The 144179-nt window shown below is 42.3% G+C and overlaps 6 protein-coding genes across 7 annotated transcripts; 5 read left to right on the top strand and 1 right to left on the bottom strand.

Annotated features, from left to right (window-relative positions):
- The first annotated feature begins 13184 nt into the window (after positions 1-13184).
- cyp1c1 (cytochrome P450, family 1, subfamily C, polypeptide 1) lies at positions 13185-16103 on the top strand. The gene has a single exon (XM_074660017.1). The coding sequence runs from the start codon at positions 13422-13424 to the stop codon at positions 14997-14999; it is 1578 nt and encodes a 525-aa protein (XP_074516118.1). The 5' UTR covers positions 13185-13421; the 3' UTR covers positions 15000-16103.
- Positions 16104-17166: 1063 nt separating this feature from the next.
- On the top strand, positions 17167-19900 carry cyp1c2 (cytochrome P450, family 1, subfamily C, polypeptide 2). The gene has a single exon (XM_074660018.1). It carries the CDS (start codon positions 17381-17383, stop codon positions 18971-18973), a length of 1593 nt encoding a protein of 530 aa, XP_074516119.1. The 5' UTR covers positions 17167-17380; the 3' UTR covers positions 18974-19900.
- Positions 19901-45960: 26060 nt separating this feature from the next.
- Positions 45961-48007, top strand: gchfr (GTP cyclohydrolase I feedback regulator). Of its 2 annotated transcripts, none has more exons than XM_074661347.1 (3): positions 45961-46240; positions 46777-46868; positions 47469-48007. In XM_074661347.1, exons 1-3 carry the CDS (start codon positions 46205-46207, stop codon positions 47596-47598), a joined length of 258 nt encoding a protein of 85 aa, XP_074517448.1. In that variant the 5' UTR covers positions 45961-46204; the 3' UTR covers positions 47599-48007. The 2 variants fall into 2 exon arrangements, with proteins under 2 accessions (XP_074517448.1, XP_074517447.1); XM_074661346.1 differs by having other exon boundaries at positions 45981-46240; positions 46774-46868.
- Positions 48008-51180: 3173 nt separating this feature from the next.
- Positions 51181-90417, bottom strand: dnajc17 (DnaJ (Hsp40) homolog, subfamily C, member 17). The gene is made up of 11 exons (XM_074661343.1): positions 90176-90417; positions 82677-82746; positions 80287-80345; positions 79196-79283; positions 78821-78897; positions 78021-78123; positions 76726-76775; positions 74597-74674; positions 72654-72734; positions 71916-72035; positions 51181-51451 (listed from the first exon to the last, which is right to left on the bottom strand). The coding sequence occupies exons 1-11, from the start codon at positions 90263-90265 to the stop codon at positions 51332-51334; spliced, it is 936 nt and encodes a 311-aa protein (XP_074517444.1). The 5' UTR covers positions 90266-90417; the 3' UTR covers positions 51181-51331.
- LOC141783816 (cdc42 effector protein 3) lies at positions 61940-68682 on the top strand. Its single transcript, XM_074661344.1, has 3 exons — positions 61940-62753; positions 62851-63005; positions 64405-68682. Exon 3 carries the CDS (start codon positions 64553-64555, stop codon positions 65183-65185), a length of 633 nt encoding a protein of 210 aa, XP_074517445.1. The 5' UTR covers positions 61940-62753; positions 62851-63005; positions 64405-64552; the 3' UTR covers positions 65186-68682.
- Positions 90418-113056: 22639 nt separating the features above from the next.
- On the top strand, positions 113057-125857 carry bmf1 (BCL2 modifying factor 1). The gene is made up of 4 exons (XM_074661345.1): positions 113057-113359; positions 115527-115726; positions 116418-116620; positions 121190-125857. Exons 2-4 carry the CDS (start codon positions 115552-115554, stop codon positions 121304-121306), a joined length of 495 nt encoding a protein of 164 aa, XP_074517446.1. The 5' UTR covers positions 113057-113359; positions 115527-115551; the 3' UTR covers positions 121307-125857.
- Positions 125858-144179: the final 18322 nt, after the last annotated feature.

Below are 144179 nucleotides of genomic sequence, written 5' to 3'. Positions count from 1 at the left end.
AGGAGATCATTGATGAGGCCAGCTTCCTCCCACTGAGAGGCAGCCAGTCTGATGGTCTGAGGAAGAATATGTCAGCTAGCATAGGTGGTCTGTGCCAGATGTGAGGTATAGGGTGCCTCTTGGCCTCTGAGTGAGCATATGGAATACATTGTGCGTGAGGGACTCCTCCGAGACTGTTCTCTCTTAAGCTATTTGGGTTGTGAGGCAGCCCCCGCTTTTCCCTACAGAAACTGTGGGATTTGGAAATGTATCACCTTCGGTTGAGGGTGCAACAAGGAAAAGGGGGCAGCAGAGCCTGTCGGGGGATAGAAGGGTAAGAAGGTCAAACTTCAAGGTTGTTTGTGTCTGGGTCTGCCTCCATGGGAAGCCTGGGGATGGTCGGACACAACGTTATCCGGAGGCCTACACTTAACAAAATGTCTATGTTAATTTATTACATGGGAATAACATGACCTCTTTATTTGGCCATCTCTGTATTTTTCACAAAATACGGGCCTCAGTCTTCACATCTGCGTCAAATGCAGCTCCTCCCTGAGGTTCCTATAATAATGTCAATGAATTATCAAAGCATATCGAATGGAAAGGAAAGGCATATCATCCCATATGAAATGCAGGGCCAGCATCGGTCTTCATTGCACATGACTGTGAAATTGTTCCCAAACAATGACCGAGCGCCACTCGCTCATTCTATGCCTGCAGGGCCCGTTTAAAACACCGTTTAAAAAAAACCCACCGTTCCCTGCTGAATGAACTTTTTTTTTAGAGGTCTGTTCCGCAAATTAGCAGGAATCTGACAAAGGACTTCTTCAAGCTCTCCACTAATAATTTACTACCACCTCCTTCCACTCTGTCCACTCCACTCAAGAAAGATGTAGAACAAGTCAAATATTGAGCGTATATCCATCTGGAAGCTACATACATGATGCGTAGTGTGTTGGGACTACCATGATCGACAGTAGATACTCTTTGCCCATGTCAGTTTCGAAATTCTCCGCTCGAACAATGGCTATTAGTCTGCTAACAGCTTTGTGTTTACATTCCCCCATAAATGACTGTAGCACCGAAAAGAACACGCCTTATATAGACAAAATCCACTGAGTGTAGCATTTGAACTTGTCTCATACCTAAACAAAGTACATGGGCGAGATACAATCACTGTAAATGTATTTTTTTTTCTCCAGCATGAAATTCCTGAGACTCTCAGGCTGACTATACATGAAAGGGAAGGTATGATATAAGAGCTTTAATAGTGCTGGCAGACCTTGATACACAAACAGCATGTGTCTTTGTCTACTTGGATGGTTGCTTGAAATCATCCTTGTGTCTGCTTGCACTGCATAAAAACATATGCATAAATACTGTATGCATGTCTGTACTTGTTTTAGCCAAACAGCTGAACAGGTCAATGGTTCCAGGTTATTTCCACAAGGGCCGGGCCACAGGGTGCGCTGCAGTCTGACTGCGAGGCCGATAGGGACTCCAGAGCAGCTGGGACTTGAGAATGCGCCCGAGTGAAATTAAGCCTGGAGACTCTGTGGTGATTTGTATGAAATGATGCTATAGGATACGTTACAGAAATTGCATTTATCAAGTAAATAGAGTTGTCTTTTGTATCCCAGACTTAATAGTCAGATGTCACACCTCTACAAGAGCCAGACTTAATAAAAAATGTCTGCGTTGAGTCATCTAATTGATCCAGGTTGCAGTAATGATGTCAGCTTAAAGGTCCAGTGTGTAGGATCTGGCGGTATCTAGCGTTGAGATGAGGAGATTGCAACCAACTGAAGCCTCTCCTGTGTGCCAAGCGTGTCGGAGAGCTACGGTGGCCAACGTGAAAATACAAATGGTCCTCTCTAGAGCCATTTGGAGCAGAGCCAGTGTGTAGAGTGTGTGTGTGTACGTGGGAAGTGAGTGGTGAAGCAAGAGAGAGAGCAGTTTGATTTGTCCATTCTGGGCTACTCTTGAAACGTGGCGGTGCAACATGGCGGACTCCGTGGAGAGAAAAATACTTTATATACATGCTTTTGATGTTATATTCCATTTCTGCCACTAGATCCCCCTAATTGTTACCCACTGGTTCTTTAAAAAACGCTTTTCTAAGTCATACATGAGAGTAGTTTAGCTGTGTTGCTCAAGAGAGCAAACTAGTAGTACCAAGACGACAAGAAGAAGGAAGACAATATGAAATATCTAGGATTAATTTGTTACTTGTGAATCAGAGGATGTTGTTTAATATTCTTAATCACCACCAATGCAAAAGCAACAAGAGAACAAAAGGTCTTAAGGGCAGACAGATTCCTCAAATAAATCATTTCAGAGCCTCACTTTGCTGTTCTCTGTCTTTGTGCAGAGTTCTGACCCTTGGCCGTCTGTCACCTAAAGCCAAATATGACAATTCTCACTTTTGGAGAGCACCAGAGGGCAAGAGGCTGCTGGAAGTTGTGTCATCTCCAAGGATCACACTGTTATTTTTACGTCAGCTTGCCCCGAGAGCTGTAATCACTCTCTCTGTATTCGTGGACAGAAGTATAAACACTTCAGCAGCTTGCTCCAGAGATCTCTGCTCCTCAAGCAGCAGCGAGGACAGTATTGAATGTCTGCAGCTCATATGAGAGAGTCGGTCTCCTCAGCCCTCAGTAAGTGAAAGCTGGAGCTGAACAAATAAAGTTGAACTGAGTTGACAACCATTCAACGTTTTAGAGACAGTTTCCCTCACTGAATCAATACCAATCATAAATGAGGGAGCATAGATAAATAGAAGCAGGTGAGTCACACAAAAGACTTTAAGCTTTGAGACAACTGAAATGTCAATCAAGCAAGAGGAGCTGCACCAGTGGAAGGAAGATGGCTTTAACCGTACATTCTGAGTATTTCGAAAACCACCGTCACAATGCAGAAAAATGACAAGAGTTGGCAAAACTCTAAAGCAGATGGCAGTAGTCATGATTTAAAGCAATTTAAATAATTCCCTGGTCTTGGTAAAGACTCCACAGTAATTGCTTCACAATTTACTATCCCAGATACGCAGGGCTGTGGTGGGCACATGGGGTGTGTGGTACAGCCTAATATAAGGCCACACACACTTATTGCACAGAAAACAATGACTTTAAAGCAGCAGTGGGTAGAAATGGAGCAAATATGATTACAAAAAAATAATTTTTATAAAACAGTCACTATATCCTGACAGTAGTGCATGAGAAAGGTAATCTGAAAAATCATGTGCCTCTGTGTCCTCCGGTGCTCCTAATGGCATCTGCGAGATTTCACAGACCGAAGGAAAACAACCAATCAGAGTCGAGCTGGAGCCTTGCTGTCAAGCTGCCGTCTATGAGAGCCGGCTGTCAATCACTCGTGAAGTCCAGTCAAACGGTCAAACTAGGCAGCGCTGATCAAATATGAATCAATAATCTGTTACTGTAATGCCTATTTCTCACCTCAAATGTTTTCAGAATCATCTTGTAGTGTACTGTTTAGCTGTAAAATGAGAAAGTTTGTGACCCGGCAGCCATGTTGAGATCAGTTGAGGAAATACCAAGCACCGCCCACCAGCTGGAGCACAGCCAATAGGAACGCTCTCTCTGAAATGACCTGTGATTGGCAAAAGTCTCCTGTCAGCCTGAAAACAGAGCCATGAGGAGATGCAGAAGTCTAGTTTTCTCTCAGAACATTTGAATTACAATATGCTGAAAAGTTATTATGGAATTTTTGCCAAATGATGCCAAAAATATACTGCCTACTGCCACTTTAAGTGTTTGTTTTGTGTGTATATATTTCTGTTTTTTAACCCTTACTTATATTCTTAACATATTTTATTCTTTCCCATTTGCCAATATTTTTTTTAAAGTATGGCTGAATTAAATCACAAAGAAAGCATTTTTTTCCCTGTTCTTATATTGCAATGATACATGTGTACCATGAGACTATACAGCAGGGCTCATCAGGGCCCAGGACAGTGGATGAACTCTGCCCTCTGAGGTCTCTGTCCCGCTGCCGTGGCGATACCACCGGCTCATCTGCAGAATTGGAGCAGCGAAGGGGGGTAACCCGACCGCTCGCTGACCCCGCTTCATTTTCAGGATACTATAATGCACCGAGTTGCTCAAGTGGAACATATGGAGGTGCAAAAGAGAGGGAATCACGGAACATTATACGCCCAATTACACAATGAGAAGAGCAACCCGCTGGTAGTATCCATACTGCACGTAATGTTCAGTGTGCCTGTGGCTGGGGCTCAATCAGACCAGCTCAGCCTCCCCACCTGCAGGGATCCCACCCTGGGAGAGTCTGTCTCAAAGAGAGACAGACACAAAACAGCTCATAAATATGCGAGTCAGTAAAAAAGTATGGAGAAGAAACAGGAACATTCTGTGTCATACCCAAAATAATAATAATAAAAAAAAAAACTTCATCGTCCTATCTGAGCAGATGCTCTACAGATGATTTCTGGGGTATAAAGAGACTAAATGCTTTCCTGGTGAACCATTTCAAAGCATACTGAAAGTTTTGCATTGTATTGCAAGAGTAAACACACCAACATTATGCATGACAACATCTCAACTTCCCCAGTTGTCACGAGAATAGCAAGTTGTGTTCGTTCTCACTCAACAGGGCTCAGGAGTGCAATGACTTGCCAAATCATGACACAAACTTTACCCTGAATAACCTGAACAGAGAAAGACTTGCATTCATGTGCACAGAAATAGCAGAATTTTGAATAATTGTAATAGAAGTCCAAGCAATAGATATTTTAATACTCATTGTGGTGAACTACACTAGTAGTAGCATTTATTTATTTATCATTTAACATGTTTTTGGATAAATACTGAATAAACTGCATTGAAATCAAAAAGATGGGCTATAAAATGTCCAGTATTTGGTTGTGTTCTCTAAATGAGATTTGAGGAAGTAACACAAACAATTACTGTGACTGTAAATCCTTTCTTTAACTGTTCATTTTAGTTATAAAAATCCCTGATTAGCGTTCATTTGGTGCTACTGGAATACTACATGTAACTTCTATATAGGGCTGCAACTAACAATTTTCATCGTCGATTAATCTGTTGATTATTTTCTTGATTAATCGATTAGTTGTTTGGTCTATAAAGTGTCAGAAAATGGTAGAAAATGTCGGTCAATGTTTCCCAAAGACCAAGATGACGTCCTCAAATGTCTTGCTTTGTCCACAACTCAAAGATATTCAGTTTACTGTCATAGAGGAGTAAAAAAATAAATAAAAAAATTCACATTTAAGAAGCTGAAATCAGAGAATTTCGCCTCAAACCGATTAATCAATCATGAAAATAGTTGGCGATTAATTCAATAGTTGACAACTAATCAATTAATCGATTAATTGTTGTGTCCTAACTCATTAAATTCCATCTTAGTTTGATCAGAAGTAATGAATAATGGACATAGCTCATTAATTCTTGGCTTTGGGAATTGACAGTTTATTCTAAAATTATAAGCAACATGTAGGATTAAGCCCCGTTTTAAAACCCTTTTTTTCATGCTACCCCTTCCACAGTCTACAAGGTGCAGGCAATTTAATATGCCAGCAGGACTGCAGGTGCAGCAGCAACAAGTGGAGTCAGTTGTTGGTGTAGATTTTGTATTAATGACTAACATACCGTACATACTGACACACAACAAGACCTTATGCAAAGACGCCGTGCAGGATCTACAATAGACAACATGGAGTAAAAACCTACTTTATATATAATGGATATAATTAAAGTGACCTGCTATAACATTCAAACAACGCTGGATTATAACTAATGACAGCAAGAAAGAAGTGAAAAAGAGTGTCGAGCGAGGCAGTAGCTGTATCTCTGGAAAATCAATTTGAGTACTTTGTCCCAGAGAGACTGTAAAAGATCTGGAACAATAAACCCAGTAGCTTCCAAATATGTACGTCTGGCCTTGCAACCTGGCAAATCGTGATCACTCAGAGTGCTGTACACAAAACGTACTGCTCAGTAAGCCTGGGGTCTCGATCTTTCTGCTGCCATCCTGCTACTTTGAACTTGTCTGTCCGTGTCGTCCAAAATTTGCTAACTGACCTGTCTCTTAAAGCTTCTGTACATTTAGAAAGTACTGTCATTTCCTGTCTCGTTTAAGATTATCTTTTGTTTTTGTTGAAATAATGTTGTTGTCAAACTACTATGAAAGATTAACTTCAAAAAATGTAAGTTTATGAAATGTTTCACACGAAGACTCAAGCCATTATCTCAGCACTTAAAAATGTGATTACTATACGGTTAAGTGCGTATTAAACACTTTGCAATGACAAGTTAGGGCTTCTACTGTGAAGTTTTTTTGCATAACCCCATGCATTATGGAGACCTGAGTGTTAATCAATTGTTCACGGTTGGTGGGTGACAGATGTAATAATATGACTTTTACAGAAAGGTTGAAAACCTTTAACACTTGATATAAAGGCACAATTGATGAGGTCTCTATGTACTATGTACTCTATGTGCTCTCTTTATGTACCTTGGAAACACTGTAATAATTTCCTGGCGGCATGAGGAGACCCCGACACTAAAGCTGCCGTTTCAAAAACAAAGTTCTCTTGAACTAAAACATTTTTTTTGGGTCTAAAACCAGAACATAAAGAAATTTGGATAGAAACAGCATGAAATACAGAATGCCATGAGACACAGCCCACATCATTTTACAAAGTTACATGGATGATTAAGCTGAAAAATGCAGAAGAGCATGAAAGTTCAAAGTAAATATTTGAGTGGCATGTCGGAAGAAAGCTTCGGAATAATATCCAGATTTAGCTATACTCAAATGTCAAGTTTAACATTGTCTCTCATGATAGCATGGATTTAATGCCATTCTGGATTGTAATTGAACAATATTAAGCGGCGAGTTTGACCAAATTCCATCTTTATTTGCTATTCTGCTATTATTATTGCAGTTTCCTTTACAGTATTAAACAAGTATAGTTCATGAGACAGGAGGTGGGAAATGCATAACGAACTGTGTACCGATTCCTCAGCCTGTCTCTGATGAGCTCACAGAGTTGGGGTCATCTGGAAGCCATTTCTACTTGTGCTTTCTCCCTCGTCTCATTTTAATCTCTCAGTGCACCCCCCCCTCCTGCCGCCCCCGCTCCCTGGGGAAGCCGGAGTTCAGTGACCGAGCTCCACGCACGCCAGCCCGGCATTGCACGCAAGCTCATCCCCGCTCTGCTCCCCCTAGCACGCAAAAAACTCTACGGGATTAGAAACAAATATCCCTATACTGTACATAATACATGGCTCCTGTCCTGGGTGCCACATTAAGTGAAGATCTATCACGCAGCCTGCACACAGTGAAGAGGGGAAACTGTCCGGTCCGGGAGGAGTGTGGGAAAAGAGATAGACAGGCTATTATCCTAATTAGTTACTGTATTAATAATAGAAGAGTTTGTTTGAGGTTGCCTTCAGAGTGACATTCCTGAACTTTCTTATAACTGCATTTCCTCAGTCACTTTATTGCTAGTTTTATACCCCTATGTTTTTGTTTTTATATTTATGCAGACATTTTTAAGTGCACGCAAGAACAACTTTCATTTCTCCGGATTTTGAAAGGAATGACTGTGTGCCACTTTGAAAGAACATTTCGTACTAAAATTGGAACCCTGGATGATAGAAGTGTGAAAAATGCGTAGTGTGGGTGGTCGCCGGACCGAATCAAACCCCTAACCTTGAATGTGTCGCTGCTTTATTCAGCTACAGGACCACATGAAAGTGCAGCATGTGTAAGAAAATATTGTACTAAGGTTAAAAATCATACTTTTGGGAAGGGTCTAAATCCATGTCTTTATGGTTTAACCAAGGACATTAAATCATTCCAAGAAAACATTCTCCAAAAGTAGCGCTCTCCTCTTTCATGTGGGCTGTTTGATACTGCCTACAGCGACACATCTCGGGGCACAGCAGGTCTAACACAACGGAGCTATCGGAGATAACCTGATTCCTCTGGGATGGTATTTTCTTTCTTTTACTCCAAATCTAAATGAACACAGGACATTGGACCTGCTGTGATGCTGTAATTCACCCCATCTTACATCAGGTTGTCTGGGCTTCTTTTCAGCCTGTTAGACGAGCGAACACATGGAGGTTTTGACATGTACACAAACAAGGAATTGATTTCTCAATAATTCAATTCAATCTTTTGTGTGCCTGGGGTTCGTAGTGCCGTGTGTGGTGAAATGTACATGAAACACAATACATGCAGGATAGTCATAGTGTACAAATGCTTTGTCATTTATTATTTGTTTTTTACTTTTTTTTATAACGTCAAACATGGATTTGGACTATGATTCAGTCTAAGCATGGATTTAATTTTCCAAAAGTAGTAGTACAATATTTTCACCTTTAACCACTTTGATGCTGGATAAAGTCATCAGTGTTTCTACTTTTGGATTATATTAAAACATTTGTAAAACAGGCATATTCCACAGCAGTGCTTTAGAATAAATAAAAAAAAGTGTAAACCTGCATTAATTGATGTTTTTGACCACTTGTTACACACTGGTCCTTTAAGAGCAGAATTTAACAGCGTAGGGTCAAAATGTGTCTTTTTCTGTGAAAATATGGCTTATTTATATCACTTTAACCACCAGTCTGTTTGGTATCTCCCCACCGAAGTGAACTGTGCCTTTGAATGTCTTTTCTCAGCCTTTTTTTTTTTTACACACAAACAACAATCATGTCAGACAGTGACAATTTTTCCAAGTATCTCTCTTTCCTCGTACTGTGGTCTGGCAAGCGAAAACGTTCTCATTTCAAACATCACCATCTCTAACTAGCAATGTCCGGTGGTTACCTCCTGGCTGCCTGAGATGGCTCTGGCCCAGAGGATGTTTTTGTTGGTCTGTTTACGGGTTCGTCGGGTTGTTTTTGGCTGCAGCTTTTTTGGTCCTGGCTCACCTTTGTTCACTCAAGGAAAAAAAAAAAAAATCTTCACTCAAATTCCTGAATTCTCTCTGCTCTTCCCTTTCCCAAGTCCCACCAGCTCCCCAACTGCCTTTTGGACCCCTGGCTTTCCTCTCGCCAGCCCCCCTCACACCCCAAACCCATACCCCCCCCTTCCCTCTTCCTTCCTCCCTGTTGGTGCTGTGCGTGACAGTAGCTCACTGAGAAGTGGAAATGAGACTAGTAAACAATGATTAGCTCCAGAGCCGGGGCAGCCTGGTCTACCATTGGCCCTGTCTCCACAGAGCGAGCGCCCACCCGCCAGCACATGACATGCGGCGGCCTATAGACCCCATCCCCGCCTTCCCCCCCCCAAACCCTCTCCGACTACTCCCCCCCTCAGCCAGAGTCAACGCAGGGTCAGGGCCAACCTTTCACAGCCAGGTTACAAGGGGTAATCACAGGCAAACACAGCAGCCACACGCAAAACGCACACACGACACCCCCCCACCCCAGGCCTCCAACCCTCCCACGCACATACACACAAACTACTACCCCCCCCAGCCCCCCAGCCACCCAACCACCCCCTTCCTCAGCCACAAACCTGGCTCTAATTAGCGTGATGGGGATGCGAGTGGCCACATGTGTATGAGGAGCAGACTCAGGCGAGGAGGAGGAGGTAGTGGTGGTGTCGGCGGAGGTGGAGGGGGGGGGATTCCCCCTATAGGAATAGAGGAGAGAAGAAACAGTCATCCCCAGTGCAGGCAGTGTACTCGAAGACATTGCTATGTCTCTGGTTAACCGAGGAATCATTCTGGAGGCTTTGGTGCCCAGCCACACCGCATTTCTCAAGACAAACAGCTCTCAGGCAGAGCTCTGAACCAGCACAACTCTCGACATCTGTAAAAGGCTGTTTAAGGACCATTATTGTGAAAGAATGACACATAACACATAATGTAGTTACACTTAAGTTACTGTTATTGTTGCCTTTCTGTTTGTTTTTACAATTTGAGCATGCTGTGCCTATAAGATCTGTTATTTATCAGTGATACATAACAAGTTTGTGAGTGTAGGGTTGGATCGTGAAAGTGTAACTTAATACAGATCCAGACACTTAATCTAAGGGTTGTAAAACATCCGCTGTCACAGAAGCAGTTAAACTTTATGGTGAATTATACAGACAGTGCATGGTTAGTGTTCTAATTGACTAATGAGATATGCATGCTGCAGATACTACAATAATACATTCTCCTGCCTCCTTGTCTTTATCATTTGTTTTTAGAATGGGTCAAAAATGGACCCATAACTCAGTGTCAGTAATTGTTAATTGCGATTAATCGCATGATAGTTAATCAAGATTAATAGCAAATTAATTACACATTTTTGTCTTAAAGGAAGATTTGTCAGGTATTTAATATTATTATCAACATGGGAGTGGGCAAATATGCTGCTTTATGCAAATGTATGTATATATTTATTATTGGAAATCAATTAACAACACAAAACAATGGCAAATATTGTCCAGAAACCCTCACAGGTACTGCATTTAGCATACAAAATATGTTCAAATCATAACATGGCAAACTGCAGCCCAACAGGCAACAACAGCTGTCAGTGTGTCAGTGTGCTGACTTGACTATGTCTTGCCCCAAACTGCATGTGATTATCATAAAGTGGGCATGTCTGTAAAGGGGAGACTCGTGGGTACCCATAGAACCCATTTTCATTCACGTATCTTGAGGTCAGAGGTCAAGGGACCCCTTTGAAAATGGTTAGTTTTTCCTCCCCAAAATTTAGCGCAAGTTTGGAGCGTTATTTAGCCGCCTTCGTGACAATCTAGTATGATATGGTTGGTACCAATGGATTCTTTAGGTTTTTTAGTTTCATATGATGCCAGTATCTTCATCTTCTAGCTTTAAAAATGGACCAGCTACAACCTAAAAATCGCAAAATGCGGTAAAGAAATTAGTGGCATTAAAGCGAATTTGCGTTAACGCATTATTATTGCGTTTACTTTGACAGCCCTATGTAAAACACATTTTTAAAAAGTCAATATCATTTTAAACATTTGCCATCGTCCTCCCCCGTTCCTCACCCCTCCTCCTCTTTTTCTTCTGATAATGACTGTGCTTGTGTGGCGGTGAAGTTTCTGTCCCTCTGACTTAGTGCCTTGCTTCGGAAATGTTGTACTACCTTCAATTAGGGTCATTACCTCCCTACAAAAATAAACTTCACAGCTGGTGGGAAAACAAGAAACCAATTTTGCCATCACTGCTTCATCGCAGTTCATCGCTGTGAAATGAAAGTTTAATAGAATCAATAGAACAAAGATTTCCACAAGTCTGACTTATGATGAATGCCAGATATCTATCTATCTATCTATCTATCTATCTATCTATCTATCTATCTATCTATCTATCTATCTATCTATCTATCTACCTACCTATCTATCCTTTTTTACCTTTACCTAATGTGATTGTGCAACTATAAAAACACAGAGAAATACACAGTATGATTTATTAACTATAGTTAACAAAGTTACATATGACGAGGATTTGTCCTCATATTTTCCTTTGTGTGTCCTCAGTTTATTGTACTTTTTCTTTTTCCTCCTTAATCCCCCATATCTTTTTGAAAGAAGAACCACTGAAAGGGGGCACCTGAGGTTTGTTGTAGTATGATGTAACCCCCAGTGTCACCCAAAACTGCAGTTCATGTGTTGTGGAAAAAAGCAAGATGTTGTAGCAAATTAATATTTCATGGCTTGTCCACACTGTGTGAGATTTCAGAGACATTATGCTGCCACTGTCAGATGCTGGAGTGAAAAATCAGTGAAAGAAAGAAAAGTCAAATACATCCTCCTGAGACCTAGCCCATTGACATGTGTCCTCTGGACATTTTGTCCACATGCATATCGTTTTACTCTTTTGACTTACTCCATCAACCCCTGGTGTATTGTAAAGAGGACATCATGGTCTTTCCAGTGATATGGCATGTGTTTTTTTTAATCAAGTTGAATGTATTCTTGTTTTAATATCACTCTAAGGTCATAATCTGTTCATTTTTTTAGTCTTTCCACACTGAAATGGTCCTGTGGTCCACTACAGTGGACATGCTGTAAAATAAAAAATAAGGTTTAAAAAGCCTAAATTGTAAGATTTTCTTTTAACCCTAAATAGGAAGGAAATCACACAAAAAGAGTAATTTGAAGACTCTTTTTTTACTCCGTTCCCAGGAGGATATGACTAATACTTCTCTAGGAATCGGATCATTCAGCTCATATGTTGATATTTATATAATGTGATATTTGTGCAATCTGCTATTATATCTGAGATCGTTCTTTTGTATAAGCTGCAAATGTGACACTCTTAATTTTAAGCAGTTTATTATATTGTGTTAATTCTAAAAAATGGAAATGAATGACTGATTTTTTCAAATTTTATTTTCATTTTTTATTTTTTTCGATAAAGCTGAATCTAATAAAACATTTAAATCCAGTATAAAATGCGGTCGGCTATTAGGAGTTTATGGAATTGGGCTGTGTGGTGCGCAACTTTCTCTCAACTTTGCACACTAATTACATTCTTATCACAAACTAACACTGGACCTGCGGCACTTTTTGGACAAATGATTAAAGGGAAAATAAAATAAAATGCAAACACTGACTTTTGAAATCACTAAATTGATCGCTAAAGACTAAACAAGTATTTAAGCGTATCATTAAAGACACGCTGCTGCACAGAGATTACATCTGAAATTCCTAGATGCTTTACGCATGCAAACTAACTTTCAGGGAGCTCAAAATTTAACAAATGAACTGAAAAAAGCATAATGTCACGTAACTGAAAATATAATTACGTTTAAAAAGATTTTGCACAAATTTAATTCCAGTACAAACTCAGTCAAGAGTTGGACAAACCGTATGCAAACACTTTTTTCAAGCCAAAGTGCGCCCGCGGAGTTCCTCTGCAGCCAGCAAATAAATCATGTTAGAAAGATACACTTTGAAACGTGCAAACTCTGCCAGTCCTCCAATTAGTAAAACAAATTGGCTCGACACGTTTCCTACTGAATCGGTCACCAGTTGCTGACTCTTTTTTCTCTCGTTCACGCTGCACGCTCATGGTGTGCCCCGACGCACACTAACGCGCGCCTCCGACAGCGAGCGACAACAGAGAGATGATCCAGTGGGGTCTGCAGGGCTACCACAATGGGAGGAGTATGAAAGTTACCCTGAGCCCTGCCCACCAACTGCAAAACATATAAGACGCTGGAGTGAAGCAAAAAGCAGGCACTTAAGCCTTAAATCTGGATGAAAAAACTTCCACTACTTTTAGCTTTTATTCTAGGGGTTTTATCACTATGACCTCACCGGTGTTTGATTGATATCTTCAATATTTTCTCATCTGATATGGATATATTGATTTTTTCCCTCCAAACATACAACTGAACAGACTTTGTTGAAAAGTGAAGCTTTTTTTTTTTCTGCTTTATTGAGAATTTTTTGTCACAATGGCACTGGACTCAGAGTTTGGTGTGAAGGGCAGCAGCATCATCAGGGAATGGAGCGGACAGGTCCAGCCCGCTCTGGTCGCCTCCTTCGTTTTCCTCTTCTGTCTGGAAGCCTGTCTGTGGGTCAGGAACCTCAGGCTCAAGAAGAGACTGCCCGGACCCTTCGCCTGGCCCGTGGTGGGCAACGCCATGCAGCTGGGCCAGATGCCTCACATCACCTTCGCCAAGCTGGCCAAGAAATACGGCAACGTGTACCAGATACGGCTGGGCTGCAGCGACATCGTGGTTCTGAACGGAGACAGGGCGATACGTGAGGCTCTCATACAGCACAGCAAAGAGTTTGCAGGCAGACCCAACTTTGTCTCTTTCCAGATGATCTCCGGAGGCAGGAGTTTGACATTTACTAATTACAGCAAACAGTGGAAGGCGCACAGGAAAATAGCCCAGTCTAGCCTCAGAGCCTTTTCCTCTGCGAACAGTCAGACCAAAAAAGCCTTTGAGCAGAACATCATGGCCGAGGCCATGGAACTGGTGCAGGTATTTTTGCGCCAGAGCAATGATGGACGGTACTTTTACCCTGCTCATGAATTTACAGTAGCTGCTGCTAACATCATGTGCGCTCTCTGCTTTGGGAGGCGATATGGACATGATGACCTGGAGTTCAGGACCATGTTGAAGAAGCTGGACAAGTTTGGGGAGACGGTAGGAGCAGGTAGCTTGGTAGATGTCATGCCCTGGCTTCAGTCCTTCCCAAACCCGGTCCGCAGCGTCTATGAAAACTTCAAAAACCTCAACGAGGAGTTTTTCGCCTTTGTGAAAGACAAAGTGGGACAACACAGAAACTCCTTCAACCCCGATGTGACCCGGGACATGAGCGACGCCATCATCAACGTGATCGAGCACGGACAGGACAGCGGGCTGACGAAAGAGTTCGTTGAAGCGACCGTCGCAGATCTGATTGGCGCAGGTCAAGACACGGTGTCGACTACCATGCAGTGGATCCTCCTGCTCCTGGTCAAACACCCGGACATGCAAGCCAAACTGCATGAGCTCATTGACAAAGTGGTAGGCCAAGACAGACTGCCATCAATCGAGGACAGGAGCAGCCTGGCTTACCTGGACGCCTTCATCTACGAGACCATGCGCTTCACCAGCTTCGTCCCCATCACCATCCCGCACTCCACGACTTCAGACGTCACCATCGAGGGTCTCCACATCCCCAAAGACACGGTGGTCTTCATCAACCAGTGGTCCGTCAACCATGACCCCTTGAAGTGGAAAGACCCTCACATTTTTGACCCCTCGCGCTTCATTGATGAAAACGGGGCCCTCAACAAGGACATAACCAACGGTGTGATGATTTTTTCAACAGGTAAAAGACGCTGCATCGGCGACCAGATCGCCAAGGTGGAAGTGTTTTTATTCACAGCGGTCATGCTGCACCAGTGCAGCTTTGAGAGCGACCCCTCTGAGCCCCTCACTCTTGACTGCTCCTACGGGCTCACGCTGAAGCCCCTCCGACTCTGTGTGAACGCCAAGCTCAGGGGAAAGCTGCTCGGCTTAGTTTCCCCGGCATGAACACCACGTCCCAATACTGTGACTCGAGGCCAGCAAACACTTTTCCCCCCAATGACATTTAACAGTGAGTATCAATATACCTGCACTAAATCCTACTGTTGTATGATTTTCCTATTTAATAATGATATTTAATGGGTATCTTAACACGGTCTGTATTTGAATTATTGTTGGTGCGGGGTTGAGAATATGATGTCAAAGATGTAATATTAGCTACAGGTAGAATTCAAGGTTGTGGACTGTTGGAATCAGTGCAAAAGGTATTCATTTTCTGCTTCACTAAACACTCCATACTTGATCAGATTGTGTACATAATCCTGAGTTGTTTTACGTCCACTACTGCGCATGTACATGTATGACGTGTTTGCAGGAAATAGCTACATCCCTTAAATGTCAATTTAAACTAATATAACTGTACATGAAATGCTTGTGAATGTTATAAAGTCACTTGATGACTTCTTGTTCTCATTTGTAATATGTAAGAATATATTTAACCTTTGCCACGTAAAAAAAAGCAGTTACAAAATATTTTTTTATAATTTCATATTCCAGGTATGACAATAAATGTAATAATGTATTTCACTATCTACTGTACTCCGAGCATATGAACACATTAAACCGAATGCTGATCAAAGTGGAGGAAAAAAAGGCTGGCATGTTTGTGAAGGAGGAAGTCTTTCATCAAGGAGACATCCATCACGGACTAAAGGATGAAGAAGAGACATTGCCATGAACCGTGAACGCTTCACAAACGTTATGCACCCAGGGTTTAGTTTTACTGTACAAGCACTGCAGCTACCCCCGTGCCAAACACACAACTCTCACCAGTAGAAAAAAACCCCACATGTGCAGCAAATATCTTTCACTCATGAGGCATTCTTAAAATCATGTTTGTTTACAAAGTCACTTTTTCAAAGCTACATGGATGTCACTGCACTCTCTTTAAGCTTCTGCATTCAGGAGTTGATGTTACAATGCCCGAGGGATGTGTTTCTCCGCGTTGAATGTTTAAGCATTCCTCATAGAGGATATTTTGTTATCAATGTGTTGGCTTTATAAAGTGGAACAATAAGCTATATATGAAATTAATAAAGTGAATTGTCAATGGTCAGTGTGTCCTGTTTGATTGTCACCTCAACCTTTAGAGTTACAATACTCCTTTAAACCTTTAAGGTGTACATGTCTGACTAGAACTACATTCTCAGTCGCAAAGAATCTCTCAGCTAGTGTTGGCACTGTCAGATACTGTATGTGCCAACAATGTGACATTAGGCACCACCGCTGTTTAGACGTCTGTCATTACTCAATGTTACAAAAATAGAAACCTCTGGAATACTCCACTTGTGGCTGAACATCACTAAAACCAAAGCTGATGTTTTTTAAGTTCTTCCTTTTGTTGCACAAGCACCCACCCAAGCAGATTTACAGCTACTCTCAGCTGAATTCTCTTTAAAACTATTTTGACGCAGCCACAATCCTAACAGCTACATTATGTCATTGACCTTTGTTTAAAGGGCTATTATGACTTTCTACAATATCTTTGTATATAGGTCTTTATGGAGCATAATAAATGGTGCTGTTTGTATCTGTTCAGAGTTTGGATCTGAAGCCTTTCATGGTGATATCCCAGAGCTGTTTTTTCCCCCCTGTATGGTTATAATTAACAGCTTGGCTGTAAATAACAGAAAGCAAATCATGTTTAAAATGGCCACGGAAAGTCCATAGGAAAGTGCAAACAGCAAAGTCATCTAACCGCAGTGGAAAGAAAACAATCAACTCCAGCTTATTGTCCATTACTTACACTATCTGCTACCAGCTCCATCACATTTCTTAAGTGCATAATTTTTCAACATTAACAACTTTTTAATAAGATAAATACCTCTGGGGGCACACGTGAATACATAGAGTTCTTTTAGAAGTGTCGTGGTAATCTAGGTTTTATTCTTTGGCAATAAAACTGTAAATCTGTAGTTTTTGGCATCAGGGCCTATTAAGTAGCTGCTCCTTTTCCGTCGAACTACAAGTGACGATGCTGGAAGGAGGCCTGAGTGGGAAATAGGACTAAGGTCTGCAGGCTGTGGTCAAAATGGGAGGGGAGAGATAATAAAAAACCTGAGTCGCTGACCACTCCCACCATAGAGATACATATAAGCGTAGTGTTAAGGCTTGAACCTGATCGAGCCCTTCTCACTAGCTTCTGTGGCCGAGGGGGGAGACAGCATGAGAGTGCAGCTTGGAGTCCTTTTATTTTGGCTATTTTGGCAGTCCGATTATAACATAGAAATTGAAAAAAACATAAAGACATTTTAATGTATAATGAACAAAGAAAGACCGCTTGAAATGGTCTCCTGTTTTTAGTGAAACTTCTTACTTGGACGCAGTGGATGATAGACAAACTCCAGGATAACACAATGGCTCAAATGGAAGCAGAGTTTGGTGTGAAGGGCAGCAGCATCATCAGAGAATGGAGCGGACAGGTCCAGCCCGCTCTGGTCGCCTCCTTCATTTTCCTCGTCTGTCTGGAAGCCTGTCTGTGGGTCAGGAACCTCAGGCTCAAGAGAAGACTGCCGGGACCCTTCGCCTGGCCGGTGGTGGGCAACGCCATGCAGCTGGGCCAGATGCCTCACATCACCTTCGCCAAGCTGGCCAAAAAATACGGCAACGTGTACCAGATACGGCTGGGCAGCAGCGACATCGTGGTTCTGAACGGAGACAGTGCCATACGCGAGGCTCTCATACAGCACAGCACGGAGTTTGCAGGCAGACCCAACTTTGTCTCTTTTCAGGCTGTCTCAGGGGGGAAAAGTATGACTTTCACCAATTACAGCAAACAGTGGAAGATGCACAGGAAAATTGCTCAATCAACGATCAGAGCGTTCTCATCTGCCAACAGTCAGACCAAAAAAGCCTTTGAGCAGCAAATTGTGGCTGAGGCCACAGAGCTAGTTGAGATTTTCCTTAAACTCAGTGCTCAGGGCCAGTATTTCAACCCCGCTCATGAGCTGACAGTAGCTGCAGCTAATGTGATTTGTGCCTTGTGCTTTGGAAAACGTTATGGACACGAGGATGTTGAGTTCAGAGCCTTGTTGCAGAGGGTGGATAAGTTTGGAGAGACAGTAGGGGCAGGTAGCATGGTAGACGTGATGCCATGGCTTCAGCGTTTCCCGAATCCAGTCCGCAGCATGTTCAAGAACTTCAAAGACCTGAATCAAGAGTTCTTTGGGTTCATCCAGAACAAGGTGGAGGAGCACAGAGAGACATATGATCCGGAGGTAACGAGGGATATGAGTGACGCCATTATTGGCGTGATTGACAAGGCTGACAGCGACAACGGCCTCACCAAAGGCCACACAGAGGGGACGGTGTCAGATCTGATTGGTGCCGGTCTGGATACCGTCTCCACTGCTCTTCACTGGATTATCCTTCTGCTGGCTAAACACCCCGAAAAACAAACCAAACTCCATGAGCTCATCGACAAAGTTGTGGGGCGAGACAGGCTGCCATCAATCGAGGACAGGAGCAGCCTGCCCTACCTGGATGCCTTCATCTACGAAACCATGCGCTTCACCAGCTTCGTCCCCGTCACCATCCCCCACTCCACAACCTCAGACGTCACCATCGAGGGCCTCCACATCCCCAAAGACACGGTGGTCTTCATCAATCAGTGGTCCATCAATCACGACCCCTTGAAGTGGAAGGATCCACAAATCTTTGACCCCTCACGCTTCCTGGATGAAAACGGCTCCCTAGACAAGGATCTCACCAACAATGTCATGATCTTCTCAGCAGGGAAGAGAAGATGTATTGGGAACCAGATTGCCAAAGTTGAGATATTTTTGTTCTTCGGGATTCTACTCCACCAATGCAGCTTTGAGAAACGTGCCAATGACGACCTGTCTTTAAACTGCTCCTATGGTCTAACACTGAAGCCTTTAGATTACAAGATCACTGCCAAACTCAGGGGGGAACTACGATAAAACTGTTATAAACTGGTTCTCCAATGCAAAGCAATATAAGGTATGTGTTCTAAAATAAACATCTATGCCTTGTATCACAGAGAACTTTTATGTAAAAGCTTTAATTGACCCAAAACATGCAAATGATAAGCTTTCTTACTTCTGCTGACATTTAAAATTGTGACTCATTGACAACATTGTTATTTCACTCTGTTACACAATTTCTGCCAGTGAATGTATTAAAAGTAAGCACCCTGTAAATGGCATCAGAAAGCATGTGAGTCATATCTGGACTCAACAGCAATTTCACTCCTCAACTGTGAAAAACTGTGATTGACTGAGAACCTAAATATATCTCTACTGGCTCTGCCACATCATGTAAGCAACAGGAAAAAAAGAGTAATGAAAGTTTTGATGTGTTTGCCCAAAACCACAATTCATAATAAACCCTAAGAATGTATTGTTATTTATATGAGGGTATTTAGCAGAGTCACCCTAAACTGCAATATAAACCGGTGGTGATGTATAAATTTCACTTTTAGCATTTTGTTTTTCTCGCTCATGGGGAGAAATCATGTGCCAGCTGTGTGGTCTCAGTTATTCACCCTGACACTCATTTATCTCCTTTTGTATTGAAACTTTTCATGTGTAAACTTTAATACAAACACAGCGTGCATGCATGTACTCTTGAATCATGCATAATACTGTTGTATTCTGATAATAACTCATGTCACATGTAACATAGTGTATGTCTAAAAGCCACTAACTTAACAGTTGGTTATATTCCTTCCTTTACTACATAATATATCACTGTACGACATGATTTATTAGCCATACCGCATTGTGTGAATAATAAGCTGTTTAGAATAGCTACATAATGTTTTCATAATGACCCAGTGTGATAGTGTCTGTATTTTACAATAAACACTTTGTATTGGTTTCTAACTGAATCTGTGGGGTGTATCGGTCAGAGCAGTCAAAGAGATAATGATAGATTGTGATGTCTGGTCTCAGTGTTGTTGTGAAAGATTAATACGTGTTACAGGCCCTGCATGCTCTTGTCCTCCACCTGTTACAAGCAGGCTGTGACTCAGTACATCAGTAAGCAGCCACAAGGTTCACTCGTCAATATTTAACACGGGGCGTGCTGTACTTTTGACTGCTGTGTCATTCTTTTTTTCTGAACTAACACTTTCAGTTTCAGCCAAGTCAGTATATCTCCCATTTATCAATGCACTGAACAGTTTTTCCTTTAGCTGACATATAAAAAACAATAAAAAGTGTAAAATGTTAAACAATACGATATGATACAAAATACTTTATTAAGACTAGAGATATAAAACATTGCAACTAATTCATTTTAATAAACACTTTTACAGAGGGGGCTAGGTTGCGTGCCAGTAGGCAATATTTTTACTTTAAGTACTTTTACTTTTGATACTTAAAGTGCATTTTGCTGATAATACTTTTGTACTTATAGGTAACATTTGGAATGAAGTGTTTTACTTTACTTGAGTTGACTTTTACTTGATTATTTTTTACATTGTGGTTTTGCTACTTTTACTTAAAATCGGGGTATTTTTTCCACCAATGTTAGTTGTCAGTTGTCACACACAAACTCACATGCCAAAGCGATGATTACCAGACATTTTACATGGCTGTCAAATGCTGCTTACTAGAATTCAACCTGACATGACCCACCTATGTCGTAATACTGTCTGCCATGATGATTAAGCTTTCCATTATGTATGTCCATCATAGGATTTATAGTGGCAAATCATATGATAGATGATATCATGTCTACTCCGACAAACGCAGTCAACAACTTACTCCTAAAATTCCTCCCCTCGACTCACTTTCCTTATTTTGGGAAAACCAAAACCTCCCAATGCTCAACATTTATCCTTGCTGTAAGTATGGTACATAAATATTAGTTTAGGTGTGGGTTAGCAGCTTATCATTATCATCCCCCCCTCGTCCTTTTATCCCCCCTTCCATGCCACATGGGAGCATGTCCTCAGTGAGTGGTCCTATGCTCCAGAGTCTACCTGCGTACTTGAAGAAGCAGCACTGTGGCTGAACTCTGAGGGAGGCTTGTTTTCACTGAGGTTAATACACAGCAGGCTGAAGACATTCTGTACTGCAACAGGCTCTCTCCCTCTCTCTCTCTCTCTCTCTCTCTCTCTTTGCTCTGACACCGCAAGAATCCTAGAGGGAGGACTGGGTCGTCTAACCTCCCCCGTTTCCATCATCGCTTCCCAAAACATCCTTGAAATGCGTCCAGCTGAAAGACTCCCTTTCACCCCGAATCACCCGCTCTCCGCTCCACATACCCCGCAGCCCTCGACCTGCCGAGTTTCACTCCTTAAAGGAAAACAGAAAAGTGTACAGGCTGAGGTTATTCACATTCTGCACGTACACAGAGCCACAGAGTGACCTCCCACAAGGTTCTCTCCGCTACATCTAAATCTCCTCCCACCCCCCTCTCCTCTGCTCGAGTTTTGACATGCAAACTGCAGTCACTGTTTGGTAGATGACACACAGCGAGGTAGAATTACTTGGAAGCAGACAAACGCAATCCTCCAGAAAATCTCTTCCCCCTGTCCACTGCCATCATCTGCTGCAATACAGCGCAACATTGTGTCTGAGCTGGAAACGGCCTCGTGCCCGTATTCAGACAGTCTTTCCTATAACAGCGCCCTCGACACCAACACACTGACCACGGCTCCACGCCAAATCCAAAATGTTGCAGACAAATAACATGACTGTAATGTAATTCTGCGTGCTCTTCGTTCTGACCCAAAGCATCACACATCTCAGCAGATCATTAATCATTCTGTTGCAAAAAAAAATTGGAAGTATCCCAGTAAATCATTTTCTTTGAATAACAAGAACCAACAGTGTGTGGGGGGAAAGAAACTCATGCTAAGGAACTATGAATCAACTTTTTCCCAGAGAACACATTGGACAGACAAAGGTGACATTTCCAACAAGTCATATAACATTCATAGTCATTGCCCAAAGGTCAGCAAACACTCTCTCTTCTGTCTATTTACAGTAGCATATTTATATCACAAGATTTCATATGATATTTTGCCCCAGTTTATAGAAACACTCTCGGTCGTAAATGTCCTCTTTTGCCTGACACTTTAATAATCCCATCCCTCCCTTAACTCCGGCTGCATGTTTTAAAAGACTGTCATTCTGTCACCGGAGCACATTACAATCAGGCGGCAACCTCCGGGTCTGAAAAGTGAAGCCAATGTGGAAGTGCCTTAAACTTGCATTCTTTCTAACGGCCAGCAAGAGGCGACTGCTCTGGTTGCAAAAAGAAGTCTGATTGTATAGAAGTCTGATCTATTACCTCATTAAACTATGTAAACATGAGTTTATGGTCTCAATCGCTAGTTTCAAGTCTTCTTCAATACAGCATGACGTTAATTTAGTAAACTATGATCCCATTTAGAGTCAAATAGACCATAAAGCAGGGTATGATTTAGGGCCTTGTGATTGACAGGTCGCTACCACGGCGTTGTCCGGTCTGGGAGCTGTCCATGTTTTCGTCTTACAACTTTAACCCTTTCACAGTGTGTTTTCAGTTTATGAAAGTTTATTATAACATTTTGGTCGCTTACAAATGTCTTATTCAGCGTTCGGTTGTACTTAGCTCCATCCTCTTGTGCCACTTCTGGTTACAAAAAAAAAAGACGACGACGGCCAAAATGCTGAACTCGAGGCTTCAAAACAGCAGTCCACAAACCAATGGGTGACGTCTTGGTGACTACGTCCACTTCTTATATACAGTCTATGGTTGCAATGTACAAAGAACTCAATTGTGTCCAAAACAAAATGGAAATAGTTGAAATCGGTATTCTGATTCATTGTTATATATTCCACAGTGTACAGTATGTGTGATGTTCCATCTGTGAAAAAAAAATATGTTTCCCCTCTTTTGAATCCCCCTGTGGAATTACGTCATAGACATAAACACTGAGCAGGAGTTATAATAATGTTCCAGTTGACATTATAATCAAGTCGTGTCACCTTTAGGTTTGGTATCCTGCTATTGACTCTGTGTTTTAACACATCACTGACATGGCAATTAGTGACCCTTCATTTCATGTTTTGGAACAAGGCAACCATCATAAGGATATGTGAAGTGACCCTTTTCAATAAACAATTACCCAAGTCATTATTATAGGGCGGGACGGTTCGTGCTTGTTGTTTTGTCCGTGACGGGATTGTGTTTTGGAGCGGTGGCAAGGAGAGGACCTTTGATATAAAACAACACAACGTGCGGTTCCATTTGCCACGTTTCTTTCCATATAACAAACAATTATTTTCAGGAAGTGCAGGAGGAAGCGATCCGTGATGGTCAGCATGAGAACACGGCGAGCATGTGGTTTTCGTTCACGGATGGGAGTTTACATCACGGCCTGAAACAGTCACTCATATTAACTGTGTTTAAGTGGTCGTTTTCGGTCGGTATGGAAACTGAGCAACCCTGTCTCCTGTGATTTATGTTAAACAGCGATGTTGACTGCCAGTGCAGGAAGCACTGTAGTGTGATGCTCATAGAGTGGAGCGAGACAAGAAGGGTGTGGAGGCTATGGCGGTGGAGAAGTTTGCGCCTCTTCTCCTCTTGTCGTCCATCACTGAGACATGTTGATATGGAGTCTGAGGTTGTGTCAGGATTTCCATTTTTCCATTTTGTGCACTGCGGAGATGTGATGTGGCTATCAGACCGCGTTTGCACCATTCACATTCTTCAGTGTCTAAACAGCTGTACTTCTTTACTTTCTATCAAGAACAACAGGACTTGGCAAACAAGCCAACACAAAAACTCCCTCTTTTACATGCCAAACCTAGAAAGCAAATTAGACTACTATAGTATGTCTCCCACAAATAGCTTGTGATCTCATCTATCTCATGATAAATCTGTTCTGGTGGACCTTTGGAGCGAGTATCTGCTGCTTCCCTGTAGGTCCAGCACCTTCAAGAGGCCATCAATCTTGTGCAGTGTCAGAGATAGCGGCGTCTGCTCAGACGATAACGAACCACTGGCACCACTCTTGTGTAACCCAGACTGGAACCTCTTCGAGAGGCACATACTGTACGAGTGTCTCTGAGAAGCAGATATGTCTGATTTGTTTTGAAAAGGGAGGAAATAATCAGATTATTGCTCTGTGTGTTTTTCAAGTAACATGAGAACGTTGGAAACGCTCAGCAGAGTGATATCCCATGCATGTTTGGGAGAGAGACTTGAACATAACTAGAAGACGCGCAGATAAGTGCGATTTTTAGCTATTTCAAAAAGTAATAATTTTGATGAATTTAAGTTTTTGTACAAAACAAAAAAGATTAGTAGAAGAATAATAAATTGAAAAATGAACTAAAACCAAACTAAAAACATGTTGGACACTGGCAGCTGATGCTGGGCAATAACGCCTGTTTTGCATTCGGTAATTCATCCCAAAGGTTTTGTATTGGGGTTGCGGTCGAAGCTCTGTGCAGGCAAGCTTCCACACCAAACTCGGAAAAACATTTATTTATGACCTTACTTGGTGCGGGGAGGCATTGTCAAATTGAACACCAAACTGTTGCCACAAAGTTGGAAGCCACAATTGTCTAGAATACTGTATGCTGTAACATTAAGATCTCCATTCATCTGAACAAAGGGACTAAAGTGGGGTTTATGCTCGCTGTAGTGTTCCTGAAATGCTTTAAAAGCAGAAGATCTCTATTTTGCCAGCCGAATCAAGTTGTATACAGGATATTAAACCTTTCAACCTTCATTTCATTATAATACATTTAACCCTTGACTCCTTTCTTCACAGGGATTGTACAAAGGTGAGATATGACTTTACAGTTAATTACAAGTCCTCCTCGACATTGAGGAGTTTGGTTTATGGCGTTTTGCGGGTAGCACTCATTTATTTCTTGCTTCCTCACAGAGTCTTTTGTTTGTATGCCCTCTGTCGTTTCGGAGAATACTGAAAAGAACAACGCGTTGAGAATAAATGCCGCGTCATCTGTGGAGGCCCGCGCCTCAGTGCCTCGCACGAGTACAAACAAAGTGTCCATATATTTTTTGGCCACATAGTGTATAACAGACAATAAATGGTTAATCTCAGTCTGAACATCCTGAGTCAAAGCCGGTCCAAGAGTCTGTGTCTGTGGTCTGAAACAGTGGCCTTGGCCCAGTGCAGAGGGTAATCATCTGAATCCACAATGAATATGTAATATTTTTATAATCGCTGGTAAGAATAAGAGAGCAACATATTACCGTCATTGGCATCAAGGCTAATCGAGATGCGGTCTTTCAAATCTACTGTTTCAGAGAAATGACAGAACAGTCAGGCAGAGCTGTCTTTGTGTAATCATCATTATTCAGGATGAACAATGGGGAACAAATAAAGTGTAATGACCCTGCATCTGTCATAATCTGCCACGGTTTTATAGTGGAAATCTGAAATTCTATGTATTGGGATGTGAAATATCTTGTAACCATCTCTCTGGCAAGAAAAAAAAAAAGTCACATGCTCCCATGTCAAACAAGCTACCCATAATTCAGCTCTCGGCAGAACCCTTCTCCTTCCATCCCTCGCTTTCACGCCATCCCACTTCAAGACCTCTTCTTGGCAACGCTTTACGCCAGACCAAAACAATTTAGCAATAAGCTATTTGCGTTCGTGGGGATTCATTTTCAGTTGTTTTTACATTCTCCTTTTGTAGTGGGCTCTGATTGCCTGTCAGAATTTCCCCACTCACAGAGAGAACAACGGTTTGCTGGAGCTGACCACTCTGCTGAAAATACTTTGCTGTGTTAAGACTTGGAACAGCCTACGCTCGGAGCATGTTGGCTTGTTGACAGCGTGAGATGTTATATTTTAGTTCCTGTTATCATAAACGACAACTTCACAGCGTCTACGTGTTGCGCCTATTTTGAAGGGGTTCACTTTCAATGAAAAAAATGAAAATGTGGACTCCACAGTTTTAGGAATTCTTCCTATAAATTTCCGGTCGATTTTGAATGCTTTTGCAAAGGTCTGATAAAAAAATTCAGCAACGACACTTTGATGATGCAGCTGAATGTAGGAGTCCGTACCTGGAGTTCCATTCTGTTCATGTGGACACACACGTACACACATGCTAAGACACTGTGTACCCTATGCTTTATTTAGCGCTCATTCGCTTCATGACAGCACACAGGGTACCAGCACAGCAGTTCACATGCACCAGGAGACGTCAACATCCCACTGACAGTTTGTCCAGTTCAGTGCTCTCTGAATCGGTTGAACATGTGAGTGCTGATGGGCCGAATTAGGGCTGTAACAACTCATCATTTGGCCGAGACGCCAAATTGGGCCAAAGGCCACTTCCCCACTTCCTAACCCCATACTTCTGGCGCCCTTGCATGCACCAACTCGAAAAGTTTCATGTCTGCATCTTGCATGGTTATAACACTATTGTATTGACGAATCTGTCCACAGATAGACAAGCAGACATATAAACACCTGGCAAAGTACTCAAAACAGCTTTTGTGGTAGTTCCCACTACAGTCTCTCTCCAGGGACACATTTTGCTATGATGACACACACGGACTCACAAGGTGAAAGCAATACCAGCCACACGATGTGCATTTTATGATGCACGGCATGCCCTGTGGCAATGTCTCCTAAGGTGGGAGCAGTAAGCCAGCCAATGCTGGAGTAAGCATTTCAAAAATGGTGGAGGCAGAGACTAACAATACAGCGGATAAAAATACAGAGTCAAACACACGATTGCAGGTTTTTATTTAGAAACAAATAGAGAACAGACAGAAATACCTTCCATCTGTTTTCTCTTCTTCAAGTTAACCTGTTTTGTGCATTTTTCCCATAGACTTTATATAAGAAGTAGACGTAGTCACCCATTGGTTTGTGGACTGCCATTCTGAAACCTCGAGTTTGGCATTTTGGCCTTCGCCATGCTGTTTTTTTGCAAGCAGATGTGACACGAGAGGGTGGAGCTAAGTACAACCGAACGCTGAATAAGACCTTTTTAGGCAACCAAAATGTTACAATTAACTTTCCTGAACTGAAAACACGCTGTGAAAGGGTTAAAGTTGTAAGACAAGAACACTGACAACACCCAGACCGGACAATGTCGTGGTAGCAACCTGTCAATCACAAGGTAGCCACGCCCTTAAACATACCCTGCTTTATGGTCTATTTGACTCTAAATGGGACCATAATTTACTAAATGAACATCATGCTGTATTGAAGAAGACTTGAAACTAGCGATTGAGACCATAAACTCATGTTTACAATGTTTACTGAGGTAATAAATCAAGTGAGAAGTAGGGTCAGTTTCTCATAGACTTCTACACAATCAGACTTCTTTTTGCAACCAGAGGAGTCGCCCCCTGCTGGCTGTTAGAAAGACTGCAAGTTTAAGGCACTTCAGCATTGGCTTCACTTTTCAGACGCGGAGGTTGCCCACTGGATTGTCTGTCAAAATGGATTTAACGCTAAGTAGTTAAATTAGGTTGGAGAGACAATGGAGTATAACTTAATGTTATGGAGGTTTTGGAATATTTCATGCCATTAGTCATAGACAGTCTAAAGTGAATCCTTTATTTCTACACAAAGGAAGCTTGCAATTTCTGATCAAATGTATATTAGTTACAATTCCCTCTTTTATTCGTAGTGCATGGCTGCATCCCCAACGTACATATATTTAATTAAATTTTTTATTGCAGTTAAACAGCATTGTACAAGAAGATGAGGAATACGTTCTGTTTTTTGTATGAAGCACAATAATAAAACTTTGCTTTTTTCTTCTGATCCGATTAATCAAATTAATAATTGACAGAAGGAAGGAGGTTAGACGCACTTTAACTGTTTCACAAGGAACAGTAAGCCTGCCCGGTGCTCACAGAACAGAGCAATCTTGTAACAGGAGATACTTCAGAGACCAGGTCCAAAGCACACCGGAGCACACGGATTTAAGGCAATCAACTTTATTAAAGACGAACGTTTCGATGCCAATTGCGTCTGAAGATAAAGAAGCCTTAACTCTGTGTGCTCCAGTGTGCTTTGGACCTGGTCTTCGAAGTCTCTCCTGTTATAATAATTGACAGATTAATCGATTAACAAAATAGTTGTTAGTTGCAGCCCTATGACAAATAATAATAAAAACTTTATTTATTTTTATAAATTATATTAAAACCTTTGTTCCTACAACACGTAGCTGAAACTGGAAATGAAACATAACAAGGCAAAGAGAGTCCAATAATTTAATCAATCATCTACAGTCTGTTTCTTTGGGACACACACACAGGCGCAACTAATACTCAGTTAGACGAGCATCCAACAATTCCTAGAAAACAGATGTGGACAGGATGTCAAACGCGTGGGTGTGGGTGACTCTGCCAGTTTCATCACACTAGCTATCAGCTGGTTTGCAGGACAATACGTCCGGTGGACCATTGTGTGGGACTCCACGCTGTAAAACAGGCATCTGAGTGGGTGCAGGGGGCCACTCAGGACAGAGCGAGAGGTCCTGGAACACGACTTGAGCTGGAGCGGAGGTGTGGATCATAAAGAATAACAGAGCAGGGATGAAGAGTGCTTATGGAAATGCTGGGGCTAACACAAGGTTCCGGAGACACCGTTTACTCAGCCTGCCAGCATTAGAGGACTTGGCCGGCGGTTCCTCTCCGAGCTCGATCCCACGGAGGGAAAAACTGAGAGGACACAGAAGCCAATCATGTTCACAGTGTTTTGTGCGGTGGCATCGTATCCACTCAGTATTCCAGAGAGAAATTAGATGTGAAAGAGTCATGGCAATATTTCAGATTTCCTGCATACCGGTGCACCGTCTCCAGCTCCCACTTGAATGGATACTAAGTTTACTGGAGTGTGAAGCAATGCAATGTGACTGATGACAACAAATACGTATTACAGCATTTAAATGTTTGGTGGGTGATCTCATAGCATTATGTAAGATAGCGGTGCCCGTGCCAGACCCTCAGACAGAGTGCAGGGGAGACATTCAGGTGCATGCCGCTGAGCACGCAGCTCTCTTCTTTGCCTGCCATACTTGGGAATAGTTTTTTGAGAGCTTGCTCAACTTGTTTACCCCAATAACAATCCCAAGCCAAGCCTTTTAAAAGATGTGGGGGGGTAAGATGTTTTTTAAATAATTACAGCTTTCATGTTTACAATAAAACAAAACTATAAACAGTTAAAATCACTAAACTCTGTAAACATCAGTGCAGTAGCTCCTGGTGATTACATAATTCAGTTTAGGCAGAGAAGGAGTTAACACATCTGCATCTGTGAGCTACCTCTGTCTGAACCGTAGTGGCTGTGGGCTCTGCAGCTCAGCTTGCAAATACAGTTACATATTTGTGCAAATTATGCCCACTTGCCCAGTAAAATTACTTCAAAAATATGTGATTCTGATTTCTTTATATGAAGATAAATGACTTGATTGAGAATCATAATAACGTGATGGAGCGTTAATTATGATGTTCCTCTCATTACTCTCATTATTGTGAACTAGAACACGGGGAAAAGGGCTATGAAAATAAAGAAAGGCATCTGGTGACTGTGAGGAACCTAACACCCAAGCACAGGAGTCCAAGAAGCTGCTTGACCAAGAGTAGAAACAATTGACAGGAACTTTATGATCAAAACTGCTTCCCCATGTGTTTGGCTCTTTATGTACGCTGTAGCTCCCAACCCGGAAACAGCACCTGACACCATGTGGAGACAGTGTTTTAGGCAATGTCTCTGTGTGTCTAAAGAAGTGTGCTCTCATACGGCTGCAAGTGCAGTTTCACTCAGGAGGTGTAAATTAGTAGTAAAGTGCCATTTGATGACTCAGCGGAAGGGGAAGCTCTGGTATGAATGACAGCCAGTGACTCAGATTGTTGCACACGCACACAGGTGGCTTTGGTTTTGTCAACCAGTGCCTGTTCCTGTGTGATTAGGAGACACCAGAAAAAAAAGAGAAGCACCCACAAGCCTCTCATATCACCCTTCATCTCACCCCCTCACCACCATCCACATGCCAAGCCCCATCGTAGTAGGCAGAGCTGGCGAGACAGGAGTCGGGTTGTCTGCTCCAATTCTCCAAACTGGGATCACATAGCAGAGGAGAACCCATTAAGCGAGTCCTGGACTTTGGCTGACTCCCCAGCAGCATAGGCCCCCCCTCATCATACCCCCCCCCTCCTCTTCGCTCTCCCTTTTACTCCTCACACACGCACTCCCACCCCCCTACTGGTTCGGGTGCCAGGAACTAAAGATGTATGGCCTCTGCAGAGAACCGCCTCCAAGGTAGCACTTCTCTCCTCCGCCAGCAAAAATAAGACATTGTGCTCTCTCTCGCCTTCTCTCCCGCCCTCCCGTCTCAGCAACACAAGTCCCTCCGCATCACAGTGGTCCAAGCGCTGCCAGGAGCTGCAGCCAACAGCTACACTCTGCTTTGCCCTCCTCCCCCGCCTTTCTTCCCCCCTTTTGGTTCTGAGAGAGGTTTACTTTACTTAGCAAGAAAATCTATGGAGATAAGGTTTGAGAGGCAGCGTGTGTTCCCTGAGATAGGTTACTATGTACACAGGAGCAGACCACTTGTTGCGTTTATTGTTGTTAGGTTGGAAATAGGGAATTACATGCATGGGCCATGTTTGGAAACAGATAGAACCAGTTCATGGTTGCACTTTGGAAAAAGAACCAGCCAGTATCATTAGCACAGTTATGGGTAAAACAAATAGAAAAATTTGCGTGCAGATACACGAGATGGACTCGCACACACAAACTCAGTTGTGGTGGACATGTAATTGCTCATGCTGTAACCCCAGGCATTAATCGTAACCGTAACAATGACATGCTCTACAGTAATCCTTGCCCTAACTTTAACCCGGGTCTAATTATAACTCTGTTCCAAACCCCTAATCCCTGAGCAGCCCCTTTTCAAAATAATGACAAGACTTTCTAATTTTAGAGGACATTAGTTATATTCTTTTTTTTTGGGGAACGTGATCACCACACAGATTGAAAAAGAAGAAAAACAACATAAATGTCATTAAGCATTTGTTGTAAGGAGAAATCCGGACGTCCTGCGACCCCGACAGTTTATCGCTTTTGCCTTTAAATGATCTCAACAACCAGCTCTAGCCTATAATTAGTTCAGCATCATGTCTTTTAATGTCTGCAAATTTTACAGACTTTTACATCCAGTGAGTAAGTTTCTAATAAAAGATCTAAAAGTGCTTACATATCAAATCGGTACCGGCAAACAGACATGCATCATGCGTATTTGACATCTGTCTTTGTGCTTGTGGTAGGTCACCAATATTGGGGCAGACCAACGTGAATGTATTGAAGCGTAAATGTTCGCTGACGTAATGGACACATCTGTATTTTAAGTCCTTGTGGACATTTGAGTGCAAAGGGACGGCTGCCTGCGTCCCCCCGAGTGGGCCAGCTGAGAAAACACTCCTCGCTACACACGGCGCAACATAAAAACTTGAAATTCCAGCGCTCACATCCCATGGCACCCATTTGGTTTGGCCCAGAGCTGACATCACACCTACTCCTCATTTCATAACATACTACAGGGGAAGAGTTTAACATGCAGTACATCGCAGCGCTGATTTATGACCAGTCATAAAAGGTAGTACCGATTCTGGCGCAGCGTTTGAGCTTTTGAGTGAGATAAGGAAGGACGTCAGGTGATTTTGTAGGAAAAAGTATACTTAACACTGCAGTTCAGTCATATCCAATTCCATCATTTAAAATAGATGACATGGGAAAATGCATGGTGGTGCACTACCGTACAACCAACACATGTTTTTGAAAACTCTCAGCAACGTATGACAGAAGAAACTCATGGATCTGGGAACAATTTATTCTTTCCCAACCTTAGCCACAGTGCCCAAAATGAAATGATTCTGATTTTCTAATAGGTAGATATTCAAGCTGCCCAGTGCACTTATCAATATATTTATACTAACAATGGATCAAATGACTATGTGGAATGTGAAAGGACTTTTAAAAAATAGCTTGAATTATGTTGCATGACCACTGAACTTCATTCACATTGATGCAACCTGCCTGGTATTCTGCACAGATGTGTATGTTGCAAAAGAAGCAAGCCTTCCTATCAAGTGTGGTAAGCTAGCAAAGTTTGACTGGGTGATTGATCAGTTCAACTGTGAGGCAATGTGGTGTGAAGCAAGAGGGGGAATTATCCAGGTGAAACTGTGTGCCCAGAAACATATGCTTCCCTTTGCGAACACTTAGTTAAGTGAAGCTGGATTCTGTGCTATCGTGTGCATGAAATCAAAGAGGCCACTCCAGGATAGACACGAGAGATGAGCATGTGCACGCACAGTCATGTCATTAGACCGGGTTAGTTCAAATGCGCATTAGTATTAGTATACTGTATTGCATTCATGGAAGTATTCAGATATTTTACCTAAGTAAAAGTAACAACACCACACTGTAAAAATACTCTGTTACAAGTTAAAGTCCTGCGTTCAAAATTCTACTTGAGTAAAAGTACAAAACTACTGCTAACAAAATGTACAACTTAGTATCAAAAGCAAAACTCACTATGCAAAAAGGCCCCTTTTAGAGTACAAATTACGGAGCCTTCAAAGGACCCAAAAGATGATATATTTTTTCAATCTTATGCACACAAGATAAGTTATTATCGTGTGCTACAAGATCTAAAAAAATGGTTTTTTTTGGAACAATTTGCGGGGCAATTAACATTCTTATAAGTACATGATTCTAATCAGCAACATAATTATGAGAATATGTGGGGCCTTTAATCTATAACAGCATATTTAAAAAGTTGATCATATGTTCACGTTTTGTGTGTAAAATCAAAGTACTGTAACTACAGCTGTGGAATAAATTTGGTAGAGAATAAAGTACACTATTTGCCTCTGAGATGTAGTGGAGAATTATAAAGTAGCATAAAATGGAAATACTCAAGTAAAGTACCTCAACGAGTAAATGTAGTTACTTTCCACCACTGCTGTATTGTGCTGTAGCAGTAACATAGTGGTGATTGTTAAGTGGTTTTGGTTGAAGTATTAAATAGCAAAAAAAAATGTTAAATAGCTCGAGTCATGAACATTTTCAGACCTAAGATTTGGGTCCTGAGCCAAAAAATGTTTGGGAACTTTTTGATTAATCAACTGATAAAAAGCCGTATTTAGCAACTAAACCGGTAGATAAAATGTGCACATAAACAAGATTATATACAGGATTCATATAATGTATCTCACATAGCTGAGGTCAAAGAACTGAGATAATAAAAGTGGAAAGAATTATTTTCCCACTCCTCCGGTCCTCCAACATCAGGTCGAGCTGAGGAACCCCCCCTGCAGCTGATAAGGAGAGCATATTGCTGATATGAGCTTGAATGGGACCTGGTGAAATATGCTGTAGCTCCAGGCATTTCTTAAATATATCTTGATAATGCACAGCAACTACATAAAGTGGGAATCACGCTATTTTAACTATGACATTAATGTTAGAGAACTGGCCATTAATGATTTATCACTGTATTTAAATGGAAAAACATAATAGACTTTAGTGCTCAGAAGCTCAAATACACACGCTGCAACTGAATCAACATATTGCAATCATCCCTAAGAGAGCTACATATGTTAATCACTACTAACGTTGGACCCTAGCTTTCATCCCACAATGCATCTGTTTTCCTAATGGCTGTGGTGACTTGTGTGACCATGTCCCTACTCATAAAGCTTGTGTGGTCACAGTGGTTTTAATAGCATGACAGTGATGTTAACCATTATCCCGTGGCCTTATTAAAAAACAGGCATGATTTGATGATTTTTAGCTTTTATGAAACACTCAATCCCGTTCTCCGACACACACGCATCAAGTTCCACTTTAAAATCTCTCCAGACATTGTAAATACAACGAACAAAAGAATGAAATAATACTACAAACAATATAGCAACGACAAAAAAGGCAGACTCAACAACGAATGTAAATTATTTTAAAAATGGGGATTCAATTGCCTAGGGAAGAATTTTCACGGATTGTTTATTTTTCTTACAGTCCAATATTTAGACTTGTGTCAATTTAGTCTATTTAGAAAAGATTAGTGGCTAAATGGGAGTGACATAGTACAGAAGAGCTGGAGAGAGAGCAAAAGCATCTCTATGACTCACCCTTGTTACCTCCTGACCTTACACAGACAGTAAGCAGGGCGTTTAGAGGCCAGCACTAAATAAAACAAGTTTAACAGATTGATTTTTGGTTAACATACATGCTACTTCCACAAGGTTAAAAAGTATTGAGGTACAATTACTTAATTTCCAAGAAAACCAGCCTTCGTGCTTAGAGAGCTACCACAGTTTGATCAGTTGGGTAATAATAATGCAGAGTTTTACAATGTTGTTTCTTTCTTCAGAATGCACCAGTAATGAAGGATTTAATGAAGAGCAGGCTGAAAAGATCAATCAAAACTAGAATAACCGCCTCGCGGTTTTATGCCTCTGCCAACCAGTCAAGTTGTAGTTTACATCGATGTCTGTCCGAAATGTCATCACTTCATCATTTCATCCTAATAGACATTTGTGTGACGTTGTCGTGATTAGCATATAAACGCTTGAGTTACGGCCAAAAAAGTATTTTGTGTGGTCACAGTGACCTTTGACTACCAAAAGACCTTGACATTTGACCTCCAAAATCTAACCAGTTCACGTTTGTGTCAAATTTGAAGAAATTCGTTCAAGGCGTTCCCACAAAACATTCTCATCCCAACTCTGCACATACGGATGCTTTGTCAGACTCGTCTGCATTTGATGCCTTGGGAATGAGAACGGGCTGGTTCCCGAAATATCACGAGAATGGGAGGATGTGAGGTCACACTGACCTTGAGCTTTGACTATCAAAATCCCAACAGTTCATCCTTGAGTCTAAGTGGACGTTTGTGCCAAATTTGAAGAAATTCCCACCAGGCGTTCCTGAGACATTGCGTTCACGAACATGGTACGAACGGACAGACAAACCTTTACATAATGCCTGGCCCGGCCACGGCTGTCATCGGCGCGGAGTCATAATAACAGACAACAACTCCAGGAAAAGCGTGCAGTACAAGGAGAGCCAGCACCATCCATAGCTCAACGCATTTCTGGGAATTGTGCTCATTCATGCTGTGATCGGAAATGACAGACATTTGTTTAGCACAAAGAGTGTTAATTTGTCAGAGTGCTAATTAGACGTAAGCAGACCCTGTTGCTCAGCATGCCAACTATAACACACATGGGAAACGGTGCACTCGCACTGAGGAAATGACTGAGCTGGATTGATGGAATTCCACGAAGGCCAAGGACATTTATCACTGGATGTAGAAACACAAGAGCAGCTTGATGCCAGCTCAAGAATCTGTGCAGCCAAAAGAGTTGATTGAGTAGGCAGGGCTTTGTGGAACAGGACAGGGAAGTAACTCACTTGAAAGGGTAAAGGAAAGAAAAAAATCTTGAGGCATATTCCACTTTGGCAGGTCCTCACCTTGGTAATATAAGAACATGGTGAACCAGCAGAAGAAATATGTACGGTTTCCAAGAATCTGGCAACAAGTCCAACAAGGTTTCTGCTGGCATTTTCTTTGGACTGAAATTGAAAATCCCTTGGATACCACTCTTAGCCGCTACATGCCATCTGATGTGGCCAAATAGCTTGCGATGAAAATATTGTGTGTGATTATCTGACATTAGCTTGTGTTGTATAGGGTATTTTGGGGCATAAAAAAACAGAACCATATCTTTAGAAAAGTGCATTATCTAAGTCTCACTGATGTGGGAAGGGGAGCAGCGACTCTTACCCAATTTTCTGGATACGTTTGTGACATCTCCTTCAGATGAGTGTTGGGGAGGAAACAGATAAAGCTTTCCATGTGGCATGTTCTTTTTCTGGCTCATTCCTTTGCCAGAGAATGGAGTTTAATGGAGTGGTACAGTACAAGGAGGACGAAGGGGAGTAAACTTCAGGGGGAAAACACTGAACATGCATGAAGGAAAATAGTCCTCCCAAATGACCGTGATGACTGGGGGACAGAATGTGTACGAATCTAGGCGAGCGGCCAAGCCAAACAGCCAAAGGGGGCAAAGGGGAAGCCATAGCCAGGAGACGAGGGAGTTCAAAAAAAGTATATGGACGGGGACAAGGCGAGACAAATGCCATTACAGTGCAGAAATGATAAAAGCCAGGAGGGAACCTGGGAGTTGTAGGAGCGTTTCCTCTGAAGAAAGGGGATCAGGGTCTGGCTGCACGGCGGTGCGGAGCCACCTGTTTAATGGTGCTTAACATGCACAAACACAAACACGCTGCACACATGACTGCGCTCGCCCTCATGTGAAAACATACAGTACACTGCACAGAGCACGCAGTATCTCTACCGCTGCCTTTTCCCCCTCGCTCTCGCATACACACACACCCGGTGACCTCCCGGGTGCTGTGCTTTCTGCGCCACGGTATGTACAGCCAAGTCACACAGCTTGAGCTGCAGGGAGGTCCAGAAAACCCAGAGGGAGATGGTACGTGACAGAGAGCAGGCTGTGGGTGTGAACGTACATGTGCGTCAGGTTGGGGGGAGTGGACATTTAGTGAACGCTCTCGAGAAAGTCTGCGCGTGCTCGCGTGAAGGTATGAGTGTGTTTTAACTATTACGTATGTGCCCCAATGCGTTTTCGTGGAAGGGAAAGGGATTGAACCGACGAAAGAGGGCACAACATCTGATGTCCATATGTTCATTTGGCTAAAACCATTTTAATCAAGTTCGCGGCTTCGTGGAGCCTAAGTAGCTGCCTGTGAAATAAGGAATACAACAAGAGGCACACAACATGAGCCCTCTCTGCGTTGGTTTGTGTGCGTGTATGTGACCGGTTGTATGCACACGTGTACACAAACTGTGCCTGGCTCCGCCACAGAGTGGAGAGGGCACATGAGCTTCATGCTGCATCGATTGCTCGCTCGAAGCTCTGAAAGTGATTTTCTCACTGTATCTTGAGGAAATGATTCATTAGGCTGTGGCCCAGTTGGGATGGCTCTGACATGGAATAAGAAGCAGCCACTCACCCCAGGCTGGTGCATTTGGAGTGTGCACCGAGACGAAGGGGGAAGATGGGAAGCAGCCCATGAAGGCTGTGACGGGAGGGGGTGCAAGCAGAGGACTGCAAAAGGCAGAGCTGGAGGAGAGGAAGGTTGGAATGAAGGAGATAGGGGGGGAGATGGAGGGACGGAGAAGGGGGGAAAGGGGAGCCTCTGTGGCTTTGAGTCAACAGTACAACAGCTCCCAGACAAGCTCGTCTTTCCTGGAACACCACAGGAAAACTCAGCACGAAAGAGAATTATGCCTTGTACTAATCTTTCTGAGGTCATCTTGCACACATCTTTCAATTGTTTTAGTATCCTGTCTCAGCACTGCAGCACTTGGGAAACTCATGCCAACACAGTACTCCACATGAGAATATTGTGGCTTGATTCAGGATTAAATTAGAAAAAAATAAATGAAATGCAGCCACTGACGGCAATAACAAAGGCAGTACAGTTATACTTTGCATTAATATCTTTTCTTTTCAGTTTCCTCCCTTTGTTCCAGTGTCCCTTTGTCACTGATCAATCATATAACAGCTGATTTTACTTTACACTGTGTATGACATGTCTAACTTGATTTTTTTGCATTCCACAGACCGTGAAACTCACAATCAAACTTGGAAAACGCCATATCGTGGCCTGTTGGTGTTACTAATCAGAATCTCGGCTATCACTCTGCGTTCCATTTCAAGTTGAGCATCGAAAGTTCCATGTTGAAATTTCTGACCTCTAACCTCTGTGATCCCCACGGTGCGGGCGTAGAAGAAACACCCATGCGATGTTGAGCAGCTGCGCTTCCTAACTAAGGTAAAGTTTGATAAATAACCCACTTGTGATTATGCCTGTTATTATGCAACAAATGTAACTAAAATGAATTTCAATAGCTTAAAAACACTGGTTTCTATTCACAAAGTACTCAAAGCTCTGCATGCATCTGCGTGTGTTGTTGTTTTTTGTGTGAGTGATCAACTTTTTATTGATATATAAATAAACTTACATAAAAAAACAGCACAGACAGCTGGAGCAAAGGGAAAACCTTCCAACAACAATATGTCAACAACAAGTGTGACCAAAACATAACACTTATACTTAAACAAAAAGGAGCAGAAAGTAAAAACATACATCACGGCTTAAAAAGGTGTCAGCATGATTCTTGTTAACAATACAATAATGCCCTCTTAATTGTGAAGACTTAGCTTCTAAATGGTGTTAGTTAAAGAGGGCCTACTATGCTTTTGTGCTTTTCCCCTTTCCTTTAGTGAGTTTTTTGTGTGCATGTAAAAGGTTTGCAAAGTTACAAAGCCCAAAGTCCGCGCCAAAGGGAGTTACTCTCCCCCACAGAAACACTGCTCCTGAACTGCCTGAAACGCCTCGATTGAAGTCCTGCCTTTTCTTCTGTAACGTGGTGATGTCAACGAGTAACACATTTGCATAATACCTGCCTAGCGGCTGGTTTCGGGGCTGGTATGAGAAAAATAAAGTGTTTTTTTTTAACATTAAAGAGTGTAAACATGTTCGAGTAGAAAACCAAAATACAAGTATGAACCTGAAATTGAGCACAACAGGTCCTCTTTAATATTCACAGAAGTCTGGGTAAACTGATCTATCAAAATCAAGACTGATGTACTTGTGAAGGATTAAAATGTGTCGCCTATCAGTGACATCGTGGTGTCTGATCTGACACAAAGAGGTGTTTCATTGCACTTTTCTTAGTGGGGGGATATCTGTCAGACAGAGGGTCATTTTACAGCTCTGGGAAGCCAAATGGAGGAAACTGCCATCACTAAAGATCAGTCAACTAATTTACTGCTCTACACTTGAAAGCAAAATTGAACATCCTTGAGCTATAATTCTGCAAAAGCTCGTAATTCAACCTCCCATCTACGAGCGTAAATGTGTTCATGACACAGGAGAATGCAAAGCTCCCTCTGGGACTGTCCCAACATCCTAAAGTGACCGGCCAACATGAGTGCTGATAGGAGATAAGGAGGATCTGATTTATGCGGAATGCAATTTGGTTTAAGCTGAAAAGAGGAGTGCTGAAGATAACCCAGACTTTCCCGAAGTAGGAGGACGGGGCGAGAGTGAAAACGAAGAAGAGAACAAGCAAAGATAAGAAAGGGAGGTCTGGATTACATGTTAAGCCTCATTACTCAACCTCCCACTCAGTTTAATACAGTGAGAGATAGAGCCAGACGGAGGAATACAGTTTAAAATGCAAACATAAATAGCACATATAATTGTGTGTGTGTAGCAGTGTGGGTGTCCATGTCTCCATTGTGACCCCATGCTTCGGTTGGAGCTTATAATAAAGCAGCAAATTATGAATTAGATAAGTGTCAGTGAGCTATTGGTCTGGGAACACAGCAACCATCCCAACCGCACTACATTTAAGAATGTGACTCTCTGACCTCAGCTCCATCTATCATCTTGTAAAACCATAACATTTCCACTTTCCACTGAGTTACTCACGATACTCTGGCCAGTCTTGACGTACCTCAAAACCCCGAAATCGTGTTAAATGGTCAGATTCCGGATGCGTTCCCTTCATGGATTCAGACCCAAGATGGCAATTTACTTGTTATCTGTCACAACAAGGCAATAAAATCACACTGCCAGATGGTAATTTATCGTCGTTCTGCGTTGAAGTGGTGTTTTGCATGATTGCGACGAAAGCTTGTTTTTAATATAACTTGTTTTTACTGATACGTTTGAGGCTTCTAACAATGTTTGTACGTGCGTCACCTGAACATCCAATCACTCTCGGTCTGAACATCCAGTTTGTGATGTGAAGGATGGAGGGCACGGAGCATAGCAAGGGAACCCCATCAGACATATGGTCTTGATCAGAGCCAGTACTACCATGACATCATTGTCACGTAATTGACTCTCATCGTCCCCCTTTGTTGTCAGGGCAAGTGAAGGGCCGCAGCTATTGAAGTTTTCCTCTTTCACGTGATTATACTGTTGACTGTGGGCTGCGATATTAAAGACCATTATGCATCTGGATATCCTGCTCATACGGTTCTTTCCCCGACCGGATATTTAGCAGACAGTCGGGCTCTTCATTTCAAGGATCTCCTGATTTATTAATGGAAAATCATGTTAGGGCTTTGAATTGGACAGTGTAATGTCTGCTCCTGTAGCTGACGCACACTCGTTAAGGATTTAACAGTCCTAATAAATCACAAACACTTCAACCCTCACATTAGGTGGAGTTTAGCATCAGATAGCAAAGTAACCATGGCAACAAGTGATCACCAGAAGTCATTAATGGGAAGTGGGTGACGAAGAAGACCTGAATCCATGCCCATATTAAAGCAGCAGTGGGTAGAACTGGAGCAAATATGATTAAAAAAAAAAATACATTTGTATAAAACGGTCATTATATCCTAACAGTAGTGCATGAGACAGGCAATCTGAAAAAAATCATGTGCCTGTGTCCTCCAGTGCTCCTAATGGCATCTGCAAGATGTCACAGACATGAGGAAAACAACCACGCTGATCAAACAACAACAATGCTGATCAAATCTGAATCAATATGTTGTTACTGTAATGCCTATTTCTAGCCTGAAATGTTTTCAGAAACATCTTGTAGTGTACTGTTTAGCTGTAAAATGAGAATAGGAACGCTCTCTCTCTCTGAAATTACCTGTGATTGGCCAAAGTCTCTCGGCACGGGCTAGATGTTTTAAAGCCTGAAAACAGAGCCATGCGGAGGTGCAGAAGTCTAGTTTTCTCTCAGAACACTTGAATTACAATATACTGAAAGGTTATTATGGATTTTTTTCCCAAACATGCTGTCTACCTTCACTTTAACTGCTACGCTACGCAGCTGCTTTTCAAAATGTCATCACAACACACAACGCTATACAGCTGCGGAGACGTGTTTCAGTGTAAACCAACGCATCAGAGCTCCCTGTATGATATACTGTAGGGCAACTTCCAGGGCAGCTATTGTGCAGTCTTGCTGTTGTTGTTGTTACGTGTTAAACAAAGTCAAGCTGTCCCCTTCGCTCCTGCCAAGCTCATTGTCGTAGTTGTTTTTCTACGAGCAGCCATTTCTCATGTAGTGAAGCTGCGGCGATACACTGAGCAGATTACCTCTGCCGGACTTGTTCATAAACAACAACCACATGCTGCAACATATAATAAAAAACATGATAATAACCACAGGCCTGATGGGAACCATGATGTGACTCAGTCCTAGAGGTATGCATCCATGACTTTTCATCCATCTTCCTGTCCTTCTATACTTTACAGATACGCACATGCTGTGATGGTTAATAAACTGGCTGTTCTATTAAGTTTAGGACTTCACAATGCACTGAGATTATGTAGTTTGATGTTAACACACATGCAACATAATCACATTATTGTGTTGTAATAGAATCTATTCAAGGCCTAAAACTTAAACACTGATTAGAGCATAACTAATTACTCCAAAATACACAGTTACACCTCAAATCTAAAAAAATGTAGAAGCTCTACTCCTGTATATAAAGAGTAATTCTTCAGGAAAAGGTGTATTTAACTACTGTAAAATGTACTAAATTTAGATCATTTTAACTGACTGTTTTTATAAACCTTCAAGGCAATACATGTTTATCATTATCGTCCAACTAGTTCTCCCTTAATTTTGTATGTAATTTCAGGATATTCAAACAATTGGTTGACTTTGGGGGAGAGTTAGCAATAAACACTTTTATGATCTGGCAATGAGAGGAAATAAAAGTTAATGAATGAGCTGAACAGTGGTGGTCAGACTGGGGTCTTTAACAAGGGATAGTTGAGATTTTTAAAAGGCCTGCCTAATTTCCTAAGAACTGAGAGTCTGTTCAGTCCATCAATTAAAAAAAAACTACTTTCCACCAGTATTTGGACGTTAAAATCATGTTGTGAAAAAGTCAATGTTGTATGGATGGATGCACCTGATTTTTCAATCATAAGTTTATAGCCACTGATTTGCTAATAAATCCCAAAGGATCTTGAACAGCTGTTCCCGGAGCTTTCTGGAAGACCTGAAATGACTCCCAGTTCCGGACAATTCACATTTAACAAAGAGGATAATTGTTCTCTCTATTATTCTCAGTCTAACTAAAGCATCCAAGATTGAGCTTTGTCTACTAAATGTGCATTACTGTGGTCAAACTCACTGGGATGCAACACAGATGAGGATGAGGAATGCTGACCAACAAACTGGGGCGATATAGAGAATGCATTCAAGCCTTCTTAAATCTCTCCTCTGCTCCTCTGCGTTTATTACGCATTGTGTTGTTTCCTGTTACTAATAGTCCAATCGGTCCCAGTTGTGGTTGCCCGTGGAGACCGTGCTCCTTGCACAAAATCAAGCTCTGAATCGAGGCGATGAGAGAAAAGACGCAGTGTGTGTCGCTCCAAACTTCTGATGACATTATTCTTAATCACTGAGAGAAAGTCTCCCCTAAACAAACCCCTTCCAGTACGCACAACCACTGAAACCGCATCCTGGTGTTTCTCAACAAAATGTTAACCTGGTGACAGCGCCTGACATGTTTCACAGCAAGGTACGTACAGCTATGTTGCGTTGCGTAATACCTAGAGCCCGGCGGTATCATCTATCAGTGAGCGCAGCATGACAAAGTAGGAAGAGAGGTGAGGTGGGGTGAAAAGAAGAGACAAGGAGAGGAGAATTTAACCTTGCTAAGGCTGCTGGGTAATATCTCTGCAGCTTGGAGACACTTTATGTAAGATGCTGGGTGTAATCTGGAAAACAGCAAAGGAAACGAGGTCAATGATGTATCTTCTTGCAGAGGAGGGACTGTGAAGCCTCTCAGAGGGGAACTGCAAACACACACAAGTATAAATGCAAAGGTCTCAAGGAGCAATGCACGGCTCAGCGATGCAGCGATTCATCACAATTAAGCAGACGTAAACCTATACAGAGTGTAACCCTAACACCCAATCGATCAGGGGAGCTGCCTGTTGTCTCTGCTCTCCCACAGTTTAAATCTCTGCATTGAATAATGGAATATAACTCCAACGTACACCTACAGTAAATCATCATATACACACACCGCCTGCTGCTTAATTCATTCAGTCCCTGCTTAGTGATTTAAAGCGATTGCTTTAGCAGCGCAGCTATCCAGTGCAGGTCTTCACCCACGCACATTCACAGCAAGTAAATCCGTCAGACACATTTATCATAGAGAGCTTGATGCTGTGTGTGGGATGTCTGAGGCATTGGGCATTAGACGTTGTGTTGATTTGACACACATTTTCAATAGCACATGTTAAATAGGTTGTCCTGTATGGAATACAATTAAATAATTGTTTTTCTTTCTTTCACTTGTTCCATTACAGACCTCCCTCATCCTCATCCTCAACCCGCCCTTGAGAGCAGGTCGCACAGAGGTGCAAGCTGGATTACATTTGAGAGAAATACCTGTGAATAATATGAATTTGAATGTATACATGGATGGATGTTGTGGGGATTTGGAGGGTATATAAAGTTATAAAGATGTGTATTTTGTAAATTAGCTTTTATTATTTTTGATAAAATGTCTGTAACCTTTTTAGTGTGTTTTTGATTTTAGTTTAGTTTTTAATTTTTAATTTCTTTATTATTATTATTATTATTATTTGTTTTGTGTCCTTTTATAATTTTTCTTCCCTTTTGTTTATTTCTTTCTTTCAGGTCTACCTTGGTTATACAGTATGCAACGATGGTGGCTCACATCTTGGAAAAATAAAGTTATTAAAAAAATTAAATAATAATTGTTTTTCACTTTTCTTAGTGGGAATTCTATATTTCTACAGGTACAACATGCATTATGGGGTATGTAAAGAAGGATATTTTGTTCACCCTTATACCTGTTGCATGATAAGCTCTAGTTAGTGCTTTTATTTCAATAATTAAATCATAATATATGAAGAATTCTGCAGTGTTTTCAGTGGATTTAGCTTTTTATTGGTTAATCTTTAAGGGCTCTGCATAGTGGAGACAGATCAACAGCTGTTATGTTATTTAGTTGTTTTGATATTGACATTTTTATGACTATAGAGTAGGAAAAAAATTTTGAACTCCCATGGTATTTTATATCTTTAGTTGCACAAGACACTAGTAGCTCATTTGACAGAAGCGTTGCAGCAACAGGCCGTCACACTTTAGCCGAGAAGTCGAAGGCCTCATCAAAAGATCAAACTGCTTCCTGTGGACCCACCAGGGATGTGCTCCACTGTCACCACAGGTCACAGGAGAGGTGACCCCGCACTCCAATAACCAGCAGCAGATGAGCCGGTGCAGGAAGACACCACAGGAGTCCAGGAAGTGGCTCGGCTAGGAACATGTTTAGAGAGAGAGTTCTTCTTCTGGGGTGGGGGGTCTCTGGTTTATTTTTGGGGCATTGGCGACAACCCTGCTGCTTTTCCTGTTTTCTTTCCTGAAGTATAGGTCTCAGGTTAGCAGGGAACAGATAAAACAGGAGAAAAGAGACATTCCAGAGGAAAACCCCTTTCTTATTTTCACACCACGAAGGATTCAGATGGAAGCTCATTCATCTCCTGAAAGCCAAAACAATAATTTGACAATCAACAAGTGGCTGTTTTCATGTTTGAATGTTCAGTATGTGAATGTTGTGGTGGAAATATCAAAGAGACAAGCAACACAAACTGGATGACAATGATCTTGGGAGCCAGTAGGTGGCAATCTTCTCAGCAATCCTCACCAAGCACCTGTGTCCCTCTGAGTGAAGGGGCTACAGATTACAGGCTCAAGATAATGGCACACTGTCATGGCAAACACACTCCACAGTAAACAAACAGTATCCATGCATTCTCACAATACAGAGTTGTGTCAAATGTAGCAACAACACATGATAAAATCTCAACAAAAACATTTCACCTAACGGTAAACCACTTTGGCGAGGATTATGTGTTCAACACTGATTGCTTTTCACTTCCGAGTGAGCTCTCGGATTCACGTCTGCCATATCGTCACAATATCAAGCCTTCCCATTGAGCATGACATGCAAAAGCCTCGCTGAATGTCCGTCGGGCTCCTCTGGCATCAGTAGGACATTACATTCATATTGCTGATTTTATCAAAGTCCTCACCATTGTTGTTTACCTTGGGTCTGTGTCTTTCATTTCCCCCCTCTCGGTCACAAGACTGATCCAAAATTATTATGGTTGCGCTGAGGGAGGAAATTAATAAATCTCTGAGGAGGAAATTAGAGTTCTAGAGAGTGTTGTGTTTCTTTTTCGCAACTGTATTGCTGAATCCGTGTGAATTTATGGACGGTGTGAGCCAAATTGTAACACTTCAAAAATTTATATTTCATTGCAAAAAAGGAAGAAAATGTGGCTTGGAATAAAAAGGAAAATGCTTCATGCCCCCACACATCCGGCAGTCTGACACTATCACATCATTCAAATCCCCCTGATCAAACTGGCCTATTCTCTCTAGTGTCCATCAGTTCATCATACGTGTTTGCATAAATGTGTCTCTGTCATGTCCAGTTGTTTTGATCTGTCTATGTTTAATTTTATCCTTGTAAGGTGTCCTTGGGTGAATTGAAAGGCGCCGCCAAATAAAATGTATTATTATTATTCATGCATTTGGGAATAAAGCTTTACTGTCATTTTGTGAACTCAAGCCTTATAGGAGGTCTTGCTTAACAAACTATTTATCATCTTTTGTAGGTGAAAATAAGCTACTAGACACAATATGTACACTTCCCCCCCCCAAGCCACAGAAGGATGAGATTTTCCAGGAGACTTCTGCACTGTGAACTCTGCATAACAGGCATTTTCCTCTGGCTCATGCACACTGGTCAACATTTCCTCATGTCAACAAACAACTGATCACATCAGTCGAGCAAAGGCTTCACTTGAAGCACAGAGCAAGCAAACGCTGTTGACAGATGCTGAGAGGAGAGGAGAGCTGTGATTGGTCCGTCGCTGTGGGTGTTTCCGCATTCCGCAAAGAGCTTTTTCGGCAGAAGCGCAACTTGGAGAGGAGACCCTCCGTCGCGTCTGTGAAGAAGAAGAAGCAGCCTCCTCCTCCTCCTCCTCCTCCTCCTCCTCCTCCTCACCAGTGATTCCCAGAGGAATAGTGGTCCGTCGCCAGGGAGCAGAGATGCCTTACTTGTTCGTCAGTACGCAGATCCGACTGGTGTGTATCTCGCATCTGTGACTTTTTATTAGAGACGCGCGTTTCGAGTTGGAGATTTTGTTTATTTGGTCAAAGCAACACGGCGATAATCAATCAGAGTCGCCACTTGCAGATTACAGTTTATGCTGTGGCCTGTAATATTCTGCATGCTGGAAAACAACAAACAGTCAAGGCTACAAGCGGAGCAAGCAATATGCGTATGGTTGTGTTGTTTTCTTTTTTCTTTTTTTTTGCCATGGTGCCCTAAATGGAAAACACATGTTGCTTTAGTTGCCGGCCTCTTGTTGCGCATGTTGTTGTCTGCGAGACTCGAACAACCTAATTCTACAGCCTCAGAGTATCTGATGATCTATTTTTAGTCTGTCCAGTTATTAGAGATTAGGATCATGCACCTGTTCCACATGGCTGCATGCAGGTGTAGTCAGAGCTGTACAAATAACAGATATTGTTTTTAGCAAAAGCAATCATTTCACAATCAATCTCTAGCAAACGCATCAGATGTTTAGTTAATGTGCTTAATGGCTTTGTTACAGGAGACTGGTCCAACAAATGTGGGAGATGAATATTCTGATCCAGAAATCATGAATTACCTGGGAGCGAGGAAAACAACCATGCTGGGGAACAATTTGTGAGTATTGAAAATGGTGACATTGAAGTAAATGTGGCAGCTGACTAGTCAAATTTGGGCAATATCTGAAGATAAAACGTAAACAGAGAGATTTTTAAGCTTAGTTCGTCATCCACAAAAGCACCAAGACTTAAATATCCCTCACAGGATGAAGAATTTCTATCCTGATTTGATCATTTTTTGTGAAACCATCTCCACCACCATCTCACAAACAGTAAATAGTCAACCGTACAGGCTGCTGCGCTCCGATGCAGAGCTCTCATTTCACTTTCATTTTGGCAGCTGACGTGTACATATTGACGGCAGAGCTGAGGTCAGGTCACATGAAGGAGGAGGGGGAAAAAACTGGTTGAGGAAGGCTGCTGCTTTGCAGATTTTTAGAATAAACCATTCATGCTGATGGAATACAGATCAGGGAAGTGTTGTCATTGGCAATCTGATTCGAATGCTGCTGGGAAATGAACCAAGGTGTGGAAGGAAGTGAACAAGCACCAGAACAATTAACGGCATTCTACTTTCCAAACAAAGTTTTACTGAAAGACAGAGGAACCCTCACATCTGTGGAAGGTAGAAGTTGACTTTGTGTTTATGCTCGTTTAGTTCCGAGTACCATGTGGACGACCCGCCTCGCCTGGTGCTGGACAAGCTGGAGAAGATGGGCTTCCGCGTGCTGACGATGACGGGGGTTGGACAGACGCTGGTGTGGTGCCTCCACAAGGAGACGGAGTGATGGAGCGAGAGTTGACTGTTGACTGTAAATGCCTCTAGAAGCCTTTAAAAGGATGAATGAAAGAACTTTTTATCCCAGACGTAAGGTTTCAGATTACCTTCAATAGGCGACAGGTCACCAATTTCAGGGGAATAATGATCTACATTCCAGAGATTTTATGTTATTTACTACTGGTGACCAAGTGGGAGTGTAGGAAGTGAGGGCCAGTTTAAATTCTAATATCTCATTTGGCAGTAAAACCTAATTAAAGACATTCAGCCTGTGCAAAAGACCTCACCCAGTTCTCCCTCTCTTCTGTCCAATAAATAAAACACTATTCTAGATAGATAGATTTGTACTTACAGCATTGTCTAAATATGTTTTTGTGAGTGTATCATATGCTTCTGATTAAATTATGTAATGACGTGGATTGATTGTGTCCTTGTGACTAAAAGAAAACAATTTGTAATCCTGCTGCAAATGATATATCCTCCTGACAATCCGTTTAAACAGACCCACATCCAATAGGAAATCTGAGAATACACGCTCTTCTTGTCGCAGCTCTGCGGCACCTTACGGGGATGCTGCATGCCCCGAGACGAGGCGCTAGCACTGCACGCACACAGAGCGCAGCAGTCGGGCCTGTGAGAGCCAGAAAGCGCTGGGTGGTTTCAATACAGCCCCAGGTCTGCCAGCACATGTCTGGGGCCAGCCCGGATCACTAACCCGCAAAACCAGAAACTTTGCCAGCCAGCTCACAGCCAAACTCTTACCAGTCCTGCTGCCTCACACATGACTTAGCTTCCACCTCCGCACTAAACATCAAAAGGTGCTGGTGCTTCCCAGTTCTGCGACCACGGAGATTCCAGATGCTGTTTTGCATACAAAGACGTGACGGGTTCGATTCGGACAATATATGGAAAACAGGCCCGGAAGACGATATTGTGAATATTCCAAGGCTGTGCTGTAATTGTTGATAGGACAGAGCGTACATAGAACAGGCGCATCCTCCCATCCTGGTTCGCATGCAGCACAAGCCACCGTGGGCTCAGGGCAGGGTTGGTGGTGAATGTGTTTCCTGTAATTGTATTTCCTCTGTTGTCATTTGGACAGAGTTTGTGTGTTCCTGGGCTTTTTTTTTTTTTTTTCACATTGCCGGGATATGAAAAAGGCTACGCATAAACAAAACCATGTGATGAGGGGATTTTGCAGGAGGAGAGGAGCAGATGTCTCCCACCACACCGCTCCACAGCTGGACATTGTGTAACAGAGCCACGGCGAGGCAGCGCAGGAGTGGTAAGAGAGATGGATGACTGGGCTGGGTGGCGCGAAGCTGCCATGTGGCTCCTAAATAACACAGTGACGGGAGAGAACGCCGCCACACGGGCCCACAAATACAGACACAGCATTACGCCATAGTTCCCCCGAGGGGCAGGAAAATAAGACTATTTGGATGGATAGATGTTCCACAGGCAGAGGACCTTGTTACAAAACTCAGGGTGACCGCAACAGTTTGGCACTGCACTGTGTGACTTAATGTGGGCCACGGAGCGGTAGCGTGTCACTTCAGAGAGCATAAATAAGCAATACAGAGTTTCTTCTAGGCATCTGTTACATAAGACTATTGTGAAAGAGCCCAGAACAATAAAAGCTTAACTTAGAGAAAATTTGTTGAGATCAGTGTCATGGGACAGAACGCACTTTTTGAAGTTTTTAAATGTAAGCTGGTCTGCGGCATGTGACCCATCAGGACCAAGGCTGGAGTGAAGTGTATGAAACAATCACACCTTTTGCTGCAAAATCTTGGCTTTACCTATTCCTGCAATATCATGCGTGAAGGCAGATTGGATGTTCAGAAAGTATTTCAGGACTCCTTAATGAAAGCCTTTCAGTTGGTGATTAAAGCGATGGTTCTTCGCTGAGAGTTAGATGAGGAGATCGATACTACTCTCCCGTCTGTCCATTCAATTTGAAGCTGGAGCCAGATGTGGTTGTATGGCGGGGTTATGTGCCAGACAATTTCTTGGCTGGGAGCAGTGACTTCCAGGAGACTCCGCTAGTTGCCTGGCAACCTCACGGTGACAACAAGACTCCAGAAAGTCATGTCTCCCTGCCAAGAAATAGTTCAGCACCAAACCGCCTGTCAAACCACAACGTGTCTTTTTTTTAGTTTGGGTTTTGAACAGATTAAACAAACTAGACAACACGTGTTTATGAGTGATCTTTAAAGGTGCTGGTTGTTAACTGTTGGACGGAGCCAAGCTAGCTGTTTCTTTGTGTTTCCAGTCTTAAAGCAAAGCTAAACTAACCGTCTCCTGGCTCCAACTTGAAAGTGAATAAGCGTATTTCCCGAAATGTCGAACTAAAAGTAAAAATATTCGTAGACAGTTTTGCACAACAATTTCCCTCAGGATAAATAATGTTTTATCTTATCTTGTATTAAAAAATTGTTACATGTGACAATATTTACTTAGTTACTAAAGAACAGTTACTAAAAGGGCCTTTTCTCTATCAGGTATTTTTTTATCTACTTCAGGGGTTCCCAAACTTTTTTGATTGTGGCTCCTTAAAGTGGAGCCGTGCCTACTCGCTACCAACTAATCACAGGTGTGTGAATTCATCCATTACGAGCAGTTCAACTATAGAATATTTTTTATCCTTCTCAGATTGTTTAATTTGAAGGCTTTTCAGAGTACTGAAGATGTAGTATCCAGTATTTCCCAAGACAAAAAAGGCAGAAATAAACATTTTTTATAACAGAATGCTTTTCTTTATTATCCCTTTAATAATTGTCTGACCCTTCAGATTTATCTTGGGACCCCTTGGAGGGTCTTGACCCCCAGATTGAGAACCCCTACATTAATATGAACAGTATTATGAAATAAATGGTTTGCATAGAGATTGCATAACCTAATCTAAAGCTGAATGAATAGCATTGTGTGTCCTTGAAATTGTGCAGTCCACAAGGTCTATCCAGTCTGGAGTAGAGCAGTCATCTTAACCACCAGATCTATAATGGAGGGTCTCCCTTCAGAGTATGTTCATGTGAGGCCACAAGAATTCCCACAAAAGCCGACCTAGCGTTCCTATCTCAGCCTGATTCCTGGTTTAACATCCACGTAGTCACATCTCACAGGCTGCTGTTTGGATTGCTACAACACTTCTATTAAGAGAGATTACACTCAGCCAGTTGGCTGCAATAATGAGGTAATGAGTTGTCACATCTAACCAGACAGATGCAAATGACATCATTATACCATTTTGGATGGCCAATCTCATCTGACTCTTTTACAACGTGATGAATAAAGACTAAATACTCATTGGCTGCCTCAAATCTCGAATAATTTACCAACTAATTTATTAGTGCTCAGGGTTGATATATTGATAAGATGTAAAAAAAATCCCCAGATGCACCACAGTACGATATAATGATATATGGTTACACTAGATAGTGTGCAGTACTTATTGATCCCTGAGTATTAATAACTCCTACCTCTGGTTCCACACTGCAGGAGCCCTCACTTCTTCTCTACTCTGTATCTCCCTCAGCCATCCTACGTTCTTCATAAAGGAAAAGACATAACATGCTGATTAAAAACAATCTTTTTTAGTTATTAAAAAGATTTATTTTGCCACATAGTGTATTGCATACAAAAAACAATAACAACCCACATAAGAGGCTTTATGAAACTAAAGCCTGGAACAGGTATTCATTTAGTAGTCGCAGGCAGGTATCGAGCTGAGTCCTGCTGGGCTACGCAGCTTCCTCGTCATCTTCTCTCTGCATTTGTTCTATGAGCTTTTGTCGCTCTGCGGCCTGCCTCATCCTCATCATCACCACGCTCTCATAGTCGCGCTCATTTGATAGGGCGCCCTGTAGGAGAGAGAGACAGACATAGAGAGAGGTTATTATAACATGTTATCTGAAAGCACATATTATAAACTAGTCCCAATTTCTGTCTGTTAAAACAGAATGAGGTTGTAATGTAAATATTTGAGCCCAAGAGTTCAGACATTTCTTTTTAAAGAAAAATATTTAGTCCATTAATAGAGAAGTTGTGTGTATATATATATTTATATATATATATATATATATATATATATATATATATTTATATATATATATATATATATATATATATATTTATATATATATATATATATATATATTTATATATATATATATACAGTATGTATACAAGTGACAGATTCAAAATATATGATATAATATAAATAATAATTATAATCTAAGCAGCAGACGCAGGGATATCCCGACTTCTAGTCCCTACTAGTATGGGTCAAGCTCCAAGCCCCCAGGATCCTACATTTCCCATAATGCAATCACTAGCACCTTTTCATTATACCTAGCAAATGCCTTAAACCTGCCGACTGTTGTATCAGTATACATTTGTAGTCTCCGAGACCGAACAGAGATAACCCTGATTATGTGTCGTACTCCCCACAAGTAAACAGATCTAGATTTGTAAAATCAGTGGCGTGGCCCCTTTAAATCAATACTCAAGGAAAAACTCCTAGTGAGCCACTACACTGGATGGGAATCATAGCAAAGTCAAACATGTCTGTATTTGATATCATGACAACATCGACTCAGGCCAGCACATGGAGCGAATGACACCACCGTCACCGTCCTCTGCGTGTTTGCTTTCACGACAGGGCCTTTGTGGGTGCGCAGCGGACGAGAGGCGGACTCGTACGGATGCTCTCATCTCGGTTACCATCAGCATGGCGGCAGGGCGAACATGTATGAGACAGCAGCCCGCAGAGCAACAGTGACAGGGTAATTCCGCTGCCTGAGGTCATTAAACCCCAAAATGAGGGCTGGGATTAAGCCTGGCAGCCGCCCGGCCTCTTACTGTGCGTGTGTGATTTCTTTGAAGGGCTTGGGCTTGGACGACGACGGCGACAGATTCTCTTAATGTGGGGGGAATCGGAGAGGGCGGCCACTGGCTAATGGCTAATCAAGCAGGCTGGAACACAGGCCAGACGTCTTACACACACACACACACACACACACATAGGTCACGATCTGTGCAGTCACAAATGCCACACACAGGCCAGCACACACATCCAGGTACAAGAAGAGAGACTCTAAAGAGAATTAAAATATGCACCTAAGATGATATGTGCATACTTATGCATATATATAACACACACATATGCACTCACAGAGACCCTCATCCAATTTTGAAGCAGAGAGAGGCCATGTGTCCACAGAATAAGCCATTGTTTTACAGGATTGTATCCAGGAAGTCTGCCGGGCCAAGGAAGTGTCTCTTTAACAAGACAGTGAGCTGCAGGAGAGAGCGAGTGAGTGTGTGCATGAAGGACTGGGCGAGTGAGAGCGACTTGAAGAGGAGGAGAGGTAGGTTTTTGTCAATGCGCTCGCATCTGGAAAAGATCACGGGGACTCCAGCATCCATGTGCTGAGAGAAAGAGGGTAAGTACGGAGGAAGAAGCGAGAGGAGAGGGTCGGCGAGGGGGAAGTTACCCCCCCGCTCTCCCCTCCTCCGCCCCTGGATTGAGGAAAGCTGCTATTATCATTCCAGTAATGTGAGCTCAAGCCCCTTGTCTGACACGTAACTCTGAAATATCACGCGAACGCCATTAGGTAAATAAACAACTCCTGCATCTTCAAATTAAAGAAAACACAAGCAAGTATACAAGCAATGCTCCCTCTTCCTCTGCAAATATACTCTGCCCTGCCCTCTACTGGCCACTACACTGAAATGCAGTGACACATTTCCAGTCAGAATTGGGCAGATCTATTTCTCTACCCGTCGTGGTCAAGGGCGGACTGTACCAGGCTAATGATGCAGGGGAATTCTGAACATTAACAGGTGCTTTATGGGCAATGTGACGCATTTCTTCTCCGAATTAGGGATGTTTCCTTGCCTGGGGTGTTAACTTACAATGTACATGTTTAGCCTGTGCATCACTCTAACTAAACACTTGGTTGTGTGCGTGTGTGTACGTTGCAGTAACTCTGGGGCCCAGGGTGAGTAGGAAACCACAGAACACAAACAACAGGCCCCTGTAAAAAGCCAAGAGAGGAGGGCACGAGGCCGCTGCAGAGGTAGGATGGTAGTAAAACACACACATGCACACACACACACACACAAACAAGCTGAGGATTAGCGATGTGACATCAGCACATGGCTAGGCCTCCAACCAGCACACCCGAGTCTGACCTCGGGCCAGTAATGACATCATGAATACCACCAGTGCTTTGAGTCAGGCAGTGTAACACACATACACACACACACACACACACACACACACTCTCTCTCTCACACTCCTTCCCACACGCAGTAGGAGGCATCTCGCAGCGCAGGTGGCCGCTGTGTTCCCCCGGCACAAGTTGTCAGATCAGCTGCACATTACGCCATTCCTCTGTGTGTGTTTGTGTGAGATGTGTGTGAGCATGTAAGCGTGTGAGCACGAGTGAACGAGTATGTGAGGAAACAAGTGTGTGTGTGTGCAATAGAGAAGGAAGAGTGTGGACTCGGGCACCTATAAGATGCCACTATCGCTACAAAATGGAAAAAATAGAAGATCTTTTTCCGGCAAACTATCACAAGCTAAAGAGGGGATTTCTTACTCTAAAAAGTGTTTTGGACACAAACACATGCAGACAAATTTCATAATTGTCTTAGAAAGGTGTTGGACATTCTCAAGCCTCCGGGATAGCTTCAGTGCTCCTCGGCATAGATTCTACAAGTCTCAAACCATTCAGTGTCCCCTTGTGCCCTACATCCATCCATTATTTTTCTCCACTCATTTGGTCAGCTTTTCTATTTCATTTGTTGCACACACATAAAGATCTCCACAGCTGACGTCTCTGCCCTCTGTTACTGTGATCCATTGCCACCCAGTAAGAGAAGACAACACAAGAAGCAAGAAAAGAAAGCAAGAATTCATTCTGCCATTCTGCTCATTTTCCTTTTCTTTACTTGTTCTCTAACAAATCGTACAGAATAGTACAAAGCTCATGATTATTTTGTAAAGTGTTGTCAGTAACCCCATCCCTTAAAATTGAAGTTTATAGAGTGCTCCAGGGATGACGTCTTTTTGTAGGCTTACTGGGAAGTTAGCGTCGCACTGGATCCCTCGACAAAAAGCCAGTGGGATTTTTCCATTGGGTTGTTGCAGAAAATAAGCTCCGTGGCAAACACACGTGATGTTATGATACTCACATGTTTTGTTCCATAAGATAATCTACACAAATGAACACCATTTTATGATTTTTGAAGAGTAAATGCAATCGCCGGAAGTAAAAAAAGCTAACGTTAGGCTATAAACAAACTACACCACGGTTACATGAATGTGAGTATACACAACGAGGCTGTGAAGGCGGACGAGGCGGCGTGATGACGTTTAGTAGTCTTATTTAGCCACTTGTTAGCAACCGCCTTTTTTAAGACACAGTCAAAATTTACGAGTGGGATATATATTGATGTATTTTATGTCTCTGTTTTATATCTTAAGCTTGTGTTAACCACAGACCTTATTTCAGGCATCTAACTAAAAAAAAACATTCAAAAACCCCACTGACTTCCAGACGAGGGAACCGGAAGTGCTAAAATGCCAACTCATTTCCAGGTTTTAGGACTCATTCCTGTAGCACTCTATTGTAGTGTTACTGTGTCTCAGCCTGGCCAGGAGCCCGACTGTATGCCTAAAATAGGAATTTGAATGGCGAAACGCAGAGACATAATATGACAAACAGGCAACACATGCTTGTGCAGCAAACTGATAAACAAGGAAGCCATCAAAGTATTTAACTGGATATTAAAAGCTTGACGTTAACACCTCTCTGAGAACATTCAGTTTAACAATGCCTCTTGGCTGATTCAATTACATTTGACTTTCAAAAACATTTTCAATTGATATACTTCCATTCTTTGCCATTTCGTGCTTATTGTCTCTTAAGCTTGCAGCCTGTGACGTTACCAACTAGTATCTGATAACTGGATAAGTCATTAACACCATCAGCCACCAGATTATGTCCAACTAGATGATCACTGAGCCAAGAAGAGACTTTGCAGACTTTGCTGCCAAGAGAAGAAATGGCTCCTTCTTAACAAGCCTGCTCTGTGGTCCAGACTAACATTTCTGCCTCTAATGCACTCTGGTGTAGTTAATCAAGGAACTATTTATCTGGAGCGCGTGTGGTGGCGTGGTGTGTGTTTCTATGTCTGTGTGCGTGTGTCACGGACCTATGGAGTAGGTGATTTATGAGAGGCGAACACTTATTTAGAAATCATTTGCGTGTGAGTATGTGTATGTGTATGTGTGTGTGTGTATGGTGGTGGGGGGGGGTGCCCGAGCACTCCTGCTAAGTCAAACAAACAGGCAAAGGGTACTGCACATGCAACGCTGGAGCCAAGGTGAAATTCCTCCGCAGACAAAACTCGTGCGTTGTAAATGGTGGAGGATTAATCATCGTTCATTATAAGACTCGGCAGACATAAAACCCCGAAGGTCTGGTCTATTATACTGTTTTTGTTAGTGAAGGACAAACACTACATAGAGATTAAGGCCCAAATCTACTTCCTGTGTTTAACCCGTTCAATGCAGACATCTGGTTTTTGAAAGGAACTCCGAGACAAGACCGCCTTTTATTTGACAGCAAAAGCCAAATAATGTGTGAGTTTTTCTGTCTGAACAGAATGTAGTCTTAGTAAATACATCTACAGATCACTGACTGGGACAATTAATATACACCGATCAGACGTAACATTAAGACCACTGAGAGGTGAAGTGAATAACATTGATTATCTCATTAATAGCACCTGGCAGTGGGTGGGATATATTAGACAGCAAGTGGACATTTTGAACTTTGAACTTTGTGTTGGAAGCAGAAAAAATGGGCCAGCGTTTGGATGTGAGTGACTTTGACAAGAGCCAAATTGTGACGGCTAGACGACTGGGTCAGAGCATCTCCAAAACTGCAGCTCTTGTGGGATGTTCCTAGTCTGCAGTGGTCCAAGGAAGGAAAACCGGTGAACCGGCGACAGGGTCAGACCCGAGGCTCATTGATGCACGTGGGGAGCGAAGGCTGGCCCGTGTTGTCTGATCCAATAGAAGAGCTACTGTAGCTCAAATTGCTGAAAAAGTTAATGCTGGTTCCGATAGAAAGGTTTCAGAACACACAGTGCATCAGTTTGTTGCGTATGGGGCTGCGTAGCCGCTGACCGGTCAGGGTGCCCAGGCTGACCTAATGTTATGGCTGATCGGTGTATGCAAGCTGCAGAATTTACAGCCATCCTTCAAACTACACGGGGAAAGATATTTACTGTACGTAAAATACAGCTATAAAAATCTAAATCATAAAGTCGAGCTGCAATCAGTGGGCAACCTCCGGGTCTGACAAGTGAAGCCAAAGCGGAAGTGCCTTAAACCTGCTTGCAAAAAGAAGTCTGATTGTATGGAAGTCTATGCGTAAATGACAAAAGTCAGCAAAATGTCAATAGTGTTATCAGCTGTTCTCATCTTCTATCTAACAGCACAGCGAAACACCTACATTGTTAAACTATCATCTTGCTGCTGTCTCTTTTGAAATATGATTCTCTCTCTTCCTTTAGTACGTTCATGCTGCTGTTAAGCGCGCACCTCCACCTCCACCTCCCCATCACCGCCCAGTCTTTGCGGATTCATCAGCCTTATCAGCAGGATCATCAGCCACCACCACCACCACCAGTGTGTGGACTCCATGTGGGGATGCCCATTGGTTACAAATCTCTCTGTAGAGTCTAAATGCCAAAGACTTTCTGTCAAGACTTTATTATCACATATCATCTGTTATAATAAAGAATTATCTTTTCTTCATTCACTTTTCTCTTCTAATTGAAATGCAGTACTAGGGTTGGGCAATACGACGATATATATCGTCAAAACGATATCTAATGTCTATCTTACATTTTCTATTTTTGTTTCTATTCTGATATAGGCTTGGCCTTTTATTTATTTGTTTTTTCTATAATTTCATTTAAACCTTTTATGTTAATTTTGCACTCAATATGAAAATACTCATCATTTGTCAAGTATTTAATTCACACAGGAGTATACAAAAATAGGCTTATTTCATATACTGTAGATGATTTCTTTATTGAATTACCAAAAAACATGCTATATCGTGATATATATCATTATCGAGATATGAAATGACCTATATCGTGATAGAAGATTTTTGCCATATCCAGTACAGGCCTTTGTAGTACAGTGCCTGAATGAACACTGTGCAGGTAGCGGTGGTTGCGTGTGGACCGTAGATCCAGCCAATAACAATCAAAGGTAAAGTGAAGGGGGGAAAAGTCAGCAGTGGATGTGAGGTACCATTTAAGTGTGTGTGCATGTGTGTGTGTGTGTGTGTGTGTGTGTGGACATGTACGCATGTGGTTGTAGGTGGTCACGGTATTGGACAGAATAGAAGCCTGTTGGACGGAGATGGAGAGCGCCTTTTGGAAACTGTTAACGTTAAGGAAATAAACAATGAAAAAGAGAAATGGCAGCAAAGACCTGAACTCCTGGTGCCCTGGCATTTCTCTTTATGATGGATGAGCTAAGGGATCCTAGAATAGGGAGATGTGGGGGTTTGGCCTCTTTAATATCCAACAATACATCGTTGTAAAAGCAAAAATTATGTCTCTCACATCTCAGCCTTCCGGGAAAAGCCCTCTGATTGCAACAGATTTCCCATTAAAACAAAAGTGGCCACAGGACTGGTAAGAATGCAGTTTTGGAGATGTCAAAAAGAACTCAGGCATCACGAGGGGAGAAAAAAATGAAAATGAAATCAAGGTTCCAAACATGAAATCTTAAATGTCTGTGATCTCTCTGTGTATGTAGGTACTGTATGCGTTCCCATATTAGCATGGCTCCTTATCTATTTAATGTGCAGAACAAACAGCTAGAGGAATGTATCCTGCTGTATACTGTTTACATCATATCCCAACCATGATTGTATAATTACTAATGACTCAGTGTCAGGAGACACGGCAGTACATTCCCAGCCTACACTGACCGCCCACATTCACTGGAAAGAAACAGTATGTTATGAGTTATGCAAATGTATATTACAATCCTGCAAAAACGAAAAAATACATTTTATAAGTCTGTGGGCGCCACAAAGAGATCAAAACAACTAAAAGATGTCTGTGTATAAAAGCACAAAATGACCATTGTATAACATATATTTTATGGAGGGGGAAATTTTGCCTTTATTGGACAGTTGAGAATGACAGGAAAGGGTGGCCTGGATCAAACGCAAGACATCGCAGCTCCATATAGCATGTATTTTACACCCTCAGCCCACTAGAAATCCCATAAAGATCCTAATACATCTCTGATAGATAAACAGATGCTGCAATTTCTTGTTTAAAAGGTGCAGTGTGTAGGATTTGGTGGCATCTAGCTGGCTGCAATCTGCAACCAACTTAAACTTCTTCCGTGTGTCAAACGTGTAGGAGAACTATGGTGGCCGACGCAAATGGCCCTATCTAGAGCCACAGTTTGGTTTGTCCACTCTGGGCTAAAACACGGCGGCTGACTCCGTGAAGAGGACTCGCTCATGGATGTATAAAGAGAACAGGATACAGCGTCAGCGGGGCCCCATTCATTCCTATGAAAGTTGCTCAGCGGCGCATGAAGCCAAACAAGTCTGACTTCGAAGTATAAAAATACCCAGATTTTCCATTGATCTTCCGCATCCATTGGGCCCGTAGAGCAGGCGCAATAGCGTTTTCTTTATTTCCCCCCCCCTCCCAGCCCTCGGTCCAGCCTCAGTCTGGGCTCATTCACATGTACGAAGGAAGGGAGCTAACTCTGGATTCGGCTATTAGTGCATTTAACCACTTTTAGGACCTAATGATTTAAATAAGGACTATTTAAGTGCTCGTACTGGGAAGTTGATTTACCTAAAAAAAATTATCCACTGATTTATAGATGTCTCTTTCCCAATGTAAGTCTATGGGATAAAGTCTTTCTGGGCCCAATGGCATCATGTGATGGACACGGAAGTTGTAATTCCAACGTTTGGCCACTACGAAAATTTGTAAAGTCCGGCGCTCTTCCTGGGGGCTTGGACCCGCTCCCTATGTGGATATAAACAGCTCATTCTAAGATAACGAAAACACAAACATTTCATATTTTCAGGTGATTATACACTAAAGAAAACATACTTATTAATATTCCATTTCTGCCAATAAATCCCCCGAAATGCTACACAGTGTTCCTTTAAGTCCATCGTAGATCAACGTACTCAGCTCATTTGTAAATAGTTAACACCGTGAGATGGTGCTAGAAGGCAAAAACAGGCATCAGAACACATTAGTGTCTAAAACCTTCATGTAAATGATTAAGCAATTTTATGTTTGGCATCAATAAACATGACCTCATCAGACATAGCATGTTTCTCTGTTAATTATCCAGCCTAATCACCCCTTTAATGTGTTGGACCTGGCGTGACCTTACTTAGTTGATTAGAGGCTACTGTAAGCTTTGTCATGTATTAATCACTTGGTTTTCACTAGAACACAACACCTGGACTTTGACTGGTGTCAGATCTTTGTCATGTGGCAGTCATGCAACTGAGTGCAACTGTCTGCAATTCCTCTTAGAAGCCTGCCAAGTTTCTGTTGGAACGCATTCAAACAGCTCATCAGTCATCATGACTTTGGAGACAAACTGTGACGACAGTGGCTGGGATGATGACAAATGCAAACGTGGATGTTCTCACCACAATTGATGACAGTACATTACAAAGACTAGCTACTAGGAACTGCTTTAGTGACAGATACAGATAAGATTTTATGGACTGTTCAAACTTAAGCAAGGAATTGACCGTCTAGTCTGGGGCTGCAACGATTATTTTCATTGTTGATTAAACTGTTGATTATTTGTTTGATTAATCGATTAGTTGTTTGGTCTATAAAATGTCAGAAAATGGTGAAAAATGTCAATCAGTGTTTCCCAATGCCCAAAATGACATCCCCAAACTCAAAGATATTCAGTTTACTGCCATTGAGGAGTAAAGAAACCAGAAAATATTCACATTTAAGAAGCTGGAATCAGAATATTCCCTTTTTTCCCTTAAAAAAAAATCACTCAAACTGATTATCAAAATAATCGGTGATTAATTTAATAATTAATAACTAATCGATTAATAACAGCAGCTCGAATCTAGTCTCATTCTTTTCGTACTCTGGGTGACTCATGGATGTACTCGAATCTGAATTATATCAAAGCACAGTATGTCCCATGTTTGTCATCATTGAAAAAAAAAAATGTTTTTCATATAAAAGAATCAGACAGTTCGTGCTGTAAATCTAGTCCGAATGCTGACAGTCTGACGGCCTCGACACAGCGGAAGCTGGAGAACACACAACAAAGGGCCAGAAGAATATCCACCAAAGCCTCAGTTTGGGCTTCTAGCGCCAGTCAAAGCAATATCTGGAAACACTTTTTATCCTGCAACAACAAAAACACGCAGCATCCCAGATTTCAGGCCCAGCATAGCTGCATCAAACCACACTGCCCGCTATGGTCAGGCCTTAGAAAAGAAGCTTATACAGAAATCCAGCTAGGTCTCAACGCATCAGCCCCGAGGCTACATAGCATGACAACACAGTGTGCCCAACCTTGGTCAGACAGAAGGTCTTGTGAGGTCATTCCAATACTGCAGATAACACCAGCTCTGGCTAGTATTTTGTGGTTGTAGGTGGAAGAAGGCGGGTGTTTCTCAGAAAAGAAATGTTCAAAACTGTTCTTGCTTCAGTGTTGAGTAAATGTTATGATAATTTCATTTGCGTGAGTAATTGTGTCTGGTCTTGCAGACTGCTCTTGGCACTGGAGTGCAGAGCGGGAGAACAAGAGAGGATCACGCGGCACGCCTTTTGTTTATTGGATCAATATGAAAAAGACCATTTCCTTCACACCCTGCATGTTCAACTATAGAGAACAAGGAGAAGCACTGAGCAAAGGGATCCACAGACGTTGCCCTCCTTTCTGCTGGAACACAGTGTTCGCTATAAGACTCGGTTTGGATATCAGAGCATGATGGCGTGTTAGTTTTAACACATTCTCTTTAAAACACACAGGTTGTAGAAGATTATATAGTTCAAGAAAGATTCTTTCCAAACCATGAGACAACCAAAAGGGCATGATCAGCACAAGTAACAATTACAGCCTGTGAGAGCACAACAAAATGCTTTAACCCTGCCATTTTTAACACAAACAAATTCCATAGAGCAGAAAAAAAACGTTTGCTGTTCAGACACAATTCCCATTCCTGTGTTGCTTTAGCATTCCAAAAGGCAAAGACAACATGCTGGAGGCGTGAGAATCGGGAAATGCAACAAGCTATCTCTATCTTGTGCAACCCGGCGTGCCTGTACATACATGTCTGTGTGTGATAGTGCGCTTTGATTGCATAGAGCGGCTATAGGCCTCCAGTCAGGCAGAAGGGCCTGTAGAGTGAGCTCGACTCCGGGGCTTTAGATGAGCCAACAGCGGGCAGGAAATCAGGAAATCAACAGAGCACGGGGACAATGACATGGAGATTAGAGATCAGTTAACCCCCTCCTCTGAGTGGCTGACCTGTTTGCTCAATGACTATGACTTCCTTTTAGGCACAAGCACACAATCTATCAAACACATACACATGGCTGAAAACTCAACCCCTCTCAGAAACAGCTCTTAAAATGAGTTGTGCGCCGCACTTTCTCCTGCATTTCTGTCTTCTTTAATATCGCAGGAATTAAAATCAGCAGCTCCTGTTTTGAACTCACTCTCCCGCAGGTAATGTGTGCAACCAACCAACCATCCAGCAGGATTTATTCTAACACTTACGACTAAAAGGCCAACTCACATCGCAACCAGGATGATATCATCTGACGGCTGGCAACCGTTCTAAAGTGCAAATATAAGCTCAGGAAAAAAAAAACTGAAGAGAAGCCTCCACCTGGATGCCTGAACGCTCTTGGACTCTGACCTCACCTGGCTTATCTCTTAGGCAAAGAAGACATTTACCGGCAACACACCGGGAGAGCTCAGCAATTCAAAAAAGAGGGAGTTTACACTGGGAAGGATTAGCAAAAAAAAGACAAGGATCAAATGTCCGAGGACTGAAAACACCTAAGCAGCAGTAGAGAAAAAAGGTAAGAGACACTCTCTTGGAGGTTAAATGCTACCATGTAATGTAAAAGTTGACTTGTCAGCAAGGAATAGTCCCTCACTCTGTCTCTTTGTCTCAAGCTGCGTAATGAGGTCTTCTCTGTAACCGTTGAACAAGTCCCATCATGTCGAGGAAGAGCTTGTCAGGGTGTGCAGGTAGACGCTGCCTAGTTTCCTGACAGAGACGTTTTAGCATGTGTTGGATTCAAACATCCTGCGTTTGCTCTGCAAGACAGGTAAGAACTAATCAATCTTTATCAATCCTATTGTTATTTATCCTGCTAGAAAGGCGGCATGAAAAGAAAATAAATTTTTTCTTTTAACTTTTGGTGTAAAGTTTTCATCAGACAGATTCCTCATCTGTCTCAAAGATGGATCTTTTATGGCAGCATTGAGGAAGATCATTTAGAAATTGTTTCTTGGCCAATCTGTTTTAATGGGCTTCTTTAATTTTTACTTGGCCACGAAGTGTTTCCTGAGCACGATACTCATGGCTGAAATCCTAAGACTCCTCCTCGGCCAAACTGACATGTTTGGAAAGGAATGCTGTTGTGTCCACGCTCTCCAATCTCCCGCTGCTACTAAAGTGCCGATAAAACCTTTATGGGCCAACAAAACCTGTTTGCTGTAGTGGCTTACAAATTTACAGAGTGAGTGTTTCAAGTCACGAACACAGATCTAATGTGGGCAAAGCTGTTTGGGAGAACCGTAAAATCACAGACACCAGGCAGATTATCTAATCGGCATGCCAGCGTTGATGAACTGAGTTCTATTTTACTCAATAAAATGATTACAGGTCACGGAATGCAAAATGACTTTCTTGTTTTTGACAGTTAGACTTTCATTGTAAGTCTTATTGTTGTTTCATTTGACCAAGAATGTTTCCTGTTAAGTTGGATGTAACATTTATGTAATAGAAATTCCCCAAAGTACAAAACAAAACAGACATTTTTTTGAAATGTAATGCCCACAGTGTTATTTAAGGAATAAAAACATCTCATTTTATTAACTTCCAGCATCAAGCCACTGCTTAACTCTCACACTACAGCAGCTAATTGTGTTTTTCACAAAATCAGAAACATGTGTTCCGAAGTGAAGTTATCATGCATTCAGACATAAGTTACGGTAAAACCTCATGTTCTCCCAAAAACAAAATGTGGAGACGTATGATTCACTTACACGCAGGACAACAATTACCATTTGGGAATCTGCGTTTTTTTGTTGCGTTTGTTACTGGAAGTCTTAAGTGGGCTGATAGACTTCCTTTAGAGGATATGCTGCAGACCACACCTGCATTTATGGGGAAAAAAACTGGGATTTGAAAAGTAAATATTTAGAAATGAAAGCTTCAAAGCATTGTTGGAGCATCCCTCTGCTGCCAAATAATATTGAATTTCAATCAAATCAAAATTGAGTGGAGCAGGTGCAACCTCTAAACAACGGCTGCCGATTCACATCGAGCCAACTGCTTCAGTACAATACTTACATCTGGTGCTGAATTACAAGCACAGACCTGCCCCATATTCTAGCATGATGTGAGGGAAACCTGGATTATAAAAAACTGATTTATAATAAAGTGTTATAAACTTGGATTTGTTAAATTATAATTTGATCTTTTCTTGTGTTTTGATGCAGATGGAATTCCGCTTATAAGCTTCACCACTTCCTAAAGGATTCATTGTTGAACAAAGGAGGAAATACAAAAGGATACAAAGACTGAGGATATATTAAAAAAAGAGGATAAATAAAAACATTTAGGTCCATCTCAACCAGATCTGCCAAGATGCCACTAAGAACATCGTTGTACAGGAAGCCATCCTCTGCTCGTTGGCCCAACAGGCACACCAAGCGCAGGGAGGTGCTGTCCGTCAACATGATCAGCCTACCGCTGGCTGATTTCCGTCACATCACACATATTGGCAACGATGCCCACACAGACAGCTTCGGAGACCTGTCCTTCTTAAAGATGGGCCACGGTCTGCTTCTACAGAGCTCCCAGAGCGAGCAGAATCTCTTCCTGGCTTGCTCTCCGCCGCCAAAGCCACCGCGCCTGAACCTGGATGAGGCAGACGGCTCGGAGAGCCCCGACTGGCATGCGGGCCGCCAGCACAACGCGTCCCAGAGGAGAAAGAAATGCAGCTCTATGCCGCTGCTGGACAGCGAGGACGGGGAAGCAGAGTTGGAAAAGGAGGACGGGTGTCAAAGAGGGAATAATGCTGCACCCAATATGGCTCGCAGCCTCGGACGGGGCAGCCTGAACTCAGACAGGGACGAAGACTCCACAGAGACCTGTAACAAAGCTGTTGGACAGCATAAGGAGGAGGACAGTGCATTTTCGTTCAGCCTTGACCTGGGCCCTTCAATCCTGGATGATGTTCTCCAGGTGATGGACAAACGTGACAATAAGACAACCTAGTAGCCAGGCGTTATGGGAAGGCTTTACTAAGTTTGGAATATGGAGAAGAGATCCAACTCGACACCCTTGTTGGGAACACACTCCTGATTTTATGGACAAACCAATATCCTAAAGCTATGGGTATTGTTGAAATAAATCTGGGGATATCTGATTTTATGATCCCTGGGTACCAAGTATAGACAAACAGCCTTTGGGGAGAACTTGCCTCACTTATGTTTAAGTCTGCCTTTTTTTAATTATTTCAGTAAAACATTTTTTAAATGGGATATCACAGCAACTGTCTAGGATAAGGAGCTTTTATTAGCACCAGCTATTGTGTCTATAAAACATTGTGGTCCACAGCATTTGTTAAAAATTAAACATAATCTTGTTTGAAAGGTTGAACTAAAAAAAGACACAAAGTTAATGTTCTCCTTATATCCGCCCCCTTGCAGAGGTGGATACAATGTGTAAGTTAATGATTGAACTGTCGGATGTCAAACTCCAAGCTGGACATTTTCACCTTCTTTTACTTCCCTCCTTTGCCATTTGCAATCCCCCAAACCACGCAGCACAGCACAGCACTGAAGACGGCTGTTAAGATTTAAGAGTGTTGTGTTTAAGAAAAGAAAAGCTGCGGCTGGAATCCAAGGTCCTCGAGCTGTGATGTCTTGGCTCTTGGCGTGCTTGCCAATCTATTGTGTGCGGAGGGCAATTTCTCCTCCGCACGCATCCCAGAGGCCCCACTCGAAAAGGTAGACCAAGGTACCCCCCATCTCTCATTCCCAACAATGCAGTGAAAACAAACACTTAGCTCTGCTTCCAATAAAAAGCCAGCCAGTGGTGGCAGGTTGGGCTGCAGACCAAGCCAGGCCACAGGTCCAAGACCTCAGACGAAAAAAAAAAAAAAAGACGGAGCAGGCTGTTTTCTTAGCTGCAAATCAGAGTGCGATGCTCTGGTGAGTGGCGCACGAGAAGGAAAGTGGTAAAGGGTAACGTGATACTTCCACATATGCAGGGGGTGTCGAGGGAGGAGGACCAGAGACATCCATTACTGCGGCAAAAGTCCTGATGAGGATTTAAACACTACCTTCTGACCAAACAGACCCCCGACACGTGAAAAAAGCACGCTTGTATCTCGCACACACTGGCACACAAGTAAAGTAGATGTAAGCACGCGTGGTCAAACTGAGATTTGTGCAGACAATCTAGGTCCAGTTTGCTCAGGTCTGGAGAGGAGAGAGTCAGGACAGAGCCTCAGTCTGGGCCTTAGTGGGGGGTTGCCAGGAAAGGCTTTGGGGCAAACCCAGAACCGGTCGCATTCCTAAGTTCCCCACGGGTCACGCTGCAAAATACAAGAACCACAAGTGTCCCACTTCTAGCAATAGATTTAGAATTCTATGAATGTCCTAACAGAAACAGCAATGTTTGTGGATACGTCTCCACTGTATATCTGTTTTGCCATCTCCCATTATATACCAGATATCTCTGACCATTTTTCTCGTATATGTTATGACAACGCATTGTGAAACTTTTTTTTTTTTGCATTGAAAAATGTAATGTTTTGTATTTTGGGGAAGTAAAGAAAAATATCTTTGACATTCCAAGATTGGTGGTTTTGTGGACAGAACTGCTCGTGTCAACATTTTAACACAGCTCGTATGAGTTTACACACCACTGATGGACGGACATTTATTTGGCTTTTCAACCGTCAGGAGCCACTGTGGAGGCAATTAACTTTGCTAAACAGTTTCTAGAGAAATCATAGCCTTGGATTATCCACCGCAACGTGCAGCGCAACATTATTTCAAGGTGGAGAGACGCACAGGCCTAAATTAGACAGACACGTCAAGCAGGATTTTCATGTAAAGCCACAAATACTGCATTACAGTAAACTGGACTTTGAAGCAAGTTGCCGGGTTGTTAGGCATGTCCCGCTCGGAGGCACACCTGTGTCATAAAGAGGTGACATTCAATAGCTAACCAGGGTGTGTCTGCGATTTGTCAGACTTTTCTATACAGGCTACCTATTCCAGATAAGCAGGAGAAAGAGCTATTGAGTCACACAGACTTTACACAGGACCGTCTGTTACAATGCCCCTTAACGATCAAAGCCTCATTTATTCGCAAGAGAAAAAATAATTGTGTAGTATCGGACACTGTGGAAACAAATTATTGCGCAACTAAGTAAGGGTAAAAAACTTGAACCTAAAAAAAAAAACAATATTAAAAAAACAATACCCACAAATTTTTAATTTCCTTCAGCCACTCTTGATAAAAAAAACATGGACAGATTTTATGAAAATCCATCCTTATTCATTATAACCTTCAAACATTTGATTATTCTAGCTACACAGATTACACAAGAGCTCTTCACAGTGTGAAGAATCACATAAACTTAAGTTCAACAAGTGTTCAGCCACATGACTGATGTGAGAAGAAAGAGCCTGTAATCGAAGACAAATTATCTTGTCTGCGCAGCACAAACTGGCCGAGCTGCGAAGTATCCCATTCCCATCTGGTACCACTTCTCTCCCTCCGAAGATTCTAAACTCGCTGTCACACAGAATACCATGAAACCCTGTCATCTCACTGAAGAGTAGCTCTTACGGGTTATTTATTTTGTCAGGTACTAACTAAAAAACTAAAAATATTGTTTTGGCAAATAAGAGATGTGTCCGTCTACTGCAATTGTGTCTCCCAGTTTGACCTGATGCTACTGAAATATGCCGCATGGGTTCACACACACAATGGGGGATTTTGTGAAACCGATATTGTTTATGCTGTCTGTATCATGTCAGAACGTATTACTAAGCTATATACGGCGAGGGCCGAGCCAATCCGCAACAGCTATCCCCTCTCGTGATACGCATGATGAACTGGGCGTGACACGATAATTCTGAAATTCTGACCACACCATAATCCCACCAGGCAATGCGTTCCGTGTCTAATGAGAAAATACAAAAACACGTCTATATATTTCAAGTTACCCTAAACAAGCATATCTTGAACTATAAACTGTGTGGTCTTTTGTTTCTTGAGGGTCCCGTTATACATAGATGATATATCACCAACAACTCCAAACTCGTATATGATGAGGTTCACTGCCTGACTTTCACCCCCTTCTGCTCCCTGCGGTCTTCAGCAGCAGCTCTAACTGGCACCATCACCCGTCAACCTCGGCACAATGGGTGCCAGGGCCTTCTCCTGTGCTGCACCCAAATGTTGGAACTCACTTCCCCCCTCTCACATCCGCATACTGGACTCCATTACACGATTCAAAACTCATGTTTTTAAACTAGCTTACTCACTTTAATCGCAATAACTGCGATTGAACTCATTGTTGAGCTCTGCTCTGTTGTTTATACTGTATATGTTCTACTGTTGATTTCATTGATGTTTTATTACTGGTGCTTTGTTGCTTATTGTATGTTTTATTACTGATCTTATGTGATGTAAGGTGACCTTGAGTGCCATGGAAATGTTTTTATATAATTAAATAAAATCTATTATTATTATTATTATTATTATTATTAACTATATCCATTCAAACCTGGTATGCAATATTAATATCAGGTACTCAATGGTGGAAAGTAACTAAGTAAATTGACTCAAGTACTATACTTAAGTACAATTCTGATACTTAAGTATTTCCATTTTATGCTTCTTTATACTTCTACTCCACAACAATTAAAATAAATAATAAATAATAAATAATATATAATATATAATATAATAGATAAATATTGTACTTTTTACTCAACTATATTTGTTTTAAAACTTTAGGTACTTTGCAGATTCAGATAATTAATACAAAATGTAATCAACAAATAATTATGATGTATTATTATAAGTTAATATAAAACTTTATTGATCCCCGGGGGAAATTCCCAGTATATAGTATATACAGTATATAAAACAACTTTTAAAAAATGTTTTAAAATAAAAAAAGTATATTTAGTAAAAAATAAGACCCACCTTTACCAGCTGCAACACTAAAGTAATGTACACATTAATGCATCAATAATTATAATCCAATAATATAATAAACATTATTCTGATATGGGTCCATCTGCATAATGAGTACTTTTACTTTATGTACTTTAAGTATATTTTAATGCTAATATTTTTGTACTTTTACTTAAGTAAGGTTTTGAATGCATTTCTACGCTGTGGTATTACTACTTTTACTTACGTAAAAGATATGAGTACTTCTTCCACCACTGAAGGTACTAACCAATAATAATAATATAATGTACTTCTTTTGGGTCTGATCATATCAAAATACAGAAGCCTGCTGGTCTCCCTCTTAGAAGTCCCTTATCTCCACTCAGAGAGGGGGGTCATGCCGGGGTCGACTTTGCCAAAAGCATGGTTACATACAGTGCATCTCTTCCAGACGCAGGGGCTATTTTAAGTGAGAGTGCACTTTTCGAGCACTCGCAAACCGGCGGGCTGGAAAAACAATCCCAGAATAGCTGATCTGCCGCATCTGGTTTGTGTCGTGACAAGCCTGCGATGGCTCTCCGGCTCTAGATGGAAGAAGCAGGCGTAGTGAAGCTCAAATTCAAAATCCTTTACGATAGATTCATGTTAAATAATGTGGTATGTCGAACTACGCAATAAACCACGAATCAAGACACAGGCAGTGATTAATGATGGTGTCCCATCTCTCTGGAGACACAAAACATTATGTCTGGCAAAGACAAAACAAATGGTCAGATAGTGATTGAATATACCCGAGACAGTCTGGAAGGTGAGATATGAATCATTAGTCAGACTCTGTGAAATCGTGTGAAATCAGATTTTGATGCAACGGCCCATTTACAACACTGCAGTTACACGTACAGCATTCTGAGCCCACCACTGTTTGTTAGCAGATTACACACAATAATCAACTGTTCATTATCTTTTCTTCAGGTTCAGTCAGGCACCATGACTCATTCAGAATTCACAGATTTTTGCAAAATGTGTACATCACGATGCTAAAAGAAAGGCTTGCGCTAATGAGAATGACTTCTTTCATACACATACCCATTTCCCAATCTATCCCACTATGAACGTTTATTATGTCAAAGGGTGAAGACACAACAAATAACAGTCTGGGGATGAAACTGGATCCTTTCCCAAAAGAGGGGGTCTAAATTAAGTCAGGAGCATGGGGAGCAATTCCACACGGTGTGGAAGACGTGGCCCTTCCCTATTTTGAAATGTTTAATATCCGTGGTGTGTAAAGCTAGGTGAACGCAGTGTGTGTGTGGGGGGGGGGGTTATAAATCATGTCATATCTGCTTTCTGGACGAGCAGAACAAAAACAGAGCCAACAGTTTCTCTGTGAGAGCCGTGAAAATCTAACACATCATGGTATAGTTAGTAACGTTCAAGGTATCTGGACCCTGAGGGGGGGTCTTCAAGGGGAATTTGTGCCCCCTCCCTCCTCCTCTCTATTAGGCCCCCAGATTCATTTAGTAAGCCCAACAGAGCTGGAACTGAAGCTGAGGCTGAAGTCATACGTCTGTGTCTCCGAGCTCCCTGTAGTGAGACCCTGACTCTCTGAGCGCTATGTTTGGATTGATGGGGTTAAAGAAGCAAGTCATCCTATGTGATTGCAGCTGGCCGGTGTGGGGTTGCAATGGCGGGATGGACGACAGGGGAGGAATCTGATTTTTTAGGTTTCAGATAGAGCTTATTACCTCTATCTCTCTCTCTCTCTCTCAAATGGCCCCCCATGTCCACTGACCCCAGGCCAGATGTGGAACAACATTACTAATATCTACATTATGTCATGTGGGGCCTCTTTAGCAAGAAGTATTCTAGCTGAGGGCTAATGCGAAAATTACCCATAGGTGCAGGACAAAAAAAAAAAAAAAAAAGATGAAGCAATCAGCTTTGGATATCTGAAAGGCAAACCGGGTTACCATAATAACATTTAAAGAGATTAGTGTGACAAGTCCCAGTGTGCAGGTCGAGTCTCACATGCTAGCCTTGACAAGGGGGTCTGAGACGGAGAGAGTCTACTGATCTGCAATCCCTCACAGGTAATGATCACAACATAGGGGAAGTGAAATGGACACAGTGGGGGGAAGAGAACATTACTTCATACTAATCTAATGACAAGAAAGAAAAACTTCCCAGATTCCCAGTGGATGTAGCTAAAATGAGATTATCCTTGGACAGGAAAGGAGTTAATGTGCCTTTGGTGTGTGCATGTGGGCTGGCAGCAAAAGACTAAATATTAGGCGTGCAAGATCAATTAAAAAAGTTGAGATTGCAGCACGGACTACTGTGATTATCAATAGCAGTACAGAGACGCAGGCTTACTTGGCACAAATGCGGGCGTTTAGTCAGTCTCACGTGCCAGGCTACCATTACTGCACCCAGCTTCTTCTGCGTTGCTATGTGAAGTGCAGCATTCCTGGGGTCTCCCAGGTCCGGCACGTTAATGAGTGGCCGACCAGGGGCTTTTGGCCGGTGCCGGGCCAGCGCCTCACCACTCCAAAGCAAATAAACTGAGGCCCATTTAACCAAACACATTGTTCTAGACCAGACGAGGGGAGTGCAAGCGCTGGGGTAATATTTGCACCGCTGATACGAAAATAAAAACCTCACAAGGTTTACATACTTGTCTTTGTGGGACAGTGTTTAGGCAATTGTATTTGTGTTGGAAGCTGTGTGCATGGGAAGATTTTGTAACATAAGCCCGACATGCTTTATGAGAGGGACGGAATTACAACAATGCATTTTTTGGTACCTGTAAAGACATGAACTGGCCAGGTTGAGATGCTGGAGCAATGACCTCGGGCTGTCCTTCGAGCCACGAAATCTTCAAGGGGTTTTCACTCCGGCCACTTTCATTCTTAGCTGCCAGCTCCTAAAAACACAAAATAGTCTGTGAGTGGAACTTCGGGTGGTTTCTCTACCAGTATTTTATTATATAGGACAAAAGAAAACATTCTCACTGTCCTGAAAGCTGTAAAAAATGGTGTTGTATGTTTCCATCTTAACACCTGGGTGTTATATAAATATGAAAAACATATGTAGACAAGGACAACGGTGGATTGTAACTGGGCCAACTCCCAGAGCGAGACTGGGACCTGGAGAAGGGCATGCAGAGACCACAGAACCTGTGCCCAGATCCCTGTAGACTGGCAGACGTGTTCTCTGGAGGGAAACCACACGTTGTGGAGAGGAAACCACAACACAAAAAAAGAGTACACCACCGCGACAAGGGGCCCGAGGATCCAGACAGTGTGGAACAATGAAGTCCTTCCGTCCAATGGTTTAGGTTGCAGAAACTGTCCCGAGGGCCGGGCCGTCTATGACAGGTGTCATTCTTAGTCATAATCAAACTCAGCAGGTGACCGGGGATTTCAAGGCAAGTGAGCGGCAAACAAATGTGTCTCTATGCAAAATGTGTGCTTCGGAAAAACATTTCCATTAGAGAACAAACACAATGAGGACAGTGACCGGGGAAGAGTTAGGTACTTACAGCTGCTCTCACGGTTGCAAATTCAACCACAGCGCTTCCTCTCTTCTTACTCGAGACAATCACATTCGAAACATCCCCGTACTGGAGGTAAGAAATGGGAGAATAAAAGACATGTCAAATGGAGGCAGAGGAGAGATGCAGAACATTCAAATTAGTATTTCCTTTCACAGCACAACCCCAGAACTATGAAAACACAAAGCATATGCAGGCTGGAGAACTGAAAACACACGGGTGAATATAACAGACTTCTGGAATAAAAGTTCAGATTCAATATGTGTTTGGTTATCAAACCTTAATCTCTAATGATAGGGTTTGTATTTTTGGGACGGAGCTAGTAATACTGCAAAGGAGAACATCATGTACAAAAGTGAGACATCTCTCAAAAGAGACAAGGAGCAATATTGGGTCATTTTAGCTACTCCTTGTGCAATGAAAACATCTGATAAGCTATATTTTTGGCATGAAAGCTGAATTTGGACGTGGCTCTCATCCAACTTACTGCCACAAATCAGAAAAAGGGAGGAAAGTTTGGCCAAAAGGGGGAGCAGGGCAAAGAGCATCTCGGACATTCCCTGATCTCTGTCCGAGAGAGATGGATCGAAGAGGAGGAAAGGTTAGAAACACATCTTAGCAGGGGAGAAAAAACCTGATCCCTATCAAAGGCAGCCATTAGTAGAGCAAAGGTTTTTTTTAATTCCTCAGGGTTTTTATCACTTATAACTGAGGCCTTATCTCCCCGCCTAAAGCAGGGGCTTTGGGAGCAAAGAGGAGGATGGACGTGGCCTTAGAGAATCTCATCCTGTGGAAATGTAGCTTTCTGGGAACGGGAAAGTCCAGGAATGCTAATGTCTACGAAAGGACACTGGAGCGAGCCAACAGTGACAAAGGAGACTCTCAAAAGGCCTATGTTTCGCAGAATATAAATATCTTAACATGTTTAACGCGGCCAAAGTACACAAGTCCGCACACGTACGCATAAGCACAAGTATACACGTACTATACTTTCCCACACAGCGGTGGCTATTTCGACTTGCCCAAACCATTAACTGTCACTCATTGGAGCTTGCCATCTCAAACAAAATCTTTCCCCTAACATGTATTCACTTCGCTTAAGAATTTAAAAAAAGGAACAACACTTTTTTCCACAGCCCTCCTGCCTGGAACCATATTGATTGAGTTCGTGCGGAGGAGAAATTCAGACGCCTTTTTCCGGACAGCTTGACGTCAGTGACACTTGCCCTATCCTCGTTTCAGGCCAACCTATGCCCCACTAAAAAAGCCCTTGTGACCAATCGTGGCGTAAGGTGGTACTGGGTTGCATGAGAAGAGCACATTTCCTAATGCCTCCCTCGGCACCGCTTAATCACCTGGTAAGAGGGGCACAAACAATGGCGTGCATGGCTTTAAAAGGGCACTACAACATTGCCCTCAGCACTTTCACTGCAACAAAACTTAATGGGCCTTGTTTAAGGGGAAGAATAAAACAAGGCCCAATCTACGGCGCTGATGTCATGCAGACCTCGAATACGGCCGGACTCTGCAGGCACGTTTGTTGCCGTGGAGCTCTGCTTTGGTACAGCGAGGATAAAGAGATTCTGTCGTTATACTATTTATGTAATTTTAATATTGTGATAGCAATATATATCCTTATATGTATTGAATTTCCTGAAGATTTCACTGGGAAACAATTCATAGATGAATTACTCAGATGGGAATGTCTGTTTTTGGTTAATCCAGTCAATTAAATACCTCACATATTAAAGTACTTCATCACATTGATGCAACCTTGATAGCCTCAAGGTATATTTCAATATATTACATAACCCAAAAAGGTACATTACTGTTACTCTGCCGTGTGAAAAGACAGAGTACTAAAGGCAAGCCGAGTTAAGTGTTCTGCTGTAACATTGTGGAGGTACTTATTGGATCTTTAGGATGTGTACCTTTTGTAGAAGGGTGAAAAGAATGTCTTGAGAGTAGCCTCCGTTCGTCTCGTCGTCTTTTTTACACTTCCACTTCAACTGGAATGAGAAAGAAGACAGAAAGGAGAGGTCTGCGTTAGTCTTGAGGACTCAAGAATTAAAGAAGTTCATGATTAGGTTTAATCATTAGAGCACAATTGATTAGGAAAAAAGCATGCCAAGTAGGCTTGGCTGTGATGACACACAGATTACATAACCATCAGCACAGACTGGAGCTACGGGAGAGAGACATTGTTAAAATCTTGGAACATCAGCCCGGCACCACCTGTGAGACCTGCAGTCAATTTCCACTCATACTGTCGGGTGACTGCCGGACTGCTGAAATGGGTGAAAAATAACACACGGAGCTCCTGGACCAGAGGATGCATGGTGACTCACCTGCTTAACCATATCTCCACAAAATAAAGCACAACACCAGACACAATAATGACTCCAAAGCAGGTCGCCCAAGGTACTCTGTCATGGGCAGAGAGATGTGTTGTGTCTCTGCTTGGACTGTGGTTAACTTATTGGATTGTGTAACAGTGTTTCTGTGTTGATGCTTGCCATATTGCACTGTGTAAATGCTGTTAAAGAAATTACCATATTACTATTATCTCTATTTTCTGAATAAGAGCTGAACAGTTCCAGCTAACAGCCTCCACAAAAAACAACAAGATAATTTATCATAAATTCTTTTATTTACTTGGAGCCCAGTCACTAAACACTAATGCGATTTCCCGTACTCCTAAAAAAGATATGTTGTGCAACTCCTCATATCCATGTACCAAGTACAGCAGAGTCCAGCCAATATCGGACAAACCGCTTAAAAGTAGAATTATAAATGGCAAGCACTAAGCGTTGATCCGGCTCCAGCATTCTGCTCACTGTCAAAGAAACAGGATTTCTGGGAATTTCCATGTCTTCATGGCCTCTTTTACCAACAATTACGCTTGAAAATGCACATTCTCCGTCCAAGAGCAGTCTCCTGTACCCGCTGGTGATAACCTTCTCACCCATTAATCTTCGAATAAGATGTTGAAATACTGGCACGATGTGATGTCTGCGGTTTTAGACCACAACACTGACACACTGCTGTGTTCTCTTATACAGATAGGAAAGATATTAGTGGAACCAAATCAAACGGCTCTTTCTGCTTTTGATGTATCACTATAAGAAGATATCAAAATTAGGGCTGTCAAAGTTAACGCATTAACGCAAATTTGTATTCAAGACACTAATTTCTTTAATACATTAACACAACTTGAAAATTTTAGGTTTTAGCAGGTTCAGCGGCATCCAACTTTTGGCGAGGAAAAACTGGCATGCCATTTTTAAAGGGGTCCCTTGACCTCTGACCTCAAGATATGTGAATACAAATGGGTTCTATGGGTACCCACGAGTCTCCCCTTTACAGACATGCACATTTTATGATAATCACATGCAGTTTGGGCAAGTCATAGTCAAGTCAGCACACTGACACACTGACAGCTGTTGTTGCCTGTTGGGCTGCAGTTTGCCATGTTATGATTTGAGCATATTTTTTATGTTAAATGCAGTACCTGTGAGGGTTTCTGGACAATATTTGTCATTGTTTTGTGTTGTCCTCGAACGTGACCTGTGATACCGTCAGTCTTACGGCTGCTGTTTGTTTTTCTAACTGAATACACAAATGTCGGAGAGTACACTGCTACACTAGACGGCTATCAAATCTTAAAAGCAGATTTAATGTCTAAACACATTAGCTAACATCCCCAGTGTCCGTTAATATGCACAGGCTAGGCAGTTTCCAGGAGGAAATATAATAAGCCCTCTCTTGGCGTAGTTACAGGTCTCCTGACGACGTCGGGCCTACTCTGGAGGAATGGGCGTTTAGAACAGCCTGTGCGCTCAGTGGTGAGACAGACAGCGCATGTGGTCTCCGAATAACGAATTACAAATGTCTACGGTTCTATCAAAATCTCCGCTGAGGTTCGGCCTGCACTTTCACTCAGATGGAGCTGTTCCTCTTTTCCATCTTCCTGCGTTACTCTCCGAGAACTGCAACCCTCATCCCGACCTCTCTTCCTAGTCTCGTCCCCTGACTAAAAGCCCATAGTTGAAAGCCTTACCTTCAATTTGGGGGTCACATTGCTCTTGGAACATCTCTCCAGTCCTGAGTCTGAGAGAAAAAAACATGAGGGGGGAGATGAGACGACGAGTGAAGTGAAAAGACAAGGAAACAATTGTTTTGTTGGGGAAAGAAATGTGGCACTCAAGATAGCAGTCAACTCGGGCAAATGGACAGCGATTGTTTGCTGTTACATTATAAATGTATGGCTCTAGCTACAGTCTGATGATCCACTGAGCTGGAACAGGCAGAGCGCTGATCCAGCGGAGGGCTGGGGAGGCCTGACTGCGTGCAAATGGAAGAGACTCAAAAGACGTGCTGACTATGCATGAGTAATTGTCCAGCCACAAAAATGGGTCCAAGTCTAGGGCCAAGAATCAGTACTTCCCTTAAATACCCACACTTCTATAGTCTTATTTTACAAGACTCTTACTTTTTTCATGTCTCCAGAATGGAGACACTGAAGCTTTAAAACGAAAAAATTACTATCAAGAGGTTAAAAGTTTGATGGATAACTGTGTGTGTGCGTGGTGCTGGGCATTCCTATGTTACCTTGCCAAGTTGTCTTACTGCCAAGAAACTAAAATAGACCTCTTCAAAGTGCAAAACATTGATTCAAATGTACATTTGCTTATTGTTATTGTTTTATTATGTGAATAATATTTGGCAAACCTCAGAGAACTCTGTGACTATTGTGGTTGAACTGACAGTATAATGGTTGGGAAATACAGGGGTTCACTCGGCTGAGGATTTCAGGAGAGTCCAATGATTTCACTGGATCAAACTGGATTTATCCAGGCAGAACAAGACTGCACTGAACTGGTTTGGTTAAAAGAGATAGTTTGGGTGTTTTGAAGTGGGGTTGTATGAGGTACTTATCATTGGTCCGTGTATTACCTACAGTGTATGACGGTCGGCACGCCCACCGTTTGGAAAAACAGACAGGAGTTACCGCACGGAAGCAAAGCAATGTACTGCTGTGGACGGGGCCGGCAGTAAAACATATTTTAGCCGCCTAAAAGAAAGGCTCACCTTAAAAAAAATCAATATCAGGTTAAGTGTACGCTATATTTAGAATATTGCCATCAGACACCCCTTTCCAATGGGGAACTGAAGCTGTTGCATCCATCTATGCTCTCGCCAAAGCCACCAGACTCCATCATCCGTCATCTACTGTAGGTAATACACTGACTATGGATAAGTACGTTATACAACCCCACTTCAAAACACCCGAACTACGCCTTTAACCTGGACTGGAGCAGACTGCACAAGGTTAAATGTTGGAAGTGGACATACTTCTGCCTCCTGTCTGTGTTTCTCTCTCTCTCTGGATCTGCTCTCTGATGAGCCTCTGTTCCTCCTCAAGCTGCCTGGATCCCTCCTCTCTCAAACGGGCTATCTGGTAGAAACAGACGCATACAATACAGTAATGTGCACAAACACGACATACAGGTTTTGAGTGACAGCAGATTATACATCTTTGCTCTTTGCTCACAGATGTAATTCATCCCTTGCACGACTCTCCCATTCCAAGACACCCTTTCTGCTATTCCGTGATTCCAGGAGAGTGTGCAGACCACCTTATTTCTTCAGTTCAGTTATTCAGCAATAACCCCTTGAGATGAGAAAGAAAATGGAACAGTGCCACCTACTGGTTACCTCCTTCCCCCTAAGGCACATGGCCACGTATTTACATGCATTTAGTACGTTGAGCACATGCCATGACTCACCTTGGAAGCATTTGAACCATTTTTATTTATCATTGGCTTTCAAAACAAAGTGCATCAAGTCATGCAATATCACCTAATGGGTTTACTGATAATTATGATATGGCAGTGAAAAAACGCCTCTCTCAGATAGAGCCTTTGTTCCTGACCCAAGTCTTTGGGAGATTTCAGCTCAATCAGAAGGGAGTATTTGACGAAAAACAGAATAAAAACACCTGGGTGTGCTTCAGAGTTTCCTGGATTCACTGGAATACCTTATTCCCAGTACACTGCCGAGGCTCGTAGTATAGTGAAATTTGTATTTCTAATATTTGGCAATGTTTGGTGCAGCAGTGTCATCTCTCATATGGTTTCAATAAATTATCTTACCTCTTCTTCGAGTGATCTAGTGTTAAACACCTCCTCCTGGCTCTGAAATTCTGCTTGTTGCTCTCTGGCCTCCAAATCTGTCAAAGCAACACACACACACACACACACACTCAAGTGTCTGTATCTCTTTTCCACAAGAATAGACAAAACTGTGCTAAATAGATTTATTATGTTCTAACAGCTGCTCTTGTTTAATTTCCTGCTGGACAATCCAAGATGTCAAAATATGTCAAAAAATATTAGCTGCTGTTGTGTTAAACCTGGAATATGTATGACAGAAAACTGATTTTAATATAACCCTTTACAATACCAATAAAAATACAAATCAGTAAATCAAAAGCCTTGAGATGCTGTACGATTTGGAAAGGGACTCACCAAGCTTAATTTTCTTTCTCTTATCATCTAGCTTCCTGGTTCTTTCTTCTGCTTGTCTCTTGGCGGCGCAGAGCTTGTCATAGGCAGCCTGAAAACAGTATTAGACACCAGGATGAATCATATCTCTGTGTTAGTAGGGATGCATCGATACCGATATCGGGCTGATACTGACTCAAATAGCTAGATTGGGTATCTATATCCAATATAGGATATATAGATATATGTGACAATAGGGCTGATCTATTCAATTCAATTCTATGTTTATATACTATATACATTATATAATGGAATTTTAATTCATTTTTAAAAAGGGGAACACCAACTAAATTAAGAGCTCCAATATGTTATTTCTGTGGCCTAGTTAAGTTCGATCAATATTTGTGAACACGAGCTGCTCTCTCTCAAAGCCAGAAACCAGAGAAGTCAGTCTCAAACTTGTGATGTCATAGGGTATAAAGTCTGGAGCTGCTCCATAGACAATGAATGGGAGACTGATTTTGTGTACCCATAGTATGTTTGTTTTCTTTTTTATACCCAAATGGGCATTATTATATTGTATTGTTGTCAGTTGTGAAACCAATATTCTCAGAACATACCCCTGGATGCTCTCAGTATCATGTGACCATAGGAATGAGACCATAGGAATAGCATGTATGAATTTTGAAAATGGACGTAGTTCCCCTTTAAGTTTGACTAAGTTGTTGCTGCACTAAAAAAATTGTAATTCCTGTTAATTTTGAAGATTTCTTACCAAGTTGTTGCTGCATGATTTAATATTCTAATGATAAATAATCATTCAGTAAATTTAGATCCATGTATTTATGTTACATTTTGTTTTGAAAAGTTAGGAAAGCGGTGTTTAAGTCAAGCCTGATGTTTATACACATAAAAGAGTGATCCCAGTCACTTCCACACAGCGAGGCATACAGCTTATTATTTAAACACTGGTATCAGATCGGTACTCGGTATTGGCCAATACCCAAAGCTCAGGTATCGCTATCGGTATCAGGACTGAAAAAGTCGGATCGGTGCATTCCTATGTGTGAATGTGCTTCAGCACTTGTGACAGGTTGAGGCATCAGCAGTCTTACCTTTGCAGGAGCATCAGTTAGCACCTCGAGAGCCTGGGACAACTGGTGGAAGAGCTCCACTAGAAGAAAGGGACCAGAAAAAACAAAAGTAATGAAAATTCTGCTCCTGGATACACGCAGAAACACTTCTTCTTTGTCTTTTGCTTCAGGAACCAATATTTTGCACGTGGAGTATGAGCTTTAGAAACAAAAACGTGGCTAAAATTCCATAAAGATATAACACTGGTAATTTTGTCAATTTGGCAACTTATACAGAGGAGAGACAAAAGAAGGTGATGTGACTTGAAGAAAGTGAAGAGAACATCTACAGGGGGGTTTATGACAAAAGGGGCATTATGTGCTCAATATGATATCTTCAATCTGATGCTGGGACACAGGGCTGAAACAAACTGAGACATTTTGAGCTTTAAAAAGGTGGCGTGAGTCTCACAAAACCGGTTTCCTCCAATGACACATACGTGCATTTCCACACAAACCCTTGGTCTCTCCATCTACCCTCCATTTGAGCACCTCAAGGGGCCACTGCCGCAATCACCACCACCACGCAAGACTCCACCTCACTAGTTGTCATCCAACACACACACACACATACAAATGTACACAGGGAGACCACAATCCCACTCTCCATCATACAACCGCCACACTGCTTCACTATACGAGCCAGGCTTAATCATTCACTGATGGGAGGCCTAACGGACCGATACAGTTACTCCCTGTGGGGACTGGCAGTGCACACTAACAGGAGGCTCTGGAGATCACGCTGCCAGCAGAAGTGGTCAGGTTACCTACACGCATATAATGGGCTGGAATGAAATCCAACTGGGAGAGACCTGCCATGCCCACTAGGCAGCTCAGAGTGTCACAACATGGGGGGTTGAGGAAATAGCGTAGGGGGGGGTGTCTTCAGTCAGTGAGGATTCATGACCCCCAAGTCACCTTTTACATGCGTACAACCTTCCCCTGAGGAGCAGCAAATCCCAAGGCTTGCTCCGCTCTCGTGCGATAGAGACAGAATCTGTCCATGTGCGGGTTCAAGTGTTGAGGCCCTCCAAACCACTTCTTTTCCATTTCTGGGAAACCGACCCCCTGCTTTTGTATTATCCCTCTCAACCCCCCAAACCCAACCGATTTCCCAGTTGTTTTTTTCTCTTGACATAATCAGGAATTGTCTGAAATATCCAGCAACCACATAAACCTCACTTGAAAACATGCCTCATGACCAGTCTTTTGTCCAAGGTGCCTCCCCCCCCCCATCCCAACAAAAAGCTGCATTGAGATTTCCTGGTCTAATTGTTGACATGCTGGTTGGCGACAGGCCACGGAAGGACTCGAGCCAAAAGAGGGATGGAGTGTGGAAACGCTGGTGGTGATGGCGGTGGTGCTGCTGGTGTTTGGCTGGTCCTGTCTGGCTAGAAAAGGCGGTAGGAGAGACAGACGCTGTTTAGACTTCCTACAGAGTTTTGTGGCTAGGCTGTCTGGCAGGGTACAACTTGCCGAGAGCGCTAGAGTATTCGTTTTTGGTTGCGGAGCTTGATGGCCGCTCGGTCTGACGATTAACCCTAATTCTTCAGAAAACAATGCAGAAATTGCATAAACAAGTAATAAATCTTGTTTCAGTTCTACTGGGTGACTGACAAGACGTCTGTGGCTCAAAATGGGGAGAGGGTAAAGAGAAACCAACAGAGATAAACCACAGAAGATGGACGACATGACAGCTCCACAAAAGTGAAGCCAGAACATCTCAATCGCCCCCTGGTGGCTGGCTGCAGTATAGCTTCCTCCATGTTAGTGGATGGGACATGGGCCAAACTAAAAAGTCAAAGTTCACGTCAAATGAATGTTTCCCAAAGGTGGTTTCTGTCATTTTAGGTAGTTCTTATCACACCGATGTATGTTCAAGTGTTCATTTCTCTGACAAGTTTTGTTTTAATTAGTTATTTGAAAAGGGGGTGAGACATCATGATTGACAGCTGCTCGGAGTGAAGTAGTTGCGGAGCCGGATGAGATGTAACTTTAACTTTCCATAACCGTCACAAGACGGTGTAATACAACATGTGTCAATTTGATCATTACTTTTATACGGCACTTTGGAGGTGGACGTTTTACTGGCGTCTGGTTGTCGCTTTCAGTCTAAAATAGCAGAAGCATAGCTTTGCTGCTGGGTGCTGATGTTACAATGGAACAAACAATTGACTTTCACTTTTTAGCAAAATACGTTCTTTGCCCCCCGATCACTACTGCACAGACTCTGACTCCAAATGACGTCAAAATCTCAAGATGGCAGCTCCGGTACCTGGGATATTTTGGTTTCACTTTTGTAAAGTGGGAGGACGTGTAGACGCCTCATCCATCTATATATACAGTCTAAACACATTAACTGGCTCACTCACCTGCTTTTGGGTTGTCCGGGTTCTTGTCTGGATGGCATGTCAAGGCTTTCTGTCGATAAGCTTTCTTGATCTAGGAGAAAAACAGAAGAAACCCCTAAAGTTATGTAGAGTGGAAAATGTTGATTAGGACACAAAGAGAACGAATCATCCACTTATGCACAGATTCTGGCCATGTGAAAGTGAAATTCTTACTCTCAGTACCGATTATCTTTATCCTGTCGTCCTTGGCCCACAAAAACCAAAGTCTGAATAAGAAATGATGGTCCCATTGAAATAATGGCACAAAATGGTAACAGTCTGACATGAAAGCAGTGGGGGTGAAATGTGGTCTGCATTTAAATACAAAAAAAAAATCAGGGGATTGTATTGTTTGGATCAAATCAACACCTGAGCTGATCCTCTGCTTCGTGTCCTTTTGACATGTTGTTAATGGAACCTAACCACCTCGGCACATACTCCACAGTGAATTACCCGCACAAGAACTCCAAACTATTCTCGGGCCCATTGCCAGTGTGCAAGATAAATGTGGCCTGAGTTGCAGCCTAGTATTAGTCCATCTTTATTTAAACTTGAAAAAACCCGTTACAATAACATACACAAACAGAGTGCCATTGTCTATAACAAATCTGAGAAGGCCGCCGTTAATATCTTAGGCAGGTAGCCAAAACCTTTTGGGGGGGTTCAGAGAACCAAAGTGGAAAAACTAAACAATACTTTGGAGTATTGTAATATCATGTGAGGTTTTAGTTATAGCTGATTTTTTAACTCTGGGTCACTGCTTGGAATGTTAACCATTCATCGGTCCTTCTAGGGACCAGTTAATGACAAGGTGGTTTTCATTAGATCTCTGCTCCTCTGGAGAAAGAAGGGAAGCAGGAAAAACTTTCCGTGGAGAACCAGAGGAGGGCTGTAGAGTGCGGCGCTGAAGCTTTCGGCACACAACCTCAAAAACGCACGCTCATATATATATATGCATTGCATGCTAAGGACTTGGCACAGAAATCCCACGTATATCCAAGCTCAGACACAAGCACACACACACACACACACACACGCGGACATACACTTTCTCACCAATCCGAATCAGCCATGCCAACGTTCTGCATGTTTTCACATACCCCCCTTCGCGCAAATCAATCTTCTGCCAGTATGCTACGGGCCACAGGATTTGGGAGCTCCTTTCTTCATGTCTGGGAAACGTTTGCGTTGGACGCCCGGTCCTCTGGCATATGCAATATGTGTTGTTTTGCACAATTTTATCTCTAGAGTGCACGCCAAAACATACAGCGCTGACTTTACTAGGGGGGGAAACAGAAATCAACTCTGAGGGAACGGAGCAGAATGGTGCAATCCATCAGTGTCCAAGCCGTTTTTAGCAACTCCAATGAGACTCCATGACAGTCAACTTTAGGCCCATTAGGCTGGAAGCCCATTGTCCACGATACAAGAGCTAAGACTCCACAGCAACAAGCCTCCAGTGAACCCTCTGGAGCTTATCGTGGACCAGACAGCTCCTAAATGTCACAAGTCCTATTTCTCTCTCTTAGTCAGTATCAGACTTTTTCTCATTAGAGTTCCAATAGTAAATGAGAGCTTGGTTCATCGAGAGGGTTTTTGAGAGACTAGGCATCATTAAGAGATATTTAGTCTTGCTGCTTGGCACACAGAGCCTTCTTATAGATCGAGACTGACACACAAGGCTGTGGACCGGAGCCAGACACATATGCTTACTGTTGGCCTAAGCCTACTTCTCCTTTTTAGCCTCCAACAGTCTCTTTCTCCCTCTTCCTTTCTCTGCGCTCGCTATTATAGCATTGTCCAACCCAAAAGAGAGGGAATGAAAATTCAAACACAAGTTCAAATGTATCGTCATTCATGCAGGTACATACAGTTGAACGACATGCTGTTCATCAGGCAAAAAGCCAAGAAAGGTCATTATGAAAGCCACTGCATTATAATGGGTAGGTAGTGGTAACAGTTGGAGAACTTCCTGCCCTATCAGTGCTTTGACAACACACAAAGAAAGAGAGTCTGCTTTAAAGGACTATACCAGTGTGGCAGTTTTTGACAATTTTAGTTCTTCGACTATAATTTTGTGTACATTTATGCTGACCATGACATTTCCAAATATAGGCTATAGACTAGAGTTTTAGATGTTATACATAGTTTTGATTTTTTTTTCTTCTGCTCCAAGTTATGGAGGACAGAACCTGTCAAAAATAAAAACAAAAACAAATATGTCATTAAATGTACCAAAAAATAAACTACAAAAAATATAAAACAAATTTAATAAAAAATAAATGTAGGCATTGATTAATTGATCAAATGAGACATAAATTGATATTTCTGTTTCAATTTGCTTCTTTATTAATTTACCTTTGTATTAATTTGTTTATCTTCTCTTCTATTTAATTTCCCCATTTATTTATTTTTATTAACGTTACATTTGTTTATTTATTTTTATTTATTTAAAATGTATTTATTCATTACTACTTGTACGTATTTATTTCCCAAATGTATTTATTTATTTATGTTTTCTTTTCACTTTTCTTTATGAACCTCTGCCAGCAATTGGTTTCCATTAATATCCATATGATATGAAAAATCAGTTCAGATCAAATCCATAAAACTTGCTTTGTAGACCATTACAGTGAACAAGTCTGCATTATTTTTGTCAGTGTGGTGGTGCAGATTGATACAAAAAGTCTGTACTTCATTTTGACAAAACCTGCACCCTGATGCTTACTGTAATGAATCACACAGGCAAGCGAGTTTCAAAAAGGTTAAACCAATGGGTGCCCAGCATGGTAGAAATATACACTGATATTTCTAAAACCGATTAACACAGTTTACAGCTGTGAAGTTAAGTATGTGTGATTAGAAATAAAGGAGGCTAAAACATCCAAGAGCTCATGCCGTGTCCTCAGTTCACACTCACTTTACTTCTCATGTTCATCATCACCTGCAGCAAGCTGTCAAGATAAACACATCCTCACATTTGTTGTAAACATAGCAGATGTTTGACCTGGTCAGGACAAAAGTCTGGTCAGCTAAGCTGTTTGACAAGTACAACCTGTCATCATTGATGATGTTCTAGTGAAGAGCAGTGGAGTTGCACGTCATCACCTTTGTCTCACTGAGTTCAGTTCAGTTTAAGATGTAGTTAACACATACTTCTCTACATTTCACTTAATTATCCTACTTCCTTTTCTCTCCATCTCCTCCTCCTTTCTTTTCCGTTTCACTCCCCTCTAGCATCCTTCGCGATATCTTGTCCCTACCGTGCCTCCAGTGCTGTTTTGTAAATAATACATGATTACTCCCATCAATGCCGTAACACGCAAGCCTTAATTGATGCTGGAAGAGTCTGAAGCCCTTTGGTCCTACAAACTGGAAGCCAAAGTGGGCCCAACATCTGAAGAGGTTAGCACATGTGTGGATAAGAGCTCTCAGATCGAGTGGCATCTTCCTACGGGACTAATCCAGCCAATTACTGTCGCAATTATCTTTGTGCAGTTCAGCATGACCTTTTAGGATTGGCTCCTGAATCAATTACGAGTGAGACCATGTGAAGAGAAAACCAGAAGAAACTCCTGGAAACCAACTGCTGTCCCTTGTGCTTAGAGATGAGCAGTAATGTTACTATTCAATCTCTTGCAATTCAAATTATTCAAGTTTGTCACATTTTCCATTTCTCATACGCAAGACAAACTGAATTGCGGACATCTCAACTATTTCCCACGCTTCAGTATGCAGGAGGACGAACCGAGACATCAAGGAAAGACTCGGCAGCAGCAGGCCAACAGTAGCCTAATGGTTAGTGCCCGGTGAAAAAACAGACTCTCTGTGCCTCCCTGCCTGCCACAGTCTTCACTGCATGCCCACATCTTGACCTCATTACACCAGTCTTTGGTGCCAATTATAGTTGACAAACTGGTCCTAGTGCAGCCTCGGCACAGCCCTGGTAGGGCCTCTAGCCTGTGTGGCTGATTAGCTGCCTGATCTGCCATGGGCCCATCCTCCTTAATTACAAGGCTTTGCTATTTACGGGACATTATCAGCTGGGGGAAAATAATAACAGGCACAACAGGGGAAAGGAAGAAGGACATGGGGCAGAGAGGACGTGACCACACAGAGAAAAGGAGAGCAGAAAGTAAGAAGAAAAATTGGATGTAATGAAGAGAAACAGTGAGACACTGTGATGAACTTTCCATGTGCTTGTGAACCTGACCAAACCTCCTGTCAAACTCGCCATTAATTCATTATGATCCTATATTCCATTAAAAGTTAATCTTCTCATCGTAGTTCAAGATGAGATCATTTTTTGTTATCATTCTACAAAATTCTGTTGAACAAAAGAAAGACTGCGATATTGCACTCAGGGTTTTTTTTTTTTACTTGATCATTAGAAAACTGCACTTTGAAATGTTGTTAAATCCTTATTTTTCTATTGGTGCCTTCTGTGTTCAATGTTCAATTAGTTCAATAAAAGGATTTTGGAAATAATTTCCTCAATCCTTTTTTAGAAGCAGAAAGGCAGAACTGAGTACACTTTAATATCCGTTAATTTATCGCAAGTAATATTGCGACATTCAACAACGTTATCACATATATCGCATATTTTCCTCATACCGTGCAGCCCTACAATGACCCCAGGTTGCATCACTGGTGCAATAATACTCTTAATCTACCCGCCCTGACCAAGCAGACACTCAAAAAGAAACTCCTCGCTGAGAGCAATGAGTTTACAATGCGCTATGACAGTGTACTGCAATCACCCATCCTTGATGCTCTGTCTGGAAGTTAACCATCCAGGTATGTAGTTTCTGTATACACAGCAAAACATCAGGTACACTACAATTTGAGTAGCTGAATAAACCCCAAACAAGACAGTTTGTGTGGTCTTGGCTGTTGACATTGTCTCACCAAGCAATCTGTGGTAGGTAAAACACACACTTGGGCAATTATTACCCAAGCCCTGCTGATATGCATGAGCATGACTCTTTAAATGGTGGATAGCCTTCAGCAACAGCCTCCCTCTGCACTACAAGGATAAAGCAAACCCCAGTCATCCATAGACATTAAATCATAGACTCTGACGTGCCAGATCCCCCAGCATTTATCAGCCAGCCAAGCTTAGAAGAAGGTCAACAGCAGTGATAAGAGAAAAAGATGCTAAATAGAACCAGGAGGAGATGCAAAAAGCAAATCCCTCTACGTCAAGACAATGTTTTACAAGCTGTGGCTAAGCCCACATAAACAGGCTCTGGGATGCGCTTCTTCCCCTCTCTCTGTGATAAACAACAAGTATGATAATGGTGGTGTAGCAGCGGGTAAAACAACTGGGATAAGTAGCCCATCTGATGACATCTGTCTTCACACACATGATTGATTTTTTGGAGCCAATGCACTACACACACACACAAACCCTTGATATCGCTCTCAAACATCAACAGACTTCACAGAAACAGTTTTCTGCATTTTGGAGTCTCAATTCTACCCAAGCCACAACCGCTAACCTCCTCCAGGATAATTCTCTGGGGAGGACAGGACTTTGAAATCCAATTAAGAAATTAACTTCGTTCCCTCATTTTGGCCGCAATTCTAATTTCCCTTTGGGCTTGTGGATTCGAGATGCTGGAAACTGTGAGGAGAGGTGGTCGTAGGAAAAAGGCAGGATTCAGGACATCATGGTGAACCGCTCTGGGCTGGGAAATGAAACGTATAGGAGTTGATTCAAAATCCATGCAGGCACAAAATGTCATTCAGGCAAAATTCTGTTTATAGTGTGCATAGGTGAGCAAACAGATGTAACCTTTAGTAAATAGGCTGTCCATAGTATTACAGCATTTTCAAAGCCTCATCAGATGTAATCGTATTACAACTCCAAGTTTATATGTGATCACATATACATTATGTTTAGTTTTAGATAAATAATATACTGTGGATTGAGTTGGCAGACTGAAAACTAGGGCTGTCCCGATTTTGGGCTTCGAAGCTTTGGTGAGAAATATTCAACGGTATCTTCGTGGCGTGGTGCAGCAGGCTGACATGTCTGTCTCCATCTCTCCCGTTTCAGTGATGCTGCCACACGACTGTAAACACGCGCACCTCTACACACAACAAACAACGATATCCATCTGAGAATAACTCATAATAATTAATGTTGAATATAAATAATGATGTGGGATTATTCCTTATTTCATGGGCTATTTTGGGATTAATACATTATTATTATTACACACTTATAAATATATATATATATATATATATATACAAAATAAATTATATATATATATATATATATATTATATATTTTTCAACAAAGCATTCAAATACTGATTTGGAGGTCAGTTACCACGGCAGAAGTCAAAGCTTCAAAGCATTCAAGTCAGCCTACTAAAAACCATAAATAAATGTCACACATATTATTAATCGATGAGTCGATCGACAAAAAAATTATTTGCATCCATTGTGATAATCAATTAATTATTTTAAGTAATAATTTAAAGAAAAATGCCAAACATTCTATATTTTTTAGCTTCTCCATTGTGATCATTTGCCGCTTTTTATATTATTATATATTATGATTATTGTAAGTTGAATATCTTTTGGTTTTGGACTATTGGTCATACAAAATCAGCAATTTATTTAAAAATAATTTTTTTTATTGCAGTTTCAGCAACTTATACAATCATCATCACATTCTTTCCTACTATATTTTCATTTTACAGCTATCGCTTTGTTTTTACACAAAATGTCACAACTTAAAACAAAGAGGGGAAAGAGAAAACACAAAAAAACAAAACAAGACTTCATCTTAAACTATAATTTCAATTGAATTCAGAGAAAAAGGGAGGACACATACTTAAATAATTAAAATGAAATAAAGTAAAATAAATCAATTTAAATAACAAAATCAGCAATTTGATGATATCTCCTTGGGCATTTTTCCACTTAATTTGACATTTCATAAACCAATTAATCAGTTACGATTAATCAGTCACTTAATTGATGATTGAAATTAGTTGCAGCTCTAGGATCCACCCTCATTAGCCATTTCATATGAATGATGATACCAATTATTAACTGATGCAACGTCGCCACCAGGTGGCCACTTATGTGTATCACATCATTGCACATCACATTAGCCGGTGTGTGTCTGTCTTTTCTACCTGTGCTTTCACTCACTGGACCTAGAATTGCAGTCATCGCTTTACTGACCTTCTCTTTACAGAAACAACAGACTCCTTATGTTCTCCTTATATCATACACAATGCAAACACACACACTTCTGCAAGCTCCATGGTAGCAAGCTCAAATAGCCTCCTGCTTGCAGGCAGAAATGTCACAGTCTCTCCTTGTGCAAACACAACTACTTTGACATTTATAGTTAGCTTTTAACACTCTACACTAAACTGTGTGTGAACACAACCTCCTCCAGTCTGTAATGCGCCTGTAGAGTAAAGACAACAGCTAATGTTAGCACATGTACACACCTCTTTCGATGTAGCAGTGCTTTCAATCCCGAGTAAACCATACAGGTCCAACTGGAGGAGATCCTTGGCCTTCCCAGCCTTTCTGGACATTTCTGCAAACAACGAGCAACAATACCAACACGGAGAAATAAGAAATATAGACGCAAACGTTAAGGTTTGTCAAATTCAGTGGTTTGTTGTTGTTCCGGGCACATGCGTGTCGACCTTTCAACTAGGATGTGCATTGCAACCTGGGAAATGTAGTTTTTGTTCAGCTTTTCTGCTCTGCTGCTGCTGCAGAAAGATTTTGAGCATTTTTAACCATAGCACAGGGTTCAGCAACCTTCACTATCAAAAGAGACATTTTAGGCAAAAACAACAAAAAAGATCTGTCTGGAGCCACAAAACATTTGGTCATTGTGATGAAGGTAACACAGTTTATAGTCTAAGTACATAGTATATAAGTCTGATGCAGTGAGGGCCAAAGAGCAAATGTACTACGGAGTATTAGGGCCTCATTGAGGGAGGGAGAAAAAAAGTCATAGAAGTCATAACTTTAGAAGAAAAAAGTTGTAATATTCCGATAATAAAGTCATAACGTTAGGAGAAAAAAAGTCCTAATATTACGAGAAACTAGTCATAACTTTAAGAGAAAAAAGTTGTAATATTACAAAAATAAAGTCATAATATTACAAGAAAAAAGTCGTAATATTACGAGAATAAAGTCAAAACTTTACGAGAAAAAAGTCGTAATATTACGAGAATAAAGTCAAAACTTTACGAGAAAAAAGTTGTAATATTACGAAAATAAAGTCATAATACTACAAGAAAAAAGTCGTAATATTACGAGAATAAAGTCATAACTTTATGAGAAAAAAAGTCGTAATATTACGACAATATATATAATAGCATACTATATTATGCCATTTTTATGGCAATTGTTTTGATATACTATTGTATGACTTATTATGACTTCTACAACAACTAACTAACATTACTACAGCTACTACAACAACTACTAATACTACTACAACTACAACAACAACAACAACAACAACAACTATAAACTGCAGTAAATTCAACTATTACTACAACTTATAAAACAACTTCTACTACTTGTTGATTTGATAGTTACCAAATGTTTGTTCAATGTGCTCCGGTTCTCGTCTCCTTCAGGTCCTTCAAGTCCCTTTCTTCATTCAGCAGTCTGGACAGTAAACACAGACATTTACACCAACATTTACGAAACATATTAAACAGACTTTCATCAGTTTTCATGGAAGATAGATCAAAACCTTCAACAAATCAAACCACAGGTAGGCATATTGGGTCATACATTGATAATCTGATCAGGTAATCACAATGTGTCTTGTATCATGATGAAAAGGATTTAAAAGTGACTAACATTTAATTGCATTTAAGGCCCTTTTATTCACAAAATGACTCACAATGATGAAATGGTGACTTTCACTGTCTGTCACACCATTCATTTGCTACCTACATAACAAATAATAAAATAAAATAAAAATAAATAAAACATGCATGTCCAGGTAGTCAAGTGGTTTTGACACATACTATGTAATTCCTTTGGTTCCATTTTACTCCATCCACTTTAAATAAAAAAAAAAAGGCTAAAATGCTAGATAAATATTTTTAAAACACAAATAAAAAAATATGAAACAAGAATCAAAGTATCGAGAGAATATTTTGCTTTACTGATGTTTCCTTACTCGGCGAGTTCGTCCAGCATCACTCTCGTCTTGGAGGCGGCTGAGCTGCTTCTGATGAGCTTCCCTGTGGTTCTCCAGCTGTTGTTCTCCAGCTGCGGTTCTCCAGCTGCGGTTCTCCAGCTGTGGTTCTCCAGCTGCGGTTCTCCTGCTGCTCTTCCATCATTTTCTGAAGGGCAGCGACAGAAAAAAAAATATCAAACTACAGACACACAATCATTCAAATATAAAAATCATGTTATTTGATTGTTGCAGTTTCCAGCTTTGTACAGACGTTAGTGTTTTTCAGGTCCACCTCTCCTCACCTCCATGCAGTCTGCAACACCTCATGTCTTTTCTCTGAGAACCAACAAAGAAGACAAATGAGCTTCTTAAATTGGCTGTAATATCAGCTTCAGGTATTCTGAAGTTCAGGACATGAGAGATTAGAACAGGGTATTGAGCTATGGGGTATAACACATGCACAGTGTAACTGGAGCTGCGATGTTGGAGGGTTACAGCAGACGGCGCTAGACATAAAGGGATGGTGACAGCTCAGCTAGTCTTTGAGTGCACTTGGCCTGACAGAACTTTTTGAGTCTGCTCGAATGGATGGCGGCCGATATACATTAGAATGTTTTCAAATAGAACACATTTGTTTATGGTCTTTCATTAAAGATCTTTTCAATAATTGCAGAATTGTAATTCTCCCCCATAGAGTAAGCTACTATGACACCCTCCCTACGGACGCCTCGGTGAAACAATCATCCTCATGTTCTATGATCGTGCGCCAGCTAGTGAGCCTTTCAGCAAGTGCAGACCAAATATTTATGTGCATGTGTTGTACGGCAATGATATGATGCAATATAAAGCCGGACATTCTAACGTTTCTGCTGAGCTGCTGGCTGGCTGTTTGAATCGGTTTGAATGACACCACGAGAAGGAGAGGTGAAAAGGAGTTGGAAGGAGATTAGAGCGTGCAGTTTCTCCTGTTTTTTTTGTAATGCAACATCAGTTTTCAGACTGTACAAATTGGAGGGGTCCAAAACTGCATTCTGAAAAAGTGTGGGGGGGACATGTCCCCTGTGTGTCCCCCTTGTAAGTTACGCTCTTGACTCCTGTTGTGTTTCTTGACACCATTTAACACAGTATTAAATATTACAAGCCTTTTTTTGTTTCGATAATCTCTGCCTCAAAACATGAGAGACCTGAACAAGTAGCACTGTAGATAAACAACACTGCAACTGACCATAAATTGACGGATGACAAAGCCTTTGGAGGAACAACTCAAGCTCCTCTGTGGTTGTTAACGGGTTGATAATGCTATTACAGCCAGCCTGCTAGCCTGCTAAGGCAATTACCGCCCCACCAGCAGCACTAAACACATTTAAGACCCGATCGCAGTCTGGATGGGGCTGCTTGGATTCATTGATGGAGTTTTTATTGACAGTTTGGAGTTAACTCAACATATTGAACCATGTGGTCAGTCTGGTGATGTCATTGTTCTCCTCATTAATGTCTTTTGCGGCCATTAGTTGGCAGTTAACACTACATAATGTGGGCAGGTGAGAAAGCAAACTTCTCCCTCCATTAAACAGTCATTAGCTTAGTTTGTCATGTGAAAGTGTTGTGCAAATTGAACAGCCATTAAGTTAGTGATGCTTGGAGCATTAAGTGATTTGTGTATGGCTCTTAGTTCTGCCTGTACTCATCAATAAATAAATTGCTGGTGTGAGGTCAAAGATAATTAAAGCAGTTTCTTAGCTCTGCACTGCAGGCTCTTCAGTTTGTTGTTGTTGTTTTCAGGAGCCTTTTTCTTGGTGGTTTGTTGCACAGTGCTGTGAGGATCGAGCCAAGGGCTCGGTGCCGTATGGCAGATGAATATTTGATGGCCCCTAATGGAGCCTTCGCCCTCATGCCGTAGCTCTGTTTTTCCCACCACGCGCTGCAGAGGACCGTGGTGGAGCTATGTGGTCGGCATCCATTTTGGCGCTTCCCTGGTGAATTTGGTTGCCTGTCTGGCCTTGCCACACAACAGCTGCCTGTGATTTCATCATACCGGTTGGGGGGCTGGCTATACAGCTTACCAGGCAGACAGCTGGTAGTGATGCTGAAGCTCCAATGCTCCAACACAATGTACCAAATCCACACCCCTGAGCACCCAACCCTCACATGCAGCTGTATCCCTCGCCCTGTGCGTGAACTTGTCATCATCAAGGTCAGCAGATCACCTGCCATCTATGACAGAGAGACACCCTCATGTTACACACTATCCCATATACATCTGGATACGTGTGTCAATATTTACGTCCACTGGGTATAAAACATTGTCGTCATCAATCCTGTTGAGGAGATTAAGATCTTAACTTTGGAGCGATATGACCCAGCCTGCCGTTCCAATTAGAAAAGTGACAGTGAGGCAGAGCAGCGATGTATTTGCTTGGTGACCTCATCCTCTATACAGCACGATCCATAACTATCTGACAGAGAGCTACCTCCCACTAATGTTTCACTATCGGCCTGTTAGTGGAAATGGATCTCATAATCAAAGTGTTTGGGAGTCTTAAGAGTTTCAGATGAAGGGTGTGAGGAAAAGGAGGAGCGGGCTCGGCCTTGTGCTGGAATGTGAGATATCAGAGGTTGTGTGTGTGTGTGTGTTCAAGGCACCTGTTTATGCTGTCTTTGCATGTTTGAGCCTGTATACACACTCACACACATACAAAATCACAGCTGCCCCTCACATTACACAGCTATTTCTGATCTGCTCAGTCAGCCAGAGACATGGGGGGGGGTACATAGGGGTCAACACTTTCTCCTTTGGTAAAAAAACACACACTTACAGGCATACAGCAACCACACATCAAAGATAGTCCTTTATGTGGTGTCTTTACATGTACAGTAAAGTGTCAGTAAGTGTGTGTGACACTTTGTTCACCTCATAGATTGTGTGTCACCCTGCACAGTCGTGACTGATGTGGTGGAGGGTTGAGCTCACCGATTGCTTTACAGCCTCAGTGTAAAACCTGATCGGTATGCGGGCTAAAATATTTCACATTGCAGATATAAATCAGTTTAATGCAGTTTGGTCGCTCTTCGGTTACTTAACCATAACCACAGCACCCTGCCTTGGGTCTCCATACAATTGTTTTGTGTCGAAAAAATATTATTAACTGTGAGGATTCTGAATAGCAAAAGGAAAAAAAAACAAGCGGTTGAATTTCTCACATAAATTTTTCATCACTTCTCTTTTACAAGGTCACAGGTGGCACCCTATACTGGCCGGTGCGGAGCCTCCCCGACCCTCCACCGTCCAAGCAAACAAACAAACAAAAACATGGACAGACGAACACTGTAACCGTCTGAAGTGGAACGTCTTTGTAGTTGACAGAAAGGCATTCGTCACCATCCTAGAATTACAGTGGCCTCGCTCACGGTCACCTTCGCCAGGGGAGGGACTCTTTACTGCTTTTGGCTGCAGTGCTGGTTATGACAATAAGAAAAAAACTGAGACACACAATCGCTGATTATTGTTAATTTTCACTAATTCCACCCTGTTTTCATGAATTGCACCAGATCTAATCTTATTGCATCAACAAGATATGCGTGACACTATCTTGCCACACTGACCTTGCCATCATCTGCTTAATTTGGAACACATTCATACACCCATCTCCTCCATCACCCACCCACCAGATTTTCAAGCATACTATGATATCACCAGTCTGCAGCTTGTCCCTGAGGCGCCTCGCCATGACATCAGCGTCTGCACCCAGGCGGGGGGTGTCTCTCTCCTTCCCGTGACCCAATAACTTACCTCGTCTTACCGGTCAGCGACCCCAGTACAGTAACCTTATCCTGGACCTCAGGCTGTACGCAGAGAGGGAGGTGGGGGGGGGGTGAGGCAGAGCAGCGAGTGGCGACACTGGAGCAAGGTGAAGAGTGAGGACTTAAGTGGAGGGAGGAGGGGAGGCTATGGTCAGCTAAACTCCTTTCAGGTGTGGAGGCCACACCGAGGTGTGAAGGGCCTGGGAGGGAGCCAGAGGGAGCGAGATTACAAACCTTGGAACCATGTAACAAAAGAGGTGTGAACGAGGAGAAGAGTCTCAGAGGAGTGTGAAAAAGCGGGGAACAAAAGGAAGGCAATGTGGAAGCGCAGATGATGATGGGGCATTGGGAGGTCTGCTGAGAGTGGCGGGGAGATGAGAAAGACTAACATTGAAAGACAGTTTGTTTTCATATTTGGAAGGGTCATAAGGTTAAGTTTTTGTTCCTTGAAGTTACACCTCTTTGTGAAAATGTCTACCTGAGATTGAAATTTAAGATGTATGTAAAAGAAAGAAAACATAAGGGTGAACACTAACCCATTCTATTCTACTAAATTTCACTGCAGTTATCAATTTGTTCGAGCACACTTAACCACATCCCTTCATTCTGTCTCTAAAATATCCCCCCTAGGTAAGTCAGGGGGGGGGCAAATAAAGAAAGAATGATCTCACTGTGGGAAACGCCCACAGATCCACTTTCGTTATGAATTGACGATTTCATCACACAGTGGTAGAGTTACATGTGTGGCAGACAGGATATTTCAAGGCAATTTGATCGAAATGATTCTTTGTGGTGCGGTGCTTCCTTACAAAGCCTATATTATAAGTGCTTTGTGGTTTGTCGACGTCCTTTCAAATGGGCCGTTTCTCCCAGACTGTTTAGTTTTTTTAATAGCAGTTATATTGACTGGCTGTAGCGTCATACCACGCACTTATAGTATTTAAACTTGCACTTTGAAATGAAAAGTGTAGCTGCAACTGATGGAAACTGCAATTAGTGCTGACATAAACTCAAAGGAAAGCAACAACAATGGTTGGGGTGAAAAGTGGTTGAGTTAACCCTCCGAGACCCGCAGGATCACGGCCTCTTTCAGAGGCTGTAGCAGGTTCAGTTTTAAGGCTAGAGTGAAGGTACAGATATCATGTGAAACTAGAACCAAAGGAATCCATTGGTACCAATCATGACATACTAGCTTGTTGGGAAGGAGGCTAAATAACGCTTCAAAGTTAGGCTAATATTTGGCAAGGAAAAACTGGCTTGGCCATTTTTTCAGGTCAGAGGTAAAGGGACCCCTTTGAAAATGCCAGTTTTTCCTTTCCAAAATTTAGCGCAAGTTTGGAGCATTATTTAGCCTCCTTTATGACAAGCTAGTATAACATGGTTGGTACCAATGGATTCCTGAAGTTTTCTAGTTTCATATGATACCACTCTAGCTTTATAAGTGAGCCCACTACAACCTCCGAAAGATCGATTGTGTTATGCGTTAAAGAAATTAGTGGTGTTAAAAGGAATTTGCGTTAACGCGTTACTATCGCCCTAGCCCTAGTAAATGATGGTTAAATTTAGCACCAAATCTGTGTAACAAATGGTATCAACCCAAAAAATTGCTGCAACAACTTATGAGACATAATTGAGCATGGGAATGACCATCATATACTTCCATCATAATGTTCTCAACACGTATCCACTTTCACAATTTATTTTAATTCATTAATTCATGTTTATTTTTTATTTATGAGTAGAACAACTTGACACACAGTGGTGAGCTGCATCTCAGATTAATCTTCAGGTTCCCAGCTTTCAGATGATGTACACCACTTCTATGTGACATCTACTGCTGACCTGCTATCTCCCCCTAAAGACCCCCTGTACCCCCCCTAAAAAAGACAAAAGATGGGTCTATTGTGGGTCTCAGAGGGTTAATCGATGCATTCAGCAGCTCCTGGGTCAATCCAGTGGGTACAAACAAGCCTCAGAGAAATAAATGACCCAACAAATATAATGATATTTAGAACTAATTAAAAACTGTCCCACAATTGTGTCATCTGTGCACATGCATTAAGTCTAACACTGATGTAGCACTTCACTGTCGCCAACCTCCACTACTAATGCAAAAATATGAATGATTTAACTTTCATTTCAAATGCAAGTAAACATTCATTTTATAAGCATCGACATGATACTTTCTTTGCAAACAGCTTCCAGATTGAGTTGCTGCTAAAAGCTAAACCTCGTCAAAATGTCCTTGTGTTTCCATTATTTGAATTTAATGGAGGTGATGATGGAAAGGAATCTTTTAACCCCCTGGGATCACTGTAAAGGGACTTGCCCTGGTCACTGTCCTGATGTGGGGGGACATAAATAGTCATCCCAGCTTGACCTCTGAGAGGTCCCTTTGTTGATCATTCCTGGGCCATCCTCAGCTGCAGGTGGTCAGGAGCTCCCCGCTGAGCTCTGGAGAATCCCAGAGTCAGCACATTAGCCTGTCAAAGGGAGCAGATTAGGCAAGCGGGGAGGGCTGGAGGGAGAGACCCCCGCACCTCCACTCACACACTGACTGCTGCTGGTTTACTGCTGTAAACATTTCTCTTTGTTTTACCAACTAATAAACTTAAATGTATTGTACTGCTTGTTTAGGCCTTTGGGATTTATACTTTACTTGTTGTTACTTATACGTTCTGGCACTTGTCAAACAGTGTTTGCTTTAATTGATGCATTCTCAGTGCTATATTTACTGTAGCGCTGCATTATGTATACTGTATAGTTAATCTCCCGAGGAAATTCAAATTAATATTCAAAGAAGAATGTCAAGGAGTTCAGTGAGCAATCCGCAGCGAATAAATGAGGCAAATAAAACAGCGGTGTATTTAGAGACTAATTTCCCTGACCAGTTGGATGGAAATATACAAACATGACCCTCCATCGAGCTCACTCTCGACTCCCACCTCAATCCTCGTACCCCCTACATCACCGCGCCAGTCGAGAGAAAACTTCACAGCACATTTTTCTGGTCTAAAAAAAATCAATAAAACTGCTTTCATGTGAACTTCACGGGAAAGAACGACCCTGAAACACTCACAGAGCTTCATTAGTGATTATGCTTGTTTTTTTAGTTTTACTTCAGCAGACAGGAGACTGTAGTACTTGCCTATGGGCAAAGTGAAAAGGGCAAAAAGACAGAGAAGGAAGATGTTTTCACTGCAAAGCCTATTGGCGCTATACAGTACATCTCTTCGCCATATGGGACTGCCAGCATAAAATATGCACGTTAATCCATATGTTGAGTCTTTTGCCCATGAATATTTAACATTCCAGCCACATCGCGGGTTATAACACAAGGCTTTACATTGTCTAACAACAGTGGAGAGGTCCTAAGTGCAGTGCCAATCTCTCTTTTTCCCTGATCATCACCGGCATCCCGATCAATAAATCATAGCTTCTGACAAGCGGAATCAAAAGATTTCAAAACCGTACAAAAAAAAAATAATTTTTGGCCACCTGAATCAAAACATGAAAGAACAAAGCCACACTAGGGGGAAAATATTGATCGAGAGCCACGGCGAGGTGTGGGGAGTTCAGGTGCATGTGAATATGGATCTGGGCATCCATAGTTCGGAGGGACAGATGTGGGGTTACGTGGAGGGGAAGGTTACAGGTTCAGACTCACAGCTGTGGAACGATCTGAAGGTTACAGGAAGGTCATATCTTTCGTTGGCGCAAGAACGCATCTTTTCAAAACAATCTGGAACGTGCAACAAAAGCTTTTGTTTTACATGAGAAGTGGCTTTAAAAAGTATGATTTTTTAAAGCATTTGAATACCTTGAGGATGTTATTTGCAAAAGATGGATTTTGTTTGATTTTCATTAAGTCTCCCACTTGAAAGGGGACCCTTCCCCTCCATTAATAATTGACATCTTATTACTTATCCCCCTCGTCGTGGCAGACGCACGCTTTGATGTGTTCTTTTATCAGCACGGTGCTACGTATTGATCGCCGGGCAGATAGGAGCACTATCAAAGGGATTCCTCGTGGGGCAGTCAACACCCGGTCACCTCATACTCCTGGCATGTGGTCAAGCGCCGGTCCAGCTCACTCTCGGTATCACATCCCTCTATACTTCTGAGTCGGCTCATCCTGTCTGAGCGTGGCGCTTATCTGGGTTAAATATTCACAAAGAATAACAAAGCAGTTGGAATGACATCATCTGAAAGTGGAAGGAGAGGATGTGTTCAGTAGGAAAGGGGGGTTCCACCAAAAGAAACTGTCGGCTGTCTGAACATTACAGCGGACGATGATCTCATTCATAATGCGCATTATGGTTCACTGGAGATGCTTATCATCAGAGTCACAAACAACTGGACGGTATGTAAACAGTGTATAATACAGCAGGTTGTGGTGCATTAAATATGGTATTTCTCTTCTTAATTGAAAAGAATGTGAATATTTGGTAACACTTAATTTTTTTGTATTTATTACTGCCAAATTACCCCAATATTTACCTCAAAATGTATCAAAAATTACTTTATTATAAACATTATTTAATAATTATATGCTAAAATAGCATATAATGGTTAAAATAGGGCCCTTAGGCTTGAGAGGCGGCTGTACGCTGCTCTTCATCGGCGGCGGAAAACCAAAACTAATAGAAGACACTTCTGATCAGGCACAAATCTCACCATTGTGTGACTTATTGTCTACACAAAGGTAACCTGGTCGCATAATGTCATGATTCAGGGAGTTTTTTAAGAAATTTCAATGAAGTTATTTGCTAATTATTATCAGACAGACATGGAAATAAAGCATATCAATTTACTTATTTTCCTGGAAATGTATTGAATAAATTACCAGCTATTGGGAAATAATGGAATATAATTATTAAATAATGCTTATCATAAAGTAATTATTAAATAAATGCTAAAAAGGTAAATATTGTGGTCATTTGGCAGTAATTCCAAAGAAATTTCAAATAGGTTACTTGCTATTTATCACCTAATTACCATGAAATTACCATGAAATTTGCGGACCTGTAAAATGAAGTGTAATCGAATATTTTATTGGGATTCACTGGGTTTGGCTTGTTATCGTACCAACAACAACCTACTCAAACAATAACCAGAAAACCAAAAGCGTATTAGTCACACGGGAGGGAAAAGTGTTCAAGAGTGTCGAGAGAATGATAAACACCATCCCGCTACACGTGAGTCGGATTATAATTTCAGGAGATTTATATAATCCGTCCATATTGGCAAACTACAGAACTCCTTTGTTTATTCTACCAGACGCTCTCCCATCTAAAGACATGTCGTACATTTAAGTCCCATATGCAGCCTTAAAGGCCACGAGGCATCGATTGTTATTCGACACTCGGAGACCAATCGTCAAAAGCACTTACAATAAAAACACAGAGCGTAGTCATAATGAGCATATCCTATTTAACCGAACAGAAAATACATTTTCACTAGTGCACACTTAGAGACCATTAGCAGTAGTAGTGTAAAAGCCAGGCGTCTCTCCATCATCAATATCCCATAAGTGGGCCGCCGCTTGTACGCCGAGGGCCTGCGTGCTGAAATTCTCCCATGGCTGCCGGTGTTGCTGTTGTTGTTGATGACTTGTCCAGCCTGACTGACAGCACTTTTGTTTTCCGAGGATTAGGCAATCTGACTTCATCGCGGTCCACGAGGGGGTTCACGTAACGCTGCCTGGAGGTCACTACACCCATGTGACCCCCTCCTGTCTACTGGCTGCCCCGATGACAGGCCGTCAGCCCTCCAGACCGAGACTAGACAGTGGACGTAGTGAACCCACCCCACACACCGTCTCCTCCGCACGCACACACACATACATACATACATGCACAAACTCGACACACTCTCCGACCGGAGTGTAAATTTTTAATGGACTATACATTAAGGCGCATTCACAGGCTGATATATGATGTTTCCCCGCAGCTAATATTTCAGCAGACTGTGTATCAGATCGGGATTGAATGATTGATTTTCTATCAGGCTGCTTTTCTTGAATGAATAATTCAGGGTCATAGCTTGTGACACCTCCAGCATATTCCGTTACATGCTTTTCAGTTTGATTTTTTTAAAATATTATTAGAAAATGGTAAAATAAAGTGATAAAAACATTAAGGATCAGACGAAGGAGGACTCTATCTCTATGCCTGCCTAATGTATGTTTTTGTCATAGCACCGTATACTTGTGTATGCGCGGATCCATGTATTCATACGTTTCTTTTTAGCGTGCTTTTAAGGAGTTTGAGGCGAGTAAAGCGTACGTGCCTGTTGACGACTTTCTCTCTTGGCCTCCTGTCTGTGATGAGAAACGAGAGACGGCGGTGTCTGAGGTCACGCAATGATTACTTGTCCTCACACGGGGTCAAATGACTCTTAAATGTTTTGTTTACACTTCTACAACCTGGAGTAGGCTCTGAACCAAGTATGGTGAGACCTAAAGATTGCATAAAACTGTGGGGTGTCCACATTTTCAGTGGTGTCGTTGCCAATGTGTCATACAATGTGACAAGGAGGGAAAACATGTCATGACTCTGGGGAGATACAGATGTTTGTGAAAAACATGACAACTGTGAAAAAATATATTTTACCAAGATATTTATAAAAGATACCTCACCAAATAACTGAAATAACACCAAGTACTAATCAAATCTGTGAGTTATTACTTTATATTTTCATTAGGGCTGTCAAAGTTAACACGATAATAACGCATTAACGCAAATCTGTTTTAATGACAGTAATTTCTTTAATGCATTAACGCAACTTGTGATTTTTAGGTTGTAGTGGATTCAGTTTTAAAGCTAGAGTGAAGATACTGGCATCATATGAAACTTGAAAACCTAAGGAATCCATTGGTACCAACCTTGTCGGGAAGGAGGTTAAATAACGCTCCAAACCTACGCTAAATTTTGACGAGGAAAAACTGTCATGGCCATTTTCAAAGGGGTCCCTTGACCTCTGACCTCAAGATATGTGAATGAGAATGGGTTCTATGGGTAACAACCAGTGGCGGCTGGTGGATTTTTTTTTGGGTAGGGCCAATCAATTTCAACAAACGCCGGTCTGTTGTTTTATGCTGAGTCCAGGAGGTTGATCTGGGCCCAGTTGTTTCACCAGGAGTTTCTCCGCCAAAGTCCTTCTCTCAAACGGGTCTTGGAGGAGAGATTTGATCGAGTTAGGGATGAGTCTTGCAAGAGTAACGCTACTAGTGCTTGGCTGTTCCATTGTCATGCCGTTAAAATGGGCTGTGAGAGAAGAGAAGTGGAGAGAAGCGAGAGACGAGAAGACAAGATCACGCGAGAACTGACATGAGCCCTGACGAGAACAGAGAGAGACACACGTGAACGTGCGCGCGCACACCATGGGCCAAATCAGTTTGGCCCTCCCGGAAGTCTTTTTTACGGCGCTGATTGGATGAATTGTATGTCATTCATGCTTGTAATCATATATCTTTAATCAGTGATTGGCTGTACTGCTTATTAGACCCGCCTTCTTTGGGCCAAATTCATTTGGCCCCAGAAAGTGCACGTGCAGCAGAGCAGCTGAGAGGTGCACTAGCAGAGAGTTCAAGGAGGAAAGCAGATATTTGGCGCAGTTATCCTATTTTACAAATATTACGGGTATATTCCATAGGTCAAAAACACACATATTGACAATTTTTATAATTTTTATAATTTTTATAATTTATAATTTTATAATTTTTTTTTTTTTTTTTTTTGGTGGCTCAAGGTGGGTGGGGCCAGGCCCCGTGGCCCTCTATTGGCCGGCCGCCACTGGTAACAACGCTAAATGCAGTACTTGTGAGGGTTTCGGACAATATTTGTCATTGTTGTTAATTGATTTTCAGTAATAGATATATACATACATTTGCATAAAGCAATCATATTTGCCCACTCCCATATTGATAAAAGTATTAAATACTTGACAAATCTCCGTCCCACAAAAAATGTGCAATTAATGAACGATTAATCACGATTAAATATATTAATCGATTGACAGCCCAAATGTTTGTGGTTTCAATGCTGAGTAAATTATGGCCTACTGTTTGTGTGGGTTTACGATAATCAGTGTTTAATTTTCACTCCCAGATCCATAAAATCATAACGGGAGAAATCAGTTACAACAGGACTAGATTCATGTGTTGATTCACAGCTCAAAGAAACAGGATATTGCAGTGTTTTTTGTTTAATAGCTCCTGCATCTTTCAGGAGCATCTCCAGTTTCTGGCTGGCTGGAGTCCTAGAACTGGACGAACAAGTGCTGGATAATTATCCGCACCAGTGTTAAGTACAAATTGCACAGGCCGGCTCCTGGAAGGACTTGCTGAAGCACATCAGATACAGTAACTCTCCAGTTGGCCGCTAACTTGCTATCACAGACGGCCTTTTTACTTGCGCAAATAAAGAAATGACAAGTGAAAACACACACAGGCTATAGCCAAATCCCCAACAAAAAAACATGACACTGATTACTTATCGGGAAACGGTCTCCGTCGCATGATAAGTGAAGAGCATGACTCGATGGATTCTGTTTCAACCTGCATGACAATAACAAGGGCAGGTGTCCTGGGCAGACCAAAGTCATATTTGATGTCCAACATGAGACTACTTACACCTGAAGAGTGTGACATCATGATGACTCTAAAGCTGATAACCCAGCAACACACCGGCAGTTGTTGTGAGGATAAAGGATTAGCCTCTGTTTGCTTTCGCTGCTCTTTGAACCAGAAAACACTGAAAAGAAAAGGAGCTCACATGAAAGGACCAAGTTGCTGAGAAAGCACAGAATTGAGGCGCTACGTCTCATCAAAGAGGTTGAGTCACTTCAAGAGCAGAGACATCTTTCCAAAAACCCCATTGACGTGGGGGGGGCGCTTATGCGTCGCTGCTATTTGTCTTTGCAGGTGGCGGTTTGTGTGTGTGTGACATTGTCTATTCTGTCTGTATGTTGACCGTGTCTGTCTGGCATATCAGGTAAGGTCTCTGTCTCCTTCCTACATTGTTGCTGGATAATGAGGTGTGATTAAATATGAATGCTAAGTGTTTGGTGGCTGGAGCCCAAAGCTGAAACCGGATCCAGTCGGGGCCCACAGGCAGCATAATTAGTAGCTGATGATAGATGCCATTAATGGTGCTTTTCCACACGCTGCTCGCAGGCCTCTAAGCTGGACCTCCACGCAGCAGCAGCAGCAGCAGCAGTCCGCCTTTGAGCCATCCACAGTTAATTAACTTGCAAACAAATAAATCCTGCTATAAAGCTGTGGTGGTTCTGTACTGTTTTAAAAGCCTGATTGTAATCAGCTTCACTTAAATCGTTTAATGAATAACAGTGATTAAATATTAAGCCATTTGTTCCATTTATTTGATCTTTCTCTTATTATTCCCTCTGGGGGATTTCATGTTGAAAGCATGATGAAAATCCTGTGGAAAACAATATCAGCATTTCAAAGCGTTGAAGGACCAGTGTGACGCCTTTAATGGTGGAGAAAAAAAGCCCTTTGTGCACGCTTGAAGGGCTGTGTTGGGTTTTGAGGGTTCTCTTTGGATTGTCATAACCCCGGTGTGAGATTGACTCATTCATGGTGAGCAGTCTCCAAGTCTTCATCCTATGCTTCTTTGGCTGCACGGCTGCGGACACCGCTGTGCTGCCTCACTTCAGAGAGAGAGACGGAGTCATGTCCACAGCTGTTAGGACATGCCTGCTTTGAGGTGCCGTGGCTTTAATGTGTGGAGCAGATTAAACAGGGCGCCTTTGTGGAGGCTGGATAACTGGTCAGCTCTCCCACACAGTTATCCAACCTTATCTGCTGTGTGCATGTTCGTGCACGAGCGTTGCTGCTGCCTGCCACACATACACCCTCGTATTCTCCACAGAGTGAGCAGAACAGCTTGACACACCAGTCAGTCTCATTAAGTGAAGCCCACAGTTTTCAAGACCACTCCTGCCTACGAGTAGCCGGCGGGCAAAATACTGGAGAAACTTGAAGACAGGCCTTTCAATTGATTCTTCGCGCTTGACTTGAAAGTATCACCTGCAGTCTGAGAATTGCTGGACTTCAATGTGTATCCACTATAATATAAAGTGCAACGTATCATGCGGGGCTGTGCTATGCTGCCTGCAGTGAAGATCAAATGGTGGTTGGTTCAGGGAAGGGTCAGCGTATGTAGAGCAGTTACACATGCCACAATAGTTCAGTTTTCCTCTTTTTCCCACACAGGAGAGCCTCCATGAGGTGGGATTAATGGAGGAATGAAATGAACATGTCTAAACTACAGACCACGGTGAACTGATGTGGTGACCGTGGTTAGCATCATACAGTCATCACAGGCGATAGCCTGTCAAAGGTTCAACAGTCAATCAAACAAAAACAAATAATCCCCTGTAAAACTAAATTCATTATCTCAATCATGCCCACATTTAATGCCAAAAAATAACAACAAGAGTGTCTATTTGCACCCGGGTGAGAATGATCACACGGCACAGCATGTATTCGGCTATTTACACACGGACAAGTTGCATATGCTACTTAATTTAACAATAGTTAGCTAGCCGAAAGGGCTTCCTGGCAGAAAGATTTAGTAGTAGTAGTAATAGTAATATTAATATAAAGAGCGACAAAGTATTTACACACAGGGAGTAGGTTGTAGTGGACTAATGAGTCAAACTCAGGACTTAAACCCAAGAGGCCAGTGTTCAAGCCATGAGATGCCTATATGTTTACACTTAGGTGACTTATTATTATTTTTTTAATTATCATTTTTCGGGCGCAGTTTGGTTAGGTTTAGGCAACAAAACTACTTGGTTAGGTTTAAGCAACAATGCTACTTGGTTAGGTTCAGGAAAAACATACATACAGTACATGTATACATACAGTATCTAATGTGTGATCGGGTCGTGTGTAAATAGCAGTGTTTGCTACGGACACCTGGGTGCTTGTCTCTGCCATGCTATATACACCTTGGTGTAAATAGCCACATTGGCTATTCCACCCCCGGGTGCAAATAGTATTGTTGGCTACTGACACCTGGGTGCTAATAGTAGCTGCCAAAAATAATTTGAAGGATTAAATTAAAACAAACTATATTACACAATTTATTTTGAACCAAAGGGCTGAATTTAAGGATAAGGATGGAAATATTGTATATTTTTGTAAAAGAAAATCTCATGAACAGACCAAAACCAACAGTGTGTTAGTGTGTTTCTCAATACTTTCCAGCTTGTCTGTGGCACTCAGCCCCAAGCCCAAGCGTAATCTTTAAAAATGCACTTTATATATTAAATATATACAAGGCTAAATTATTCTTTAGTTTTCAGCAAACATTACTCAAAGAGCAGTAATCAGCACATTTGTTGGGGTCTATTTTCAGTCGAGTATTTGTTACGGACAGTGTATGTGGGATTGACTCAAAATAAGCTGCAGTATACCCACATTTATGGTAGTGAAGGAACAAGTCACTCAGTGTAAACAGTGTAGTTGTTGGACAACGATGGATCTATGGCACAGGGGAATAAGGTATATCAGGCTTTGGTTAAGCAGACAATTTATTGTTGGTTTTGGTCTTTTCATGGGATTTTTTGACAAAAAGAAAAATATAGAATGATACCAACTTTATGTTTTACAGCAGTCCTTCCCAAAGGCTGGGTCAGGACCCACAGGTGGGTCGCAGGAGATTTTATTAGGGTCACCAAATAAATTTGCAGAATTTCTTCCATCGTCTTTTAACATTTATATCTGCAGTACACCTTTGAGACACATGACGTAGCCTAAATTTTCGTATTGTTCTGATAATTGTAGCCTACTTATAACATTGAATCTAATATGATACATTCTGTTTGTTTTACTGATGAAAGGAAGAAAACAAAAGCCTGTTTACTCCACCTAAATGCACTTATTTGGTCTCATTTATAAAGTATTTAACATGTGTATATGTTTTTAATAACACATGCATGAAACCAAGTTGTGATTTATCAAACCTGTATCTCTTCAAAATGTCTGGTTTACCTATTCAAGATAATATAAGGTGGTGTGGAAATGGGAGTAAAAATGGTCAGGAATGTTCATTTACGCACAAATTTGCTTTTCTCACCATTTATAGATAAGGCCTGTTGTGAATTGGGTCGCGATGGTTTGTCATTTTTAAAAAGTGGGTTCCCAGAAAGAAAATTAGGAAACACTGTTTGACGGGAAATTTCAGAGTGATGGTGTCTCCAGTCATCATCAAGACTACTGGAAAGACAAACAAGTGGGATGTTCCTTACAGTAAGTAGCTCTCATGTGATGACCTCATTCACTGAGGCATCCTGAAACACACATATTTGGATATTTTTACACCAAACACATTTGGCTTCTTCAGTCTATAGTTCTCTTGAGAATGAGTTTTGTTAAGTGTGAGATGATCCTCCACAACAACATCAACAACAACAACAAAGACCTTTGTATCTCAGTCACTCTGAGAGTGTGAGGTTTGGCCGGTAGTCTGCAGCCAGACAGGGATGTATGATTACCAGACAGCCCTTACAAAGGTGGCTGTTCGAGTCAGTGCTCTCAGTTACAGCGGTCAGATCGGGTGTCATTGCTCTCATAACTCGCCTCACCTTCACAATTTCTAAAAGAGGCTGGGATCAAGCACAAAATTACCCCGCTCCACCTCTCCACACCTGCTGCATTATTCAATCAGTCTTCACCCGAGAGGACCTGACTGACAGAAAAATAAACACACTTTCACCATTTGTCTTGACGATGATAACAAACCTAAGGCTATTCCCACAGGAGATTTACATAGATGCCTACATGGGTGTGTGTGCATACCTAACCGTACAGCTTCAGATACTGTCAAATTATTTGGTCTAGATCAGACTCTGCTGATCCTGAACATGTCGCCAAGTTCCCAGGGGGGAAATCCCTAAAACACTACCTGAATTACATTGATATCTTTGAGGTCTTTAGGGCTATCTTTAGCTGAAGTTGACATGAGGAGTGCCAGAGAGGGCAGAGAAGCAAGCCCCCTTTTGTTATCAGGTCACTGCTCCAGTATGATCTCTGCCATTGGGTCAGTGTGCCGCACACGCCTCATCCAACTGGCTCGCAGTCAGGATGCGGTTGCCATGGAACTTGTCCAGTTGGAGCAAATGAAATCCCTCCTTTCTAGTTTCCAGGCAGGATTCACATGCTGGAGAATGTTTTGGTGGGAGACAGCTAGGCAATGTGTGTGTGCGTGTGTGTTTGTGATAGATATGTGTATGCATAGAGAGAATGAGATATCAAGGGTGGAGAATGGGATTTTGAGGTTACAGAGGAAGTAGGGCATGTGATTGTGCAGCCATGTGTGTTTGCGCGCGCACGCGTGCATGTATGCTTCTGCAAGTGGGTGTGGTTGTGCATGCATCGCTTTTCAGAAACAGCTTTCTGCTGTAACATAAACTGATGGAAGCCTTCTCTCTCCCAGGGATCTCAGGCGTCCATGAGAACGTATTTATGAACACTTGCTTTCCACAATGCAAACGCAAGTCAGGCATCGTATGCTGTTAATGTATCCTCATTTCAGTGACAGTTTTGTCTGGATAAAGTGTACAAATGTAATGGGTGTGCACTTCAAAGACTTTGAAACGCGTCTTTCATCAACGCAAAGCCATAATCCACATACTGATAGACATGGCTCAGTTAGTTAAGTCAACAACGTGCTGAATTTAAAATTCATGTTCCTGGAGAGCGATGAGAGCTGCGGTGAATTCATCCATATTCATTATTTATGTTATAGAGGCCTGTCTATGTGTCCCACAGAGAGCTGCCTTATGGCTTCTGCAGCTACTCTCACGTGCTAATACATCACACGCTAATGCACGCTAATGAATAAGTTAGGTTTGTTTTCTTAAGATATATGTACTGTCACCAATATTATATACTTAGGTTTTTCATTAATATTTCATTTCAAGGCTTTCGAGTAACAAACCAGTCAAACGCTTCCTAACAAATTACCATGAAAAGGTTATCTGACTTGTGATCACAACTGCACTGGGACACTTTAACCTGCATACTGTGTCTATATGACAATGCCTTGTCTTTAAAAGGATTCTGACTTTCTCTTTGGTAATTACAGGTGTTTTCTTGATAGCCTCTTAAGTAGAGAGGGGGTGGGGTGGGGGGTCTCCTTTGTTTGGCTGGAGCACAAAAGGAAGCTGCAACTAATGCTCCCACTTCTTTCAGCCTTTTGTTGTTTACAGTGGTCACTCATGCAAAGAAGTGATCAAGTTTCCAATATCACAGTGAGCGAGGAAACCAATCCCCACTCAAACAGCGAATCCCCACCTCTCTGGAGAGGACGCAGGTGGGACAAAGTCCGAAAACCTAGAAGTCTATCCAATTCAGGCAGGACAGAGGAGGCAGGGACCCGTGACTTCTCACGCAGCATCACAGCTGAGGGCCAGGGGAGAGAGAAAGGGGGAGGTGGGGGCAGGGTGATGCTCTGTGAGACAATGCAGAGGGTCAGCTTCAGCTGTCCGAGGGCTTATTGATCAGTGATGGCCCTGAGGGGATAGGAGGGAGGAGGTCACCAGCACCTGCATCAGCTCAGCGTGGACATGGTTAACTGTCAAGCTACGACCAAGAAAATAAAAGGAATGCTGGAATATCTGAACTGAAAAATGTTTGTGGTTATGCTGGCTGATGCGTTGAGCCTCCCATGATGACTGTTTTAGCTGTCAAGGAGGATCTATGTCAAAAACCCTGTTTGTTTTCTGTGACACAAACAACGTACACACACACATATGTGGTCTCTTCAACAGGTGTCTAATTATACTGATGGAGATCTAGGCCACTTACAGTAGTATCTAGGTCATTTCCACTTATGATAAACAAAAACTCACAACTGTTTCTCAGATAACAGTTTGTTGATTCAAGCAGAACATACTAGGGTGTTCAAAGATGTAAGATCTGGCATTGAAATGTGAATTATAAAATGAAATGTGGGCAATGTTGTAATAAAACGGGAAAAATCTACTGTCTGTTTATAGACCTATAGTATACGCCTCAAGTTGGAACAGATAGATAGCTAGATAGATAGTGTTGAAGAAAAAATGCCCCGACCTTGGGCCAGCGAAAGATAGGGCGTCCTCCTTCAGCACTTTTATCGTTATAAATTTAAAACTATTGGAGTAAAATCAGGTTAAAAATTGGTCGACAGAAGTCAACAGATCTTGATGCAAAAGTGTTTATTTCTGTCACCAAAAACAAACACGAGTTGTCAGTTCAAACGGAGGACTGACTTACATGACAAACCAGTCCTCCTTATATACCATGAGCTTCATTCACAATTCTCTTTCATGTTCTTTACCCTCGGTGGGCAAAATGCCCAAAACTCATTATTTTCTTGCAAACTCAGCGATTCTGACTTATTTTGGTCCTACCTCTGACAGATTTACGATTCTGAACTTTTTACCCCGTGCCTCCTCCATTCATGCCACCAGCTCAAGGTGTAAAATCTCAGAGCCTTCTCATCAGCCCTCGTTCGTGTGTCGCCACTCGCTTGCAAACTGCCCCCCCTCGCACTTGTCTACAAGCCTGGATGTAACGTTACATCTGATGCTGCAGGCTCGCTGGAGCCTTGTTGGCCTCGTCGCCCTTTTGCTAGAAACCCCCTGCCATGCTCCACTTCTCCCAACTAGAGAGCCAGTGTGCTTTTCCCTAACTAATACATCAGACACACATTTTTATGTAATATTAACATTAGCTTGTGTGACAAAATACTTTATATTTTATTGTCTCTAAGTTTATATTTGAACCAAAAATACCCTAGTATATGAACATTTTGTGTAATTACATGATATAGTTATCTTAGATTGTACTTTTATAAAAACACTGAAAATTTACCATAACAATAGATCGATAGATAGATAGACACACTAGTCCTTTATCTCTTTATCCAACCCCTGTGCAATATGCAACCTACCTTGTATTTAGTTATATTTTATTGTATTATATTTTATATGTCCATGTTCATATTTACTATATTGCTTCTTTTCCTTGTATATTTACTATATTGCTTCTTCATTTTGTTATTAGATTTTACTGTATCATATTTTATATGTCCTTGTATATTTACTATTTATTTTTCTTTCTTTTATGGGGCCTCCCAGCAAAAGCATTTCACATGATTTTACTTGTATAACCGGAGTGACAATAAACCTCTTGAATCTTGAATCTAATATGTATACACTGCATATTGTTATAAGACAATATAAGCTAGCCAGACACACACGTTTTCATTAATTAGGCCTAGTATTCGCCTATTTACAGAATTAATACACATTAATTTGCCTAATAAACTCTTAAATGTGGATAAATATGGCGGGAAATTGGGTCTTTAATGTTACTTTTTATAGTTTCTCTCTTTAATATAACTGTGCATGTAAGCCAGGGCTGCCCAAAGTGGGGCCCGCGGGCCAAAGTTGTCCCGCCATAAGGTTTGATTTGGCCCGCCAGATGTTTCTAGCAAATTTAGTTTTTTTAATTAAAAGACCTGCGGGATAGCTGGCGATTGTGACCGTCTTTACTCTCTTTTGGAGGTTGTAGCAGGCTCAATTTTAGAGCTATACTGGTATCATATTAAACTAGAACCTAAGGAATCCATTGAAAACAACCATGTCATACCTGTCAGGAAGGAGGCTAAATAACGCTCCAAAGTTAGGCTAAATTTTGGCGAGGAAAAACTGGCACCATTTTCACAGGAGTCCCTTGACCTCTGACCTCAATATATGGGAATGAAAATGGGAGCTAAGGGTACCCACGAGACTCCCTTTTACAGACATCTCCACTATATGATAATCCCATGCAGTTTGGGGCAGAAACATGCAGTTTTTTGCATGCAGTATAAATGTGTTATTTTCTCATATTCTAAAAAAAGTGTATTTGAATATTTCTGCTGGGGTCCATAAACAGTCTTGGAATTGCATAAATTGACTGGAAATGAGCCCACTTGTATTCAGCAGGTACAGTAGGTTTTGAGGAGTTAACTATGTAAAAGTTAAAAGAATATTCTATTTAGGGAACTTGGGATCCTACTACCATTTGGCATCTCAACAATACAAAACAATAGGTGTTTGCTTTTGGCTCGTGGCCCACCATTAAGTTCCAGTTTTGGCCCTAAAAGGGAAAAAGTTTGATGTAAGCACTTCACTGCAACAGATGATCACGGTAGGTAGTAGCGTGAAAGCGGTCTCGTGCTACGGGGAATTTCCCGTCCACGTGTCTGAAGACGCGCTGGAGGAGGCGGGACAAAAACAAACGCGCCGATTGGCTGCATCGTCTCGGTGTAAATCAGCCTTTTAGAGCTGCATGCAATGCTCCGCCTCGGCTGAGATGCATAGAGAGAGTGGACGGACAGAAACACTGGCGTTTTTTTGAGAGAGGGGGGTTTATTTACTAATTTCCATCACCACGCCCAGACGGAGGAGTCAGTTTTTTTGGAGAGCTGACGTCGGCGAAATGAAATCGGCTCGCAGCACTTTTCCTCCCAGAATGGAAGTAGTAGTCGTGGAGGTGATACGGACTTAAACTCGCCTGACTTGCCAGGATATTGAACCCGTTGTCCTTTTTCTTTTTTTCCCCCCCTCTCTGAGTATAAGACAGCTTTTTACAACGAAGCCCATCTCTGTGGTAAGAAACACCAAAAAAACACCTTTAAATGTCCTTTAGTGTGTGGACACTTTACGCACCAGCTTTCACCGTTAAGTAACATCCGCGTCCTTAAAGAGGCAACAACGTGTTGCTGTTGTTGTTGAAAACAGCTGCAACTAACTTTGTTTCCACAGTTAGTACTTTACTGTATAAAAACCTTGAAAGGAATCCAACTAAAAAACAGTTTTTTGAGTGTAATTCAGTCTGTAGTTCACACAACAGGTTTGAATTATACCGGCTTTCCCGGTTTACACAGCTCAGTCGGTGAATGAGACTTCACACTGCAGCTCTGTCTGTTTGTGTTGTGTTTCTGCCTGTATTGATATGTTTATTATTATGTTATTACGATGTTATTATATTATTTAACGCGTGTAAACGTGTAATTACACATTTTAGACGTGTCCATGTAGACAAATGTGTTTATTTTTTACTTTCTTTTACTGTCACTACACATGTGTTTTCAAGTCTCATTTTCTTTCTGACATAATTAAGGATTTAGAATTTTTTAGGTTTAGATTTTTTTATTTAAAATATCGCGAGATTCTGGCCCCGCGTTGAGTAAGAACAATGTAATTAATTTATTGCTAATTAATTTATGCTTTTATTGGCCTTTTCTTGACTGTCTTGTTACCTGTTTATGTGTCTTTGTCCTCATTTGTTTGTTTTGTTGTGTTTTTAGCTTGACAGCCCTGTTGCTTGTCATTGCTACTTTTAATATTGACTGATGTATTTTTTATTATTGTAAAGCACTCTGTGATTTTGTATCCGTGAAAGGTGCTATACAAATAAACTTTACTTACTTACTTACTAAGAACAGCTTATAAGTAAATTATAATGTGCATTAATTTAATAGAAATGGTGTGATGTGAAGCTTTGGATACTATAGTGGATGGAAAGTGTGTCAAAACAGAGCTGCTGCCTTACCACCACCACCACCACCCTCCCTCTTCCCTTTTGTTAGGGTTGTTTAGTTTGCAGCAGGGGGAGCCACTGTCTGACACAAACACACACAACAGCCTGGACAGTATATAGAGCAAACCCTGGGTATCTTATCTGGAAGTTTTTCTGAGCCTTCCATGTTCTTACTCTTGTGTTTGTCAAAACAAAGCATTAAGTGGTTTTACACACAGGGTTTATTGTGAACGCACACAGTATAACGGTGAGGTCTGGGCATGCTATGAGAGAGACGGGCCCAATCTGCTTATGTTGGGTGAAGAAATGAAAACTCCTTCCCAGAGAGCTGGCAGGCTGACAGACCAGACCAGGGCAAGGAGAGTGGCTTAGGATTTTTCCTCAAAGACTGTCATTACCATTTTGCTGTGGACCCTAATTTGGAAGTGTGGTAGTAGTCTAACCCTGTATTACAACTCCATTGTGACTCGGGGGCTAGCTGTGTTGATGCAACTTGAGTTTCACCCATTATTTTGATAAGTCTTTGACCCCACTATAAGATTCAGGGTCGAATGCAGTGCATCATTCGACTCTCTGGAGGGATTCCCAAGTGCTCCCTGAGATTCTTGCCACACTGCGGTAGAGATTTATAATCATTTTAATTATTGCTGTCATCAAGTTTCAGATATTTATATGTGCAGTGATACCTGTAATTGTTTGCTGTAAAAAAAAAAAGTACCTGATATTATAAGTTAGTAATCATGGCACAGTTATTTAAGTAGCCAGGCTCCTGTCTACAGGGCTGCTTAGCACAGACAAAGAGATATTCTACCTCTCATTTAATCCAGTCAGCCAAAATCTCATTTATGTAAATGTGGCTCAATCGAGTCTCCCGACCGCAGTGGGTAGTGTGGTTTCATCACTGAGATGAACAGAGCCATTTGTCTATATAAGCACTGAGCTCTTTGCCACAAGTGAAGGCAGATCGTTTGCCTTTTTTTTCTTTTTCTCTCTCTCTCTTCCCCAACTTGTCCATGTCCAGTGTGGTTTTATTGATTTGAGGGCACTCATTATAACCTAGACAGGTTGTCTGTAATAATAATGAATGCTTTGGAGGCATATTGAATGTGGCTGAGATCATCTCATCATGCCTAATGCAGACTCGTCCAAGGTTACAACCATCATCAGTGAAGGGAATTTAGGATGACAACTACTGTAGCGGTAATCTTTCTTTCTCTGCCCTGCTTCTTTTCAGGCTGCTCATTTTACAGTGCCCCCGTATGGACGATGAGGAGGATGATGTGTTTGAGCCAGACCCCCACTTCTGCTGGCGCACCACATTCAGAGAGATAAAGTGCGAGGACCGGGGCACACAGACACCTGGCCCTGCCCTGGCACCCAACAACGGCATGCTGCCCTGTGGAGTCGCAGAGGAGCCCAGACCACTCTTCTACGGTGAGGCTGTGATGACATACCGTATTTCATAAGAGAAAAAGGAACATTGTCTCGTGCGTGATAGCCAGTGTTATAAAACCGAAGCACGAAACTATAATGCGAGACTTAGTGTGAGAAATGGGTAACAATGTTGCTGCACTGATCTCACGCCTGGCGCCTGATAGTCGTGATCACAGTGGCTTTTATGGTCTGCATGGAGTGTACCCAGCTGCTTTGCTATTCAAAAGGCGCCAGGCTGGCAGTGCGACTGAAAAGGACGTGACAGAAGTGCTCACCTGCGTAAGCAGCAACTGCACAGAGAAGTGATTATCAGTGACAGCAGAGTTACATTGGCGCCATATACAAGTAATCATTCCAGAGTAGCTCCATAACAACTCACTGACCTCAAATCTGTGTCATGTGAGATTGTTGTGTGTCAGTGACTGATGAAACACTTACATGACTCACATTGTTTGATTACAAAAAAAACACACACACACACAACTGGGAAAGTTGTGGTTAAAAGTTATGCAATCCGATCGGTCAAAGACACGTTCAGCAACACTTGGCTGCTCTTTGTACCTGTTGCATAATTGGCATAGACGTAATAACAGTAAGACAAGAAAAACACCTTGTCAGGTGTCATTGCTGCACTTACATTTTTATATGGTTGTTGACAAAAATAATAAGTCTCAACCTTGACACTCAACAGGCAACGCGGGTTTTCGATTGCACTTCCCGGCACGCTTTGAGCTTGTCGGGGATCAGGAAGTGAGGCGACAAGAAAGTGAAGGGGAGCAAAACGGGATGGAGCAGCTACCCCGGCAGCAACCTGTGGCCCGCAGTGTGGAGGCCTGCATTGGCCAGAAACTCCAGCTGATAGGAGACCAGTTTCACCGGGAACACCTACAACTGGTGAGGAGATAATATGCATCCTGCTGACTGTACAAGACAGACTCCTTTTTGGCCTCTAGTTTGATGGCAGTAAACAAGTGCAACTGGCCACCACTACCCCCAGCAGTAACAGAATCTCCACTTAGCGCACTGCATGAAGTGTTGCGTGCAGACAATCCTGATGTAGGAGTGTTTGACAGTTTTTACATTTGTTTAACAGATTGCTACCTGTGACTGCCATCAGGCAAACAAATCTTTTCCCGTTATTTGGATAGCATCTAGATAGGACACTTAAGCTGAGCTGGCAAAAATAAAACGCAGTAAAGCCAGGAGGATACACCGTTATACAAACCAGACTCTGACATTCACTTTATTATTATACTGATATGAAAAAAACACAATAAACGCCTGTTGTTTCTTCGCCTTTACAACACAGAAGTAGTAAAAAAAAAACAGTGAAGAATTTCTCACCTCATTATTTCTTAATGCCGTAGGAAATTAAATTGGTTAAATAAGCCACTTTAGAAGCCAAATACTGCACAAGAACCAATTTGAAGGTGGAGGAGAAGCTGATTTTTACCAGGAGCCGTATGCCCTTTTAAATGGGATTTGTTTAGTATGGACTGAAGAAAGCTTTGGATCAATTGGCAACTAAAACTTAATGTTAATGCTTTATTTTGTTCTGATTATGGCTCATTGTATCAGTAGTTTATATGGGTTTTACATGGACAGTCCACACAGCTCCACTGGCTTTACAACAGTACCAAGCTGCAGATTAAGCATAACTCCACTGCCATCAAACTAGACGTTGTTGTGTGTGCGTGTGTCTTAATTATTGGTTGGTGGGGGTGGGGGTAAAATCCAAGCAGAAAAAAGTGCAGTCCGCACAGTTTTTTTTTATTATATTACTTTAATCCCATGTTGATCCGACAAAAATTTATGGCGGGACAAAAGTTTGCTCTCTTTTATTGTGTTTGCTCAATATTTGTTTTGGAGAGACTGTGCACATGCAGGACTTGCAGAGCCCAGCGTTTCTTCCCCCACCCCCCTCACCTACCCTCAAGCCGAAAACATTGCTGAACAAGGACAGCCCTTCCCCCCCACCTCGCCAACCCCACGCTCTCCCCCTGCCTCCTCTTCCTGTTTATTTCTCTCTCTCTCTCTCTCTTTTCTCCTGTTTCCTCCTGTGTGTGGAGGCAAGTGGCATGAAGGATGCCTGGCCTCAAACAACACATTACACTGTGGTCAGGGTGACACTGTCCACTGAGTCTGTGCGCTGCGTAAAGCTGCTTCTATGTGGGAGTGTCGTACAACCGTGACACCCCTGTTGCTGTAACATCAAAAAATATACACACACCCTCGGGAGATATTCTGCAGTCTCTTTCTTGCACAAGTGGTTAACAGTCTTAACACGCATATTTATTCACATGTGCACACTTAAAAACATCCACACATGCTGATACGTCCAGAAAAAAAGCAGAAGTGGCGGGAGAAGGTAAACATGTTGTAACCCGAAGCTCAGCGTCTGAGCCCCCAGGGGGACAGCTGTGGTCCCTTCCCTCGGCAAGGAGCGGCCACAGGAGACACTCAAATAAGAGGTCTACGCAGACATAAAGAAGAGGGGATGGGGGGGTAGGCTCCATAATGATGGTATAAGCATGTATATGAGGGAAGGAGGTTTGGAAATGAGCCGCAAATGATCAAGTAACAACCATCTTCAGTTGTCTTAAAACCTCCCTTTCGGGAAACGGGACCCTCCCTGCTCTGCACATAATATAATTACTTTTTTTTCACTTCATACTCTGAAGACAGTTTCTGATTTTACTCATGCACTTATCAAGTTATTTATATACCCCTGCAGATCAGCATGACTCATGTATTGTGACACTGGCAAACATGCACAGACAACCAGACATGAGAGTTGCTGCTGCGATGTGTGTGTCTGTGTGGCTGGGATCTACTGACGCACAACGGTGGCAGGCCTGGGTCAGGGGATGAGGAAGTAGCTTGTGCTCTTTTGCTGGTTGAGTAAACAGCAGAGCGGACAGTCAGAGTGAGAACGGCCCTGTGAAGTCACATCCTGAAGCTACAAGTGACAGCACACAGATGCAATGATAGTGCGATAGTAAAAGAGCTATTAAGAGAATAATATTTCCACATGCATCGTGAAGAGTGAGGGAATTTTAATGCTAACTTGCATAGATACCAGCGTGACTACTGTTGACACTTCAAGTGGAGCATAACTTCATTTCTGCCAGTGTGTGTGTGAGTGTTCAGAGCCTGCGTGGCTGGCTGTTGCCGAGGGATATTTTTACAACCCAAACACTGATGTGTGGTTTTGGATGTGTGATTCAACTGCAGCGTCTGTAATTGCTATTTCTGGTTCAGGTTGTGCAATTAATTACTGTATTGTGCCGTGTGTGTGTTTGTGTACATGCTCATGCATGAATACACCCATACTTGTTTTTCTGCATTTTGCCATGTCTCACTTCTCACTATCACATGGTCTGACAGTCAGCACAAAAACTCTCACCTCATAATAGTGTTTCTGTTTGTCAGGTCTCATTCCTGTCTGCTCCTGTCAGTAGGCGATTGCGGTTATTCAGTGCAGACACTTGTCCCTGAGCCATTCAAGTGCCTTTGACTGCCATCGTCTTGATGGATTTGGGAGCAATGTGGCTGCGAGTGTGCTCCATGGGAGCCTGAGGCCCCTGGCGAAAGCAGGGATTAGGTAGCGAAGGAGTGCTGGTGGATGCTGACAGATAAATTGCTCCTCAGTCAGAGAGGGCTGGAGGGGACGCCGAGGTCCCATGAGTATGGCTGACATTAGCCGGCCCGCCATTCGAGACAAGGCAATAATGACTGTCACAATGGCAGGAAGACTGCTCCAGCCTGCACAGGGCAAGGAGCAGGGTTAGGTTTCATCCCCATGTTTTTTTAAGAGAGACGACTCCTGATGCTTTCGATAGAAGGTGTTGAAAGCAGGGTTGAATATCGCCTGTGTGTGTGTGTGTGTGTGTGTGTCTGTGTGTGTGTGTGTGTGTGTGTGTGTCTGCACACACGCAGTGTTTGTGGCGTTATCCCTTGACTGTTCCAGTAAGGGCACGGCACTCTTTCCTTTCAGCACTTGTAGAGTGGAGTTGCACTGGAAATAAAAACATATGAAGCTAGCTTTGGATATTTACTTTTCATGAATTATTCTGTGATGATGATAGTCTATTTGTGCAGCTCTCTTTTATCTAATACCACAGCTCTTTGTAATTCTCCTCGTCTCCTCCCTCATGTGACTAATCCAGCGTTTCTTGCTATTGAGGCCGGTTTGTTTGCTCAAGCGATAAGGCAGAGCTTCTGAGCAGCTGGCTTGACAGACAGCCCACATGGGGCACTGATAAAGCACATCAGGCTGGTGTCAGAGTGACGACACCGAGCATCTGGCTAGAGTCTGCCGCTCTATCGCTGGCTAAATTTAGAGCCCGGGTCTCAGTTTGACAGTTGGTGGCGTGACTCATGACTATTAAGAGTTGTGAAAGGCCTTTGCACACCTCTTTTTCTCACTCTCCCCCTCTCTTTCTTTCTGTTTGTCTCTCTCTCAGCTTGATAGAGAACAGGGCAAAAGGTCACCGTCACAGGAACATTCTGTTTCTGTTTATAAAGATTAACTGCTTCTCATGTAGCTTGTAGTAAATACACAAGCTCTGTAGTGTCCCGCGGTTGACTCATCTTACTCCTACAACTTTTACTATCTAATGTTGAAACTCTGAGCTTCATTAAAGCAGCAGTGGGTAGAGCAAATATGATTTAAAAAAAGTTATTTTTATCAAACGGTCACTATATCCTGACAGTAGTGCATGAGACAGGTAATCTGAAAAAAGTGTGCCTCTGTGTCCTCCGGTGCTCCTAATGGCATCTGAAAACAGTTGAGGAAATATCAAACATTGGTGCATTGTCATGAGAACAGTAATCTCAAGTCTCCCTCCGTTTACAACTCTTATGGTCTGAAAATAGCCGCTGCATTATCAGGCGTGGTGGAGTCTGCCTTTCGTCTGCTGATGAGCAGACAGACTACTGTACCTCTCATACAGATACGTGTTTCCAGAGCGCTCCCTCTCTTTCATCAAGAGCTCCCTAATCCCATTCAGTGCAATTATCTTATCTCAGCTTCTCAATGGCAGCGATAGCATTATCCCCCTAATCGCACACAATCCAATTGGCTCGCAAACCCGAGAGAGTCTCCGCTCCTGAGCCACTGGCTGCCGGTCTCCGCCGGGAAGATTAGAAAAAGTGTGACCGTATGATGAATGTGTTGCATGTCTGTTGGGAAGCCCGGATTGTGATCCCGAACACAAAGGGAGGCCTCTCTAATAAGTATTGTTGGGGACAGAAGCAGACTGTTGTGGAAATATGAGCGTTGTTCCGGTGTCTAGTTTTGACTTACCCTGTTCTCAGTAGACCCCTTTTACTGTTTTCACTGTCAATCAGCACACATCACACGCAACACCAACTAGTGACTATTTCTAGCACTGTATTTTGTTATTGAGTTCCAGTAGAGTGCACTAACCTGTATGTTTTTGTCTTCATTTGTTGCTCCAGTATCATCGAAACCAAAGGAACCAGGGGCGGATGTGGTGGCGCCTGGCCGCGACTCTGCTCAGCCTTCTGTTTGACAGGGGGTTCATTGCTGGAGGAGGTGGAGCAGGACGGAGGTGAGGGGGCTCTCCCCGTCTCTCTGAGGGACTGGACTCCTAATGGCACTGTCAAATCTAACACGGGTCTGTTTTGGGGGGGGGGGGAAGAAAGGAGACAAAGGGTCACCGCGGGACGGAGACAACCAACTTTTATACACGGTCGTGTGTTTTTTTTCTTTCCGAGAAGATGCCATGATGCTCCGAGATTCCTCTACAGGACAATGTTCATATTTTGGTATACGTGTGGTGTAGTCGTTTTGTACAGTACAACGTTCCTGTTGAAATTTTTGCACTTCAACATGTATCCATCTTTAATGACCTCCACAGACCCTGGGAATGCCTTATTCAACTGCCAGAATGAGTATTGAGCAATTTTGAGATGAGGCGAGATGAGATGGTTAGGAAATGAAAGGAAACGTGGCGTGAGGTTTTCTGAAGTTTCCCAGGTGACCAGACAAAGTTGATTTACTAATTTCCAAAGAGGCAACTTCTCAGAACAAAAGCATTTTGCACCTCACCTCAATGGGACATTTATCTTTTCTTAATTTCTTTATTTTGCTGTCTGTTTTTAGTTTTTCTTACTTCTCCATTTTCTTTGGTATGGTATTACGTTTGAACACGATCCCTCAGTAGCATTCAAAAATATTGGGAACAAAGTTTCTGCACATGAAAAAAGTCTGCACACTTTAACTTGTGATCTAAATATCCTTTTTTTTAATATGCACAGTTGTTTGTAAGGCAAGCCTTTCTTCAGTCGCGTGCTACATGACAGAACATTTAGATGACTCAGGAAGTATCGGGGTGGAGTTTGCAGTACTGAACGTCATTGACTGGTCAAACACGCCTGGTGACTGCCAGCACACCTGTGAACAACAGCATGCAAAAGCTAATATTGATATTAGAAATTGGGGATAATGAAACTGAAAACAAATTTTAAAAAAGCAGTTAGCTGTAATTAATCAGTATTATTTTAAAATGAGAGCGAGAAGTGCATAATCAACGGTCATTACTTTTAATACCAACACACTGTTTAAATCTTTTGGGCTACACCCAAACATTTGAAGAGATCATTTTTATTGACATATTATATATGACTTATTACTACCGTTACTGATTCATTTCAAGTTCTGATTATGCAACTCCCCTTATTGTATTATTACTTCCTTAACACAGCTACTCTGTGTCTGGATGTTGTCTGAGATGTAGCACACTAAAGAAGGCGCGGAAAGAACCTTTAAAGGATGCATGAAAAGATATTTAGATTAAAGTTATGCTGCTGACTTTTGCATGCGTTTTAGAGGTCTAGCACCTGTGCACTAAATTATAACATTAGAGTAAAGCACGTTGTTTGTAATACAGAGCAAATTTAAGTATTCTTTACTTAAATAGTAACAAAACAATTTGGCTACCATAAAGATTTTAAAACTTCAGTGAGAACACCAGATATTCTCCCCTCCGTTGTTCCCACATTCAAGTCATCCCTGTGTTTTCCGTGTGTTCTTTTCATGTGATTGTTTTCAGACCTCCATGCCCTTGAAGTGGAGCTGTGGATCCACTGTTTTTGCACTAGACGTACACCCTTCAAGAGTTCAGATTGTTACCACGCTAACCTCTGTCTTGTATGAAGGTTTTCAGTTATGACTTGTTTTCACGCCTTGACATTTCAGATGTATTCACTCTTTATGTCCAAGACAAATAATCAATGTTGAGAGACCAGACTGAACGCAGTCTGGGATATGGATTGGATTCTGGAAATTTCACGCACCAGTGTTTCAGGCTACAATAGAGTTACAATAGAGCCTCAATTGAAAGGTTTCTGTCCTGTTTTTTTTTTTTTTTCTTTTCACAGCCCGTGTGTGTTCTGAACACCAAACAATACTGCATAATCAATCTGTGAAACAGATCGTCTCAGGCTACTTTTACGGGGTTTTACATCATTTTATATTCTGTTGGGTGATCTTGTATTGTCTTTGGTGCTCAGATCCAGATTTGAGACATTTTTAGTACATATAACCACTCAGCAGACAAAAAGAGTAAAGTGAAAAAGACTGTAATTATTGTTGAAATATGAATATGTTTAAAGACACTGTTGAAGATGCTGTTTGTTATATTTTCCATTGCTGAACCCAGGCCAACTCGTGGACCCAAGGAGCAGTACATATCAGGGGTCTGTAATTACTCGCTCCTTACAATGTGTCAAGTTTATCACTGCATAATTAGGGTTTCCTCTCATTCTCTTAAAGATGTCTCAGGGACAGACTTTGTGGGCTACTAGTGACCTTGAGAATCTGTTACATGGTTAGAAGAAGAGCAGTGTTTTCACCCGTTTTATTTATGACAAAACCCCTCGAGGTGTCGTCAAGTCTTTCATTTTCATTTCAGTTTTAAAAATCCTCTCGGCCAATTTCTCAGCACACATATATAAAGGTACAGTTTGACTGAGGAGACTGAGGCTGGCTTGCAGACTGTGGTGGTGACGGGGGCTACTGAACGTGTAGTAGTAGGCGTGTGAGGTGCACTGAATGTGGTTGTGGTTATATAGTTTCCTGCGGATCCTGAACGCTGAGCCAGTCCCTGTAGCGCCCCCGTCTCACCACTGGCTCTTGACTTCCTTTTTGTGCTGCTCCTTTATTACATTGTTCATCATTGGTTCATTTTTCTTTGTAATTTATTTTCTTCCTTCTTATTTATTTTTGTATATTTGCCCATTTCTACTGTATACACCCGTGTGTGCAATTACTTTCCTTTTTTTTTGTTTTGGTCTTGGACTTGCTTCAGTTGTTTGACTGTGCAGAGCAAGTTGGACTGCATTGTACTGGACATTGCTTCATGTGATACTCAACCCAAATTCTACTTTTTGGAGTATCGCTCATCTCCTGTAGGCTCTAAGAAGGGTTTAGTTTTATGAAGAACAGCAGCTATGGTCTGTTAGAATTCATGTTGGTTACAACGTTTGCATAGTGCAATAACACGGTCATTGTTTCGCCAAATTCCACTGCTTCTGTCAGAGCTTCATCGCTGTGAGGAGGACAATATTGTGTAGAAGAAATAGCGTATTCATCCATATATCCAAAATATAACTGTTGGAATACATTGAAACCAACATGAATTCACCGTGACCACAGCTGCTGCTCTTCATGAAGAAGAAAACTACAAGCCTCACCTTTCAAGCCTACGGGATGGGTGTTTGATTCTCAAAAAATAGATTCTGGGTGGAGCATTTCACTTAAAAGGTTGTGATTTTCCAGGGAAGGGCCCAACCAATTCAGACCTTTTTCATTATCTTCCACCACCCCATTTCACCAGTCATCATGGGTAGATTCACAAAATGCGGTTTAGAGAAGCAGCAGCTTCAACGCAATTTAACCTTTCAACAGGATGTGACCTTTCCTTTGTAATTAATGAGTCATTACCCATCTCACCCATCGCTAATGATACACATGACAGTAGAAATGCTTCAAAACAGAAAAAGGTTGCCTTCATATTAAGTCACAGGGCGTTTGTTTATGTGTTCAATTCTTTAATCTTGATCATTGTGTTGTAATCAACATGCACTGGAAAGTACTTTGTTTCTGTAGATCCCATGGGTCCCTTATCTGTTGTGTGTTAACGTATAGTATATACTCTGGATTGTTCTCTCGGGCTAGTCTTGCCATGTGTCAGACGTATATCTGTGCATTGACCAAGTAGGCTCGGATTGACGGCCTGTTTGATTTATTGGAAAGGGAAACAAGCCACCGTGGTGCCCTGTATAACTGTGTTAGAATGAGGTTCCCAAACTGCACTCATCACATTATATGTGAGTGTGGAGGATCCCTAGAGTGGGACATGTATTTTATGGAAACCGTCAGTGTCTTGAATTTTGTAGTCCACTTTATATAAATTTGAAGTTTTTCGAGGAAGGTTTTGATTTTTGATTTTTTTTAATGATAACATTTCTTCTTCGTGGTCTTTCTTAACTTTTTAAAATGTATTTTCTTAAGAAAAAGGGTGTGCTTTTATAAGGACAGTTCATTGCTTGTAAAATAATTTTGAATACGAGTAGGATCCTTTTGAAGTCCATGAGATCAAGGGCATTTTTTTTTATATAAAAATGAACTTGCAACATTCCTTGCACATCTCATCGTGGTGTATAAAGAAAACCAAGCAAACCAAAATATTTCATGGTTGTGGTTAACTTGGCTCATGAGCTTATAGCTGTGGACTATTTGCCCTTCTTTAAAGAACAGATAAAGTGTACATGTATTTCTAAAAAACCCTGGAATATGCCTTTAACTGCTCAGTTTCAACGAAGTCTTGATTATCACACACTCTCTGTATACCAAGAAATGAGACCCAGCGAAAATGTAGCATTTTTGTAAACATTGACTGTGTGTTTTCGAGACTCTACTGTGCACTCATTTTTTTGTGTTTATATATATTTTTTGGTTGTTGATATAATATGGAAGTAAAGACAATTTGTTATGTAGTGCAATATGCTGTACATATGGAGCTTTGCTCTACAAATCTTTTTTCTGGATTTCTTGTTGTTTATTGGTACTTTTTTTTTTTCAATAAAATTTTATTGAAGGTGTCAAGTTGAATCAAGTTTATGTCTTTACATCAACGCATACTACCATGGTACCCATGCTCTTCTTATAGCTAGAGTCGATAATGTTGAGAAACTAGCAAGAGAACGCTAGATTTTGAAAATTATCCAACCGAAAACCCAGCCCAGTGTTGCCAAATCATTTCCAGTGAAAGTAGCATAACACCAGCTCCAAAAGTCACTAAATCTAGAGAAAGTCGGCAACACTGACAACCCGTCCCTTCAGGCCTCCCTCCAAAGCCACTCCCCCACAATTATCATAATGAACATAAACAACGAACATGGCTATTGTTAGTACTTACAGCTGTCAACCTGGCAGCTTGTGGAAGACTGCGGTCATTTCATTTATTGATTGCTGTCGAGATGTAATGAGAAATTCAAAAAAATATAACAAAAACTGTTTTTGAAGAAAACTACCAACCCTAGCTTTAAGACAAAGAAAAAAAACTTCCAATTGTCCTTAATGTGTAAGAAAAACAGGAGAAACGTGTGAATTCAGAGAAATACAACTCCACTCATGGCTTAAGTGCAATAGGAACATCAGATGAGGAAGAACATACATAAGTCTAGTTATCGGTTTATAATAAGTCCAGTCTTTCACACCTGAAAACTGTTGCTGTTTTCTCTTCACTTGAACTATATGTCGATGCTCCTGCACTTGGACTAAAAAAATAGTACAGAAGAATTAATTTCCTCCTTTGCTCTTTTAAGCCCAAGCTTTTACTTTATGGACTTGTATTGTGAAAGTAAGCCACTGATGGATTAGCCTTAGTATCTGAAGCTAGCCATGCGTATGACAGAAACTGTGCCCATCACATCCCTCCTGCTGTTAGGTCATTAAATTAGTGGGAGCACCGGGGCTTCCAACCCTCTCTAATAACCGCTGTCTGCACTCTACACACATACAAGCAAGTGTTGCATGACAACTGAATGAGCCTATGTATAGAGCAAATGAGCAGAGTTACCTCACACTGCATTGCTGTCGCCTCCTGAAAGGTTAAGGCCAACGCTGCTGAGCCTGCAGATTAGTTACACTGCAGCGTGGACGCCCTCGAGGCATGGGACTGATTGATTACTTTTGACACATATAAACATAGAAGTTTAGTGAGTATTGCTGGTCTATGTGGCGAGAGAAAGCGCAGTTTTTTTATATGGATGATAGTTTTTAATATCTGTCCAAAATAAAAGTACTTTTGTTACAAAGTGCTTACAAACACACCTTGTTGCTCTTTTATTCACCAGACCAGACTACTTACAGTCACCCCCCTGGAGGCTGACGCGTGGCACTTCCATTGTCATACGTGCCAGGTACGGTTTCACGCTTCGCTGACACCTGACTCACCTGTTTGGCCACTTCCAGCAAAATAACTACCTTGTCTGCGGCCCCCCCGACGCAAACACATGCACACAATGACACAGTGTGTCAGAGGATGTGGTTGAAACAGAACAACAGCTCCTACCCCAGTCACGGTTGGTTGAGAGTACACAACTGCTCAGCGCTCCCCTCCTAATCCTGTTTCTTTAGGTGTTCTAAGTGTAGGAATCTCAAGCCTTAATAGGAGCTAATTAACGGTGCTATTTATACAACTGTCAAAACATATAAAGATCATGTGACTAGAGACCTGGGTGTCATCTGTGTAGAGGGGATATTAGCCTAAATTTCAACCCTGTGTGCCAAGGATGCCCCCTGTCTCCTTCGTTGTTTACCTCGGCTTCATGGCTCCTACGGCCCCTTCCTCTATGCTCAGCACTTTAATAGGGAGAGCATCGGCTTTCCCTGGCCCAAACAATGGCTCCTCTGTTCCCCTGGCCTGGCCGCCTGCTGAAAGAGACACCCATTAGAGAAGCGTCTATCTCTGGGGTCAGGCCCGGGGGTCACGCACAAGTACGGCTCTTGTTTATGTCTGCAAAGCCAATGAAAACAGTGCAGCCTACGTCGTTAACTCCTACTCGCCCGGCTCTCCGGCAGACTGAAGAGGAGTTTCTGCTCGAGTTAAAGTCGCAGAGTGCAACTCATTCAACCACAGCTTCAATTTGTCCCTCTTACTAGTGCGCTAAAGTGGTGCCACTAAGTGAATAAAGTAGCTGCGTGAGAGAGAATAACAGCAAATTAGCGTTGACAGGCACCTCAGCACCTGCTCTGCAGCACCAGCCGCAGATTCTCCCCCCAGCCCCGAGAGCCGCTTCAAGTAGTTCCTCACTCCAGCACACAGGGGCAATTACTAAATTATCACCTGTGAGATCATCCTTTTCATTGAGCTGTAATTTAATGTAGGTATGATTTGAGGACAGGAACTCTGAAAGTCTGAAATGACATTAATGAGTCTGTGACTGTTTTAATTTGCTAACAGCAACATAGAAAGGGCTGCACAGAGAAAAAAATAAGACTAAATTAATTGTTTTCAGATTCCATTACATCAGTGAGGAAGCTTCTTTATGAGTCACATCTCACACTACAGCTCAAACTGGAACTGGTGTGCATGAATGGTTCCTGTTCAAAATAAGAGACAAGTAACTTAAGGATTGACATGAAGTTTTGTACATTCATAATAAATCCTACTGACTTGGTGACTTGTTTTTTAGTGAAATATCTCCACAGCTATTGGATGCATTGCATTGAAATTTGGTAGAGACATTTGTGTCGCCCCTTAGGATGAATTGTGATAACATTGTAGATCCTCTGACTTTCCATCTAACGCCATCATCAAGCTGTAATTTGTCCAATACTTTAGGTTATGACCAAACACTGCAAAGCTAATAACATTCCCATCAACCTCAGCTGTATGTTACTATTGGCACATTTCCACCAAGCAGTCCAGTTCATTCAGTTCAGTTTGTTACACATTAGAACGGTTATTTTTGCGTTTCCTTTAGCAAAAGTTGTAGATGGTACCAATAGACACGCTCCATTCTTGGTACCACTTCAGCCGAGGTTCCAAGCGAGCTGAGCCTATACTAGAAGGTGGAGTTAAAACACTGTAGACCACTGATTGAGAGAGAATCGCAACTAGTGCGACTGCACAAACCCGCTGTTTTCAAATAGACAAGTTACAGTACAGTAGCGATCCTAATTTTGAATTCACAAACCAGATTCTTAAAAAATGGCAGCTCGCAACACTCAACTACGCCGTACAATTAACAGCTCAAAGCTGTGTACAGCCTCACAGAGCTGCTAGCACGGCTGTAGACTCTTGGGTCTCGTTGGTTTGATTGTGGTTATGTTCTTAGCACGCATGTTTGAGCGGTACAGGTCTATCACTATGTTGAACAATGAAGATGATATCTGCCATGTGTGAGCCACACAGCCACTCCCACCACCAATACTCCCACAAGCCCCAAACATACACCTAATCCTCCTCTTTCAAACCTGACAGCAGCAAAACACGGCAGGCACGACAGCTCCACTTTGAATTAAATGGAATGGTAATTGTTAGTTATGCAAAAATGCAAAGTTTTCCTTCTTTGTTGAACAAAACCATTGTGTACTCGCACGCTTCGGCTTCATGTCAAATGAAAAACTCAGTGAATTAATAGTGCATTTGGGAAAAGTGATAAATCTGTTTATACATACGAGTAGAAAACATGTTACACCAAACTTAACTCCTTCTAGTGTCAGCCAGGGCGAAGGAACGTCGCCGCCTCAGCCATAGATGTATTTGAACACTTTCCATTCTCCTTTCTCCCCTCGTTGCACACATCTGGTGCTCAGGCGGGAAGTTGTCATGGGAATAAGCGGCTAAGCCAACAGTGTTGCATGTCGCCGTGCAGGGGGAGAAGGAGGGATCGGGGTTCAGCTGGGCATGCCGTGGGCGCAGCAACTCAGCAACCATCCCCTCCTCTCTCTGCTGTGACTGAACACAGCTGACCTCCTCTGGCACCAAGACACCAACCCTAACCCCCACCTCAGCCACCCTATCACAGCTGGGAGGAGAGCGTGCAGAAATTGATCTGTTAACACTTTGTAGCTGATAATCAAATAAACAGTTCTAGTTTTGCTTGTGTAACTGGGTCATTTTCTCACTTTTAAAACTCCCCCGTTTCCAACTTCTCCTTTAATCTGCCGTGCTCGACCGGCTCTTTTCTTTACGCTCTCTGCTAGAGGAGAGGTTGGGCAATCACTACACAGCACTGTGAGTTCCCTTTGTTTACCAAGAGCAACCCAGCAGAGCGCAGTGCTTTGTTGAGCAGCAGTCACTCCCGGCCTCACAGCTGTGACACACACACACATGCACAGAGCAGAAATCTCTGACTCACAAACACACTAGCAGTATCCTGTGGTCAAGGGGAGGGATTTAAAAAATCCTCAGAGCACAGCACATGAACCTGCTGAACTTGTCCTCTCTCCGTCTCCTGCTGGCTATTGTTCTTCCCCTCTACGTTTTCCAACTTTATCGCAAAATCTTCGCACTCAACCACCACCATTTGGACCCAATTAAAAGATACACCCTGTAAAGCCTGCACACAGCAGGCAGCTGTCTCTCCCCACGTGTGAAAATCCATTCACTCGGCGTGTAGCTGCGAGAGACACTCGCCCAGCCTAATTATGATGGGGGATGTCACTCAATAGACAGTACATAAACAAGCAGGGTCATTGTTGGGAGCTAATTGGCAGGAAAAAGGTTCCTGTAGCAAGATAAAAATAAGGAGTCACTGTGGTTTCCTGAGGACACACGAGGAGCCCTCTGCGCTGGCACGGCCTGTGGTGTGCAGTAATGAGAGAAGAGCCCGCCTCATGCCCGCTTTCCAGACGCACTGTCGTCGTGAGCAGGCAGCACGCATAAAGAGCTGCATAAAGCCCTCCGAGCTACAGAACCGGGCCAGTTCAGCGGGTGCGTTTTTTTTCCTACCCAGCAGGTTGGCAGCGCGCCAGAGACGTCAGTCTGTCTTGTTAGCACACCTCACCTTGATAACAGTAGTGTGGAGAGAGGGATGAGGCCGAGGAAAAAAAACAACCAGCACACCAGGGGTGGGGCTCTGGGACAAATGTACGTGTGTGTGTTTGTGTAGGTTTCAGTGCGTGTCGGCTCACACAATGGACCTCCTCCAAACAGTAACAACTGCAAAAACATTGGGTTGAGTGTTAAACTCAGAGCAGTTTTTCCGAGCTCATGTTTCACAACAGAGCACCAGGCGCTCCCTCCCTCCCTCTCTCTCTCCTTTTCTCTGACTTTTTGTCTCTCGCCTCCCATCCCCCACTTCCCTCCTACTCTCTTTTTTCCTCGCTTATTGGCCCTGTTTTTCTGCATTCCCTCTTTATCTGTATGTCTATCACATACACATACACACAAAACTTCTCAATCGCCTCCCCCCCTCCCTCCATCCTCACATACATAACCCTCCTCCCCCCCTCCCTGTGTTGCTGGCTGTTGTTGCTGACTGACAGTGCTGATTTACTCCAGGTTTGGCCGTCCGCCAGCTCATCTCAAACAATTGCATGAGCCACAGGGCCGGCTGGCGAAGCCAAGTTTGGATGGCAATAAACAAAGTCGTAGATTGGCTCCTCTCCTCTCCTCCCAGTCCAACCCCAATCTTTGTGATCACTATGAAACTTTGAGAACATTATTCTTTAGATTTTACTGTTACCAAATGTTCGGAGTCCCTGGGAGACTCCTTACTGGGATTAAATATAGCTGCACATTATTTATCCAAATAGGCAATAGCTGTGAGCAAAACCAAGTCTTTCTATTACCTTTGTCTATTTCTATCTCTTTTTCTCTATTTCCCTCAGTCCTTAATCGTCCCTCAGGAAGAACAGTCCAGACGTTGACCAACTAGTTCATCTCGTCTCTTCACACACAGCTGTCTCAGCTAGCCGTCGCTATCCCTACACGCTGATTGGCTAATTCCATTTCCCAGACGACTGTGGGTAAACTCTTGAACCCGTACTTCTCAAAGACAGTGCTCGGGACCTGAAACGGGGGGAACCACCTGGGACCAAAGCTCAGAGAACGGAACGCACTCCAATCGTCTCGTTTGTTGCGTCTCATCATTAACCTGTGATCACCTCCATCCCACCGTGGGAGGACATGAAAACCCTGTTTAAGATAAACAAAACAACAGATACACAGAATCTCACTAATAACGTCGGGGAAATTGGGACAGTGGATATGTTTGTGCGGGGATTATCATAATGTCTGTAATGAAGCTGTAATTATATTCCTGTTTTTCAAAAACAGTAACTTTTTGTAGCGTGTTTTTGGCACAATGGCTCCATTAAAAAACTAAAAAACGGTGATTGTGACAGGCGGTCCCTGCAGAACTCCATCAGGGGAGCGCGGTAAAGCAAAAACAAGACAAGCCATTCCAATGAACAGATTTGCTCATAAATAATTCTCTTCCAAGACAGTTGAATGAATTTCAAATGCAGACGGAGATGAGGGTGGGCTGGAAAACAAAGTATAACGTGCACTCGTGTGCAACATTTGTCTTTGACAAGTCCAACCCAACAGTTAAACAGATTGCAGCGATGATAAAAAAAAAAATAGCTCACCACTTCTATTCGCATGCTGTTTGTTGGACAAACCTACAAATACTATTATGGCCTCAAGGGTTGACCTTAGCTCCTTGGTATTTCACTTTGTGCTCCATGTAGAGCTGTGAACCGCCGTGTGCTAACTATATGCGATGTGGTTGGGTTGACCTTGTGACGTTTATGTCTACTCCTATTACAGATAATTGTGCTTTCCAGCAGTGACCTTCTTGTTCTGAGAAAATTAGTTTTTGGTCTTAGTATACTCCACCAACCTGACACCACACACGCACTGAAACAAAACAACAACTGCAGTATCACCCGCTCAAGGTGATGTGAAACTCCTACAACCAGCATGATGTGAAAGTATCACCGTGGTGTGCTTGCTTTTGTGGCGTGCATTGTGTTCCCCTCTGCGCTGCGACACCAGGCAGACTGCTCTGCAGACTTGTGAGGGGTGTGAGGGTTTCATGTGACTGTGGCTGTGCGCTGTGTTGTGGTGCGGTGAGGTGTGGTAAGGACGGGGCCCTGCCTACCGAACGGCTGCGACGCCGAAGAGAGACAGCGGTGAGCCTTGTGGTCGCAGCAGACGGGAGTGCGGTCGCTGAAACTCACCACGCAGGGCAAAAAGCAGGCAGGGGCTCTCAACTGTAGCCTGACCGCTCCGAAAGCCACCAGCATACTATGTTATTACATCCTATTGAGCATTATAACATGGCTGATCATTTGGGTTTGACATGCACGGAGCTGACCAGCTTGTCACAATTGCAGTGTAGAGATGTCTGCAAAATCGCGAGCCCCCTCCTATCCCGCTGGCAAAATGTTTATACAAATCGAGGTTGTTTTGCACAATGCCTCCTGATACTGTTTTCAAGGTTTCCTGGTGGAAAACAGTGAGTGAGAGCGATCTCACACAAAGGAGATAACACAGATGTAAATAACTCCTCATCTGCCGCTTTCGGTGATAACAAGAATGCCTAACACCATTGTTTTTGGCACACCCTGACCTATGACAGTTGTCCGTGTTTGACAAGATCACAGCCCGGCCAGATAATCGCACAGAAGTTGGCTCTTACTTGAAAACAGAGAGAGTTCTCTATCATCTCCCCCTGTCGTTATCTTACCTCCAGCATGTCCCCTATAATGGGTTTACACTGAGAATCAAGCAGATTAACAGCATTAGGCTTAATAAATCCAGTCATGGGCATGATAAAGACGGGGCTGGGGAATCTAAGCTGTAGCCGGTCCCTCCCTGCTGGGCTCCAACATGGGAGCGCCGCTCTAATCTGGATACCAGTGGGGGGATATCACTCTGGGAGAAATGACATCAGCTCTTACTGGTAAAGGTAAAAAACTGATGCAATAATGGACATGGTGAATATTTATATCAAGCATCAGAGTGTGTAATGAAATGCAAAGATGGTACAATAGAAATTCAGAAGAAGCTCCATGGAAGCAATGACTCAATATAACAGTATGCTAAATCTGCTGTAAAGTATGTAGCTATGGAAACTTTTGCCCATTTCCTACTGGACAAAAAAAACAACACCCACTAACATCTGGATTCTGTCTTCAGCGGGAAAGGTTACAATCGGCCTTCATTCTTGGGACAAATAACTCTGCAGTAGTCACAGGTATTTATCGGCTCCAGGTCCAATTGACAGTGATCGAAATATGACACCCTGGTGGACACGCTCATTTTTACCCCTTTTCCAGTGCAATGCTATGTGACGCGTGTTGAAATGAACATATAATAAATAAAATCAACAGGGATTTGGACAATTACTATGTAAGGGATAATGTACAGCGAGCTGGTCATTGTTGTGAAATAAACCCAGACAGGGTTTTGCATTGGGGTCCACCATCGGGTGCCGCATCGCCCTGGTTTATTTCACAACAATGACCGGCTAGCTGTACATTATCCCGCTTATTACACGGCTACTTACTGAAGAAATCAATAATTTGTCACAAAAATGGTCCACCAGAGTCCGACATCAGAATTGCATCCATAGCAACGGTCTGTAATAAAGAAATAACAGACCATAGAACGCCATGATTGGCCAATCAGAATCGAGTATTTAACAAAGCCGTGTAATAACATTTATTAACGCACATTACGGATGGTAAATGTGCTCCTCAAAGCCACCAGACTCCATTGACAGAAACAGTAAATTTACCTCACTGATCATTGTAAAACACACTCTTTTAAACTGGACGGAAACAAAATACAACTCATTGAAACCGTCTTTGTCAGTCTTTCCACTGTTCCAACGATCACCAAATATGGTTTGAAAGAGACACTGAATAAGTAACAGATATAAAAAAGAAGCAACCACCATAACATTTCACTGTTTACTGACCCTGCTGTCCGGTGTGTTCGTGACGTCGAACGTGACACACCAGAAAAAAACAGAAAGGCATCTACTGGCAATGGGAAAAGAGTCTATCGCCTATTTTTAGCGGGCTTTCCCGTGTTTAACAAAACTGCATGTGCGCGCTAATTTCGGTGGAAAAAGGGTATTTGTGTCCGCCTATAACAACGTGGAGCCACAGTCGGTCTCATTTAGGCTGGTTGCCTAATTCAATACAGTGACACACTGTCACACTGTATCATTTAGCGGGCCGGTCTCAGTCGACTCATTCAAACACGTTGCTCCCTCCAAAAAACAGATTTCTTGTAAAGGCCGTTCCACCTCAGTAAATAGAGGGCGCCCAGGGATGAATGGTGACTGCTCTCATGGGCCCCCAGACAATACTGACTCCTACAATGCCTTTAGCTGGCACACAGATTTCAGTAATTAGACTGTGACTGTTGCTGGCAGGGGGCCAGGGTCAGAGCCAGAGGAAGGGGGTAAAGGCGCTGTTCACTTGCACACACACATATATACACACATGCCCATATCTTTCCCCTCCTGCTGCCCTGCCATGTTTGCCCTTATGAGCTACTATCCTCCAACCCCCCCTTCTTCTATTCTCTTGTGTCGTGTTTTTATGGGTCTGAGTCAGGGTCCCGGGGTTTGTTGGGTTTGTTTACAGCTGGGTAGTTTGGGCTTTTTAGGGGGGGTTGGGGGGGGGTAATTACAATGGTGGGGAAAACAAACAGAGGATGGAGCGAAATGGGACTTGGCCCGTGGTCACATGGGAGCTATTTATTCATTATTGGACCAATGGGAACCTTTGTTTTTCTTTGCTTTAGGATGTTTTGACGAGGAGGTGCAGACAACAAATATATTGTGGACCCGTAAACCTGCTGATTCATTAGTGGGCTCATGATGTAGTTAATATGATAGTACTACCATGTCGTTTTTGGCTTGTTATTTCCATTTCTAAAAACAGATCAGTGTGCAGCAGAGGTGGAGTTGAGCAGGCGTCTCTGCAGAGTTCACTGCACTGCTGTTGGCTTGACTTTGCTTCTCCCCTCCTTTTTGCTCTCTCTCTTTCTTTCTCTCAAGACTACCTCCATGAACTCAGGCTGAACCGTCCCCGTACCGCCGAGGTTTTATGATCTACGTATCATGGTCAGTCACCCCAAACCAGCGCCGGTTGGCAGAGTGGCGTCGAGCGGTTTGCAACACAAGACAAACTATCCAGATACGATCTTGAACTCTTGAACTTATCGCAGATATACAGCGAGAGCAATCAGTCTCACTCCGTCTCCTTAAATCTGTGTCTCTATCTCTCTTTTTGTCTTTCAGCCTCATGGCAATTCAACTTGGCAGTGAATATCCCAGCGCCGCCAAATGTCTATGTTGTTACTATGATGTTGCAAACAATCGCCTCTCATGATGGTTGTTTTTATGAGTTTGAGCGGCGAGAGTCTGGACATCGTCTTACCCACTCCAGCCCAGTGTAGCTCCGAGCGTTCCCCAAGGAGGAGTGCAGGGGAGGTGGGGGAAGGGATGTTGGCAATCCCCTGCTCTCACGCACCCCCTGGATTAGAGCATTAGAAATCACAAGGAGAGAACGAGACAGAAATACCCTCAGTGCCTTACAGCCCATCCTCCTCCCTCTGTGACCCCGGGGTCATCTGCTTGGTAGTGACCTCTGCAAACCCGCGGTTCGACTCGCGGGGATTGCCTTGTCCTGTCAGTGGAGTTGTTTACATATGGAGTGCAGTTTGTGCTGAAGAATATGAACAAGGAAAATACTGCTATTAATCAGGAAATTAAGTTCACAGGGAACACTGCGAGCACTGAGTTGTTCAATTTGACATGGAACAGCGATTCACCTTTTGAAAAAGGACCTTGGCTTTCTTTAAAAATACGACCTAATTGATGTAACAGTCAGATTTTCTTAAGTTATTTTCTCAAGCACAGGTTTGATTTCAAACAAGAGCTCCATACAACAATATATTTGAAATTCAGATGTTAGTAGCAGTTTGTTGCATCTTGCTCAGTCTCTGGGTAAACAAGTAACCATCTAGTAATTGCTGATAGTGTATTTATTGTGCTAAAGAGAGACGTATCAAATGTTATCACATTATCTCCTCCGATCTCTCTTCCCCATTTCTCTGACAGCGGATCGTTTGACTCGCTTATTAGCACGAGCTGAGTGAATGTTTGCGGCACAGGCCCTCGTGTAGCAGTGTTTACCAGTGGCTGTATTAATTCAGTGTCATGCTGAAGCATTTGAATAATGAAAGCTGCAGCAGCTGGGCCTCTGAGAGCAAGAGACAAGAGACCTTGTCTCCCTTTTTCTCGCACTCTCTCTTTCTGTTTTTGTCCTCTCGACAACTTGTCTCACGTGGTTCACACACCCTGAAACCTCACGCTTTCAATCACGCCCATGAGGTTCGAGTCTGTTACAATGGCACCAATTCCCTGGAGTCCACAGAGCCAAGTCATGCTCATGCTGCTGCTGCTGCAAGGGACAAGGAGGGTTGTGTTTGAAATAATGTGATAATCAGCACAGAGAATGCACATTTTATGTTGTACAGTATGCACCCTGTGACCTTGTCAATGTTTACGGTAAAGGCGCCATACATATGTAGCCTATATGTGGGCAATAAAGTTTTCTATCATGTGCTTAAACCTTTGTATGGTTCATGAACACCCTGATTTGTTTACATGTGACACATGGATGGCTTTCTGCACAGTTGTAAGCCTGTTTATTGGGATTGCATGACTGTTTGGCGAAGTGTTGATGCCTGAAGGCTGTACTTCTAAGAATTATCAATAAAGGGTTAATGACTTGACCTTTAGCAACTCTCTGGTTAAATCATGCTTGGAAATCCCCCTCAAAGAGTGGCACTTCATCTGCACAGCTTAGATTCGTCTCCCTTCCCCCATTAACTTTCAGTCAACCTCCAGCTAATATCATTCTGACAACCCCCCCCCCAGTCAGCCTCTTTATCAGCTGTAGTGCTACAAACACCTTCTTACTGGTTGGTCCGTAAATCGACCTCAATCCCTCAATGCCCGAAGGCCTGTGAGGATGTGTCAACCAGAGTTCAATCGTATGCCCTAAACTGTGATGGTTTACTTATCATAGCAAGAAGTCAGCGTATAACTGCTACTGTGTGTTATGTTCGTTATCTGGAGGAATTTACCCAGCTTTGATTGCGTGAACATCTTTCGTGGCATGGCTGCCCGGAGTGCAGTGTTGTTGGGGGCGTTCGGAGCGGGCCGATTGCTTGGTAGCCTCGCGGTATTGCTGCTTGCAGCGTTGTCAAGGGCTCATGCCCTTTCAGAGAATGTGGCGGTTCGCAGCATGTGGCGGTTCGCAGCGAGTGACCGTTCGCAGCGAGTCCCGGTTTGCAGCGAGTGTCCGTTTTGCAGCACGTGGCCGTTCGGAGCGGCCCCAAGGAAGTGCTGCTTGCAGCAATGTCGAACGCTCAGTGTTTGTTGATTCCAGGGAAGTGAAGGTTCAGTTGTAACGTCAGTATAACCAGCATCCAGCAGCAAAACTGAACTACAGTCAATGAGCCACGGTTTGCCAGCTGCGGACGACATGCTGGACTCAGTCTGCAAAGCCCTGAAGCCCCCCACCCCCCCCCCCGCTGCTGCACAGAGCACCGTTCGCTTGTTTATTCAAAGTTTATTAATATTGAACATGTCGCATGTCCAAATGCAACAAAGCACTCCCTTGGGTCCCCAGCAATACACCCACAAAGTGTTAAGTATGCAAAGGACATACAGAAAGGATTCCTCGCTTTATAGTTAGATGCCTCAAAATTAACATGAGAGGAAATTTCATGTTACAAATTGCAGCTGGCTTGTCACAAATTTGGTGAAACGGGCTCCAGGACTCAAGAGAGCTGAGCAAGACTTTCTGGAGCAGCAGTCTGAGATACTGAGGTTGTGATTGCACTGATGACATACAAGATTGTTATGATACCGTTTCTGATTCAAGTAAACTTTCCCAGCTCAGAAAGTGCATCTCACATTCATCAGAATCACTGCTGGTAACATTGCAAAAAATCTTTAGGAGAGAGTGGAGCATGCAGAGTATTGATTCCCAAATCAATTCTGATCAATGAGCAGAAAGAAAACTAGGAATTCTGCTTTAGGGGTTGTTTTACCATTGAGGGGATCGCTGACAAACTTGAGCCAGAGGTGAAATAGAGATTATGATGTTGTCGGTTTGGATTGAAGGCCGCTGGATCCCTGAAGCGTCCCGATTGTTTATACTGGAGCCTGATGCTCATCTGTTTGCACAAATAAAAGACAAGCAGATTAGAATCACTTCTGATAACTGCTCCATACCAGAATAGTCAGGGTTTGTATGGCGATTACGGACTTAACCATGTGCAGTGACCTTTTGCCTAAAGGCTTTTCTTCATTGCCTCTATATTTAATCAGAGCATCTGCTTAGTAGAATCACTGTAAAACGCATTACGGCTCTTACTCTGTCTGCCTCTCTCTCTCTTTCTTTGTTATCCTTCTGGTGCGTCCGACCCTGATCCGCGGAGTTAAACTAAACAAGCTGATGTCTTCCTGGCCAGCTATTACTGCTGGAGGAAGCCAGCAGAGGCTCCGGTCTGAGGTAATCACACCACCGGGGTAATTGCACTCTGTAAAACTCTAACTGGATGTTTATGTCCAGGCGCAGAGGGAAGTCATTAATGCCATCTTAATTAAGGGTAATAAAGCTCTTTTTTGCCTTTTGGGATGAAGCGACCTTGACTTGATCTCTAACGCTCTGTATGGGTCAATTAAGAGACTATCATTTGCTAAACATGTTTTCACAGCTACACTCTGTGGGTGTGTGTAAGCACACATGACTGTTCTAGCACATATGCATGACTGTGTGTGTTTACTTTTGCTGGTTAATCTTTTCTGTGCCAAACCAAAAACACTCATTTCACTGTGGCAAAATCTATAACCAACAAAGCGGAGAACAATGAATAATTCATCAACAGGTCCTCGGTAACTTTTCCCTCCGCGAGGTTATATGATAAATAATTCCGGGCACTATGATATTGGGAAATGATTAAGCTTGACAAGCATTTCAAATTAGTTGTTTCAACCGCTGCGGCAGGAAAAACAGCCCGCCAGAGTTAGGCCAACGCAGTCATACAGTGACTGTAGCTCCAGTGGCTTAGAAAGAATAACACTGGGTCAGGGAGGGAGAGAGGGAGCACACACTGATATGAGTAATGGCAAACAGCTGCTCGGCCAGGCCGCTAAAAATACACTCACATGTGTGTGACAGGTGTGCGTGTGAGCATGTGTGCGTGTTGTAGACTGCAGTGTAGTGCAAGCTTCATTTCATCGATGAGAAGATTACAATTAAATAGATGAGAAAGTGTACTGACTTAGCACCACAGAGTTAGCATGAAAGATTGTGCGAAAGATTGGCAGGCACTATTTTACAATGGTGGATGAAATATTCAGATCCGTTATTTAAGTTAAATTAGCAAAACTGGAATGTAAAATAGTCCATGTATACATCCTGCATTCAAAATCGTACTTAAGCGTAAGGTATTTAAAGTATCAAAAGTACTCATTATGTAGAAAATGCTGCATTTGATTGATATATTATTATTAGGGCTGTCAAAGTTAACGCACATTCTTTTTAACGCCATTCATTTCTTTAATGCATTAACGCATCTTGCGATTTTTAGGTTGTAGCGGGCTCAGTTTTAAAGCTAGAGTGAAGATACTGGTATTATATGAACAAACCATGTCATACTAGCTTGTTGCGAAGGCGGCTAAATAACGCTCCAAACTTGCGCTAAATTTTGGCCAGGAAAAAGTGGCATGGCCATTTTCAAAGGGGTCCCTTGACCTCTGACTTCAAGATATGTGAATGAAAATGGGTTCTATGGGTACCCACGAGTCTCCCCTTGACAGACATGCCCACTTTATGATGTTTGGGGCAAGTCATAGTCAAGTCAGCACACTGACACACTGACAGCTGTTGTTGTCTGTTAAGCTTGAGTTTGCCATGTTATGATTTGGGCATATTCTTTATGCTAAATGCAGTACCTGTGAGGGTTTCTGGACAATATTTGTCATTGTTTTGTGTTGTTAATTGATTAACAATAATAAATACATACATACATTTGCATAAGGCAAGCATATTTGTCCACTCCCGTGTTGATAACAGTATTAAATACTTGATAAATCTCCGTTTAAGGTTCATTTTAAACAGATGAAAAATGTGTCATTAATTTGTGATTAATCATGATTAAATATTTTAATCAATTGACAGCCCTACTTATTATATATCATGATATCTGGTGAAGGTGGATCTGATTTTAACTATTCTATATGCTAGAGATTGACGGTTCATTCTTAACCTTGGAAACAGCAGTTGACAGAACAATCTCCACTCAAGGGCTGCGTACTTGCTCGTTCTGGAGCTTTTGGCCACCTCACACAGTCATCAACAGCAGATGATAATGTTTGCTCAGCTGTTGTAAAACAGTGGGTGAAACTTTGAGATTGTCAATCTATTGTTGACCTTGGAAAGATGACAAAACAATCTCCACTCAAGGTCAACTTACTCACTTATTCTTCAATATTGACAAAAAGTCTTAAAAGTGCTCACACTAATGGAAAGATTAGAAGGAGATTGTTTTGTCAACTATTTATGTACTCATGGTTAATCTAGAACAATGCATCAACAATGCACGACTCTTATGAACTGATTATATGCTTTGCTTGTTTAAACATTTTTACAAGTAGCACTATGGAGCATTGTTTTCACGTGTGGGTCCCCGTTTTGTTTGTTCATGTGCACAAGGACACAGATATATGCTCACGCGATCCATATTCCCACCAACGGTTTCACACTATTCCACTGATCTACAGGTGGCGATAGCCTAATGCTAACTTAGGTACACAGCAATGTGCTGCTAGCAAGACGCTAGACTGTCAAATCTCCCTTTAAAGTACATTTTGAACAAGCACGGATATAAACAAGGCAGTTTAAACATTTTTATTTTTTAATTTTAGGTTACACACAATGCATTTTGTTGAGTAACACTGAATGTAAACAGTTAATGTTTGCTTACAAGAAAACTCCACAGGGCACCTTTAATCTGTAGTAACTACAGCTTTCACATTAAATGTAGTGGAGTAAAAATACAATATTTCCCTCTGAAATGTGGTGCAGAAAATGGAAATACTCAAAATTGTTCTTCAGTACAGTACTACTAAATGCCTTAATCTTAAATACTTTCCACCGCTGCTATTTTCATCCACATCAGTGCTGCTGCAGCTGAAAGCAAATAAAAAGACAATCTATTTTAAATGATGTAAACTGTTAAGATTTGTGTTTGGGTTGCAGTTTCATCTGGCTCCCGCTCTTTGTGTCCAACTCTCGGCGGGAACCCTGTGGATGGGTCCACAGTTCCAGTAACAGGATCTGGAGAGCTAGGGTCTGGACCTCAGGCAGCAAAAACAATCATCTGGCTTCTACTGGGAGTTAGGAGCAGGCCCTCGGCCAATAATAACAACTCTCTCATCAACCCAGGGAGAGCGAGCGAAAGAGAGCAGCAAGGGGGAGTAGAAGTGTTTATCTCTCGTGTGTTGTGTAGGTGGCTACGAGCGTTTTTCGGCGATGCCTTGCTTGTGGGATCGAACGTCAGAGGGACTTGTGTGTGACCACAAAGTCAGCGTCGTGACCTTTTGTTCTGTCACATACACAAACACACATACTGTACACACACTGTCAAACAGCAGAAGAGGCAACAGGAGGTACCTCTCACTGCCGCTGCCACCATCCTCCAACACACACACTCACAGCAGTGTATCCATGCAAAATAAAAACTGCTCTTATCAAGGACATACGTAGCTACTTCTCTTCGGTGTGGGTTTGCACCCTCACACACCAGCTAACACACAACAACCACAATCTTATCTGTCTGTTAGTATCATAAAAAGAATGATAAAGTCAACACATCATGCAGGCCATAAAAAAAGCTACAAACACACATCTATAGGTGCTAAATGGCGGCAATGACTGTGCATGTTTCTGCACCGAAACTCGCTCACCTTGTGTCCTTCTCAAATGTAAAATTCTTTTGGAAATCCTCCAGTGGAAATCTAAAGAAAGGATAACTATACACACACACACACAGAAAAACAAACACAGATGTAAGCAAGAAAACAAATTTAGTGATATCCTGTTTTCTTTTGAATCGCTTCCCCTAAATATAGTTTGTGTGCGTGTGTGTGTGTGGGGGGGGGGAGGGTGGGGGTGGTGTGTGTGTGTGTGTATGTGTGTGTGTGTGTGTGATTTTGGTCTAACTAAAGGGATTAGGGAGGTCTGTCTTAAATATTCTGTCTGGTTTCCCCTGAGGCCTTCTGGTGAGGACAGATCCCTGCTGGAGACTGACTCTGTCTACATGAATCACAGCGTGGGCGTGTATGTGTGTGTACGTGTGTGTGTGTGATATCTTGCGTGTTTATATGCATCGGACTTTGTTTGTTCCTGCCAGTGTGCTTTGCTGTCCATCTTATCCCCAGATTTTTCCCTCTCTCTTTTCATTATTTTCTGCCTGACAACCATCCTCCGTTCAAAACATCACCCATAGGCTCCCAGCTGAATAGACCTAGCCGCTGTCGTTTACGCCTGTTATAAAAAGGCTAACTCTGGTCTTCACTTCTGATTGGCTGAGTCACATTCAAAGCTGCTGTACAACACCCCATTAACGCACACCTGTGACCACACAACAGCCACCCACACCGGTGCTTATGTGTCATTTAGCAAACCAGTGTTCAGCTACTGTTCATGCTTGGATGAACATTTAAGGCATTTTAAAAAGGACTTCATTACCCAGAAATCAGTCTGTCTGTCTGTTAGCAGCTGATGGAGGTGGGAGTGGGGAAACAGTATTTCAGCAACATACTACATACATTTACTCAAGTACTGTAAGTATTTTTCTGCATTGAACACTTTTATTTTTAAAGGTGCAGTGTGTACGATCTGGTGGCATCTAGTGGTGAGGTTGCAGATTGCAACCACCTGAAACTTCTCCCGTGTGCCAAGCGTGTAAGAGAACTACGGTGGCCGAAGCAAAAATGTGAAAATGTGAATGGCCCTATCTAGAGCCAGACAGTGTTTGGTTTGTCTGTTCTGGGCTACTGTAGAAACATGGCGTCCGGCTCCGTGAAGAGGATCCGCTCCGTATGTAGATATAAACGGCTCATTCTAAGCTGACAGAAACTCTATGATTCTTAGTTGAAGGAACAGTGTGTAATATTTTGAGGATCTATGTGCAGAAATGGAATATAATATTCATAACTATGTTTTCATTAGTGTATAATCACCTGAACCAAAGATTTGTTGTGTTTTCATGAGCCATTAAATCTACATAGGGAGCGGGTCCTCTGCACGGAGACCACCATGTTGCCAGCCTTTCGCATTTTTTACGTTACCTGAAGGCCA

This window comes from Sebastes fasciatus, chromosome 15 (genome assembly GCF_043250625.1).
Source record: "Sebastes fasciatus isolate fSebFas1 chromosome 15, fSebFas1.pri, whole genome shotgun sequence".
NCBI classification, from domain to species: Eukaryota; Metazoa; Chordata; class Actinopteri; order Perciformes; family Sebastidae; genus Sebastes; species Sebastes fasciatus.
Note: the sequence above shows the minus strand (reverse complement) of the source record. Positions and strands in the feature narration are given on the sequence as shown.

Bases quoted from the DNA above. Each gene is read 5' to 3' on its own strand.
- cyp1c2 (XM_074660018.1), top strand. From the start codon at position 17,381: ATGATAGACAAACTCCAGGATAACACAATGGCTCAAATGGAAGCAGAG.
- dnajc17 (XM_074661343.1), bottom strand. From the start codon at position 90,265: ATGTCCAGAAAGGCTGGGAAGGCCAAGGATCTCCTCCAGTTGGACCTG. The intron at 78,124-78,820 runs GTAAGATAATTT...TGTTTCTACCAG, and splicing joins CTAGATCACTCGAAGAAGAG to ATAGCCCGTTTGAGAGAGGA. The intron at 72,036-72,653 runs GTAAGTACCTAA...TTGTGTTTTTAG, and splicing joins TTGCAACCGTGAGAGCAGCT to GAGCTGGCAGCTAAGAATGA.
- bmf1 (XM_074661345.1), top strand. From the start codon at position 115,552: ATGGACGATGAGGAGGATGATGTGTTTGAGCCAGACCCCCACTTCTGC. The intron at 115,727-116,417 runs GTGAGGCTGTGA...GACACTCAACAG, and splicing joins GCCCAGACCACTCTTCTACG to GCAACGCGGGTTTTCGATTG. The intron at 116,621-121,189 runs GTGAGGAGATAA...TTGTTGCTCCAG, and splicing joins ACCGGGAACACCTACAACTG to TATCATCGAAACCAAAGGAA.
- gchfr (XM_074661346.1), top strand. From the start codon at position 46,205: ATGCCTTACTTGTTCGTCAGTACGCAGATCCGACTG. The intron at 46,241-46,773 runs GTGTGTATCTCG...GCTTTGTTACAG, and splicing joins TCAGTACGCAGATCCGACTG to GAGACTGGTCCAACAAATGT. The intron at 46,869-47,468 runs GTGAGTATTGAA...ATGCTCGTTTAG, and splicing joins ACCATGCTGGGGAACAATTT to TTCCGAGTACCATGTGGACG.
- LOC141783816 (XM_074661344.1), top strand. From the start codon at position 64,553: ATGCCACTAAGAACATCGTTGTACAGGAAGCCATCCTCTGCTCGTTGG.
- cyp1c1 (XM_074660017.1), top strand. From the start codon at position 13,422: ATGGCACTGGACTCAGAGTTTGGTGTGAAGGGCAGCAGCATCATCAGG.